This window comes from Oryx dammah, unplaced genomic scaffold, assembly GCF_014754425.2.
Source record: "Oryx dammah isolate SB20612 unplaced genomic scaffold, SCBI_Odam_1.1 HiC_scaffold_20, whole genome shotgun sequence".
Classification (NCBI taxonomy): Eukaryota; Metazoa; Chordata; class Mammalia; order Artiodactyla; family Bovidae; genus Oryx; species Oryx dammah.
Window position 1 is genome coordinate 6,688,425 of NW_024070204.1, and position 144,179 is coordinate 6,832,603.

Below are 144,179 nucleotides of genomic sequence, written 5' to 3' on the forward strand. Positions count from 1 at the left end.
ACAGGCTTAGTTGCCCCCTGATATATGGGATATCTGTGGGCCTGGGATCAAACCCATGTCCCCTGCATTGACAGGCAGATTCCTAACCACTGGACCACCAGGCAAGCCCCTGGCCCATAACCTTTACGATGTGATGACTAGCCTCCTCACGGCCACTCCCGCAGGTGGTCCCAATGCTGCCCGAGAGTCACATCCTGGGGTAGCCCCTCCCACACTGAGGGGGGCTGCTTGTATAACCAACGGAATGCAGTGGAAGTGACGTACCTTCTGATGGGGCTGATGGAAATCGAGGTCCCATCCCAATCTCGGGCCAGGCTGCTTGTGCACCCCAGCGTGTAAGTGCTGCTCTGGGGAGAAGGAGGATCCAAGAGTGAGTTTCATCTGCAGTTCACTCTACTAACTTTTCCGACGGGAAGAGGTAGCTGGGCTTACAACAATGTGACTAAAGAAACGTAGTGGTGAACATTTTTTTCATGCCTGATTGTTACCACTGCAAATAAACATACAATTTCCTGTGTACAATTTTGGGTTTTTCAGCTTAAGTGATTATCTTTGATTTTGCAGGACTCATATGCGTGTGTGCTCAGTCACTCAATTGTGTCCATCTCTTTGCAACTGCAGCCTGCCAGGCTCCTCTGTCCATGGGATTTTCTAGGCAAGAATACTGGAGCATTTTGCCATTTCCTCATGACCTTCCTGACCCAAAGATTGAATCCTCATCTCCTATATTTCTTGCATTCACAGGCAGATTCTTTACTGCTGAGCCACCCGGAAGACCCTACTTACTCATATCAGCTCTGTTCAGTAGCTCAGTCTTGTCCGACTCTTCGAGACCCCAAGAATTGCAGCACGCCAGGCCTCCCTGTCCATCACCAACTCCTGGAGTTCACTCAAATTCACGTTCATTGAGTCAGTGATGCAATCCAGCCATCTCATCCTCAGTAGTCCCCTTTCCCTCCTGCCCCCAATCCCTCCCAGCATCAGAGTCTTTTCCAATGAGTCAACTCTTCACATAAGGTGGCCAAAGTACTGGAGTTTCAGCTTTAGCATCATTCCTTTCAAAGAACACCCAGGACTGATCTCTTTTAGAATGGACTGGTTGGATCTCCTTGCAGTCCATGGGACTCTCAAGAGTCTTCTCCAACACCACAGTTCAAAAGCATCAATTCTTTGGTGCTCAGCTTTCTTCACAGTCCAACTCACATCCATATATGACTACTGGAAAAACCATAGCCTTGACTAGATGGACCTTAGTCGGCAAAGTAATGTCTCTGTTTTTGACTATGTTGTCTAGGTTGGTCATAACTTTCCTTCCAAGGAGTAAGCATCTTTTAATTTCATGGCTGCAATCACCATCAGCAGTGATTTTGGAGCCCCCAAAAATAAAGTCTGCCACTGTTTCCACTGTTTCCCCATCTATTTCCCATGAAGTGATGGGACCAGATGCCATGATCTTCGTTTTCTGAATGTTGAGCTTTAAGCCAGCTTTTTCACTCTCTTCTTTCACTTTCATCAAGAAGATTTTTAGTTCCTCTTCACTTTTTGCCATAAGGGTGGTGTCATCTGCATATCTGAGATTACTGATATTTCTCCTGGCAATCTTGATTCCAGCTTGGGCTTCTTCCAGCCCAGCGTTTCTCATGATGTACTCTGCATAGAAGTTAAATAAGCAGGGTGACAATATACAGCCTTGATGTACTCCTTTTCCTATTTGGAACCAGTCTGTTGTTCCATGTCCAGTTCTAACTGTTGCTTCCTGACCTGCATACAGATTTCTCAAGAGGCAGGTCAGGTGGTCTGGTATTCCCATCTCTTTCAGAATTTTCCACAGTTTATTGTGATCCACACAGTTATTTAATAGTTAAAGCTTAATATCAGGTTTCCTGACTCAAAGTCAACCACATTTTTTTTCCCTTTGTTAGTTTGTAGAAATCTGTTGGGTCACAACCAATCGGCCTTGTGGGAAGAATTTCCTGTGTCTGTGTGCTCATCAGTGGCGTCTGGGCAGCTTGCCTGTGGAACGCTAAGGAGGCCCTTGACATTCAGTGTTACGTATCATGCCATTGTTTGTTTTGGACACTTATTTACTGGTAGAAGTTGAGAAATAAGTGCTCTGGTTTCTGCCACAAACTTAGGTTTTGGCATCTTCCTTGAGCTGAAAGAAATAACTATTTGTACTGTGTTTTACATTTCATTGGCTCTCATTCAAGATCATCCCAGCAGTTGTTGTGTTTACTGCTGTATGAGTTAGTGCCAGAAAAGGCAGTCCTGGCTGGAAAGAGGGGGATGCAGGAAACCGGTGCTGGGAAGAGCAAAGGAAACCATCAACAAAATGGAAATACCACCCACTGAATGGGAGGAAATATTTGCAGATGATATGATTAATAAGGGGTTAATATACAAAATATATATACATCTTGTACAACTCAGTACAAAAATCCAATAACCCAATTAAAATATGGACAGAAGATCTAAATAGACTTTTTTTTGTAGACGATATACAGGTGGCCAACAGGCACGTGGAAAGATGCTCAGCATCACCAATTATTAGAAAAATGGAAACTAAAACAGTGAAACATCACCTCAGACAATTCAGGATGGCTATCATCAAAAAGACAACAAATAACAAGAGAATGTAGGGAAAGGGGAAACTTTGTGCATTGTTGGTGGGAGTGTAAATCGGTGCAGCCACAGTGGTTGGATGGCATCACTGACTCAAACGACAGGAGTCTGAGCAAACTCCGGAAGACAGTGAAGGACAGGGAAGTCTGGCGTGCTGCAGTCCCTGGGGTCGCAAAAAGTCAGACACGAGTGAATGACTGAGTAACAACAATGTTCACGGCAGTGTTATTCACAACAGCCAAGATACGTAAGCAGCCCAAGTGTCCAACAGGTGAGCGGCTGAAGATGTGGTGTGTGTGTGTATACGCAGTGCAATACTACTTGGCCACTAAACAGAATGCAATTCTGCCATTTGATGAGCCTAGGGAGAACGATGCCTAGTGAAATACGTCAGAGAAAGACAAGTACTCTTTTTCATCATGTATATATGGAATGTAAAAAAGAAAACAAATGGTTGAATATAACAAAACAGAAAATAGACTCAGGGATATAGAGAACAAACAAGGGTTTACCAGTCGGGTGAGGGGCAAAACAAAGGTATGGGATTAGGAAATAAAAAGTATTTTGTATAAAATAGATAACCGACAAGGATATATTGTGCAACGCGTGAAAATACAGTCATTATTTTGTAATAAGTTTAAATGGAATATAATCTGTGAAAATCTTGTTGTGCAACTGAAACTAATATAGCATTGCAAATCAACTACAATTCAATTAAAAAAAAACATGGTCAAAAAATAAGAAGATTTTAACTGACTAAAAATTTTAATCTATATTCAGGGCTATTTAATATCAGTGAGATAAGTACCTGAGAAATGTATAATATAGAATTCAGTTTTCTTTCACTTCTTTGCCCTGAGCTTATAATTGTACACTAGATCTAATCATATGAGTCCAATTCAGGTACGGATAAGGCTCTTCAAGTATGGTTCCTGGAGTAAAGTCCTAGAGTATAGCATCTTTTTATCTGTGTTGTTCGGTTGTTAAGTCATGGCTGATTCTTTGAGTCCTAGTGGACTGCAGCCCACCAGGCTCTTCTGTCCTTGGGATTTCCTAGGGAAGAATGCTGGAGCCGGTTGCCATCCCAAGGATTTAACCTGAGTCTCCTGCTGGGCAGGTGGATTCTTTACCACTGAGCCCCCTGGGAAGCCCTATCTTCTTATCTTTCTTGTTCAGTTGCTGAGTTGTGTCCCACTCTTTGCGACCCCATGAACTGCAATATGCCAGGCTTGCCTGTCCTTCACTATCTCTTGGAGTTTGCTCAAACTCATATCCATTGAGTTGGTGATGTCATCCAACCATCTTAGCCTCTGTCGCTCCCATCTCCTACTGCTGTCAATCTTTCCCAACATCAGGATCTTTTCCAACGAGTCAGCTCTTCTCATCAGATGGCCAGAGTACTGAGCTTCAGCTTTAGCATCAGTCCTTCCAATGAATATTCAAGGTTGATTTCTTTTCAGATTGGCTGGTTTGATCTCCTTGCTGTCCAAGAGACTCTCAAGAGTCTTTTCCAATACCATAATTCAAAAGCACCAGTTCTTCAGTGCTCAGCATTCTTTATGGTCCAACTCTCACATCCATACAGGACCACTGGGAAAACTATCACTTTGACTATATGGACCTTTTTCTGTTAAGTGATGTCTCTGCTTTTTAATACACTGTCTAAGTTTGTCACAGCTTTCCTTCCAAGGAGCAAGGGCCTTTTAATTTTGTGGCTGCAGTCACTGTCTGTAGTGATTTTGGAGCCCAAGAAAATAAAGTCTGTCACTGTTTCGATTGTTTTCCCATCTATTTGCCACGAAGTGATGGGACCAGATGCCATGATCTCTGTTTTTTGAATGTTGAGTTTTAAACCGGCTTTTTCACTCTCCTCTTTCACCCTCATCAAGAGGCTCTTTAGTTCCTCTTCACTTTCTGTCATAAGGGTGGTGTTTGCATGTCTGAGGTTGTTGATATTTCTTCCAGCAATCTTGATTCTAGCTTGTGAGTCATCCAGCTCAACCTTTCACATGATGTATTCTGAATATGTTAAATAACACAACTCATTGGTCCACAATAATTCTGAAATCTAACAAGATCATTGAAGGACACAGTCAGAATTTAAGCACTGAGAGCTAGCTCTTGAATCCATGTTTTAGTTGGTTGGTTCCTCATGCCACATCTTAAGACTTTGCATGGCTTTGTAAATGGTTATGGAGACCTGAATCTTGAAAACCTTTTTTTCTTTTATTTTTTTGCCCATAAGAACATAGTTTAATAAAGGAAGCATCAAGGTTCTTTTTTTTATGTTTGACTTATTTTATTATTTTTTAAAAAATTTAATTGGAAGCTAATTACTTTACAATATTGTGGTGGGTTCTGCCATACATTCACATGAATCAGCCATGGGTGTACATGTGTTCCCCATCCTGACCCTCCCACCCACCTCCCTCCCCATCCCATCTCTCATGGTCATCCCAGTGCACCAGCCCTGAGCACCCTGCCTCATGCATCGAACCTAGACTGGCGAGCTGTTTCACATATGATAATGTACATATTTCCATGCTATTCTCTCAAATCATCCCACTCTCACCTTATTTGTTGCTATTTTCTTCCCTTCTTTCACGGCTGCTGGTACATTTTATACAAGCTTCATTTTCAGGAACTGGCTTCAGAGTTACCCCAATTGCATGTTAATTGACAAAGAAGATTTTGCCAAAGAAGATTTTGCCAGACCATATCCAGGAGGATCTTTCGGTGAACCAAGAGAATGACTATGAACTAACTCAAAATATATTCTGAGGACATGAATGTGCCCTGCTGATCATTATGGGCAAAAGTTACTGATTAAGAAGAGAATGAGATGCCGAGCAAGAGAAACTCCGCCACATCCCCTGTGTTACGTTGCTCAAACTACTCATTTTTAGGTGTTTTCTCTTCAGAATTCCTTAGGCAATCTTAAGATATTTTCCAGAGCTGTTACCAAATATGAGAGGGATTAGATTTACTCTGTTTGACTGTATTCGGTGGACTTGTACACAACTGTCAGAAGTAAACTTGATGGATTTTATGCAATGATTTTATGAGATAACTTTCTGAGGATGGAACAGATTATCTATTTAAGGAGGTAATGGATATGTGTTCGTAGAGGGTTTCAGGGTAAGTTGGATGACCATGTGATATGAATTGAATAATTAATTTAACAAGTATAGCATTTACTAAAAGTGCTTTCTGTGTGCTAGACATGGTATTTGGCAGTGGGGAGTCAGCTGTAAACAAAACGGACTAGAATCCATCTTGAAGACTAAACTCTAGTGGAAAAAATAAACTCTAGTTGGGAATGACTAATAAGTTTATAAAAGCAACATTGTATTTTATTATATTTGATATCATGCCATATTAGTGATAGTGACAGATAACATCACCAATGTTAATATTAGTGAAATGTGTAATGGGAAGAAACAAACAGTTTAAGGGTGACAGAGAGCATGAGAAAAGCGGGAGTATCTAACTAGGCGCTGGTTGTGGACATAGAGGGTGCCAAAGCTTTGAGGTTGGAGCATGGTTGTCAGTTTCAACAAGAGCAAGGAGGCCAGGATGCACAGGGCAGAACAAAGCCAGGAGAGGAAGACAGTGGATGAGATCAGAGAAGTCACAGGAAGCCAGATTGTGAGGGGCCACGAAACTCACTGTGATGACTTTGATTTTCACTTTGACTGAGATCTGGAGCCTTCCAGGACTCCGGGAAGAAAGGTGTCATGATCTGATTTGTTCCTTACGAGGATCACCCCAACTTCTGGTTGAGAATAGCACCTAAGGAGTAAATGCAGTAGAAGATCAGTTTTGAGGCTACTGGCCCAGCAGAAAGATAGTGGGGTCTTGGAGAAAGTGGTAGTGGTGGTGGGGGTCTTTCTTGTGTTCATAATTTAAAGCCAGAAGGATTTGTCGATGGTTGCACATGGATGCAAAAGAGAAGCAAGGATATTCCAAGTTTTTTGGTTTTCATAACTGTTAGAATGGAGTTATCTTTTTATTGATCAAGGGGAGAATTCTAGAGAATCCATTATTTATGTGTGGGAAATTGGAGACTCTGCTTAGAACAGGTAAGGATTTAGGTATGCATTAGACCTACAGGTGCAGATGCTTAGAGGATAAAGAGACTTATGATCTGGTCTCCTGAGGAGAGACTCAGACTTGATATAAACTTATTAGCTTATATTTGCGGAGAAGGCAATGGCACCCCACTCCAGTACTCTTGCCTAGAAAATCCCATGGACGGAGGAGCCTGGTAGGCTGCAGTCCATGGGGTTGCTGAGAGTTGGACACGACTGAGCGACTTCACTTTCACTTTTCACTTTCATGCATTGGAGAAGGAAATGGCAACCCACTCCAGTGTTCTCGCTTGGAGAATCTCAGGGATGGGGGAGCCTGGTGGGCTGCCGTCTATGGAGTCGCACAGAGTCGGACACGACTGAAGCAACTTAGCAGTAGCAGTAGCAGTAGCAGCAGCTTATATTTGTAGACAAAAGGCACAAATGTGAATGAGATCCTCAAGTGAGTGAGCATGCCTGCATGCCAAGTCACTTTAGTTGTGTCTGACTCTTTGTGACCCCATGGACTGTAGCCCGCCAGGCTCCTCTGTCTATGGGATTCTCCAGGCAAGAATACTGGAGTGGGTTGCTGTGCCCTCCTCCAGGGGATCTTCCTGACCCAGGTTTCAAACCTGCGTCTCTAATGTCTCCTGCTTTGACAAGTGGGTTCTTTACCGCTAACACCACCTGGGAAACCGGAGAGAGTGTAGACAGAAACAAATAAGAGTTTGGATGGCTGAGCCCTCAGGGATTCCAAGAGTTAAGGGGCTGAGATGAGAAAATGTTAGTTGTTCAGTTGTGTCCAACTCTTTGGGACCCCATCGACTGTAGCCTGCCAGGCTCCTCTGTCCATGGGATTCTCCAGGCCAAAATACTAGAATGGGTAGCCATTCCCTTCTCCAGGGGATCTTCCCAACCCAGGGATCAAAGTCTGGTCTCCTGCATTGCAGGCAGATTCTTTACTGAGATAAGAAGGAACAAGCAAAGAAGAATTTTCCTATTAAGATACAACAGAAATGATGCAGGTGAGCAAGCATCCTGGAAGACACAGGAGGGTGTGTTTTTGAGAAAGAAGTGATAAACTGTATCAAATATAATTAAAGGGTGACTTGAGATTAGCCTACTGAGTTTAGCATAAGGGACTTCACTGGAGACCTTAGAAAGAATAAGCTCCACGGAGCAAAGCACAGTGAAAGCCTTGTCCAGCTCTTGGCAACTCCATGGACTAGCCAGTCCATGGTATTCTCCAGGCCAAAATACTGGAGTGGGTAGCCTTTCCCTTCTCCAGGGGATCTTCCCAACCCAGGGATCGAACCTAGGTCTCCCGTATTGCAGGCAGATTCTTAACCAGCTGAGCCACACGGCGCAAAAGTGGCATCAAAAACTTGGCTTAAGGGATGAGGTTTGGCAGTGAGTGGAGGAGTTTGGTTTGAGGAGGAGCAGAGAAATACATGGTACCTGGAGATGGATACGGGGTGAAGAGACAGTTACACGCTTTCTAAAGATGTTCAGGATCAGAGATGGAGATGACCTAGTAGAGGAATACTGGTGAAGGGAGGAGAGAAGGAAGGGATTCCTGGAGCAGTTCCTGGGTTAGGAAAGACGACGGTGGGTTCCAGCTCAGGGCCATTCATCTGTGCACCAGAAGGGGGGCAGAACACAGAGGCAGAGTTGCATCCAGTTTCCCAGGGAAATGGGATGCAGATCTTGAGCTGAGAGGTGGGCTGGGGGAGGAAGTTTGAGAAAAAGGAGAGAAGAGAGTAAGAGTAAGTGAATGAAAGAGAGAAATTAGGTAATGCTAGACAGCAATACCAAGCATTTGATGTTGGAACTAGTGCATTTAAAGGGTTTCTGTCCAACCATATTCAGCTATGCTGGTGCAGAGTTGGATCAGATAGGGACTTGTCCTAACGACCGGATCCTGGGACTTGTGTTTTTCTGTTTGTGTTTTTCTTTCTTTCTTTCTTTCTTTTTTTTTTGAGGAAACAAGATTAGAGAAAACTGGACAGACTGTGCAGGCCACATAATTCAGGATGCCTTGGAATGGCCACTTTATTTATTAATTATTTTTATTTATTTATTGGGCTTCCCTGGTGGGTTAGATGGTAAAGAATCTGCCTGCAATGCAGGAGGTTCGGGTTCAATCCTTGGGTGAGGAAGATCCCCTGGAAAAGGGAATGGCAACCCACTCCAGTATTCTTGCCCGGAGAATTTCATGGACGGAGGAGCCTGGCGGGCTACAGTCCATGGAGTTGCAAAGAATCAGGCATGACTGAGCAACTAACACTCTCACTTTACTTGGGAAAGGAATCCAAGCAAGGAATAGGCCTTATTGTTCCTGAAAGAGTCTGTCAAGATGGATATTTGCAGGTCCTTGGCCTCAGTTCCTGCCATCACATGTGTATTCTTGGAAGTCCAGGTGACTCTAGCATCTTCCGTAGGAAAACTCTAGGAAAGTGGCCAGACTGTGGACAAGGCCATCCAGCCTAAAATATTTCCTTGGAGTTACTGTCTTTGTGTGAACCCAGGGCTTTGAGAGATGTTTAACTTTCTTTATTATCTGGAGGGTTCAGGGTATGTTGAACCCAACAGACAGTAACAAGGGGCCTCCTTTTTGTATGACTTGTTTATAGACTCATCACGGTTTGGTGCTGCAGAGGGTTACAACTTTGACAATAAAAAGGTTAGAGAGTCTCTTTTTATTGAAGCTAGAGTTTGGAAGACATTTATAGAAAATTTAGTGTCTTTTCAAAATGTGGCATAATCAGGAATGACTCTTTCTTCCTGTCTCCCAATGTGAGTAGAGAATTAGAAATTTAAAAATGAGTTATAGGAGAGAAAAGCAACCAAGAATATCCAGTCAAAAAAAAAAAAACATAATAAACCTAATCTATTTTGCTTATTTTTCCATCTGTTTTCAAAAACATTTCTCCATTTGGATCCTGGAAGAAGATCTCTGCAGAGTGAGGTCACAGTGTAGTAAGAAGTGTGTTGACCCAACACCCAGACACTGATTCCAGCCAAATTCTGTTATGAACTTACTGTGGGATTTCTGTCACAAAACAGAATGCTTCTATTCTGTGAAATGAGGATGTTGACTCGAGGTTAGCATGGTCCCAGAGAAATATAATGCGAAACACATTTAAAATATTCTAGTTGCCACATTAAAATAAGTAAAAACAAATAGGTAAAATTAAGTTTAATAATGTATTTTGTCTAGCTCAGTATATCCAAGATATTATCATTTAGGCATGTAGTCAATCTAAAAATACTTATTAATATTTTATATTCTTTTCCCTGGACTAAGTCTTCAAAATCTGTTGGTTATTTGCATTTGTATTTCATTCAGACCAGTCAAATTTCTAATGTTCAGTGACCACATGTGGCTAGTGGCCACCATATAGAATAGTGAAGTTGCAGATGGTGTCAGACATGACTTAGTGACTGAACAGTGAACAATGACAAGATAGCTATCAGGATCATTTCTGGTCTGACATTCTGAGCATCTAAGTCAATGCCTTTGGAGATGCTGTTTTCGGTTTATCTCTTATATTATTCTGTCTTAAGTAAAGTACCAGGGGTTGTAATATCTATTGGAAAGAAAACAACTGCAACAGTTTACTACTCTCAAAGTGTTAGTCGTTCAGTTGCATCCAACTCATTGAGACCCCACGGACAGTGGCTGGCCATGCTCCTCTGTCTATGGAATTCTCCAGGGAAGAATACTGGAGCAGGTTGCCATTCCCTTCTCCAGGGGATCTTCCCAATCCAGGGATCGAACCCTGGGTCTCCTGCACTGCAGGCAGAATTTTTACCATCTCAGCCACCAGGGAAGCCCTACTAGACACTCCTAACCAGATGCCAACTATTAGTCTTAATATTTATATTAAAGAGAAGAGAAGTCGATCAGTCGTATCCGACTCTTTGCGACCCCATGGACTGTAGCCCACCAGGCTCCTCGGCCCATGGGATTTTCCAGGCATGAATACTGGAGTGGGTTGCCATTCCTTCTCCAGGGGATCTTCCTGACCCAGGGATTGAACCTGGGTCTCTGGAATTGCAGGCAGACCCTTTACCGTCTGAGCCACCAGGGAAGCCCAATATTTATATTAACTCAGGTAATTCTTATGGTGACACAAGAAGATGGATAATACTTATTCTGCCCATTTTAGAGATAACAAAGCCAAGGTAGGAGGATGCTCAGTAAATGGTTCAAGGTCACACTCAGAGGTGATGAGCAGAAATTTCATCTGCAGTGTCAGCTCCAGAACCTGCATGGGGTCCCCCCACAGTTCTGATTTCTCCATTCTGTTCAGAAGAAGGGAACCATGGAGCAGAAAGTGGACAGACATAGCCCAGGGTAGCAATGTCATTAGTTACTTCACTTCTTTCTGGGAGCTTTGAACTTCAGGCCTTGCTCACAGATAAACTGACTTGTTTGACAGATGCTGGAGTCCCCAGGAGCTGTGGGGATCATATGGATTAGAAGGCATAAGGGAAACTTTTCTTTGTCCATCTCCAAAGTCTTTTGCAAGGAGAGAACTTATGATACATAATTCCTTGAATACCACATTTTCCTTCTGATTTAAGTATGTTCCCCCTGTTGAAATTGAAACCATAACTTCTGATACCTCCTCTGCTCATTGTCCCTTTACAAAAGTTGAACAACATGTGAGAGTTGGACTATAAAGAAGGCTGAGCACTGAAGAATTGATGCTTTTGAACTGTGGTGTTGGAGGAGACTCTTGAGAGTTCCTTGGACAGCAAGGACATCCAACCAGTCCATCCTAAAGGAAATTAGTCCTGAACACTCATTGGAAGGACTGATGTTGAAGCTGAAACTCCAATACTTTGGCCACCTGGTGCAAAGAACTGACTCATTTGAAAAGACCCTGATGCTGGGAAAGATTGAAGGTGGGAGGAGAAGGGGACAACAGAGGATGAGATGGTTGGATGGCATCACCGACTCAATGGACATGAGTTTGATTAAACTCTGGGAGTTGGTGATAGACAGGGATGCCTGGAGTGCTGCAGTCCATGGGGTCCCAAAGAGTCAGACACGACTGAGTGACTGAACTGAGAAGTGGAGAAGAGCTGCTTGTTCACTTCAAGTTGACAATTTGAGGGTTAGTAGTTGCAATCTGAATGGACTTGGAAGCCCCTGGGAGGGCTGCTTTTCAGTTAACGGCAAAATTCCTCCTTCAGGACAGCAATAGTCCCTCAGTGACCATGGGCCCCCAGCTCATTTATTCTGAGTGCTTTGGAAGGATTCTCTTTGGCTGCCTCTTCTCAGGGTTCCTATGTTCTACTCCTGGGTTGCGAAGACCTGATAGTGTTTCTGAACCGTTTAGGGCTCCTAGCAAGACCAGACGGCAGGCCAAGCCTGGGTTCAAGTTTCCATAGGACATAGGCGCTAGATTACACCATATCATGGTATGGGGACTCCTTGCAGACCTGGACTATGACCTAGATCTCTAAGGAAGAATTTAGAAAGTGGAAGGCTTGTTGGTCACACCCATGAATTTCTCAAAAACTAGAGATGAAATAGTGTGAGTGGAGGTGAGAGGAAGTGAGTTCAAAAGGAGAGAGGGAAAAGAACATGAGAATGAAGCAGGCAAACAATATTTATTAAAGCTACCATAGGACTTTCCAGGTTAATATGTTGACAGATTATTGAGAAAGCAGTTTAAGACTATACAATTCAATAGTAATCTTCCTGACTCAGAGATGGAACCCAGGTCTCCCACATTGCAGGCAGATTCTTTACCTTCTGAGCCAACAAGGAAGCCCATTAAAGAGACAAATTTACCAAATTTATCATATTTAAAGAGTTTATTTACCAAAGATCTTTTAATTTGATTGCAACCTCCCTCTGACTTCCTCCTCTGCTGGAGGTCCAGCCCAGAGCAGACCCTGTTGGGGAGGCAGTAGTCATTTCAAGACCCTGTCTTCCTCTTCCCCACCTCAGTGTAACATGCTGCCTTCATAACACACAGCATAATGGAGATGTGTGTACAGTTTTCCCTTAATGGACCCCGAGTTTCATGAATATCTCTAAACCCTTCAGGTCTCATTATCTTGATTCCTCAGGATCTAGCCCAGGCTCCTCATTGGGACCCAGTAAAGAAATCTGTTATCATGAACAAGATGATAAACACAATAAGGGACGTTATCTAGGGAAGTCTCAGAGGTCTAAGAAATGTTTCTAGGCTTCCATCATCCTTTTCAATCCTGGGAAAGAGAAAGGTAAGAACTGATTTGAAAATGACATGTATTTTTATCTTTGAACATTTTCATTTCATCTCATGTTTCAGAGGAAGTATGAAAATACACAGGTAAAAACCAAATGTAATGTCAGAAATGTTGACTTTCTTAAAAACAAATTTTAACTGCAATTACCTTAGCTTTAGTTTTTAGAACATTTCCAAACAGATTAGATCAGGATGTTGCTTACAACTCTAAGTTAACTTTTGATTAAGCCCCATATGACTTATTTGGGGGAGGGTGTATGTCGTGGCCTGTACAGAATGTTCTAGAATGCTTTTCAAATTATGATTTGGAAGACATTTGTGTTGTGAGCCTAAACTGATAATTTTGAGTACTAATATATAATTTTATGCAAAAACTTTCTTAATGAGCATTTGCTGTTACCATGTTTTTCTGCTTTATGATATGAGTCATCAAAATAATACTGTCACTAAAAACTTGGCCTTGGGACTTCCCTGATAGTCCAGTGGTTAAAATTTCACCTTCCAATGAAGGGGTTGCAAGTTTAATCCTGGGGAATTAAGCTCCTCCATGTCTTGTGACCAAAAAATCAAAACATAAAACAGAAGCAATATTGTAAGAAATTCAATAAAGACTTTAAAAATGATCCACATAAAAAAATTTTAAATAAATAAAAACTTGGCCTCAACAAAAGAAAAATATGGTTATTTGTAGAAAAAGCTCTAAGATAAAAATCATAACTTTTAGTGAGCTAAACATTTGCTTGTTCAGTTCAGCATTAAGAATTAATTTTCATGGTATACTTCCCAAAGAACAGTAAACAATAGAATCATAATCTCATCTTACATCTCAGTTTATGGCAGAATATTTGTGATCTTAGTTTAAGAATGACAGGGCTTTTCATACTGACCTCTCCATATTCATCATTTTGGAAGGGTGAATAGATGATAACTCTTTAATCTTAGTCCTAATCATGCTATTATTCTCATTTTAATGACATGTCATATAGAAACCCAAGTTAAGTGAAATGTTATCCCCTAAATCAGAATTCCAATTTTTTCATTAGTAACCCTGTATTACAAAAATTTCTCTATTATATTACACTTTTAAAATTGTATTGATGGAAAATTTTAAAAAATATTGTTATATAAGTACTTAAAGGGGCTTCCTTGGTAGCTCAGATGGTAAAGAATCTGTAATGCAGGAGACCTGGGTTTGATCCCTGGGTTGGGAAGATGTCCTGGAGAAGGGCATGGGAACCCACTCCAGTATTCTCACCTGGAGAATCCCCATGGACAGAGGGGCCTGGCAGGCTACAGTCCATGGGGTCACAAAGAGCTGGACATGACCAAAGTGACTGAGCATGATACAACACAGCAAGAACTTACAGTGTCCTTAGTTTGGCTCTTGGCCTGTTCAACCTAAAATATTCAAAGTTTGAGAAGGAAATGGCAACCCACTCCTGTATTCTTGCCTGAAGGATTCGATAGACAGAGGAGCCTAGTGGGCTAGAGTCCATGGGGTGGAAAAGAGTTGGACACGACTGAGATACTTTAACTCACTCATTCAAAGTTTAGAGGGAGACATAATTTTAAGTGCTTACCTTATAAAAGAAAGATTTTAGAACACCAATTTATGTTTCCCACCTTAGAAGCTAGAAAAAGAAGAGTAAATTAATTACAAAAATACTACAAAGATGGAAAGTTCAGAATTTAGGATCAAATGCAGTATTCAAAACTGATGGTGAATTAAAAAAAGAGATTGATTTGTGACTCCACAATTAAGGAAAATATAGCCATGGGAAATATAGGAAAGCCAAGGAAAATATAAACTCCAATTGATAAGAAACAATTCCTAAGAATGTCAAGGCACATTTAAGAAATTAATAACTTAAAATTGAAATTCTAGATGATTTTAACAACTGAGAAGTGAGAAGAAATTGATGGATGCATGTGACTGATTTGTCCTTTTCAAAGCAGAGAGATCTCACACAGGGTTAAATATTGATATAAAAGTTTGTTTTGTTAAATATTTAATTGAGTCAAATAGAAGAATATAAAAGGCTATATGTTAGTTTTCACAGTAGATTTGAATGAGATATATTTCTTCCCACGTTGAGATGAAATAAAAATTCAGTTAAAAGTCATTTACAAGGACATACACCAGAAGTAAAGCAAACCGTTCTATGTGCTGAGTCTGTTAGAAGCACTAGTCCCAGTTTTGCATGGATCATATCATCTAATCCTCAAAATGACATAATGAGCAGAGCACAATTACTGACCCAACCACTTGACTCTAGAAACTGTACTTTGAACAGTTATAAAAAGTGAAAAGGAAGTGTATTGTAAAAGATCTATTAGGAATCAGTTAAAAAAGAAGAAAGTCGGGAGATGTTAAATCAGAATTTCAGCTGAAAAACATTTAATAGGACTGTACTGTGTGTGTTCATTCATGTCCAACTCTTTGTGACCCTAAGGACTGTAGGCCTCCAGGTTCCTCTGTCCAGGGGATTTCCCAGGAAAGAATACTGGAGTGGGTTGCCATTTCTTACTCCAGGAGATCTTCCCACCTGTATCTCTTGCATCTCCTGAATTGGCAGGCAGATACTCTACCAATACACATGGAAATACACTGTGTGGAAAACCCCCTATGGAGACAAAAATTATAGTCTATGACAAGCATAGGGTACATATCTATTCCTGCTAGTAAAGATTCCAAGTGTATAAACAAACATTATATAACTTACCAGGAGAAATCTATAACCCAGTTTGAATATTATAATACTCAATATTCAGAATTCAAAGAAATAATTTGAAAACAATCCAAAGATGTAATACAATGAACAGCTTTGGTATAATGAACACACACATACCATTTACCACAAGAAACGTTTAATATCAAAATGTGCAATGAGCCCCTTGTCACAATAAAAATATACAAATGACCACATAGAAAAGCATTCAGAATATAAATAAGGACATTAACAAAAGAAGTTGAAATGCTAATACACCTATCTGACAACACATTATTTCATAGTATTTGGAAGCAAATTATAAAATCAATTGTATATGTACATATAGTTTATATACAATATGATATTTGCCTATCACATTGGTAACAATAAACAGATTAATGATGGAAATATAAAGTGATATAAAAAAGAGCACTTTCAATTTTTAATAGATAGCTTTTCACAGACCATTTAAAGAACAACTTGGCATGTCTATCAGATATTAAGGGTGTGTGTCCTGTGACCAGCACTTCTACTTTTAACATCCCTCACATGCAATGAATAAACCATGTGTCTTACTGCATGTGGACAAAGAGTCCTCTGCAGCTTGGTTTGGGGTAATGATCAGTCTGAAACAACCTGAATGCTTGCTAGTAAAATGTTGGCTACAAGTTCAAGTACATATCTATCAGTCAGTTAGCTTAGTCGCTCAGTCATGTCCAACTCTTCGCAACCCCATGGACTGCAGCACGCCAGGCTTCCCTGTCCATCACCAACTCCCAGAGCTTGCTCAAACTCATGTCCATTGAGTCAATGATGCCACCTAACCCTTCCATCCTCTGTCGTCCCCTTCTCCTCCTGCCTTCAATCTTTCCCAGCATCAGGGTCTTTTCCAGTGAGTATCACATTACACTATACAGATTTTAAAGGGAGCAGATATGTATACAACTGAATTCACTACTATGAAAAGATGGCCAAGTCATTTTGTTACATGTAAAGAAGGAAATTTGTAAAAAAGGATATAGAAGATCTTTATCTACTTACAGGTACATACTGATTAGTATGGAAAGATGGACCCTGTTAAGAGTGATTCTTTTTGGGGAAGAGGTTACAATTACTAACTGAGTGAAGTAGGGAGAGTGAGGGAGAGGAATTCTGTCCTGGATGGCCCTCTTGTTTCACAGAAAGCATAGCATCATATATTACTTTTCAAGTGAAATAAACATAGTATACTCCAAAGCCCGTAAATATTTTTAGAACAAGTTAAACTTGTTTTACATTAATATTTGATTTTACACATTTCAAGAAGATATACTTTCAATATTGGTTTGTGAAAGTTTTAACAATTTAAAAAAATTAAAAAAAATTTTTTTAATCGGTTTTACCACTGAAGTAACTTCTCCAATGACCTTTTAATTCTCTGGGCTACTGGATTCTTATTTAAATTGTACTTCTGAGGGTTTATTTTCAATTTTATTAGATAAGGCAGTCTCCCTCCCCCCCACTCTTTTATTTATTTTTTTGCCACCTGTCTGGCAACAAATTTGTGGAGTGAGTTGTCATGGTAACAAGATAAACCCTCCAACAGGGGAAAGGTGAAGATAAAATTGATCCTGCTTTGTTGTCAGCATACTGAGGAGCTGACTTAACCTTGGAAAATAAAGCAGACCTTCAACCGAAGGTTCACCTTGGATCTGTTTTACATATTTACACCAAGCTGGGTGTAAAGAAGTCTTGGCAACATCCTTCCTTATAAGACATTCTCCAGAATGCTGCTTCCCACATGTGGCCCTTTACTAACCTCTTAAAAACCAGATCCTCTCTCAAGTTTGTTTCGTAAGGTCACCACCCAGGCACCCGGCGTGGTTTTAACATCCTCAGCTTCAAACACAGGCCCCACAGCGTCTTGCTCCAGGCGCCTGTGAACAGCACGTGGGGCTCTGCTCACTCAGATGGTGTGAGCGGGGCTTGGTACTCATCTCTCACTGGTGTATTTGCTTATTCACACCCCTTGGTGAGGGGGTGTGAGTCTTGTGCCCTCCTGTTGTCTCAGTGTAGGGGAATAGTCGCAGGCCAAAAGGCAGACAGGTGGGTTAGCATCTCCATCTGGGTGGTCTCACGCTCGGGGCAGGCAGTTACACATCACGGTGGACACCCCCATTCCCCCGAGCTCAGACACTGCTAATGCAACCGGTGATCTTCCCGCCTGGAAGATGCCCTGGAAAATAAATCATGGGTGAAGGATGCTCCCCGCTGGCATCGTCTCCACCGCCCCAGAACCTAACGCAGGTCTTCACCTTTGCTTTGGACCCCAGACTGTGGGCTTGGGGGCCAGTGGGCCCCTCCGAGATCTGTTCAAGGCCGGGTTCTGCTGTGACACTGCCTCGTGGAGGCTGGTCTCCTCTGGGTCTGCGGTGGTGCCTCCCTGCGTCTGATTCATTTCAGTCTGGTTGCCTGTTTTCCCAGCGCTGTCAGAGACTCATTGTTATTTTTCATAATTAATCCTCCAGAGGCAACTCTGTATTTTTCTCCCAACTTACTTCCCTTCGAGGCTCATTATCATGCTGCCAGGGACACCTGAGCACAGCTCTCCCCTATCTTCATCCCATCCACACCCATGGATGTGTGTTCCCTATCGAAACGTGCACCTTCATTTCTTGTATAGTGTGTGCTATTTCTGTGGCAGGCAGAGAGAGGGAAGAAAAAGTGTGGCAAAGGGCTGCATTTCTGAGCAGCAGATTTTCAAAGCCTAAAATGTTATATCTTGAAATACATCTGGGTCTACACTCTGTAATCAAAGCATCTTGATGAGTAAATTGAGAAATCGTGAAAATGAATGGGTAAGAATAACCAATCACCTATCTCACTCAGTGGTCAGGTGCAAAAAGGAGGAAATAAGGCCATTTGCGGCAACATGGATGGACCTGGAGAGTGTCACGCTGAGTCAGACGGCATCACTGACGGTGGACATGACTTTGAGCACACTCCGGGAAATGGTGAGGCAGGGAAGCCTGGCGTGCTGCAATCCATGGGATCACAAAGAGTTGGACATGACTAAGTGACTGAACAACAAAATCAACAAAAATGGCTGAGTAATATTCCGTGGTGCATATATATGTATACATGTACCACATCTTTATCTAGTCCTCTGTCGATGGACATTAAACTGTTTTCATGTCTTGTCTTGGCTGTAGTTTACTGGCATGGTATTGATAGAAACTTGTCTCTGCTGAGGTCAGTCTCTGCTTCCTCCCTGGATAATCCTAGCTAGCCTCCCAGGTCCTCTGCATGCTGGGGCTACATGTTCTGGCCTTCCTGTGGAGTGCACAGGTGAGTTATCTAGGACTCTGGAAGGTAGATGCCCAGGCTGAGGGTACGTGTAAGTCTCAGGAAGCCTGCTGGCCACAAGCAGACAGTGTTGCAGCCAAAATGGAAATGAGACTTTTCTTTTCAGATAAACAAGGATAATAAGGAAACAATGAATAGGCTGGGAAAATAACATAAATAGACCTGAAAGAGTGAAGCAATCTTGGTTATTCTTTAGCTACTACTAACAAACACTGGTAGCTGGACTTGTCCTTCACAAAGCTAAACAGAGCTAATTACTCTCTGACTTCATATGAATTGTACTCTGCACCTGCCATGCTTCTCCCCCTACAACGCTCTTGTAGCATTCTGCGTTTGCGTTTCAGAAAGAAGGTCACGGCTGAGAACTTCAGGGACACTAGACCCAGCTGCTGAGTTGTCTGATACCAGCTGTGGCCATTTTGAAACTTTACAGAAGAAAAAATAAATACAAGACCCTCAGAGGACATAAAACATCTCCCTATTCCCAAAAGAAAGGGGCACAGTTCTTGAGGTGCTGGCCTGCGTTTTCCCCTTTGCCTAGTAAAAGAATAAAGTCATCTCTGTTTTGTTCCAAGTCTCTGTCTCCGTGTTTTATTTTTTCAGCATTGGTGGAGATCAGTTCAGTTCAGTTCAGTCGCTCAGTCGTGTCCGACTCTTTGCGACCCCATGAATTGCAGCACGCCAGGCCTCCCTGTCCATCACCATCTCCCGGAGTTCACTCAGATTCACGTTCATTGAGTCTGTGATGCCATCCAGCCATCTCATCCTCTGTACAGTCAAAATTTTTGGCATCAAGAGGACAGCTCATCCAGATTTAGCAAACTCTAAAAATGTTAGTGTAAGATCTGTGCAGGGCTCACCATCCATGATCCCCTTTCTCTCCAGAGTAAACAGGTAGGTGTAATGGAAGCCAGTGAACTTTCCTTTCCTCGAGGTGAGAGGAGATTACAATGAATGGCTGAGGCTGACTGAGGAGAGAATACAAAAACAGCCTCTGGCAACATTGTTTAAGAGCTGCCCTCTTTTATTTTTATTTATTTATTTTAAATTTATTTATTTATTTTTTATTTTACTTTACAATTCTGTAAAAAGCCTCCAAGTCCCCCAGATTGCAATACAGAATAATTTACAAATTCATCTGAGTAAAAGGAAGGCTTCTATACGTGCACAAATTCTTGTAAATGTGTACAATCAGGACACACAGAAGCTTGTCCAATCATATGACTCTTGGGAGGTTATCCTGGGAAAAATGGGTGGTGGAGACTTAATTTTCACTATTTACACTTTTATTTCATTAAAATTTTGTGCCCCTGAAATTTTATTTCATTGAAATTTATGTGTGTGCATTACCTAGCAATAAAATAAAATGGAAACATGAGAGATAGAGAACACAATAAAAAAACAGGAGAAATGTTATATGGTCCAGCTGCTGTGATTAAAAACAAACACTAGGGAATGGCATTTGCATAAGAGAAGATCGTGGTTACAGAGAACCCACAAAGGCAGCAATGCTGCAGCTACCACTATATTATTTTTCTTACCTACAACTGTGACAAATTAAAGGGTTTTTAGTGCAAGTGTTTTCAGGCTATCTATTTTTAAAAATGTAAATGATATTCTTTTTCTTTCAATGCATTAAAAAAAAAACCTTGATTTATGCATAAATAACTAACAGAGCTAAGGGGATTTTTTTTTTTCTTCTCCTCTAAGCTTTTCAAATAAAATTTATCTTTGGCTTGAAAACAGCAAGAGAAATTTAAGGCTAATGTTTTTTCCCAAGAAGTTAGAAGTGGCTAAGAACAAGACTTTAGCATGAAAGTAATTCTTCAACCATAGCTAATGGTATTCCATAAATCTTCCATGCAATTCTGAAATAAACCGCAGACAGAAAATTAGACTAGAGAACAGCTCAGGGGAGAAAATGGGCCATTTTTAGTACAATATGGCTTTCTCATTTTAACCCAATATTTCAGATTTATTTACTGATATATATATATAAGCTCACATAAACCTCATTTTCCCCCCAGAACTGAAATATAGTTTAAAAAATATGCATTCCTGGTGAAAATTCTAAATAATCCAGAAAAAGCTGCAATGGGTAAGCAATATTTCCAGATACTTTGCTTCTCACATATTTTTAATAATACGCTTTTTCACTAAATGCTATTACATAGAGATCTACCAGCTGTACTAGGGTTCATTGTACACTTGCTAAAACTTTTCTTAATCAGTCTCCTATGTAAGGCCATTTAAGATATTTTCAAGTTTTGTTATGATGTGATGCAATGAAATAATTGTATATACATCTTTGAGAACACTTCTTTTAAAGTAAGCACATTTTTATATTGGATTAATATTTATCTCCAATTGTCTTGATGAATCTTTAACTGGTTGTGGTTGCCTCTGTAAAGAATCAGATCATACTTCAAATATATTATTTAGATTAAATATATTTAAGAGTATGTAGAGCATACAGCGGAGAAGGCAATGGCAACCCACTCCAGTACTCTTGCCTGGAAAATCCCATGGACAGAGGAGCCTGGTAGGTTGCAGTCCATGGGGTCGCTAAGAGTTGGACACGACTGAGCGACTTCACTTTCACTTTTCACTTTCATGCCTTGGAGAAGGAAATGGCAACCCACTCCAGTGTTCTTGCTTGGAGAATCCCAGGGATGGGGGAGCCTGGTGGGCTGCCGTCTATGGGGTCACACAGAGTCGGACATGACTGAAGCGACTTAGCAGCAGCAGCAGCATCAGAGGATACAGATTTAAGAATATTTTAAGCTGTCCAAATTTAAGAGTATTTCACTTTTTTAATATAAATTTATTTATTTTAATTGGAGGCTAATTACTTCACAATATTGTATTGGTTTTGCCATACATCAACATGAATCCGCCACGGGTATACACGTGTTCCCCATCCTGAACCCACCTCCCTCCCTGTACCATCCCTCTGGGTTGTCTCAGTGAAACAAGTATTTCACGTTTTATTAGTGCAAATGCTCCTCAGGTACCATGAGTTCATGCTAAGTAGGTTCAGTTGATTGGTTCAGTGGTTAAGCTGCTAAGTTGGTTCATGCTGAGTCCGACTCTTTGCGACTCTATGACCGTAGCCCGCCAGGCTCCTCTGTCCATGGGATTTTAAAGATGAGAATACTGGAGTGGGTTGCCATGCCCTCCTCCAGGGGATCCTCCCAACCCAGGGATCTAACGCAGGCCTCTTTCGTCTGCTGCGTTGGCAGCAGGTTCTGTACCACTACTGCCACCTCGGAAGCCGCCTCAGGTAACATAATCGATTGTAATTCCTTGCTAATCGATGAGTACTTCCACAACCACAGGCTTGAATTTAAAGAAAAGAAAATAAGTATATAATCCGCAAGGGATAGGTACTTAATTGTGTTTCTGTAAAACTGTATTTATGAACTTTAGGGTGCACAAAATTTTCATGTCATAAAATATTTTTCTTCTTTAGATTTTAAAAAACCAGTTAAAATATGAAAAAAAATTCTTAAATTGCAGTTTACATAAAAACAGATGGTACTATATTGGATCCATGGACACAGTTTGCTATCCTTTGCTGTAAATGCAGAGCCTGAGGCAAGTCTTTCTCTTGATATAAATATATTCTTGGATTAAAAACAAATCTAATGTGGGAGATGTTCCACTCACAGTAAATTATCATTAAATTGTTTCCTACAACTACTGTTATAGTAGGACTTATTTCACCATCTTTCTTTCATATTTTATCTTTATTAAACATTGTGACATTTTAAAAAATGAATAGACTACATTATTTAATTGAAATTTTAGGTTTGTAGAAAGTTTAGGTTTAGCAAAATGGACAGAGAACTCAGATCCTTCTTCCCACTTTCTCTCCTCTTCCCACATTTCCCTGTTATTAATATATTGCATGAGTGTCGTGTATTTGTTGCAATTAATTAATAGGTATTGCTTCCCTGGTGGCTCAGATGGTAAACAGTCTGCCTGCAGTGCGGGAGAGCCAGGCTCGATCCCTGGATCGGGAAGATCCCCTGAAAAAGGAAATCGCAACCCACTCCTGTATTCTTGTCTGGAAAATCCCATGGGCGGAGGAGCTTGGCCAGCTACAGTCCATGGGGTCACAAAGAGTCAGACACGACTGAGCGACTTCTCTCTCTATTGATACATTATTATTAACTGTAACATCCAAGTCCATCGTTATATTAAGGCTGACTTTTACTGTTGTACAGTTCTATGGGTTTTGACAAACGTTATACACCCATCATTACAGTATCATACCGAATATTTCCACTGCCTAACAATTCCTTGTGTTATTCATCCCTCCTTCTCTCACTCCAAACCCTGGAAACCACTGATCTTTACTCTGTCTCCATAGTTTTGACTTTTCTAAAACATCATATAGTCAGAATCATATATTCCATAGCTTCTTCAAACCAATTTCTTTAATTTAATAATATGAATTTGTTTCCTCTATGTTTTAAAAAGCCATTTATTAATTTGGCTGCACTGGGTCTTAGTTGCAGCATGTGGGATCTAGTTTCCAGACCAGGGATTGAACCCTGGTCTCCTGCACTGGGAGTGCTAAGTCTTAGCCACTGGACCACCTGGGAAGTCCCTCCTCTGTTTATTTTTAATTCATTTCTTTTTATTGCTGAATTTTATGTCACTGTATGAATATATCACAGTTTATTTATCCACTCAAACCATTGAAGGATATCTTGGTTGCTTTTAAGCTTTAACAATTATGAACAAACTTGCTGTAAACACCTGTGTGAGAGTGTTTTTTTTGGAGGGGCATATATTTTCCGTTTGGGTAAATACCAAGAAGTGCAATTGCTAGATCCTATGATCACAGTGCTCCAGTACTTTGGGCTAGGAGCCGACTAACTGGAAAAACCCTGATGCTGGGAAAGATTGAGGGCAGAGGAAGAGGGGACGACGGAGGACGAGATGGTTGGATGGCATCACCGACTCCGTGAACATAAGTCTGAGCAAACTCCAGGAGAGCGTGAAGGACAGGGAAGCCTGGTGTGCTGCAGTCCACGGGGTCACAAAGAGTTGGACATGACTGAGCAACTGAACAACAACATGATCACAGTGTGTTAACTTTGTAAGAAACTGCCAAACTGTCTTCCAGAGTGACTGTATCATTATATAGTCCTAATGAGCATCTTTTTGTGTGCGGTATACCTTCATCGGTGAGATGTCTGTCTAGATCTTTGTCCATGTTTTTAATTGATTGTTCATTGTCTTATCAAGTTTCAAGACTTCTTTGTAAATTTTGGATAATTTAGCCTTTACCAGACCCACTCCAGTATTCTTGTCTAGAGAATCCCAGGGATGGGGGAGCCTGGTGGGCTGCTGTCTATGGGGTCGCACAGAGTCGGACACGACTGAAGCAACTTAGCAGCAGCAGCAGCAGCAGCCTTTACCAGACATATCCTTTGCAGATATTTTCTACCAGGCCATGGTTTGTCTTTCCCATATCTTAACAGGGTCTTTCACAGAGCAAAGTTTTTAATTTTGATGAAGTCCCAATTATCAGTTATTTCTCTCATGAATCATCCTTTTGGAGGTGTATCTAAAATTTATCACAGAACCTGAAGTCACTTAGAATTTCTCCTAGGTTATCTTTTAAAAGTTTATGGTTTTTATATTTACATCATGATCTATTATGAGTAACTGTGAAAGGTGTAAGTTATGTGTCTAGATTCACTTTTTGTTTTTTACATGGGGATGCCCAATTGTTCCAGTTCCATTTATTGAAAATACTAGCCTTTTTCCATTTATTAAAAATTAGCTTTGCTCTTTTTTTCAAAGATTAGTGGGCTATATTTATTTGGGTCCATTTCTCTTTGTTCTCTTGCATAAATCTATTTACCTTTTCTGGGGGGCCAATATTCATTTGCCTGTCAACTTATTATGGCCCCCTGGCAAGTCTTAAAGCTGATAGTCAGCCCTTTACGTGTTCTTCAGTACCGTGCTTGTTCTTCAGTGCTGTGTTGGCTAGTCTTGGTCTCTTGCATTTCTGTTTACACATTTGGATTCATTTGTTAAGTACAGTTTTAAACTTTCTATTTGTTTCTCATTTTAGCCTGTGCTGGATCTCCAGTGCTGCCTGGGCTTTCTCTAGTTGCGGTGAGCAGGGCTGCTCGCTAGTTTCGTTGTGCATTCTTCTCATTGCTGTGGGCTCTTCTGTCATGGACCACAAGTTCTAGAGCACAGGCTCAGTAGCTGTATGGCACTGGCTTGGTTGTCCCATGGTATGTGGGATCTTCCCAGACTAGGGGTCAAACTCATGATCCCCGAGATTCTTAACCACTAGAACACCAAGGAAGTCCAAGAACATTTTTAAAAATGAGACCACAAACATATTAACATTAGTTTGGGGAACACTGATAGATGTTAGCCCTAAAATTAAAATTTCTTTTCAAAGAACAGTATAAACAAAGGTAATATGTACTACATAAATTACAAAACTTGCAATAGCTAAATTGACAAAACATTAATATGGATGACATAATTATTTCTATAAGAAAAAATAGGTTGAAAATGACTAGCTAAGCAATTCACAAAAGGGAAATCCTGAAGAAATGACTAATAAATATATGTAGAGATTCTTAACCACACCAGCAATCAGAGAAGTGCAAATTAAAATAACTGTGAGAAAATACTCTGTGCCTATAGATCTGTATGCAGGTCAGGAAGCAACAGTTAGAACTGGACATGGAACAACAGACTGGTTCCAAATAGGAAAAGGAGTGCATCAAGGCTGTATATTGTCACCCTGCTTATTTAACTTATATGCTAAGTACATCATGAGAAACGCTGGACTGGAAGAAACACAAGCTGGAATCAAGATTGCTGGGAGAAATATCAATAACCTCAGATATGCAGATGACACCACCCTTATGGCAGAAATTGAAGAGGAGCTAAAAAGCCTCTTGATGAAAGTGAAAAAGGAGAGGGAAAAAGTTGGCTTAAAGCTCAAATTCAGAAAACGAAGATCATGGCATCTGGTCCGATCACTTCGTGGGAAATAGATGGGGAAACAGTAGAAACAGTGTCAGATTTTATATTTTTGGGCTCCAAAATCACTGCAGATGGTGATTGCAGCCATGAAATTAAAAGACGCTTACTCCTTGGAAGAAAAGTTATGACCAACCTAGATAGTATATTCAAAAGCAGAGACATTACTTTGCCAACTAAGGTCTCTAGTCAAGGCTATGGTTTTTCCTGTGGTCATGTATGGATGTGAGAGTTGGACTGTGAAGAAGGCTGAGCACCGAAGAATTGATGCTTTTGAAGTGTGGTGTTGGAGAAGACTCTTGAGAGTCCCTTGGACTGCAAGGACATCCATCCAGTCCATTCTGAAGGAGATCAATCCTGGGATTTCTTTGGAAGGAATGATGCTAAAGCTGAAGCTCCAGTCCTTTGGCCACCTCATGCGAAGAGTTGACTCATTGGAAAATACTGTGATGCTGGGAGGGATTGGGGGCAGGAGGAGAAGGGGACGACAGAGGATGAGATGGCTGGATGGCATCACGGACTCAATGGACCTGAGTCTGAGTGAACTCCGGGAGATGGTGATGGACAGGGAGGCCTGGCGTGCTGCGATTCATGGTGTCTCAAAGAGTCGGACATGACTGAGTGACTGAACTGGACTGAACTGAACTGTTAGATTGGCAAAAATTATTAACACTTGTCAAGTGATGGTAAGAATGTGGGATCTCAAACATTAAAAACAATTGCTAGGATTGTGATGTCACTATTTCAGGTATTATAAAAATTAATTTGGAAGTATTTGGTGCAATTAAATATGTGTATATATTAAGACAAACACATAGAGTATATTCATGTCCGAGAAGAAGGGCATTAGGATAATCTTTGGAGCACTGCTTGTAGAAGCAGGGAATTAAACCGACCTATGTATTCATCTTTAGAAGACTGTACAAGAAACTATGATATGTGTATCAGATGGAATTACAAAGCCCAGATTTAGGAAAGCCCTGAATCTAGAGAACCTTAACACTCAAGTGTCAGTCATATTTATCTTGACAGGGTTTGCTTATATAAAACAGGGGCTTTTTATTCAAAATAAATTTAGATTTTCAGAAAAGTCACAGAGTTGTACAGAGAATTTTGGTATATTCCTTACCCATTGCTTTAACACTAATATTTTACATAACTACACTGCATAGTCAAAACTAAGAAATCAACTTTAGATTTATTTGGATTTTACCAGATTAATGCCATTTGTATAAGTAATTATGTACATGTGTTTGGCCCAGGAGAATATCCAGCATACAACATTACACACCTGATATTTAAAAAAAAATTGCTAGGTTAAAAAAAAATTGGCAGCCTGGAATTCTATGTCCAGTGAAAATATCTTTCAACAAAGAAAGCAAAATAAATATATTTTAAGATAAACCAATACTGAGAGAGTTCATCAGCAGTAATTCTAAGTAAAAAAAAAAAAACAGGAAAAGAGTTACTACAAGAAGACAGGAATCTTTTCCAGATAGAAGTTTGAATATACCTAAATAAAAATGTTTTTACAAAAGAGGTGGTATATAAGTGAATAAATAGAAATAAGGGCTTCCCAGGTGGCATTGTGGTAAAGAATTTGCCTGCTGATGCAGGAGATGCAAAAGATCTGGGCTCGGTCCCTGGATCAGGAATATCCGCTGGAGGAGGGCATAACAACCCACTCAGCATTCTTGCCTGGAGAATCCCATGGACAGAGAAGCCTGGTGGGCCACAGTACACGCGGTTATAAGAGTCAGACACGACTGAGTGATTGAGCACAGCACCAATTAGAAATGAAGTTGCACTGTATGAAATAATGTTTTGGATATTATATTACAAAAATGTTTTTTTTTCAGTCAGAAAATGCTAAATAGATTTAAAATCCCAAAGGTCTTTGCATTGTCTAGAAGAAGCTCTATACAGTCAGCAAAAACAAGATCAGGAGCTGATTGTGACTCAGATCATGAACTCCTTATTACAAGATTCAGACTTAAACTGAAGAAAGTAGGGATAACCACTAGACCATTCAGGTATGACCTAAATCAAATCCCTTACAGTTATACAGTGGAAGTGACAAATAGATTCAAGGGATTAGATCTGATAGACTGTCTGAAGAACTATGGATGGAAGTTCATAACATTGTATAGGAAGCAGTGATCAAAACCACCCCCAAGAAGAAAAAATGCAAAAAGGCAAATGGTTTTCTGAGGAGAACTTATAAATAGATAAGAAGAGAAGCTAATAGCAAAGGAGAAAAGGAAAGCTATATCCATCTGATTGCAGAGTTCCAAAGAATAGCAAGGAGAGATAAAAAAGCCTTCCCAAATGATCAGTGCAAAGACATAGAGAAAAACAATAGAATGGGAAAGAAATGGCACCCCACTCCAGTACTCTTGCCTGGAGGAGCCTGGTAGGCTGCAGTCCATGGAGTCGCTAAGAGTCGGACACGACTGAGGGACTTCACTTTCACCTTTCACTTCCATGCACTGGAGAAGGAAATGGCAACCCACTCCAGTGTTCTTGCCTAGAGAATCCCAGGGACCGGGAAGCCTGTTGAGCTGCCGTCTATGGGGTCGCACAGAGTTGGACACAACTGAAGCAACTTAGCAGCAGCAGCAGCAGAGATTTCTTTGAGAAAATTAGAGACGCCAAGGGAATATTGCATGCAAGATGGGCTCAATAAAGGACAGAAATGGTGTGGACCTGACAGAAGCAGAAGATATGAAGAAGAGGTGGCAAGAATACATAGAAGAACTGTGCAAAAAAGATCTTCACAACCCAGATAATCACAATGGTGTGATAACTCACCTAACACCAGCCATCCTGGAATGTGAAGTCAAGCGGGCCTTAGGAAGCATCACTACGAACAAAGTTAGTGGAGGTGATGGAATTCCAGCTGAGCTATTTCAAATCCTAAAAGATGATGCTGTGGAAGTGCTGCACTCAATATGCCAGCAAATTTGGAAAACTCAGCAGTGGCCACAGGACTGGAAAAGGTCAGTTTTCATTCCAATCCCAAAGAAAGGCAATGCCAAAGACTGTTAAACTACTGCGCTGTTGCACTCATCCCACATGCTAGTAAAGTAATGTTCAAAATTCTCCAAGATAGGTTTCAACAGTATGTGAAACCGAGAACTTCCAGATGTTCAAGCTGGATTTAGAAAGGGCAGAGAAACCAGAGATCAAATTGCCAACATCCTTTGGGTCATAGAGAAAGCAAAAGAATTCCAGAAAAACATCTACTTCTGCTTAATTGACTACATGAAAGCATTTGACTGTGTGGATCACAAGAAACTGGAAAATTCTGAAAGAGATGGGAATAGCAGACCACCTGACCTGCCTCCTGAGAAATCTCTATGCAGATCATGAAGCAACAGTTAGAAATGGACATGAAACAACAGACTGGTTCCAAACTGGGAAAGGAGTACATTAAGGCTGTATATTGTCACCCTGCTTATTTAACTTATAGGCAGAGTACATCATGCAAAATGCTGGGATGGATGAAGCACAAGCTGGAATCAAGATTGCCGGGAGAAATATCAATAATCTCAGATATGCAGATGACACCACCCTCATGGCATAAATTAAAGAGAAACCAAAGAGCCTCCTGATGAAAGTGAAAGAGGAGGGTGAAAAAGCTATCTTAAAACTCAATATTCAAAAAACAAAGATCATGGCATCCTGTCCCATCACTTCATGGCAAATAGATGGGGAAACAATGGAAACAGTGACAGACTTTATTGTCTTGGACTCCAAAATTGCTGCAGATGGTGACTGAAGCCATGAAATTAAAGGACACCTGCTCCTTGGAAGAAATTGACAAATCTAGACAGCATGTTAAGAAACAGAGATATTATTTTACCAGCAAAGTTCCGTGGTGGTGGTGGTTGTGGTTTAGTCTCTTAAGACGTGTCCAGCTCTTGTGGCCCCATGGACTGTAGCCCGCCAGGCTCCTCTGTCCATGGGATTCCCCAGGCAAGAATACTGGAGTGGGTTGCCATTTCCTTCTCCAGGGGTTCTTCAGGATCCATGAATTGAACCCAGGTCTCTTGCACTGCAGGCAGATTCTTTACCAACTGAACTAGAAGCCCACAAAGGTCTATATCAGTCATCAGTTCAGTTGCTCTGTTGTGTCTGACTCTTTGCAAGCCCATGGACTGCAGCACGCCAGGCTTCTTTGTCTATCATCAACTCCTGAAGCTTGCTCAAACTCATGTTCATTCAGTCGGTGATGCCATCCAACCATTTCACACTCTGTCATCCCCTTCTCCTCCTGCCTTCAATCTTTCCCAGCGTCAGGGTCTTTTCTGAGTCAGCTCTTCGCATTAAGTGGCCAAAGTATTGAAGCTTCAGCTTCATCATCCGTCCTTCCAATGACTATTCAGGACTTATTTCTTGGATATCCAAGATTGACTGGGCCATATTGTCAGAGCTATGGTTTTTCCAGTAGTCATGTATGGATTTTAGAGTTGGACCATAAAGAAAGCTGAGCACCAAAGAATTGATGGCTATGAACTGTTGTGTTGGAGAAGACTCCTGAGAGTCCCTTGGACTGCAAACAGAACAAACCAGTAAAGGAAATCAGTCCTGAATATTCATTGGAAGGACTGATGCTGAAGCTGAAGCTCCAATACTTTGGCCATCTGATGTGAAGAATTGACTCTGATGCTGGGACGGATCGAAGGCAGGAGGAGAAAGGAATGACAGAGGATGAGATGGTTGGATGCATTACTGACTCAATGGATATAAATTTGAGCAAGCTCCAGGAATTGGTGCTGGACAGGGAAGCCTGGTGTGTTGCAGTCCATGGGGTTGCAGAGTCGGACACAACTGAGCGACTTAACTAAACTGAACTTGCATTGTCTAGAAAGATGATCAAACAACCTCAAATTTTATAAATGATGTGAATATAATCTCACGACTCATGGAGGAATGTCTTAGTTATTAAAACTATAAAAATGGGGTACACAAGTTCTTAACAAGTAAAGAATGACTTGTTATAGCAAATTTCAGAGAAGTTCATTATACAGATTATATTTTCAGATCTTAATTCAATTAGGCTATACTTGGGAGTGAAGTGAGAGACTGGGTGGGAACTAAAGGGCAGAAATAAAATAGAATGCAATAAAATGATACACCACAGGAAACTTGTACAAATCAATGATGATATTTTGTTATGAATAAAGAGAATAATCAACTAAAATTTTAACTTGGAACCCATGAAAAAACTGTGGAAGCAGGAGGGCTTAGGTATGCAAAAGCCTATAGAGGAACTTGTATATAGAAAAGCCTTGTATGTAGTAAATAACGTTGATGTTTTAGAGACAGGAGTAGCACACTTTTCTGTTAGTCTCCAGATAGTAAATTTTTTAGGCTTTGTGGGCCAGATTGTTTTCATCACAACTACTCAACTCTGCCATAAGTGAAGCAGCTATACACAATAGGTAAAAAAAAAAAAAAAAAACACATGTGACTGTTTCCCAGCAAAATTTTGTTTACAAAACCAGGATGTGGGCTGGATTGGCAGTCCTCAACAGCAGCCAGAGCAGGTAAATATTGGTAAATTTTCATGTTATCATCCTAAAAAGATTTTATGTTAACATTGAAATGATATTGATTTACGTATCATCATCTCAATGTAAAGCCATTTAAGTGCCATCATCTGAACTTGATTTAAAAACAGCAAAAACAAATTCCATAATTTATTGTTCTATGTGGTGAAGAAATTGCAGAAGAAGAATGTAAACAAGGAGGCTAGGTAGAATACAGTTGAAACCCAGAGAGTCAGAAATGGTTTAGACCAGCAGTGGGTAAACTACAGTCCATAAACCAAAATTAATTTGGTTCTGTTTTTCTCTGAGTAAAAAGTTAAGAATAATTTTTACATTTTTAAATTGTGGAAAACAAATCCTGCAACAGAGATCACACATGACCTTCAGAATCTAAAATGTTTACTATCTGGACCTTTGAAGAAAACATTTGTGGACATCTGGCAGTATAGACGACATCTTGTAAGAAGAATGAAGAAGGTAAAAAATACAGTGGATATTTAGAGATTAAAAAAAAGAAGAGAGATAGGAGAGACTTCTAGCTTTCTGGCTTTAGCATCTTGTAACATGTGGCTCGCCACCTTGGTTATCTGTGCCAGTCTTGTAACTTTCAATGCTTTCCTTGTCAGCTAATAAATATACACCTCCAATCTAGACCTCTTTCCTGAATTTCACTCATATATTCATCTTTCTGTAGTTGCTGTTGTTCAGTTGCCAAGTCATGTCTGACTCTCTGTGATCCCATAGACTGCAACACACCCAGCTTCCCTGTCCTTCACAGTCTCCCAGAGTTTGCTCAGATTCATGTCCATTGAGTTGGTGATGCTATCCAGTCATCTCATCCTCTGTCTCCCTCTTCTTTTGCCTTCAATATTTCACCATATCAGGGTCTTTTCCAATGAGTCAGCTCTTCTCATCAGGTGGCCAAACTATTGGAGTTTCAACATCAATACTTCTGATAAATCTTCAGTGTTGATTTTCTTTAGAATTGAATGATTTGATCTCCTTGCTGTCCAAGGAACTCTCAAAGAGTCTTCTCCAGCACCACAATCTGAAGACATCAGTTCTTCGGTGCTCAGCCTTCTTTATGGTTCAACTCTCACATCCCTGCATGACTACTGGAAGCTTCTCATTTACACTTGAATCTGAATTTTAACACCAACTCTGGCAGCATCTCCATCCTCACTCCCTGGATGACAGGGCTGGTCTCATGACATGCCTTCCATGTCAGCCTAATGAGATTAAATCCAAATTGCCCTTCAAGCCATCTGTACCTTTAGTTGAGTCTCTAAAACTCCAAATTCCAGTTAGAATTTGAAAGTTGTCTTTTTCTTTTTTAATGGTAGAAAGTGGGACTTGAGTTGAATTCTTGAAATTTTTCTTTTTGTTGCTATTTTTTCATGATGCTAATGATCAGAGAGACAGTTTAGAGACTGATTATTTGGATGTTTTTAATACATTTTGGCATGTGTGAATTATTTTTCATGCTGGTGTGAAACCTCTGGTTGTTAAACCCTCTGTAAATCAGCCTGAAAACTATGCATTTCAGAATCAGTCACAACAATGGCTAATTAACTCCCCGTTCATGTTCTGAACAGAAGTTGTGAAGTTATGAGTCTCAGGAGACTCAGCCAGCAGTTATGGTTCGTGGCATCATCACTTTGGAGTTTTTCTCTCCTTCTCTAAGTTGTCAGGCTAATGGGAGCTCAGGCAGCACCTGCTAATACAAGGAGAGCACTGGGCTTCCCTTGGGCTGGTCCAGAGGCCGCCTGCTGCGCTCCTGCTGCGGATGCTCTGGGGAGACCTGTTGGGCCCAATAAGCTCCCGAGCAGATGCTCAGTGTCAGAGAATGATCGAGGTTCAGATCAATGATAAATTAGCGAGAGGAGCTCACGCTTCACAGCCCTCTGATTTTGATGTTCTGCTTGGGACCACTGCAGCAGGCAGCACTTTCAAATTAAGCAAAAGGAAAACCTCCCTCACGAACACAGTGCAACATGCTTTCTGTTCTCCAGGCAGTTTCTGAATAAGGTCCAGAGACATTCAGCATAGCTTGGTGGGAGAAGAGAGACATCTTAAAGACATTGTCATGCTTCCTCTCTCTTCCGCCAAAACTTTGATGTTAACAAACTGAATAGGTCCTCTGAGTTGCTTATCCAACCAAGCAATGGCAACAGAAAGAAAAGTTAGCAATGGGAAATAGGGAAGATTTTACTTATATTTGGTATTTCCTAAGCCCTAGCATTAGGAAAGAGATGGGAATACCAGACCACCTGACCTGCCTCTTGAGAAACCTATATGCAGGTCAGGAAGGGACAGTTAGAACTGGACATGGAACAACAAACTGGTTCCAAATAGGAAAAGGAGTACGTCAAGGCTGTATATTGTCACCCTGCTTATTTAACTTCTATGCAGAGTACATCATGAGAAACACTGGGCTGGAAGAAACACAAGCTGGAATCAAGATTGCCGGGAGAAATATCAGTAACCTCAGATATGCAGATGACACCACCCTTATGGCAGAAATTGAAGAGGAACTAAAAAGCCTCTTGATGAAAGTGAAAGAGGAGAGCAAAAAAGTTGGCTTAAAGCTCAGCATTCAGAAAATGAAGATCATGGCATCTGGTCCCATCACTTCATGGGAAATAGATGGGGAAACAGTGGAAACAGTGTCAGACTTTATTTTTTTGGGCTCCAAGATCACTGCAGATGGTGACTTCAGCCATGAAATTAAAAGACACTTACTCCTTGGAAGAAAAGTTATGACCAACCTAGATAGCATATTCAAAAGCAGAGAGATTACTTTGCCAACAAAGGTCCTTCTAGTCAAGGTTATGGTTTTTCCAGTAGTCATGTATGGATGAGAGAGTTGGACTGTGAAGAAGGCTGAGCGCTGAAGAATTGATGCTGTGGTGTTGGAGAAGACTCTTGAGAGTCCCTTGGACTGCTAGGAGATCCAACCAGTCCATTCTAAAGAAGATCAGTCCTGGGTGTTCTTTGGAAGGAATGATGCTAAAGCTGAAACTCCAGTATTTTGGCCACCTCATGCGAAGAGTTGACTCATTGGAAAAGACTCTGATGCTGGGAGAATTGGGGGCAGGAGGAGAAAGGGACGACAGAGGATGAGATGGCTGGATTGCATCACTGACTTGATGAACGTGAGTCTGAGTGAACTCCGGGAGATGGTGATGGACAGGGAGGCCTGATGTACTTCTATTCATGGGGTCGCAAAGAGTCGGACACGACTGAGAGACTGAACTGAACTGAACTGAACTGAACTGAAGCCCTAGCAATTTTAAAGAAAAATAACAGTATGATTGTGGGCAAGGGATCTATCAAAAAAAAAAAAAAAAAAAAACAGAAAAAAAGATGTTGGCATTTCCCTGAAGCAGAAGCATGAAAATGATTTAATAGCAACACAGACTAAATTCCCAAGGTCAGTAGTTTCATTTCTCATCATTGCACAGAACTGCCAACTGGAGAATTTACCGAAAAGCGAGATGCTCCCCATGGAATCACTAACAAAACTTTTTTTTTGCCTATAGACCAGAAAAACATGAAATCCCCAATCCCTTTACAACAATCTCCCCCAGTAATGATTTACTCCCACCTGTCCAAGACAGGTTAATAGGAAAGATTCGGAGGAGAGTGACTTCTGGTTCAATTCAACGTGAAGAAGCAAAACTCAGGTGGAAACTCTTACTGTGTCACCTCCTGCCTCTCCCCACTGCTGCCCAAATTTACATATTGCCTTTCCCGGAAAAGCAGGGGACAGCCACCATCTGGGTGATGACGTCAGAAACCTGTGAACTTGGCTGGGGGTGAGAATGAAGCTCTTCACCGCTTTCTTCCTCCTCAATCTCTTCTAGCCCCAGGATCTGCTCCAAAAACATCTCCTTTTAGGAGAATCACAGAGATTGGACCTGGCACAATAAACACAAGGATTGAGAACATTCAAAGTTTCCAATAGTGCTTTCCTACCTCACTTCAAATGGGAAGCTACAGTGATGAATTTAAGAGCTAAGCCCTACAGTGTGGTATTTCTAAGCCATACTTGTAGGATCCTGCAATAAATGGTGGGGAGAGCTTTAATGACTTCCAGGAAAGTTCTGAGGATTACCCAACACTGAATCATCTTCAGAATCAATTTATTATTATTTTAAAAATATTTAATTTTGTTTATTTGGGCTCATCGGGTCTTAGCTGTGGCAGGTGGAATCTTCATTGCACCATACAAGGTCTTTTTGTCGCGGTGCGTGGATTCTCCAGTTGTGGTGCTCGGGCTTAGTTGCTCCACTGTGTGTGGGTGCTTAGTTCCCTGACCAGGGATAGAACCCATGTCCCTTGCATTGCAACACAGATTCTTAACCACTAGAACACCAGGGGAGTCCCCCAGATCAATTTCAGTGGAGCTTAGAAAGGCTGAGATTCAGGTCAGAAACCACATTCTTAAGTAAGTGGGTTCTGAGATGCCCAAACTTAGGGTTAAAGGCCAGTCGTGGTTGATTAAATGATGTTGCATGAATTACCTGGGTGAGATCTCTGGGTTGGGGAGATCCCCTGGAGAAGGGAAAGGCTACCTACTCCAATATTCTGGCCTGGAGGATTCCGTGGACTGTATAGTCCATGGGGTCGGAAAGAGTCAGACGCTACCTAGCAACTTTCACTTTCACTCCTCTATCAAAAAGTTGAATTAGACTGAAGTGCATGGTTGTCTGAGAATAAAATGTGATAATGAAGCATTCCACACAATGCCTGCTAAATATGAAGCTTAGAAATGCTATTGACTTCCTAATCTCTTTCACACTGGTACAAAAGGCCTATAGTGGGCTTTGTTATAGATTTAGATAGACATTGCTACAGTTCTATAGACTTTCTAGACCCATTATCAGGTGAAATATTTTAACTTCAGTAAGAAATTAGATTCCTTTAAAAATCAAACTCTGCGCTGTGTTGTGTCTGACTCTTTGTGACCTCATGGACTCTAGCCCTCCAGGCTCCTCTGTCCACAGGATTCTCCAGGCAAGAATACTGGAGTGAGTTGCCATGCCCTCTTCCAGGGGATCTTCCCAACCCAGGGATCGAACTTGCGTCTCTTATGTCTACTGCATTGACATTCAGGTTCTTTACCACTAGCACCATCTGGAAAGCCCTGGGAAGCTAGCTAATGGGAATTTGAAACTATTTTCAACCCAAGGTGAATATGGAAAGTTTCTAGGGAGTTTAGAATTCTGCCACTGCAAGCCCCCGTGGTCTTCCTCTACAGCAAAATTAGAAATAATTTGCCGCATGTAAAAGTCTTCCATTAGACACGAAATATTAAAATTGACAAACATTTTAGAGATAATTTTTTTCAATGGGATTCTCCAGGCAAGAATACTGGAGTGGGAAGCCATTTGCTTCTTCAAGGGATCTTCCTGACCCAGGGATCAAACCCTGACCTCCTGCCTTGCAGACAGTTTCTTTACCATCTGAGCCACCAGGGGAGCCCGAAGATGGAAAAGCTGCCCTGCGACCTGACAGAGTGACCCCAGCAGGGAACAGAAGGCAGGAGGGAGGAGGGGGCAGGCTTAGGTGTCTTGACCAGGAAAAGTGGTGGACGTGTCACTGGGGCAGCTTTTAGAATAAAGTGGGGGCTCTTTGACATCCAGAAGGTTCTCTTCTGACTGTCTTCAAATTAGACTATTTCCTCTCTGAGCTGTTACAGCCTAGGAGTTATCAGTGTAAAATGATTCTCGTTTCATTTCTTTTCCTACGTATGGAATCACCCTGCTTAATCCTCACTTGCTTATGCTGTTGTTCAGTGGCCCAGGCGTGTCTGACTCTCTGCGACCCCATGGACTGCAGCACGCAAGGCCTCCCTGCCCCTCACCATCTCCTGAAGATTGCCCAAGTTCATGTCCATTGCATCAGTGATGCCACCTGCTTATAGTGAAAGTCAAATGTGATATCACACACTCAGCTTCTAGTAGTACGCAATTATTATAACACTGCTTTCAAAGAAGTTTAAATCCATTATTTGGAAATCCTAATTCAACCTGCTACCCCTCTTTTAAAAAACAATGTTTCTTTCATTATTCTGCAACTTAGAAGAATGTAAGTAATTTTTCTCAAGTGTTTGGCAATTGCTCACACGTAAAGCACTCAGACAACGCAACATTTTGGAGGACATGACCAGGTCAAAGGAAAAACTTAGGGGATCTTAATGTTGAAAACGTAAACATGGATCTTAGAAACTTTCTTTGAACTTTATATCATGTATGTGTTACAAAGAGGTAGCAGATAATATAAGAATGACATTTCCTTTAAATTTTTTATTCTAAGGATATGAGTTGGATATGACTCTTTATTTACATTTATTTACCTCAAAATCCGAGAACTTATTCAATTTTTCCTCCCATTGAAACCAATCAGCTTCTCAACACAGATGTCCCAGAAAGCACTGTCTTCGTCACTGTAGTAGAGACTGTTTCCTTACGTGTCACTTTTCACTGTTTGCCAGTGGAGACTCAACAGCCGACTCCCATGTATCTCCTCTCTCTTCTTTAGGAGGTCTCTGCTGTGGATTCAATGCCTTTGACCTGCAGGGCTTCCCCTGGGCTGAAGGAAGCTGCCTGCCTGCTTCAGTGAACTTTAACCTGCTCTTCTACTTTATTTCAGATATGCCAGCAGCAGCGGGATGCAGACACAGCTGATTCTGCTTCCATTTCTTTGGTCCGACTGTTGGTACAATTGCCTTCTTTCGTGAGGAAGCTATTAATGTCTAATTGTCTGTTTCTTGTGACACTAGTGCCATTATTATTTGATCCCTGTATCTGTTAATCCACTGGGCTTGTCAAATGGTAACACTCCAATATTATTTCTGTTTCATTTGTTAGTTGGAATATTCTTTTCAATTTTTCATGTAACAGTTTTTAGTGTATATGTGAAGTTGCTCAGTCGTGTCTGACTCTTTGCAACCCCATGGACTGTAGCCTACCACACTCCTCCGTCCATGGGATTTTCCAAGCAAGAATACTGGAGTGGGTTGCCATTCCCTTCTCCAGGGGATCTTCCTGACCCAAGGATCGAACCCGAACCTCCTACATTGCAAGCAGATTCTTTACCATCTGAGCCAGCAGGGAAGCCAAATACAATTGTGTGTATATATATATATACACATATATAATCTATCTCCCTGTCTATCTCTCTATCATCTATCGACCTATCTATCCATCTATCTATTGAGAGAGAGAGTACAACACTGTGTTTTGATATACATATCTACAATGAGAACATTACTATTGTTAAGACAATTAACATATTCACTTCCTCATCCATTTACTGTTTTTTTTTATGATGAAGTATAGTTGATTTACAATGTTCAGTTCATTTCAGGTGTACAGCAAAGTGATTCAGTTATATATATATATATGTATATACACATATTCATTTTCAAATTCTTTCATTTTATAGTTTATTATAAGATATTGCACATAAGAATATTAACTGTAGTCATAAGGCTGCACATTAGATCTCAAGACTTGTTTATCTTAACCAGCATCTCCTCATCTCCCCCACCTCCCTGCCCCCGGTCGCTACTCTTATACTCTCTGCTTCTACGTATTTGACTTTTTCAAATTCCACATATAATTGAGACAATGCAGAATCTTTCTTGTTCTGTCTGGCTTATTTCGCTTAACACAGCATCTTCCAGTTTCACCCACGTTGTCGCGAATGGCAAGATTTCCTTCTCTCTAAAGGATGAATAGCATAGCCTTCTGCCTGGTGTACGATACTTTCTTTACCCATTCATCAGCTGACGGACGCTCGGGTTGTGTCCATCTCTTATCTGTTGTGAAGTGGGCTGCAGTGAGTCCAGGGGCACACGTCTTTTCGCAGTACTGATTTCCTTTCTTTTGTGTGTATACCCAGAAGTAGGGCTGCTGAATCATACGGCAGTCCTATTTTTAACTTTTTGAGGAATCTCCATACAACTTTCCACTCTGACTGTACCAACGTACGTTCCTCCAAATAATGTTGAAAAGTTTCCTTTTCTCCACATCGTCACCAACATTTATCTAGCTTTTTTTTGTTGATAGTAGATATCTTAACAAAATGAAGTCATATCTCATTGTAGCCTTGATTTGCATTTCAAGATTTTTAATCATATCTTCTGTCATTTAACATTCAATTCAGTTCAGTTACTCAGTCACGTCTAACTCTGCAACCCCTTGGACTGCAGCATGCCAGACTTCCCTGTCCATCACCAACTCCCATAGCTTGCTCAGACTCATGTACATCGAATCAGTGACGCCATCCAACCATTTCATCTTCTGTCATCCCGTTCTCCTCCTGCCTTCAGTCTTTCCCAGCATCAAGGCCTTTTCCAGTGAGTCAGTTCTTTGCATCATGTGGCCACAGTATTGGAGTTTCAGCTTCAGCATCAGTCCTTCCAATGAATATTCAGAACTGATTTCCTTTAGGATGGACTGGTTGGATCTTGCAGTCAAAGGGACCCTCAAGAGTTTTTTCCAACACCACAGTTCAAAAGCATCAATTCTTCGGTGCTCGGTTTTCTTTGTGGTCTAGCTCTCATATCCATACATACAAGGTAATGGTCACAATTTGGGGATTAAGACATGGATAGATTGTTGTGGGGATGGATGTAGCCTTTTCAGCCCACCGTATCGCCCTACAAAGAGACTTTATACTTCATTATAGTCTGTCCCTATTCCAACTCTCAGCCCTAGGCAACAACTAAATTATTTTTGTCTCTCTACAACTTTTTAATTTTTAATGACTTAATGTAGAAGGGACGTTTTATTGGTAGTGACTCCTATATATTATTTAAACACTGGATTGTACCATCTTTATATTTCTGAATGTGGTCTTTCATCCATTTAAATTTATTGGTTTAAAACAACATTACTAGTGTTCAGGAAAAACACTCATTTTGGGTACAGTGTTTCTTGACAGTTTCTCCAGATTTATTCCATTTTCTAATAGAAGAATGCATGTGTGAGTGGCATTTTTAATGTTAATTACTGAGTACAAAGATCTAAAATAATACTCTTTGTAATGATATTTATGTTTCCTCTCAAGTTACATAATTTAGTCTCCCAAGAGCTTTGTTATCCAGGAATTAAGAGGGCAGGATTTAACTGTTACAGCTCATTTCCATAGTTATTTGTCCATAGATAATCAAGAAAAAAACAGAGATAGCTCAGATATTTATGGAATTTCACCCACTCTATATTCATGAAAGCCTCGTGCCTAATTAAAATACATGGACCATTGACAGAGTGCTTTTTCAGGTGGATCTGAGATTACAAACATACAACATCTAATTTAGTCAGGTGTATTTTTGTTTACTAAGTCACACTCCTTTTTAAGTACAACTTTTTACTTAAATGCAGGACTGCTGTAACAGTTTCCCAGGCTGAGTACCTTAACATAAATTAAAGTCTTAGGGTTCTGGGGACCAGAATTATGAGACCAAGATGTTGACAGGGCTGGTTCCTCTTGAAATTTGTGAGAGGAAAGTTGCTCCAGGCTCTTCTCCTGGCTTCCAGGGAGTTGCTGCTCAGCATCGTGTTCTGTCGCTTGTTCAAGCCTCCCCCCAGCTCTGCCTTTGTGTTCACGTGGTGTTCTCCCTGAGTGTGTCTGCCTCCTAACTTTCCCATTTTAGAAGAATGCCAGTCATATTGGGTTAACACCTACCAGTATGACCTCATCATAACTCAGCTAATTACATCTGCTTCCCAGCTGGTGCTAATGGTAAAGAATCTGCCTGCTGATGCAGAAGACATCAGAGATGTGGGTTCAATCCCTGGATTGGGAAGATCCCCTGGAGTAGGAAATGGCAACCCACTCCAGTATTCTTGCCTGGAAAATTCACAGAGAGGGCCCAGAGGGCTACAGTCCATGGGGTCACAAAGAGTCAGACACGATTGAGCATGCACCCGGTTACATCTCCCAAGACCCTATTTGCAGATAAGGTCACATTCTGAAGTAATGGGGAGATGGACTTCAGCATGGATTGGGAGGAATGTAATTCAGCCTATTAGATCTATTAATTATACAACATATCCTGAGACCTTGCTTCTGTGACTGTCACTAGCAATTGACAATAACTGGAAAATCTATTCCACCTGGCAGTACACTCCTGTGTGCTGTCGACTGAAACACACACACACACACACACACACACAACGTTAAAGTTGATTTACGTTTTATTCATTCAGTGGACAAATATGAAGATGTAAGTCTGGGACACAGCATCTTAGATGGCTTGGAGAGAGTGTGCTGAAAAGGTGAGGGGTGGAGATGGGGGAAGGACATCTATGGGTTTTTGCAACAAAAGACCAGGTGGTCAGAACATCCAAAGATTACAGTTAATAAAATAGAAAAGCATGCATCTCAGGTTAATGAAATTAAGCACTTTTCTATGTATGGCAAGATGGAAAGTCTGGGCTCACTGAAATCCTTCCTCTGATGTGCACCTCGGCTCCCTGGGGCCAGGATCGTCTGTCTTTTCATCCTGAGTTTCCTTGGGTGCACTGCCAGGGTGCCTGCTGCAGTTGACTCTAGATGGCGGGCCGCCTTGGTTTCCATCCGGTGTTCCCTTAGGGCTCACCGTCCTGGTGGCTGTAATGTGGTGGCTTGATGGCTGCAACATCCTTGGTAAACTGATATAGCAGGCGGCATCGTTGGTTCACGGGGCCGGGGCACACAGCACAGGACAGCCCTGCTACCGTGGTCTGTACACGCACAGAAAAGAAAATCGCAGCGTCACCTCCCGTCCCCACTGTAAGGACTTCACTCGCATTCTGCTACTTCTTTGGTCACTCTAGGCTTCCTTTATAGAAACATAAAGGGTCACAGTTCTTCCTAACTTTCTCAATTTCCTGTAAGCGCAGATTGTGCCTGGCATGGCTCTTCAGGAATTCTATATGCAGACTTCCATTTGGTGTTTCCAATTGCATTTCACAATTACATGCTTGAAAAACCCACATATGAAAGCTTGCTTTGCAGAAATTAAATTATAATGCCAACATAAATCTCTAATTATATGAAAATGTGCTGCTCTTACCATCATCCAGTTTTATGAACTTTCCAATACACTCTGTCTAAAACTTTATGGGAATACTGTCTCCATCGTGGGCCCTTTTGCACCACACTTATTTTAAAATGAAAAATTGTGTGAAAATATATGATCTATGAAATATCTTTGTCATGTATATAACTACTGTTTCACACTGGTGCTGCAATTCTGGATAAAAAGCTCAGACCTCAGAGCTCAGACACACTCAGAAGATAATAACTAATGTACAGATAGCTCAGGTGATATCCAGGGTTGAATCTATTTGAGTAACATCTCAATGAGAGCAGAGATACATCAGAAAACTAATTAACCTTTAACCAGGAAAGACACTTAGGGGAAATACAGTGTGTGATTTATTTCTGCTATAAACACCTATGTGCTTTTCTTTCTTTCTTTCCTCTCTCCCTTTTAGCTACACCCCATGGCTTCTGGGATTTTAGTTCCTCAGCCAGGGACTGAACCTGGGTCCTCAGCTGTAAAACCACCAGGGAAGTCCCCTGTGTGCTTTTCAAACTGTTTACATGATAACCCATTTTGTAGGTGTCTGGATAATGTTAGTGGTGTGACTTTCAGGGAATATAAAGGGAAAAGCATTGCCTGAATTATTGTGATGTGAATGTATGTATAGGATTCCATTGATTATATGCCTAGACCAAAAATGAAATTGTGCAATGAAATCACGTGAAATGCTGGGCTGGATGAAGCACAAGCTGGAATCAAGATTGCTGGGAGAAATATCAATAACTTCATATATGTAGATGACATCACACCTAAGGTGAAAGAAAAGAGGAGCTAAAGAGCTTCTTGATGAATATCTTTTCACTTTCATCTTTGATGAAGGTGAAAGAGGAGAGTGAAAAAGCTGGCTTAAAACTAAATATTCATAAAGCTAAGATCATGGCATCTGGTCCCATCACTTCATGGCAATTAGATGGGGAAACAATGGAAACAGTGATATACTTTGTTTTCTTGGGCTCCACATCACTGCAGATGGTGACTGCAGCCATGAAATTAAAAGATACTTGCTCCTTGGAAGAAAAGTTATGGCAAACTTAAACAGTATATTGAAAAGCAGAAACATTACTTTACTGACAAAGGTCCTTATAGTCAAAGCTATGATTTTTCCAGCAATCATGTATGGATGTGAGAGTTGGACCATAAAGAAAGCTGTGTGCTGAAGAATTGATGCTTTTGAACTGTGGTGTTGGAGAAGACTCTTGAGAGTCCCTTGAACTGCAAGGATATCAAACCAGTCAATCCTATAGGAAATCAGTCCTGAATATTCACTGGAAGAACAGATGCTGAAGCTGAATCTCTAGTACTTTGGCCACCTGATGGGAAGAGCTGACTCTTTAGAAAAGACCCTGATGTTGGGAAAGATTGAAGGGAGAAGAAGGGAATGACAGAGGATGAGATGGTTGGATAGCATCACCAACTCAAAGGACATGAGTCTGAGCAAACTCCAGAAGATGGTGAAGGACAGGGAAGCCTGGAGTGCTGCAGTCTGTCAGGTTGCAGAGAGTTGGCCATGACTGAGTGACTGAACAACAACAACAACAACAACAACAAAAATTACTTGAAAAATTAAAACCACAAACATGATGTAACTAAAAATAATTTTGAAAAGAAGAAAACTTTTCTAAGGTTGAAAAAAATATCCACACAATGTAAGTGTTGCAAGTTAAATTTTCTCTGGAGCAAAATGAGGACTGAAGACTGGGAGACAGAGGCAGTGTTTCAGATAGCTCTGATAACTGCTTTGAAGAGGCAAAGGGAGGAACTAGGATATATAGGAATTTTTGCAACATAGAGCACATTAAAAGATTACTGTTAATTAAAGAAACCAGATATGTCAAGTTAAGGAATTTAGTGCTTTTCTATGTATGTTGCCGTTCAGTCACTAAGTCATGTCTGACTCTTTGCAACCCCATGGACTGCAGCACTCAGGCTTCCCTGTCCTTCACCATCTCCTGGAGTAGCTCAAACTCCTGTCCACTGATGCCATCCAACCATCTCATCCTCTGTCCTTCCCTTCTCCTCCTCTCTGTGTATGGGTAGATCAAGAGTCTGGGCTCAATGAAATCGTTCCTTTGATATGCATCTACTCTCTAGGGCTAGTATCCTGTGTTTTCACACCATGAATTTCCTTAGCCTCATAGTGAGAAGTGGCTGCAGTCCAACGGCAGGAATTCTTTCCTCCCTGAGTTCCCTCAGGGCTCACCAGTTCACAATCATGGTGGCTGCAAATGCTGATGACTGATACAGCAGGAAAGATTCCATTTCTCACTAATTATTGATCAGAAGCATTAAATGAGAAGATGGGTGGATTCACCCTGAATGGGGTTCAGAATGAGGCTCCCCTTAATGTGCCACTTTGTCATGTAGGTTATTTTGAGCTGAAGACATTCAAGACACAAAAGACTCAGAAAGAGCCTTTCACTTCTCCCTCATCTGCCTAAAAGATTATAGAGCGAGGGTCTGGTCCAGGAAGAGAACCATCACCAAAGATCACTACAAGGTGTATGGGCTGGATGTGGGGCACTGGGGGGAGCATGGTAGGGCCTGGAGATCAGACTCCTTTCTGTGTCCCATCGTCTCCATGTGGCCCAACAAGCATCTCTTTACCCAATAGTTGCCCTTCTCACATTCCTGTGAGCTATCTTCCTCCCCTTTGTTGTCCCAGAGCCGCGTTCCCTTCTCCTTAGCTCAGGATGGTATGTGCGTGTGTGTGCTAACTCCCTTCGGTCGCGTCTGGCTCATTGTGACGCTATGGACTGTAGCCCACCAGGCTCCTCTGCCCACGAGATTCTCCAGTCGAGAATACTGAAGTGGGTTGCCTTCTCCTTCTCCAGGGGATCTTCCTGACCCAGGGACTGAACCTGCCTCTCTTGCATTGCAAACAGATTCTTTGCATTGCAAGCAGATTCTTTGCATTGCAAGTGCTGCCTGGGAAGCTAAGTGCCAATTGCCTGACTCCCTCTGAGTCTCACAGTCTTATGGGACTCCTCTGTTTAAATAATTAAATTTGTTTTTCTCCTGTTAAGTTATTTTATGACAATGTAATTACTAGACAGCCAAAAGAACCTCAAAGGGTAGAGGATATTTTTTTCCTCCTCCTCAACAACCCACATTATTAAAAAAAAAAAAAAAAGAACAAAAATAAAACAAAATGTACAGAACAAACAAAAATGCAGAAATGAAAAAAAAAATTTTAAAGCAAGCCTGAAGAAGAAAAGTATGTATAATATGAATACTGAACAAAGAGCAGGGAGTGCTGCCTCCATTTATGCACTGGAATAAAGAAATTAAAATGAATAAAAGCCTTGCAAGAATAAAGGATCCAGGGTAAAGGATATGCATCTTCAGATATCAGATTTGCAGCATCAGGATCCGACAGGACTGTACCTGTGAGAAGAGGATTTGGTTGATACAGACAAGACCAAAGGGAAGTGACAGGTACCCAGAAAATGGGGTTTCAGCAGAACAAAGTTGAGGATTCCTAACAACAATGTTAAAGAATCTGCAGATGAAGAATTTTCCACACAGGATAGAATCAAAGAGCATTGGAACTCGTTCATTTCAGAGGACACGTTTGCAAACCATGGACAGAGAACTGCAGCTCTCTGCCTGCTGGCTAGCATGTTCTGGGCACGGATGCTTGTGCAGCACTTTACTCCAGGGCTACAGAGCTTCCAGGTTTCTTCTTTTTGTTTGGCTGTAAACTTCTATTCTGAGGTGGCTTCTAAAACTAGAAGGAATGGCTTGGTAAGGAATATGCCTGCCCAGGCAGGAGATGCAAGAGAAGGGGTTTGATCCCTGGATCAGGAAGATCTCCTGGAGAAGGAAACATCAACGCACTACAGTGTTCTTGCCTGGAGAATCCCATGGACAGAGGAGCGTGGTGAGTTACAGTCCCTGGGGTCGCAAAGAGTCGGACAGGACTGAGCAACTGAGCACATTAAGTAAGGCAAGAGGTTTCTTTCACTCCGGCAATGACTTTGAAGTGCAAAGGCACTGTATTTGGTTGTTTCATAAAGTCTGGAAAAGTTAGATTAAGCTGCATTCCCGAATACAATCTAACTATGCATTTCTGAAACATGATTGTGAATGAAAACCAACTGGTCAGCATCGGAGAAACAAGCTAAGTGAAACCCCTCAAGCTAATTGTATTGTCCCCAAATAAAGGTACTTCTCTAAATTCAGCTGCAGGAATATCTAGTCCAATCAATCCATGTGAACAAACCAACTGTGTCAGGCTTTCAGTGCTGCAACGGTGGTAGTGGTTTAGTTTCTAAATCATGTCTGACTCTTGTGACTCCATGGGTTGTAGCCTGACAGGTTCCTCTGTCCAGGGGATTTTCCAGGCAAGAATACTGGTGTGCTAAGTTGCTTCAATCATGTCCGATTCTTTGCAACCCCTTGGACTATAGCCCACCAGGTTCTTCTGTCCGTGGGATTCTCCAGGCAAAAATACAGGAGTGGGTTGCCATTTCCTACTCCAGGGGATCTTCCTGACCCAGGGATTGAACCCATGTCTCTTATGTCTCCTGAATTGGCAGACAGGTTCTTTACCACTACTGCCAACTGGGAAAGAGCCAAGAACCCTGGAGTGGGTTGCTATTTCCTTCTTCAGAGGATCTTTCTGATGCAGGGATCAAACCCAAGTCTCCTGCACTGCACCAGGGAAGCCCTCAGTGGTGCAGGAAGCCTAGCATTTTCTGGCACTCAGTTCCAAGGGATAATGTGATAATATTGATATTATTGTTACTAGTTATTGAAAATATTGCCCCACCAGGGCATTACCTCTGTAACATATAATACGACTATAAAAGTAGCAGAATGTCATTCGTTCATTAGACTATAATAACTAAAGTGCTCTCACTATACTGAGTGCCAACATTCTGGATTAGTCATTACTGAATATTAATCTGAGTGAAGCATTGTGGAACAGAGCCCTCCATCTGCCCAGAACCGTACAAAGACATAGGGACAGTGCCTGAATAGCAATTCCTTTTGTATTTTCTCTATGCTCCACTTTCCCTCCATTACAAATCACAGAGCCATTGTAGGGGAAACGAGTATGTCAACTGAAAAAAAAAAATGCACATCCTAAAGGTTGAGAATTATGTTATGTTTTATTTGGTGGAGAAAACAGGACTTAAGCCCTGGATGCAGCTTCTTAGGTAGCTCTGAGAGTCTGCTCTGAAGAGGTAAGGGAAGAGTCAGGAATATAAGTTTTTTTTTTTTTTAACAACAAATTCCAAGTAATTGGAACTTCAAAAGATGACTGTTAATTAAAGAAAACAAGATATATCAAGTTAATGAATTTAGCACCTTTCTATACACGGGAAGATGAAGAGTCAGGGCTTATTGAAATCATTTCTTTGATGTACTCCTCAACTAACGGGAGCTTCCCTGGTGGCTTAGACAGACAGCTGAGAATCTGTCTGCAATACAGGAGACCCAGGTTCGATCCTTTGGTTGGGAAGATTCCCTGTAGAAGGGAATGGCTACCCTCTTCAGTGTTCTTGCCTGGAGAATTCTATGGATAGAAGAGCCTGGTGGGCTGCAGTCCATGGGGTCGCAAAGAGTTGGACATGGCTGAGTGACTAAGGCTTAGCTAACTAGGACCAGTATCCTGCTCGTCTCCATCCTGAGTCCCCTCAGGGCTCCCCATGGGGGTGGCTGCAAGTGATAGCCTGATGGCTGCACCATCCTTTGTTCACTGATATGGCAGGCAACATTTTTTCATTCACAAGTAGAAACAGTTAAGACCACTAGCTTCCAGTAATTCAAGGATTACCACCGGCTGAATTTTAGAGATAAATCACGTGCTGACATATATTGGTATGCTTATGGCAATGATGATAGCCCTAACATATATACAGAAATAATCAAATGCTGTGTCAGTTCTGACCAGGGATAAGACATGTATTAGGGAAAACATCTCTCTCACCAGAATTTTAACCCAACACACAGGACATGGTTAAGTCCTAAAGGATCATTAGGTTGTGCACACATGATAATTGGGAAGATAATATAAAAAATGAGAAGAAGGTCTACGGGTTAATAATTACTGAAAAAGATAACACTTTTGACTTTATTACAATGGCATAAAATATGTGCACCTCTGACACACGAAGAAAAATATGCAGAAGTAAAACTTATTGTACAAGGAGTTTAGGATTTGAGGTGCACATTTAAAGCCTTTAGTCATTTATTTTATGGTATCATAATAAAAGATAGTACTAAAATCAGACTTTCTTATTTTCCAAAATAAGGTATGACTTTTATGGGACTTTAGAGGAAAACAACAGAATGGGAAAGACTAGAGATCTCTTCAAGAAAATTAGAGATTTAAGGGAACATTTCATGTAAAGATGGGCACAATAAAGGACAGAAATGGCATGGACCTAACAGAAGCATGACATTAAGAAGAGGTGGCAAGAATACACAGGAAAACAAAAAAAATCTTGAAGACCCAGATAACCACAATGCTGTGATCACTCACCTAGAGCCAGACATCCTGGAATGCGAAGTCAAGGGGCCATTAGGAAGCATCACTACAAACAAAGTTACAGGAAATGATGGAATTCCAGTTGAGCTATTTCAAATCCTAAAAGATGATTCTGTGAAAGTGCTGCACTCAATATGCCCGCAAATCTGGAAAACTCAGCAATGGCCACAGGACTGGAAAAGGTCAGTTTTCATTCCAATCCCAAAGAAAGGCGATGCCAAACAATGTTCAAACTACTGCAAAATTGCACTCATCTCATGTTAGCAAAGTAATACTCAAAATTCTCCAAGCTAGGTTTCAACAGTACATGAACAAAGAACTTCCAGATGTTCAAGCTGGATTTAGAAAAGGCAGAGGAACCAGAGGTCAAATTGCTGACATCCGTTGGATCATCGAAAAAGCAAGAGAGTTCCAGAAAAACACCTACTGCTTCATTGACTAAAGCCTTTGATTTTGTGGATCACAACAAACTGTGGAAAATTATGAAAGAGATGGGAATACCAGACCACCTGACCTGCCTCCTGAGAAATCTGTATGCAGGTCAAGAAGCAACAGTTAGAACTGAACATGGAACCATGGACTGGTTCCAAATCTGGAAGGCTGTATATTTTCACCCTGCTTATTTAACTTCTATGCAGAGTACATCATGTGAAATGCTGAGCTAGATGAAGCACAAGCTGGAATCAAGATGCTGGGAGAAATATTAATAATCTCAAATATCCAGATGACACCACTCTTATTGCAGAAAGTGAAGAAGAACTCAAGAGCCTCCTGATGAAAGTGAAAGAGGAGAGTGAAAAAGTTGGCTTAAAGCTCAACATTCAAAAAACTAAAATCATGGCATCCTGTCCCATCAATTCACGGCAAATAGATGGGGAAACAATGGAAACAGTGAGAGACTTTATTTTTAAAGTCAGATGATGACTGAAGCCACGAAATCAAAAGACGCTTTCTCCTTGGAAAGAAAGCTATGACCAACCTAGACAGCATATTAAAAAGCAGAGACATTAATTTCCAACCAGGTTCATTTAGTCAAAGCTATGGTTTTCCAGTAGTCTTGTATGGATATGAGAGTTGGACCATAAAGAAAGCTGAGTGCCAAAGAATTGATGCTTTTGAACTGTGGTGTTGGAGAAGACTCTTGAGAGTCCCTTGGACTGCAAGGAGTTCAAACCAGTCAACCCTAAAGGAAATCAACCCTGAATATTCATGGGAAGGACTGATGCTGAAGCTGAAGCTCCAATATTTTGGCCACCTGATGGAAAGAACTGACTTATTGGAAAAGACACTGATGGTAGGAAAGATTGAAGGTGGGAGGAGAAGAGGATGACAGAGGATGAGATGTTTGGATGGTATCACAGACTTGATGGACATGAGTTTGAGCAAGCTCCGGGAGTTGGTGATGGACAGGGAGGCCTGGCATGCTGCCGTCTATGGGGTCACAAAGTGTTGGACACGACTGAGCAACAGCACTGAACTGATTTTATTATTACTTTTAGAAAAAGAGAAAAATGATTTTAATACACATTCAAAAAACAAGCAGAGATGGAAGTGATATGATTTTTGGAGATCTGAAAATATTTTAGCGACTCCCACTGAGAAAGATCACCAACCTTCAGCTGTGTCAGTCTCTAACGTCAGCCTAAAGAAAGTGAAAGTGAAAGTGAAGTCACTCAGTCGAGTCTGACTCTTTGTGACCCCGTGGACTGTAGCCTACCAGGCTCCTCTGTCCCTGGGATTCTCCAGGCAAGAAGCATGGCCTAATCTCTTTCTGCAGGGTGTGGTCAAATATCCCTCATTGCTAGGGTTTTGTGGACACTGAACAGGATAACTTAGGTAAAGCCTTCATGCCTCTTGGATGGCAGAAATATTATCAAACAACTTTTGGGCAATTACAATTTTTTGGCTTCCAGACACTGCCCAGGTTGTACAGCAGTAAAAAATCCACCTGCTAATGCAGGAGATGCAGGAGATGTGAGTTTGATCCCTGGATCAGGAAGATTCTCTGCAGTAGGGAATCACAGCCCACTCCAGTACTCTTGCCTGGGAAACGCCAAGGACAGAGGATCCTGGTGGGCTACAGTCCATGGGGTTACAAAGAATTGGACATGACTGATTGACTAAACAATAACAACACGTCAAGATTATCATGCTAAAGAAAATCAGTAATTTAATTCCACTCAATGGAGTTGAACCTGCCTGCTGTCACATTGATTGAAATTTGATTTTACAGTGTAAAAAGGTGGCATTTAGAGTTCCGTTTTCCTTCTTGCTTTTTACTGCATTCTTTGTCTATTTTAAGATGGTTCCCGATAGGAATATGTCCTTCCTGAGTCTATCGAGAGATAAAAATATAATGTCACCATTCACAGAGTCCTGTGAATGGGGAAAGATGGAGAAAGCAGTCCAATGTGCCCTGCACCTGCCTCCCTATGGGGCCTGAGTGAATACAGTCAGAAAAGGAAATTTCATGAAAACCAAAGCTCAGAAATCCTGGGCCTCAGTGCTCTGTGTGTTGGCCAGACCCTAGGGTGGTGGTATCTGAGTTCACAAGGAGCTGGTGGATTAATGAATTGCTGGTAGCAGGCAGCCAGGCTCTTCCCCTCTTTCCCTCTGCCCTTCTCTCCTTTCTGCAAGGCTGGGGCAGGTTTCAGGGCCAAGACTTTGCCCTGGGTCATGGGTCTACGAGCTTGGTCTGTTTCTGTCTTGATATCCAGTCTCATGGGATGGTGACTGGTCTCCCCTAAGTGGCAGCAGAGGGCTGATGGACGCCAGTCTAAAGGGGAAAGATGGAGAAAGCAGTCCAGTCTGCTCTGCACCTGCCTTCCTATGGGGCCGTGGTCCTGTCCAGGTCCCAGGGGATGCTAGCGGGGCTTGGGGGTTGACCTTATGTTAAAACACATGCCCCCTCACCAGGCCTGCCCTCTGTCCAGAGACAGAGGTCGTAACTCTCTAGATCTTCTCTAAGTTGCTGTGAAGAGAAGTCGATAGGATTCAGGAACTGAAAATCTCCTTGAGTATCAACATCACAGCTTCTTTTTCCTACCCACAGAAAATTCACTCATCACAGGAGGTGTGTTGCTGTGCTCTATTGCTCAGTTGTGTCCGACTCTTTGTGACCTCAGGGACTGTAGCCTGCCAAGCTCCTTTGTCCATGGGATTCTCCAGGCAAAAATACTGGAGTGAACTGCCATGCTCTCCTCCAAGGGATCCTCTCAACTCAGGAATGGAACCTGCGTTTCTTGCATTTCCTGCATTTGTAGACAGATTCTTTACCACTGAGACACCTGGGAAGCCCTTTACAGGAGGTGCCTATCCCCCTCGGTCACCCAACCTAAGGTCTAGGAATCTAAAAATCTTACCATATAAACACAAGCTTTAAAATAAAACCCTAAAAATATTCTTAGCAACTATATCTTCATTTAGCCCAGCATCCACTTTGAACACAGGAAGTGTTCTTGCCCGTTAGTTTGCAGGAGGCCAAAGAAATCAGGTTTATGTTTTATTTCAGTTTTATTCTTTTTTCTGTACTATCTTAAGCTTCATCAAGGTACGATTCAAAATGGAAACATGAATAGATAGAAAGACAAGCCATGTTCCTTAGACTCTTCCAGAGACTTCAGGCTGGAATACTATATTCTATTAACTTTGAATGGATTTTGGATTCATTTCATTTCATAGAAAAGAAGTAAAAGTAAAATCTGACATTATATCAAAAATACGTTGCTCTCTCAGCCCTTTTTATGTTGACTGTGGTGATCAGATTTTTTTCCTGATCTTTTCAGCTGTAGTCTTAATGTATTAGAGAATAAATCCAAAAATGGAAAGTTTAAATTTAATAGGAGATACCTGGAAATCTAGGCTGAAATAGACAGGTCTCACTGAAATTGACTTGCTTCAAGCCTTGCCTAGAGCAGCCTGTATTCACTCATCAGCTGTAATTCACTAGTTCAGAAATTGTCCTTTTTGTATTACTTTTTTATTTGTTACACAGCCCTAATCTAGCAAGCTATGAGTAATGATGTTGCATCTTAACACTTTTAATCTCTTTAGGGTACTTCCTAAAATGTATCTGAATTCAGATTTAATTAATTATATGAATGACCTAAATGTGAAAATAATTTCCTGCTCTTGATAGATTACGTTCAGTAGAAATATCTCAGGAAGAGAAACAGAATGAAGTAGGTCCACATTATTATTTTTGAAAAGTTGACTTACTTTGACACTTCTTAGCTCAATCAGTGAACTGATATAAGGCTTTTTCAAAGTAGTACCAGGCACATAGGAAATGACTCTTTGGTCAAATTTTATCTAAATAAGAAAAAAACCTTTGTGATCACTACACTGCTGACTAATTTAAATTTTACTTATAATTATAAGTAGAATATATATGTAATATATAATGTTTATACAATAAATATTGTTTATTGCATTTGTAATTTTAAGTAAATTGTACATGTAAGGATATTATGTAGTATATGTATAGCTACCTTTAATGTACAAGTTCACATGTGATCTCACTAACCAAATGTAAATCATTAGCAATTTAATTCTTTTCAAGATAATTTTGGCTAAAAAATAATTTAAATACACAATTTTATATCATTAGGTTACTACAAGAGATTTGGGTAAAAATCTGCTTCCATTAAACTTAACAGTGTTCCCGCTTTTTGGCATATACACAGAGAAAACCATAGATTGAAAAGATACAGGCATTCCAATGCTCCCAGCACTGTTTACCATACTCAGGACACTGAAGCACCCCAAATGTCCATCGACAGATGAGTTGATGTGGTACATATATACAATGGAATATTACTCCACCATAAAAAAGAACAAGATAATGCCATTTACAGCAACATGGGTAGACCTAAAGAGTGTCATGCTAAGTAAGTCAGACACAGAAAGACAAACAACATGATATCATTTCTATGGGGACTCAGACGGGGCTGTTTCAACCTAGAGGGCTGGGATGGGGAGACAGATGGGAGGGAGGTTCAGAAGGGAGGGGACATATGTACACCTATGGCTGATTCATGTGGAGGTTTAGCAGAAAACAACACAATTCTGTAAAGCAATTATCCTTCAATTAAAAAAAAAATTTTAAAAAAGGAGGTGTGTACGCTCAGTAGTGTCTGACTCTCTTCTACCCCTGCAGTCCGCCAGGCTCCTCTATCCGTGGGATTCTCCAGGCAAGAATACTGGAGTGGGTTGCCATTTTCTACTGCAGGGAATCTTCCCGACCCAGGGATTGACCCCACCTCTCTTGCATCTCCTGCACGGGCACTTAGATTCTTCACCACTGTGCCACGTGTGAAGCCCCACCCTGCCCCCCAAAAGTACACATGAACTCATTTACAAAACAGCAGTAGAGTATAGGTGTGAGAAACAAACTTATGGTTACAGGAGAGGGGGAGGGATAAATTGGGAGATTGGGATTAATTTATATACACTATTATATATAATAATAAGAACCTGCTGTATAGCACAGGGAACTCTACTGAACACTCTAATGGTCTATGTGGAAAAAGAATCTAAAGAAAGGAGCAGGTGTATGTCTATGGATAACTGATTCACTTTGTTGTATACCTGAAGCTAACACAACATTATACATCAACAATATTCCAATAAAAATTTTAAAAAAAGACAGGGAAGGAAAATCAACAGAACCCCCAATGGGGGTGGGGTGGGGGTGGGGAAGAACAGCAAGATATATTATAAAATATAAATTAATGTAAAATAAGTAAACTATGTATTAAGAATGGATAAAATAAAAATACACATTGAATAAATTATGATAATCTATATTTTCATACAGGCATAGAAAGATCTTTAAAATTATATAGTATAAAAAAGTTGTACAATAAAGTAAAGATTGCTGTTTATGACATCTATGCTAAATAACAAAATTGATGGAATATATTTTATAGTTAGAGGTGTGAATATGGATGATTGTGACTCATTTCATGTTTTAGCATAAGGCATGACCTAGTCTGAATGTGTTATTTTGTTTGGCCTAGACATTTGCCCTTGTCTTCTGCTGGCATAAATCAGCATGTATGAAACAGAGCTATAAATTTTATAATCTTGATTTTTTTTGACATTATCATCTGTGATGATTGAGAAGCTAGGCATCTACCTATTGAACCTGAGGCTCTTGTAAGGTTGCCAGATTTAGCAAACAAAAATACAGGGCATTTGATTAAATTTGAATTTCAGATAAACAGTGAATAACTTTTTAGTCTGTTCCATCCAGTATTTGCAACACACTAATACAAAAAAAATAGTTGGTGCTTACTTGAAATTTAAATTTAACTGGCTGTCCTCCATTTTCTCTGGTAACCCTAGGATCTGAATGTCTTGCTTTCAAAACTGATGTTACTTAGGTGAACTGGTTGCTATTGGATCATTTAATTAAGTACTGAAGGGGAGAAGTGAACTCATGAAAGGACTGGCTAATTTGCAGGCAGAAATGAGAAGGAACGTGAAGGGTATACCATTTGGAAGGTTAGAAAATGGAACTGACCACTGAAGCAGTTTTGGTGGAAAAAGATAAAATTAAAGCTGTAGTTAGCATGTCTTGAGACCTAGGTGTTCATGTTCAGTTCCTAGGTGGGGAAGATCCCCTGGAGAAGGAAATGGCAACCCACTCCAGTATTCTTGCCTGAAGAATTCCATAGACAGAGTAGCCTGGTGGGCTACAGTCCATGGGGTCACAAAGAGTCAGACACGACTGAGTGACTAATGCTTTCACTTTAGCATGCCTTTTCTTAAAAGGACTAATTAGATTAAAACACCACCTAGTAAATCCTTTCATTTGTACAAAATGATACAGAGAAAAGATAAAAGTAGGTAGTCATATGATAACTCCGGAGAAGGCAATGGCACCCCACTCCAGTACTTTTGCCTGGAAAATCCCATGGACGGAGGAACCTGGTAGGCTGCAGTCCATGGGGTCAAGAAGAGTCGGACATGTCTGAGCGACTTCACTTTCACTTTTCACTTTCATGCACTGGAGAAGGAAATGGCAACCCACTCCAGTGTTCTTGCCTGGAGAATCCCAGGGGCGGGGAAGCCTAGTGGGTTGCCGTCTATGGGGCCGCACAGAGTCGGACACGACTGAAGCGACTTAGCAGCAGCAGCAGCATATGATAACTCATATGGTAATATCCCTTAATATTGTTTAGTTCAGTTCAGTTCAGTCTCTCAGTCGTGTCCGACTCTGCGAGACAATAAGTTAGAATACATTTAAAAGCAAAAATAACAGTGATAGCACATAATATTTATCTTTCTCTGTCTGACTTCCTTCACTTAGTATGGTCATCTCTAGGTCCAACAATGTTGTTACAAATGGCATTATTTTGTTCTTTTTAATGGCTGAATAATATTCCATTGTATTTTTGTACCACATCTTCTCTATCCATTCATCTTTTGATGGACATTGAGGTTGCTTCTATGTCCTGGCTATTGTAAATAGTGTTCGATGACCAGAATCAGCTCTTTAAGGAGAATCCTTCAAATATCTGAAGATTTGATGTATTAGTAAAGGCTCTCTAGAGAAATAGACCAATAGGATATCTATCTATCTAGAAAACTATTTATCATGGAAGCCTGTCTCATGTACTCACAGAGTGTGGTGGTGGTTTAGTCACTAAGGCAGGTCCGACTCTTGTGACCCCATGCACTGTAGCCTATCAGGCTCCTGTGTCCATGGGATTTCCAGGCAAGAATACTGGAGTGGATTGCCATTTCCTTCTGCAGGGGACCTTCCCCACCCAGGGATCAAACTCAGACCTCCCGCATTGCAGGCAGTCTCCTGCATTGCAGGTGGATTCTCTAATGACTGACCCAGCAAGGAAACCCCAAATCTGCCATCTGCCAGCTGGAGGCCCAGAAAAGGCGATGGTTTCGTTTCAGTCCAACCCCCAGCCTTGAGAACCAGGGGACTCAGTGGGGTAAGTTCTAGTCTGAGTCTGAAAGTTCTGGAACCAGAAGCTTGGATGTCCACGGGGCAGGAGTGGAAAAATGTCTCCGCTCAGGCAGCACATCATCTTCCTTTTTGTTCTTGTGAGTCCCTCAAGGGATTTGAAGATGTCTATCTTCATTGGAGAGAGTAGTTTTCTTTACTAAATCTACCGATTCAAATGCTAATTTCTTCTGGAAACACCCTCACAGACACACCCAAATAATGTTCTATCAACTTTCTGGGCACTCTTTATCCCAATCAATTTCCCACATAAAACTAACCACCACACTCAGATGTGGCCATCAGCTCTGAGAGAAAGTTCTTGTAACTTGGATTGTCTCAGTTCAGTTCAGTTCAGTCGCTTAGTCATGTCTGACTCTTTGCGACCCCGTGGACTGCAGCATGCCAGGCCTCCCTGTCCATCACCAATGCCCGGAGCTTGCTCAAACTCATGTCCATCGCGTTGGTGATGCCATCCAACCATCTCATCCTCTGTTGTCCCTTTCTCCTCCTGCCCTCAATCTTTCCCAGCATCAGAGTATTTTCCAGTGAGTCAGCTTTTTGCATCAGGTGGCCAAAGTATTGGAGTTTCAGCTTCAGCATCAATCCCTCCAATGGACTGTCTAAATGAACAATAATGCTTGCACTAATTAGACCAATTTACTCAGATTTCTGAGAATACTTTACAATACTGGAGACAGTCTGACCATGATTTCTCTCTTTTTTTTTTTCATGCAAACAGCGTCTGTTCCTAATCTTGAAAGTTGAAAAGTGTTATTGGTGAGTTCTTTACCATCTGAGCCACCAGGACTCGTCTTCGTTCATCAATCTTGGCTACGTTGAAATACGCAGTAACTCCAAGGTTACTCCATGCATCCCACCTCCTTAAATTCATCCCCTCCAGCTTCCCTGGGTGGCCAGGACAGAGAACTACTTCAGTCTGTGTTACTGCTCTCTGCTCCACACTTTGCCAAAGACTAGGCCTGTGGCTCAGACGGTAAAGAACCTGCCTGCCAATGCAGGAGATAAAAGAGATGTGAGCTCGATCCCTGAGCAAGCCTGCTGGACCTCAGTCCACGAGGTTACAAAGAGTCAGACACGACTCATCAAATAACACTTTTTCACATTGCTAACCGGAGTGACTTTTTCTCCAATGTCTATCTTTCTGTGTAATTCCAGGTTATTCCCCTCGGCCACCTCTGTCTTGATTTTCCTCATCATCGCCACTGTCAGGAATCTTCTCATCTGGTGACTTTTAGCTCATGGTTCAGTTCAGTTCAGTACAGTTCAGTTCAGTTCAGTCGCTCAGTTGTGTCCGACTCTTTGTGACCCCACGAATCGCAGCACACCAGGCCTCCCTGTCCATGACCAACTCCCGTAGTTCACTCAGACTCACGTCCATCGAGTCCGTGATGCCATCCAGCCATCTCATCCTCTGTCATCCCCTTCTCCTCCTGCCCCCAATCCCTCCCAGCATCAGAGTCTTTTCCATTGAGTCAACTCTTCGCATGAGGTGGCCAAAGGACTGGAGCTTCAGCTTTAGCATCATTCCTTCCAAAGAAATCCCAGGGTTGATCTCCTTCAGAATGGACTGGTTGGATCTCCTTGCAGTCCAAGGTACTCTCAAGAGTCTTCTCCAACACCACACTTCAAAAGCATCAATTCTTTGACACTCAGCCTTCTTCATAGTCCAACTCTCACATCCATACATGACCACAGGAAAAACCATAGCCTTGACTAGACAGACCTTAGTTGGCAAAGTAATGTCTCTGCTTTTGAATATACTATCTAGGTTGATCATAACTTTCCTTCCAAGGAGTAAGCATCTTTTAATTTCATGGCTGCAGTCACCATCTGCAGTGATCTTGGAGCCCCCAAAAATAAAGTCTGACACTGTTTCCACTGTTTCCCCATCTATCTCCCATGAAGTGATGGGACCAGATGCCATGATCTTCGTTTTCTGAATGTTGAGCTTTAAGCCAACTTTTTCGCTCTCCTCTTTCACTTTCATCAAGAGGCTTTTTAGCTCCTCTTCACTTTCTGCCATAAGGGTGGTGTCATCTGCAATTACTAAAATCAAGTATCCACTTCATAGGGTCTGAGATTTTTTTTTTTTTTTGGCTGTGCTGGGTCTTCATTGCAATGCAGGGGCTTCTCTGGTTGTGGCGCTCGAGGTGTGCAGTCCAGGGTTAGTTGGTGGGATCCTAGTTACACCTGAGACTGAATTGATCCCTGGCACTGGAAGGTGGATTCTTAACCACTGGACCACCGAGGAAGTTCCATGGCCTTAGATTTTAATTCAACTGCTGCTTTGCTATCTAACTCATACTGTTTTTTATTAATTGCATCCCCAATTTTACAATGTATAGGTGAGGAGTAGTTCCCTGTGTGTGTTCTTTGGGAAGCAGCGGAAAGAATATTTATTTTTAAATTACCTTTAAAACCTTAAAAATTCATAAAAATATAAAGCACCAACCCAGTATGATTACAAAATTTAACAAAATGGCAGAACCTAAACAAATTGGTAGCTCAGAGGGTAAAGCATCTGCCTGCAATGTGGGAGACTTGGGTTCAATCCCTGGATCAGAAAGATCCCCTGGAGAAGGAAATGGCAACCCACTCCAGTACCCTTGCCTGGAAAATTCCATGGATGGAGGAGCCTGGTGGGCTACAGTCCATGGGATCTCAAAGAGTTGGACATGACTGAGCAACTTCACTGGTTCAAACAAATTTTGTTACTTTTAAGAGGTGAGTATGTTTTAATATTTAATATACATATAGTAATAGTGATCATTCAGTTCAGTTCAGTTCAGTCGCTAAGTCGTGTCCGACTCTTTGCAACCCCATGAATCACAGCACGCCAGGCCTCCCTGTCCATCACCAACTCCCGCAGTTCACTCAGATTCGTGTCCATCAAGTCAGTAATGCCATCCAGCCATCTCATCCTCTGTCATCCCCTTCTCCTCCTGCCCCCAATCCCTCCCAGCATCAGAGTCTTTTCCAATGAGTCAACTCTTCGCATGAGGTGGCCAAAGGACTGGAGCTTCAGCTTTAGCATCATTCCTTCCAAAGAAATCCCAGGGTTGATCTCCTTCAGAATGGACTGGTTGGATCTCCTTGCAGTCCAAGGGACTCTCAAGAGTCTTCTCCAACACCACACTTCAAAAGCATCAATTCTTTGGTGCTCAGCCTTCTTCACAGTTCAACTCTCACATCCATACATGACCACAGGAAAAACCATAGTCTTGACTAGACAGACCTTAGTTGGCAAAGTAATGTGTCTGCTTTTGAATATACTATCTGGGTTGGTCATAACTTTTCTTCCAAGGAGTAAGTGTCTTTTAATTTCATGGCTGCAATCACCATCTGCAGTGATCATTACATGCCTGCTTTTTGACCTTTCATGGTCGGCCTTGGAGCTGTCCTGGCACCTGTGGGTATGGTTAGCATGCTATGTTACAATGAGCATATACTGCGGGTCAGGGTCTAGTGGAAGTCAACTCACCTGCCATCTTGGACCTAGTTGGTTCTAAACAGTTTATGTTGTCCCCTTCTGCTGTCATCCTTTTAAGAATTGTGCCCTGTCGCCTTCCTGTCCCAGCTGCACAGGGCCTTATTTCCACCCGGGGTCTTTGGTGAGTGGGCCGGGGGCCTCCCTGGATGAGGCAAAACATTCATCTCTGTAGCGGCCGTTCTCCACTCTGCATTCTCCTCTGGATCCTCACGGTTAGAGTTTCCATGGGAACACACTGGGGTGCATGAATCCCAGATTGCTACATGAGAACAACTGTCTCTAGCTGCTCTATAATTTTTAACTGTTGAATTATTTCCTGGCCCTTTAGCCATATACTCTGGTCACTGAACAGAAGGACAAATCTCCAAGCTCAAAGAGGTCTGAATAATGCAATAAAAATCCAGATTTCTGATTGGTTGGCAGAAAATCTCATGAGAGGATCATGGGTTTATTCTATAATTCCAGCTCTGAGTGGGCCTGTCTGAGGCATCATTCTAGTAAGTGATCCTGAAATTTGTTTCACTCTAATTGCCGTCACTATGGCTATACATTTCTGGCAAAGATACTATTCACTGATACGTGACAATACAAAGAAATTTAGGTTTTAGACAAAAGTGCCCATTATGACATATCTCATGTGAACGTTGCTTTAAACCTCTAGTGGCGGATATACAGTAAGTAATGCATGGTTGCCAGTAAATTAAATTATGTCAGATTTGCCATAAACCTACCATCTGATGTGCTTACAAATAAAAACCCGAAATGCACTAGGCCATCAAAAGATAATACCATGTGCTTAAACTTCCTCTCAGTGTTTCCTTCTCCAGTCTCTTCTCATCATTTGTTTTTGCTCTACCTGAGAATATTGAGAGTGTAAACCATATATCTTTTCTTCTCTTTTGAAATAAGCAAAAATTCCAGTTAACAATTGTCTGGATGATAGGCTTAATTTTTTTTTTTTCTTTCTCATTTAGGTAAATATAATTCAATCTATTTGGTGCAGGCAGATGTCTATACCCACATTCATTTTTAGTTTTAATTTTTTCATTTTGTAACTTTACTAAACGCTCTATTTTATTTTGGGGCACTACTTAAAACACTCAGGAAAGTTTGATGAAACTTTGCAAATGACGTTGTCTACATTTGAGGACTACCATGAGCTGTTTTCCAAAACTGGCAAGATGAAAAATAACATTGTCTGCAGGTTAAGCTAGGAAATAATTAAAAAAAAAAAAAAAAACAGAACAGATTCCTAACGAATAAAAGCAAGGGTTTATAAAGTCATCATACAGGGTTATAATAGTAACCCAGGCTTTGTTGTAAGTGACTGAAGGAATCAAGGTATTTAAAGATCAAAGGGAAGGGGGAGTTCTGAGAGTAAGCATGGCCACTTGATAGTGGTAGGCTTTCTTCTTGACCACTCTTAGTGATGATGAATACACAAGAAGGTCAAGTGTCACCAGAATTTGATGCTGTTATGGTACATGATCCTGCTGGAGTTTCCCACTCTCTGCTCTCTACTAGCAACGTGGTAGCATGTGCACTGGGACAACAGAGAAGGACAGCATCATTTAATTTCTAACCCAATGTGGAACTGTGGCCTGAGCTCATTGATGAATGAGGGCGTTCATTGTCTCCTCCTCCCACACTTAAATTTGGGGAACATCCCACTCTCTGGTTGGCCATCAAGTAGAATTGCGGGAGGGGACTAGTTGGGATTCACAGGGGTCTCTGGGTTCCCTTACCCCATAGAGAGAGTAAGGTGGGTAGGACCTGGGTGTATACCTTTAATACTCAGTGACACTCCCATCAGAAATTGTGAGTCAGTAAAAGTTGTGGAGTCAAACTTAGATAATTTGAGTTATAATAATGTCAAGAGAACAATTCAAGTATATGATGATATGTCATCAAATAGTATTATCTATGAGGATGCATAAAATATTCTCTGCTTCTTTTCTCCCTTCCTTCCTATGTTTCTGAAACTCTGTATTTTCCTGAGGCTCTGTCACTGACACTAATGAATTTTTTTTTTCTTTTTACTTTGCATGGGGATTTCATTTTTGTGATAGCTGGTGAATATGAAATTTTTTCTTTAAGCTGTGAACAGGTTGCTGAGCTGTTGTGTGGAAAATGGCTTTAAGTGCAGCAATTAAACCTTGAAATTGCCGCTGCATTTTGCCGTATCTGACTCTACAGCCCCTACTGGGCATATAAAGACCTCTGTCATTGGGGTGAGGACTCTTATTTCAGTCTGTCAATTATTTATTATTCTTCAGTTTACCTGTGCAGTAATGGCCCTAATATAGCTGGTTTTAACAGCAATGCATTTAAATTTTAAGAAGCACACTAAAAAGGATAACAAAAGATATAATGAAAATTATTATATAAAGTTGAACACAGTGACAGAAACATTAGTGGAAAACTTGAATAAAATTTTAAATTTCTTTCAACTTCCTTGAAAAGATAAATTAATCTTTTAGATAAAATTGGCTTACATAAGGGGACAGGCTTATCATTAATGTCAAACAAATGTTAATTTAAGAATTTCATACTCTTGCTAGAGATAAAATACTGATGTAGAATTTCTCTATTAAATACTCAAAACTAACCAAAATGAAAGCAAAAGAAATCAAAGGAATTATTTAAAAATAAAAAAAAATATTTGTGATCATGTTATCAATCAGCAGGCAAAGTAGAGTAATATGATTAAATTTGAAAAGATAACATGTTTGAGAGTTTTACCAAGAAATATAAAAAGTTGATAGCAGTCACTCTTCCCAATCAAATCTCTTAATTTTAGAGCTGAATGCTATCTGATTATTTAAGTTGAATAGTATCAAAGGCTCTCTAACAAATATTTAAATACTAATTGTGATTTTAAAGAAATATTGAATTAGTAAGCATTAATGGCATTTATAAAAGTGGGAAGTAAGACCCATAAATCAAAAGATGTGGGCAGCAAATTGATTTTTTTGACATATTTTGAGAGTTTTCATTTTTCACTCTTGCACTTTACTAGTATTCTTTCATTATATTTGTAGACCATCCTGGTGACCAACAGCTTTTCTTGTTTATTTATACACAAGTTTGGATTCAGTCATGTTTATGCTATTAACTTAAAGAACCATGAATTCCATTTGTCTAGTAAATTCTCTGTCCTTTTTTTCAGTTTTATCTACCATTTTCCAATACTGTTGTCAGGGGAAAAAAATAAATGTTGGTCATTTTCAGATTTTAGGAACATTAGAGAAGTGTTAAGATAAAGGTTGCTAAATTGATGAGTTTATCATGACAGGTTAGATGTTTTGCTAATTATAAATCTTCATGTTAGCACAATTTTAATTATAAGCATAAATTGAAAAATCTTGGTCAATAATTTGTAAATATTAAGTTTTAGGAACCTAGCTTGAAAAATAAGAATCCATGAAAATCTACTCTGGACTGGAAATCATTTCCAGATCTATGTGCTATTCTTTCACTCTGCTCTGCTTCCTAAAATTAATATTGAAATCCAGTGCTCAGTAGTAGATTTATTTTAATTGCATAGGTCATGATTTTTCAGTGAAAATTACTAAAATATATTGAACTGAGCCAAGGAAAATCTCAGAAAAATGAGATATTTCTTAGTATAACAATGTAGTAATATTCAATTTAAATTATAATACCTGAGAGGGATTCATGTAGAATTCTAATTTATTGAAAATTCTGACCAAATAGAAGGGAAAAACTGTGTGAACTCTTATACTATCTTCCCCAAAAGACTTATTCTTACCAGTTATTTTTTTTAAACCACAGCTTGCAGAAGACTAGGGTGTGATGATTATTCTGTTTTTCAAGTAAATTCTCATGTGTCTATCAGTCACAATGAAAGTATTTCTTCCTAATAAATTTGGTGGAATTTGTTCTACAAAAAGAAATATTTTTTCAAAATAATGTAGGTTTCTTTTAATACCTAATTTGAGGAAATTCTTTAAAACCCAAAATGCACATTAAGTAAAATGAGTGTTGTTGGTTCGTCAGATAATTTTGAGGCTTATGTACAGGGAGGATCATCACATTTGAAGATTTCACTCTGGCCCTTTTGACACTGCCTTGATAATTATCCTCACAGGAGTCTTTAAGGGTCTTCAAGGGTCTTCAGATAGTCCTGGAAGGTTATGGAGTGAAAGTGTGCAAACACTGATGGCCACAGTTTGCCCAAGGAATTTAAGTCAGCTAAAGAGATCAGGCCCAAAGCTTCAGTTTCAAGCATGCACCCGAGCTCTCCAGACAAAGGTTAAAATATCAGATTACAAAAAGAATTCATGGGAGTGACCTGACAACAGCATCTTGTCATTGTTGATGATAATCATAATAATAGTTTGGCATTTACTGGGCACCAAATTCTACTCGAAGCTCTATGACTCATGACTTATAAACATTATCTCATGGGATCCTTCCTTTAACTCTTTATAGTGAACTTGATTTCCACGCTGAAGCCCAGAGGGCATGCATCACTTGCTGGGAAGCTGCCAAGTCAACTGCTAAACCCAGGGTTCTCTAAACTCTGCAGCGCAAGGTTTCCATCCTGGGAGCGAACATTCGCCAAACGGGCAATGTTTTCACACATAACTAATCTGGATGCTTTCAGACATGACTAATCTGAAAGTCAAAGTTAGTGGACCCACAGATTTGGCCCTAGATTGACCCCAAACTATTTTACTCATTAGTCTCAAAGGGGAAAAAATCTTGTTTTTACTTCTCCCTTTATCACTAGATCAGATTAAGAGAACATGCATTTTTTTCCCCAAAGCAAATCTGCCCCCAATTTAACTCTACTGATTTCTATCAAAAACATACAAAACTAGTAACAAAATATTTGACCCCACTTAAACTTCCAGTAATAGAAAATTTGTTGACTAAAATATGGTTCACCCATAAAATAAAGTACTATGCTATCATAAAAGTATATAAGGAATAAGATTTACATAATACTGTGGAATGATTTTCAGGTTGAATGACAAAAGTATGTATTGTCTGCTACTGTTTGCCTAAGCCAAGGAATACATATGTATACACACATGTGTGCACATATATACATATAATGCACGTGCAGTACACACACAGCTCATAAACACACACAAATGCTCATCAGAAATAAATCCCAGATATTTCTCTCCATGTTTTTATGTGTCTTTTAGAACTGGGAAGAAGTTAGAGTTAAAAATGGTTATCCTGGAGGAAATATAGCAATTTAAAATATTCATACATGTATTGTATATATACACATATATATTTTTTCGTGATGCTCTTTTCGATCTTTTCTATAGATAAGAATTTATGCTACCAAGTTCCTTAATGTGAATTTAAACTTAAATTCATTTTAGCTACTGAAATAGGAAATATTGGTTAACAACATGGTACTAATAAAAATATAGTTACCATGGATTTATGCTGTTGAATTATAACACATTCTTGTTTTGTAATTTCCTAGGTGTAATAGAGCAAATGTATTAGTATATAATGGGCAGGCCAGGTTGTAACCCTCGGAATACCTGGAGTATATAGGATGGAACATCTGAGGGGTGGTCCAGACTGGCACAGGGGGAGAGCCACCACAGAGCCCAGCCCTAGCACAGCCTGGGTGGGACTCAGCCATGCCGGGGCCAAGGGCAGACGCTCCCTCCAGATGGACCAGCTGGCTAGGGTGTTGGGGGACTTCAGAGTGCAAACGTCAATCTAGATCTGAGTTAAACACATTTTAGATGTAAATGAATTTTTATCTCTGCATGAGAGTGTTTATAAATCAACACACTTTTTTTTTTTTTGGCTAAGGGCATGCAGGATCTTACTTCTCCAACCAGGGATGGAACCTGGGCCCTCTGCAGTGGAAATACTGAGTCTTAACCACTGGACCATCAGGGAAGTCACCACAAGAGTGTTTAGCCCAGAGGGCCTGGAAAATTCAGTGGATCAGCCTTAGTTTATTGTGCTGTGCTTTGTCCCTCAGTCATGCCGACTCTTGTGACCCCATAGACTGTAACCTGCCAGGTTCCTCTGTCCATGGAATTTCCCAGGCGAGAATACTGGAGTGGGTTGCCATTTTCTCCTCCAGGAGATCTTCCCAACCTAAGAGTCCAAGAGTTGAACCTGAATCTCTTGCACCTCCTGCCTTGGCAGATGGATTCTTTACCACTGAGTCACCAGGGAAATCTTTAGGAAATTTGGGTGATCACACATAGATTTTCTAGTTTTGTAACAGATTATCAAAATCTCAGCTTAGGTAATGATGTAACAGCACACAAAGCCATCTTTGAGATACCTCTGAGTTTATTCAGCTCAATCCATTTATATTCTAGCCATTCCATGCTTGAGTATAAAGACATGAATAGAATCTCTGATTTCAACAAACATAACTTTTAGCTTGTAGCTCTTAAAAGCTTCCCAGTAACCACATCATTTCTGTAGCAGGAGACAATGGAAGTGCCATGGTCTTTATTTTGGGATTTCTTTGCATCTTCTTATTTCTGAGAAAGGGCAGGTCGGTGGTGCTCATTGTACATAGGGAGACACTGAAGTGGTGCCCAAGCCTTGATACTGATATTTTGTCATCCTTATAAGAGATAAAGGAACATCTCCAACCTCAAATTCCATGGCTTGGAGAAGCCTAAAGCCTTCACAATTTCCGTACTTTTAGGCACCTCCATTCCCATGGCCCCATGGTTTGGGGTTCAGCTCTTGCACATTGTGATTTCTAGGCTGCCTCGTGATGACTCAGACGTGAGCCTCTCTACACTTTCCCAAATGAGCCAAGAACCCCCTCAACTGGGTGGACCTCAGCTATGGCTCTGCAGTGAACGTGCAGGGGAGGAAGTGACCAGCAGGCTCACCTGATATTTCTGTGCTGTCTACTTTCATTCTGACCCTCAGCTGGTGGGGTTGCAGTCCTTCTCGCATGACAGTTGGTAAATAAATTCAGGAATGGATAAGTCTATTATGGAGGCATGTGGGTTGAAACATTATCCTAACCTGTATGCATTAAAGCAGGAGATATTGCCAGCTCCATTTGGGGAAAAAATAGACCTTGGAAAAACTCATTCAAACTTAAATGTTATTTGCTATGGTTTCATTATCCAAGGCTGAGGTCACTGTTGAACCTACAAACTCTTAACGCTGATATAGAGTCAAGAGGTCTTCTATTCAGTCCCTTGTCACGCCTTCCAAGTTCACTTAAGCCTTTTTATACAGCAAACAAAATGTCATGCATTTGGAAAATCTGTCACTAAAACAGACTGTCCAATTGTAGCTTTATTGCTGTTTATATTGCTCTAGAGTAGTTTAAAGAAAGACATATAAAGAAATAAAAAGAGTTCACAGATATTGTTGTCTCAATAAAACAGCACTTTTCTAAATATAGGCCTTTTGGAAATATAAAATTCATGTAAAATGCTTCTTTTACTAAAATATGTATAATTTACCTTAAATATTAATGCTTATAGGTATATATGTTCATTTCTACTTGTTCTTTTAGATATATTTTCTCTTCTAGAAAATGCAATAAAATGGAAGCTTCTGTGTGATTCCAGTATGCATGAACAACCTATTACTCTTGAAACTCAATTTCACAATTTCAAAAATCTCTTTGGTGGAAGAATTTTTTTTCATGTTAGAAATATGATGGAAAGTACAAGTTTGAACAGGATGTAATGGAAAGAAAAGCCTGTATCTATGCTTCATTTGCTTGTTGTTTGTTTTCTTTGACCTGCTTGCTTATACCCCTGTCTAAGAAACTGAAATTAGCATGAAACAAAATTCTCTTCAGGAATGGGGAGATGCAAACGGGTATAAATATAAAAGATATATATTTAATACATTGTGAAAGGTTGTTTTCTTCTGTGGGCTCAAGCTAGAGAGTGACAGGCTGATTTCAGCAGAGGCGTGTGGAAGCCAAGAAGGGCAAAAGGGTGCACCTGCCCTGCCTGGTGTGTGCAGCAACACATGGATGTGTACACGGAGTGGCCCGGGGAGAGGGGATATGGTGGGGATGAAGACAAAGCTCATTTTGGACATCGTTCAACTCTAAGTTTAGGAAGTTGAAACTAACCAGCTGATCTGTGGGAAAATTCTTAAATGGTGCAGGAAATGGATATCACGAAAGGAATACCCTGGAAAAGCTAGGCAGAGTGCGTGGTCTGTGTCACAACAGGAGAGAAAGTGGAGCAGAGGGAAGTCACGGGGAGGAATTACAGTCGTCTAAGCAGTGGTCTCCAAGCTGGAGGGTACGTGCCAATCCATCCAGAGGGGGCATGTTTTCCAGTGTATGTGTACGTTTATTTTCAAATCATTCTTTTTAATGCCATCCTTCGTACTTGTTTCATAATCTAGGTAATATAGTAGCAGTTGTGTATAATTTATGGGTAAATTTTGATGCCTTGGGCGGGGTGGCCGATAACTGCTTACTGGTGGAGATTCTGGTATGAAAGTGCTGAGTAGGCCAGTGGGAGGGATGATAGAGAGGAAGGGGTAGATAGAAGAAACCTTTTCAAGGTGAGCAGCTAGTCTAATGATGATTTTGACAGCTGAGGTGTGGAGTGAGATGAATGCCTTGAAGTTGAGAATTAATAGCTTATTAGTGGGCAAGTGGTCAGGAGCCCTTGATCAAGAAATCAGGTCATTTTTCTATTTCCTTCTTCTGCAAACTGTTACGAAGAGACCAGGAGATGAGTTCACAAATGGACCCACCTTTATTTGCACAAGATAACCAAGGTCACATTAACTAGCTTCATCTAACATCTGAACCTGAACTTGAATATATATATATGTATTTTAGCATTCCTAAGGGAGTTGGTGATGGACAGGGAGGCCTGGCGTGCTGCGACTCATGGGGTCACAAAGAGTCAGACACGACTGAGCGACTGAACTGAACTAAACTGAAGGTAATCCAGAATTGTTAAACTCTAGGAAAATTCAATTAGGCTGAACTTGGTCTTCACAGGAAAACAAATACCAGAGGTAGTTAAAAGACAGCCAATTCTTCACTTTCTTAAAGTTTTTTGACTTTTGCTTTTTTTTTTTTGTTCTGAAAGTTAACTTCTCTAGTGCATTAAAGGGTGATTCAATTTGAAATATTTTACTTTGCAAAAAATTCTTCAGAGGCAACTCCTAGAAATCCTTCACTATTGGGTCTCAAGGTATGAATAAATTTAGGATTCTACCTTAACTACCAGAGAATACTAAAAATTATGCTCACCGTAGAGATTAGTTGAATCCACATTTTTCTTTTCCAAGGTATGACATACATATGTAACAAAAGGTGCTTTAAAAAAGGAAAGCTAACATAGCTAGAATATTTAAACTGTCTATTGAAAGAACCAAGTGAGCACCAGTGGTATCAGAAAATAAAGTGCATGAATTCTAGAAATAGCATAGAATGGTTTTGACAATAGGAGAGAAAATTGACGTACACACAAACCTTGCTACTCTGTTTTTTTCACTGAACATCAGAACAAGGTTAGGAAATCTGTCTTGCTTTCTAATTGCTCCATATCTGAGTACAGGTCCATCTAAAACATGAAATCAGTTCAGTTCAGTTCAGTCGCTCAGTCGTGTCCGACTCTTTGCGACCCCATGAATCGCAGCACGCCAGGCCTCCCTGTCCATCACCAACTCCCGGAGTTCACTCAGACTCACATCCATTGAGTCAGTGATGCCATCCAGCCATCTCATCCTTTGTCGTCCCCTTCTTCTCCTGCCCCCAATCCCTCCCAGCATCAAAGTCTTTTCCAATGAGTCAACTCTTCGCATGAGGTGGCCAAAGTACAACAAAATTAACACATGGCCTTAAATATTTGCTTATCAATGACCTCATACTTCTCAACTCATGTAATTTAGGGCTTTCTTCATCAATGCCTGAGGATACCCAGTTGGGCTGTTGCATGGTTTTAGTGTAGGCAACAGCTCAGATGTTCGAAGCATGCACGTGACTTCTTTGCATGGACACAACAGTTTCCTAGACGTAACACTCAAAGTCAGTCCATAAAATGCTTCATAGGAATCTCCCACTAGAGTTACTCTGAGGATTTTCCAATCAGGTTTTAAAATCACTGTTACTCAAAAGGAGCTAGAGTCCATCTCCTGTTTTTCTTATCATGATGTCAAAAGAGAATTGCAATATCATCGTTATGATGGCCTTTTCTCCAGGCTTTTAAACATCTATTACAAGGCCCTAACGGAGAAGGCCATGGCACCCCACTCCAGTACTCTTGCCTGGAAAATCCCATGGACGGAGGAGACTGGTAGGCTGCAGTCCATGGAGTTGCTAAGAGTCGGACACAACTGAAGCGACTCAGTAGCAGCAGTAGCAGCAGCAGAAGGCCCTAATGAAATGTCATCGTAAAGGAAAAGATCAGAACATATTTATCCTTAATTTTGCTCAAGAATGATGTCTTTAACCACTCTATTCATGCGTTTTTCTACCTGATATCTTTGAGAAAGCTGGGATCAGAGCTGAGGTTAGTCTGCTTGGAAGGCTTAGTGGAAAGGGAAGAGGAAAAACAGAGGAGACCTCAGAGTTAACAGCAGTTTGCTCTCTGCTGGAGTCTCCTTGCTGCGTTCTCATATGGCCAGGTTCTGACTTCCAGGAACTGCACCCGGGAAGAAAGAAAAGCAAAAAGCATTTCTTACCCCCTCAGATTTTCTTATCCCTAGAAGAGACAGTAAGAGACACTTTCTTCTTTCTTGCTTTGAGATACGATATCCTCACCACTGGTAAACAAATGCAATCTGGTTAGCAGTCTCTTTATTTTAGGAAAAAAATAATAAAGTGTGCAAAGGATGACTAACTGCCTCTGTTCCAATGTTGCCATTCTTAGGGGGCTGAGTGGAAGCCAGTCCCCTGGGTAGAAACAGGAGAAAAGGAGAATGCACCTCCCCTTGATTAATCACTTTGCAACATCTAATTAAATGATGCATTGAAGAAAACAATATATCATGGTTAACTGAGGTGCATTCCTGGGATGTGAGACTAGGTTAACAAGATATCAAGAACGTCCATTGTATCAATAGAGCTAAAGGGGAAAATCGTATGACCATTCCATTGTTGCAGAAAATGCATGCTTGATGATTTTTGAGTTTTAATACATATTTATATATATTTTTATTGAAGTATATTGGAGAAGGAAATGGCAACCCACTCCAGTATTCTTGCCTGGAGAATCCCAGGGACGGAAGAGCTTGGTGGGCTACAGTCCACGGGTCGCAAAGTGTCGGACACGACTGAGCGACTTCACTTTCACTTATATATATATTTTTATTGAAGTGTAGTTGATTTAATGAGTTACAATGTTGAATACACATTTATATTGAAACATTAAAAAAACAAAAAGATTACACTGAAGCAACTAACTAAAGGCATCGGATGTGGAACAAAATAGGTAAAACTACATGTATCTGTAGGTAAGACGGTCTTATATTTTAGGAATTCACAAGAATCAGTGAAATGGGACTACTATAAGAGAATTTAGTAAAAAGCAGGCTATATAATCAGTAATCAAGAGTTATTCATTGGAAACATAACAGATTCACTTATAATATCACAAATTAATGTAATACATGAAAAGATAAAAGAGCTAAGCATAAAATTAAACCTTGTGCTCCAAAGTCTCCTGAAGGACATGATGGAGACTTAAACACAGTGAAGATATCCCTTGTCTAGTTTAGCACTGGCCCACTTCTCATATGCTTCTGCCCACTAGGTTTTGACACAGTCACTTGAGAACATAGTAAGTCCTTCATAAATCTTACCGAATGAATAGGTAACTGGATAGTCATATGTAAATACTTCTGCACTGAATTTTTGGAAAATGTCAAATGATTAAAATTTTATATGCCATAAAACAGCCTGGTTTGGGTTACTGTGTCTTCCTGAGACACAGAATAGTTCTTTCAAATCCATACATATATCTTTCACTGGAAAAAGAAGATGATGGGGCTTTATAAATTACATATATTTTGCATCTTAATTAGGCATGATGCACAGTAACAATTATACATTTTACACAATAATTACAAATAGTGATTAACACTAGTAAGTTACACTTTTTCTCAACTGAGTAATAAGATTAAACCTGGTTACCTCCAGCTTTCTGGCTCTGTGAGAGCATGAGGCACACTCACTGAGATACGTAGAATTCTCAGATACTGAGATCAAAATTTTTAAGTTGCCCTAATCAAAATTTTGTAGAATTATGATCTGTCTATGACTCATTGTGGGACTTCCCAGATGACCCAGTGGTAAAGAATCTGACTGCAACGCAAGAGACCCAGGTTTGATCCCTGGGTCGGGAGGATCCCCTGGAACAGGAAATGGCACCCCACTCCAGTATTGTTGCCTGGAGAATCCCACGGACAGAGGAGCCTGGTGGGCTACATTCTGTGGGCTCACAAAGAGTCCTTTGTCAGCAAAGTGATATCTCTACTTTTTAATATGCTGTCTATGTTTGGCAAAGCTTTACTTCCAAAGAGTGAGCTTCTTTTAATTTCATGGCTGCAGTCACCATCCACAGTGATTTTGGAGCCCAAGAAAATGAAATCTGACAGTTTCCACATTTTTCCCACCTATTTGCCATAAAATGATGGGACCAGATGTCGTGATCTTAGTTTTTCAAATGTTGAGTTTTAAGCCATCTTTTTCACTCTCCTCTTTCAGCTTCATCAAGAGGCTCTATAGTTCCTCTTCACTTTCTGCCATTATAGTGGTATCATCTGCATATCTCAGGCGGCTGATATTTCTTCTGGCAATCTTGATTCCAGCTTGTGAGTCATCCAGCCCAGCATTTCTTAGATGTACTCTGCATATGAGTTAAATAAGCAGGGTGACAATATACAGTCTTAACATACTCCTTTCCCAAATTTGAACCAGTCCATTGTTCCATGTCATTAAAAAGAAGCTATATCTTTTTTTGAAAAATAAAAACAAATGCTATTGTAGTTCACTCTACAGGATTGACTAGGATAGTTCTATATAAAAAAATAATCAAAAGAAAAACTTGACTATGTCTCTTCTATTTTATTTCATAGCTTTCTCTTTTTAAATTTTCAACTTATGTTGTCAATTACTGGCATGTGTATTTTTTTTTTATTAAAGAGGAAAATGAAATAGAAAATTCTACCTCTGCAACACAAAGGATAACATAAAGTAGCAATAAAAAATGATAAGCAAAAGGAAATATATCTAACAATGATAATAGCATTGTTATAATGAAAATGATATTTTTAATATATGATATTTATGTTGTATATGGTATAACATATAACATTTTATATGTTATAATGATAAATGATAAACATATATTTATCATTGTTATAATGATAAATAATAAATGACAGGCCTTAATTTAAGATCTGAAAGAAAAAGTATAATACTTTATATTAATTAAAATAATAATATTCTAAGAAATTAAACCAATAATTACTTTTAGTTAATAACATGGGATTAAAATATTTTTTAAAATTTGAAAGAAATACAAGGAGAATTTGACAAAAGTACAGCATCTCTCTCTTGGAAATCCAGGGAATAAATTAACCAAATATATGAGGATATGTGAGGATTTTTAAAACACTTTTGCATGGGTAAGCAAATATTACATATATCATTTTATATTTAGCTACTTAAGAACAAAGTTTGCTGATATATACATGCACTATTGAAAAATTAGCACTTATCTTTCCTGAAACCCAAAAACACATAGTCTGGCATCACTGGATCATATATAAAAAGCTTGACTATAACAAAAGAAAATAATATTCTGAAATTTATGAACACATATTTCTTAATAGCTCTTTTTTAACAAGAGCCATTCAAATGAGAGGTTATATAATTTCTTATAAGTGATCAAAAATTAGAACACTAATCAAAAATTAGAACACTACTCAAAACCAAGATAACATACGTACACACACACATACACACACACACACAATACATACACTCACACTCCATTTATGACAAAGATGGCTTTTGAGACAATTGGCGAAAGGTGATTCTTTTTTAGAACATGGTCCTTGCAATTCTCTCTCCATATGGGTTAAAAAAATGCATCATGGCCTCTGCATTTTACCATGCATTTGTGCATGCTAATTTGCTTCAGTCGTGTCCAGCTCTTTGCAATCCCATGGACTGTAGCCCACCAGGCTCCTCTGTCCATGGAATTCTGCAGGCAAGAATACTGGAGTGGGTTGCCATGCCCTTTTCCAAGGGATCTTCCCGACTCAGGGATCGAACCCACATCTCCTGTGGCTCCTGCATTGCAGGCAGATTCTTTACCACTGAGCTTCCAGGGAAGCCCTATGTTGTACCATAGAGAAAATCAATTTCAAGTAAGTTGTAGACCTAAAAGGTAAAAGTAAAAAAGATGTGTCTTCTAGAAGATAATGTCAGGGAGGAAGAAATTTTACTCTGCTCTTTTAGGTTTTTCCAACTGGCCTAAGAAGTAAATTGACATAAGATAGGTTAACAGGAGAAAATCAAACAAAAACCTTAATAACACAGCACATATAAATGAGGGATACCCAGGAAAGCAGAGTAACTCACTAAAATGCCTGATATATCATCTTAAATACCTTCTGCAGATAATGACAAAATAAGATGTTGGGGGTACTGGGTTTGGGACATCAAAGAGAAGGAAGGCCATTCTTGAGGAGCTGAAAGGGCAGCAGTTTGGTAAACAATTATTTGCTGGGCCATGAAGAGCTGGTGGGACACAGAATGGACTCTGATCTCTCATCCTAGCTGAGTTTTACTCACTTCATTTGGCCCATATTTCCTGCAGATATCTTTGGCCATAACTCTATTCCAGATGCAAATTCTCTATCTAAATTCTTTTAGGTGGTTATGGGGGAGATCAAAGGTTCTTCTTGCGTCTTTTTGTTGTTCATTGTTTTCAGCTCAAAATAATCCACATACTAAAGAGTGGCAAGTTTTGCTCCCCTAGTGTAACTGAACAACAACAAAACAACAGTAACGTAGACTATCCTCATGATTTGGGTGCAGCCAAAAGTTCTCTAAACAGTTCCCAGGAATCTGTAACCATAAAGTGTAAAGATGGATAACTTTCAAATTAAGAAAGTCTGTTATTAAAATGGCCTTCCCTTGTGGCTCAGCTGGGAAAGAATCTGCCTGCAATGCAGGAGAGCTGGGTTCGATCCCTGGGTTGGGAAGATCCCCTGGAGAAAGGAAAGGCTGCCCACTCCAGTATTCTCGCCTAGAGAATTAAAATACACTGTTAAGAATGCAAAACAGCAAGTTCAGTCTAGGGAGGATATGTCTTGTACATATTGATAGAGAGCTAGAACCCAAAATGTATATTCATCTCTTACATACCAACTAGAAAACATATTGCAATGCACATATAATGTTTGAAATAAAAAGCTCTTTTGTTTCAGTTTGCATATTAAGGTCATAAAAGCACATAAAAACTCACAACCAGGAAATGTGTACTTGGGTCATCATTGGTTTGCTGTTGTTGTTGTTCAGTTGCCCAATTGGGTCCGATTCTGTGCAATCCCATGGACTGAAGCACGCCAGGCATGTCTGTGCTTCACCATCTCCTGAAGTTTGCCAGAGTTCATGTCCATTGCATCGGTGATGCCGTCCAGCCATCGCATCCTCTGACACCCTTTTCTCCTTCTGCTCTCAATCTTTCCCAACATCAGGACTGTTCTCATCAGATGACCAAAGTATTGGACTTTCAGCTTTGGCATCAGTCCTTCTTATGGGTATTCAGGGTTGACTTCCCATATGACTGACTGCTCTGATCTCCTTGCAGTCCAAGGCACTCTCAGGAGTCTTCTCCAGCACCACAGTTCAAGGCATCAGTTCTTTCTAAAGTGCTCTGCCTGCTTTATGGTCCAGCTGTCACAGGTGTATGTGACTATTGGGAAGACCATAGCCTTGACTATATGGACCTTTGTCCACAGAGTAATGTCTCTGCATTCAATACACTGTCTAGGTTTGTCATAGCTTTCCTGCCAAGAAGCAATCATCTTCTGATTCCATGGCTGCAGTCACCATCCACAGTGATTTTAGAGCTCAAGAAGAGGAAATCACTTTGCTGTCCACTTTGCTGTCCTCTATTTGCCATGAGGTAATGGGGCTGGGTGCCATGGTCTTAGTTTTTTAATATTTAGTTTTAAGCTGGCTCTTTCACTCTCCTACTTCACCCTGCATCAAGAGGCTCCTTAGATTTTCTTTGCTTTCTGCCATTAGAGTGGTATCATCCGCCTATCTGAGGTTCTTGATGTTTCTCCCACCTGTCTTGATTCCAGATTGTAACTCATCCAGCCCAGCATTTCTCATAATGTGCTCAGCATACAGATTAAACCAACAGGGTAACAGCAGACAGTCCCGCTGTACTTCTTTCTCAATCAAGATATGTCTTGCACATACTGATCTATTGACAGAGTACTAGAACTATAAAAGGTGTATTGCTTTTGAACTGTGGTGTTGGAGAAGACTCTTGAGAGTCCCTTGGACTGCAAGGAGATCCAATCAGTCCATCCTAAAGGAGGTCAGTCCTGAATATTCATTGGAAGGAGTGATGCTGAAGCTGAAACTCCAGTAGTTTGGTCAGCTGATGCGAAGAGCTGACTCATTTGAAAAGACCCTGATTCTGGGAAAGACTGAAGGTGGGGGGAGAAGGGGACAACAGAGGATGAGATGGTTGGATGGAATCACCTACTGAATGGACATGAGTTTGAGTAAACTCTGGGAGTTGGTGATGCACCGGGAGGCCTGGCGAGCTGAAGTCCATGGGGTCACAAAGAGTTGGACACGACTGAGTGACTGACCTGAACTGAACTGATACACCAATTAGAAAACATTGCAATGCATTCGTGCTTAGTGTTCAGCCGTGTCCGACTCTGCAGCCCCCTGGACGGTAGCCCACCAGGCTCCTCTGTCCATGGGATTCTCCAGGCAAGAATGCTGGAGTGGGAGTGGGCTGCCATTTCCTACTCCAGGGGATCCTCCCAGTCCTGGGCTCAAACCCATGTGTCCTGTGTCTCTTGCATTGGCAGGCAGATTCTTTACCATTGCACCACCTGGGAAGCCCAGTATTTGTTTATAGCTTTGTGTAAAATTTATATGCAATGAAATGCTTAAATCATAAAGATGTGTTTGCTGAATTTTGATAAAGGCCTAAGTCTGAGAAAACATTAATTTTATCTAACAGAGTATGGAGATGCTGCAATTCATTATGAGTGCAACAGCTTATATTAAGTCACAGATAATTGCTCAAAGAAGTAAAGAAAAGCTGGCAGGGAAAGCTAGAATCAATGTGTGAGAAAATTGCATCCAACATTTAATAATTTAAATAGCCATCTAACAATGCTATTTTTCATCTATTCCCTTATTAGAATAATAAATGTAATGGCTTTTTTAAAAATAAAAATATCATTCATGTGTAAGTGTTAAGTCACTTCAGTCCTGTCTGAGTCTTTGCCAACTTATGGACTGTAGCCCACCAGGCTCTCTGAGCATGGGGATTCTCCTGGCAAGGATACTGGAGTGGGTTGCCATGCCCTCCTCCAGGGGATCTTGCTGATCCAGGGATTGAACCCAAGTGTCTTATGTCTCCTGCACTGGCAGGCGGGTTATTTACCCCTAGCATCACCTGGGAAGCCCAGAATACCGTATGGAGAAGAAAAGTTGAATAATTTAATTTGTCTATCAGTTACTCAGTATGTTTACCCTGTGGAAGTATAATTAAAACTCAGATTAATGAGAACTTGCTCTAAAACTTTAAAGAAAGTTAACTGTTTTAACTATTAATTCCATATATTGTAATGATAATATTAGCACAATAAAACCACTGTCTGCCTATAGGCAATATATAATTACATTGTCCCTAAAGAGATAAACAGTTCTCAGAATGCTAATACAGGTAAAGAATTCAGTTAATTGTATTATACAATATAAGCTTATTTTCATGGCACTCTAATTTTAAAAGTATTTCTATGTAAAGTAGCATTACAAAAGCATTCAATAAATTTCTCCTCAGTGAGCAGGCATCTTCAAAGTTATTTACATGACTTAAATGCAACTGCTGGGAATTTAATAGCTGGTAGCAATAAGCATTTTATCATTGTTCATATATACTAATATTCAGATATCAAAGAACATAAGCCTCTTTTTGAAAAGTCAAAATTAATTTGGTCTCCACTTCCCATCAAACCCTAGAGAAATAACAACCTCATGTTACTTCTTGAAAAAAAAATTACTTTACTGGCCTTGGCTCTAATAAAAACATTTAATTATAAATGGGAGTTATTATAAATTGATTCCAAGTTCAGTGACTCGTCTAAGAAAATCATCATCCTTAAGTATTTAAAAGTGAAGAAACAAACAAAAAACCAATTTCCTATATTCTTCCTATAGCAGGCAATTGTTTAATTTTGACCCAACTAAATCTAGAATTCTCTCTTCATCTCTTGAGAACAAACGGACTGAGCTTACGCAGTTGTATTTGGACACAGGCACTCCAGAGATGGTCAGACTGCAATTCTGATTGCACGAATGCAATAATGTTTGCATTACCACTGCTACATCTTTAGGATTCTGCTTCCTATTTCGTTTTGTGTGTGTTAGTCACTCAGTTGTGTCTGACCCTATGCGACCCCATGGACTATAGCCTGTCAGGTTCCTCTGTCCACAGAATTCTCCAGGTAAGAATACTAGAGTGGGTTGCTTTTCCCTTCTCCAGAGGGAAGGTACATATCTCTTTTTATGTACATTTTAAATCTATTTTACCATCCAGACTTGAGATTTATTTTTAAAATAGCTTTACATTTTGTAAGTCTGTCATGGTGTTGTGACTCCGTAATAGAAAGTGTTAACAATTCAATCAGCTGCCAGTAGAATTGTTTATTTTTTATGGAATGCAAGGCTATTTTTAAGTCTATGTTTTAGACAAGCAAAATGATATTTAATATTGTGGTAAGAAGAGAAATATCACCTTGTTAGGAAAAATGATGCTGGGAATTTTCAACAGCAAGCTTTCCCTTCCTGAAGTTGAGAAGTAGAGATTACACAAACTTTCTCATGGTTTTAGTCAAAACTTATAAATACACAATTTGAGTAAAGAATAAGCCCAAGAGAATTGTAGAAAGGAGGCCAAAGTTAAGCTCTTCATATTTCAACAGCCTGGAACAAACAAAATTCCCCCACGTTATCATTTTCATCCTAATTGCCAAATTCAGAGCCATTAATCATGGTTGGGATTTGGAGAGAAGTCCTGGGGGTTTTGTCATGAGGTCATTTTAAATGTCATCCTGGGAAAATTAAGAGTCTGCCTTATTAGCTTCTCTGAGCATGAGATAACCAAGAAATGATGAAAAAAAGATAAAGCCAAACATTGAAGACATAAAGAAGAGGCTTGGGAACATCTCCTGAAAGAGGAAATGATGTGAAAAAGTATGAACAAGCTTCCCACAGACCATTCAGCTACTGTACCGTCTAGTTTCCAAGACTATAATTTATTTGCCTGTTTTTCCCCCCTCATTTGTTTCTGCACATCCTTTTTACAGGGTAGTTATCCTTTTTTCAGCTTTACTGAAGTATAACTGACAGAACTGTAAGAATTTTGAAGTGTACATCATGATGAATTGACCTATGCATACATTGTGAGAGATTCCTCCCATTTAGTTAAAACATCTGTCACCTCACGTGTTTATCTTTTCCATTGTTGAAAACATTTAAGTTCTACCCTATTTGCAACTTTCAATGATACAATACAAAGCTGTTAACTGTAGTCACTATGTTACACATTAGAGTCTCAGATCTCATTCATCTTGTAGCTAAAAATATGTAGCCTTTTCATCAATCTCTCCTGATATAAATCCCCTACCTTCCAGCCTTTAGCAACCATTTTTCTATTCTGTTTCTATGAGATTGGCCTCACTTAGCATAATACCCTCAAGATCCATTCACGTTGCTTCAAATGGCAGAATTTCCCTCCTTATGGCTGAATGATACTCCTTTGTGTGTGTGTGTGTGTACAAGCGCACGCATTTCATTTCTTCTTTATTCATCCACTGATGGACACTTAGGTTTTCTCCACATCTTGGTGTGGTGCGGTTATTCTGAATAATGCTGAGATGAGCACAGGTGTGCAGATATCTCTTTGAACTCCTGTTTTGTTTTCTTTTAGATACATATCTGGAAGCGGAATTCTGGATACCACGGTAGTTCTATTTTTAATTTTATGAGGAACTCCTGTACTGTTCTCCATAGTGACTGCACTGGTTTACATTCCCACCTAGAGAAGTCATTTTTTGACATTTAAACTTAAAACAATGGGTTGGCCAAAACCAAAACAAAAGCCCCCAAATTTCCCCCCATGGTTTACTTTATTTCTCTGGCTGTGAGGAGTCCTTTGTTGGGTTTCCTTTATCTTTCCCCTTGAAACCCCTGGGAGGATCTAACATGGGACCAATCAATTTTGCATCACAAGAGAAAAGAGTAGATCCACACTAGTGAAGAGCAGGGCTTTACAGCTTGGTCACAGGCTGGGAGGGTTGCCGATGTGCTGGTGAGAGGGTTAACAAGGGGGTCCAGAGAGGCGGACAGGAGGGTGCTTTCCAGCTGACAGGCCATCAGATGGACATGCCAACACATGGACACTGACGGAAAACGAACAGCACAGAAGACCCCAGATGCCCTGGTTTGTTTTAATGCCTCTGTTCTGCTGTAAATAACCCAGGCTCTATTTGTGAGGGCTTCCCAGGTGGTACAGTGGTAAAGAATCTGCCTGCCAACCCAGCAGATGTAGGAGACACGAGTTCAAGCCCTGAGTTGGGAAGATCCCTTGGAGAAGGTAAACGGTGACTCACTCCAGTATTCTTGCCTGAGAAATTCCATGGGCAGAGGAGCCGGGTGGGCTACAGTCCATGGGGTTGCAGAGTCAGACAGGAATGAGTGACCAAACAGCATTTGTGAGAGAGAGAACTATCGCCAAATCTTCAAAAAGGAAAAAAAAATGTCTTGAAAACTCAAACCTGTAGTACAGTAGCAATTACTTACATGGAATCCTGCTTTAGAATCCGTGGCAGTTGATGAGATGGATAATGAGTCTTGTCTCATAACATAAAAATTGCTTGTAATACTTTAGCAAAGCAATCATTGGTTATTTAAAATAACTGTTTTTCAAAGTTTTGCAAACACTGTATTCATAAAACAGTTAGTAAAGCTTCCTAAACTACTTTCCCCCAGAAACTATTGTTCCCTGAAGTATTTATTGAGAAAATAAACACACAGTGTTTACAATCTCCAGTTTTTACAATGCCTTTAAACACTAAGCTTTTCATTTTCAATGAAAAAGAATAGTTTGACTGTTAAGTAATATGCACTCACAGCTACAGTTTCATATAATAATAATCATAAGGAAAAAGATTTTGCTACGATAGCACTGATATCAGTAGGTGCTTGTAAAGCCTCAGTGGCATTACTACGCTTTTATTTTTCAAGGTAAAGTAGCTTTGAATATTACAAGTATTTATCACCTTTTGCAAAAATCCTCCCCGCCCCCAATGTAACAAACATGCCAGCACATCAGTGCTTACCTGTAACTGTCTAGCAAAACCACATGGAATCTACTCTTTTCAGGTGGAGCTAGTGGTAAGGGACCTGCCTGCCAAGGCTAAAGACATAAGAGATGCTGGTTGGATCCCTGGGTTAGGAGGATCCCTGGAGGAGGGCATGGCAACCCACTCTAGCATTATTTCCTGGAGAATCCCATGGACAGAGGAGCCTGGTGGGCTACAGTCTACAGAGTCAAAAAGAGTTGGACGTGACTGAAGAGAGTTAGCAGACAGGCACACATGCACGGTTGATTTACATACAATGTTCCAGGTATACAGCAAAGTTATTCAGTTATATGTTTCTCTATTCTTTTTCAGATGCCTTTACATGACAGGTTATTACAAAATACTGAATATAGTTCTCTGGGCTATGTTGTAGATCCTTGTTTATTTTATATACTGTGTATGTATCTCTGTTACATTTTATACACTTAACTTCACCATTAGGTATCTTCTCACATCCTCAGAAAAAAGGGTTGGATTCTAATTTGTCATTTAAAAAAGTGATTAAAGAAGGGAGAAGCTCTACAAGATATGTTGCCTTGTCTCTGGGTTTCTAACATCTCAACCTGGTTTAAAATCCAGCCTCCACAAGGTTAAGTACGGAGACCTGAGACGGCAGAGGTAGGCGTGCACATTCATTTCATCCTAAACTAAGATGACGTCTGACTTTCATTGAAGCCCCATTCAAATAATAACGAGAGCAATATTTTTCCAGGTAAAGATACAGAACTGTATCTCTTCCGTCACGTCCAACTCTTTTTGACCCTGTAGACTGTAGCCCACCAGGCTCCTCTGTCCATGATGAATGCAGTCATGGATAGATTGCATCAGTCTCAGAACATTAATATGATAAGAGTTTTACACAGAGGATTGACTGCTTTAACGTGAGATACAGTAAATCTGAGCAGGGAGAGTCAGAAGTCATTATTAATGGTAGTTTAATGCTTTTTAGAGTTTTCTCCACAGAATAATCTTTAAAAATTACACTGGCTGGTTGGGTTCATAGAGCTGGTACAGAACCTTTTCCTGCAGAGATTCCTACAGAAGCAGGGAGGAATCTTTTCATGAATAATTTTTACAAAGAGATTATTTCATTCGAAGCTCATGGCATCTGGGGAATACAGTGCAAGACTAGAGAGTAGAGAACAGGTGAACTGAACTTCAGTTTATTGTTGGTTGGGATGTACTGTTTATGCCAAATAAGGAAAACTTTTGGTGTCTAGGGTTTAGTAGAAAATTAAGGATACTGCCTAAAACAGGGTGTATTCATACTAACTCTAGAAGCCCTTAGCACCTTTTGGTTTTCTGTTGCGCCAAAAATATGATTCAGAATCAAGACCAGAGAGAAAGTGGTCCTTCAGGTTAGATGCACAGGTAGGAAGAAGGTTGTTGGGGTCCACCTGCTCTAGCTGGAAGATTAATCTTTGAGGGGTACTCTCAGAAGCTAAAATATTGCCAGCAACCCTCCGACCGCTGATCAGTAATATGCTAGAATCCACCCTGGCCTCTTAAGCACACAGGTGGACTGCAGTTTGCCTCTCAGCTGTTATGTGTTGTCACGTGACTGGTTCTCCCACCGGGACATTGACAGAAATGATACGGGTCCACTGGAAGGAAACCTGCCCCACCCGCCAGGTTCTCCATCCTCTGTCCTTCCAACTGACTGGCATGAGGAGCCCCCACATCCTTGGAAACTGCAGCCTAAAGTGGCAGAGCAACTGGAACAACCTTAGCCTGTTCTGCAAGCCAGAAATAAAACCGCTGTTGTTCTCAGTTCAGTTGCTCAGTCATGTCCGACTCTGCGACCCCATGAATCGCAACATGCCAGGCCTTCCTGTCCATCACCAACTCCCGGAGTTCACTCAAGCTCAGGTCCATTGAGTCAGAGATGCCATCCAGCCATCTCATCCTCTGCTGTCCCCTTCTCCTCCTGCCTTCAATCTTTCCTGGCAGCAGGGTCTTTTCCAATGAGTCAGTTCGAGCCTTATTGTTCTAGCCCTTGCCTTTAGGATCCCTTATTGTAAACAGTTTAGAATGTCCTGATGAATACAGCAGATAATAAAAAGTCACCGAAGCTGTAAAAAGTCACATTTGGCTTTAATGAAAATTGTCTGCTTCATAGGGAGCAGGTGATCTTTCAGCCCCTGAAAGTGCAAGCCAATATTTGTCAAAGGGAAGATGATAACTTTGTAACAGACATTTTCCAGACCCCTGTCAGCCTCACCAAACGCTGCTCCAAACAGCAGCCTGAGTGAGCCTTCCAAAATCGTCCTCACTTATATGAACATAAAGTCCCCAAGTTCATAAAACCTAGCTTCGTCCAGGTCTCCTGCTTTGCCCTGAGTCCTTTCCTTCCTGTCACACTGATGCTTTCTAACTTTGCTGAAACAGCTGAAATTTCTCCTGTTCCAAGACCTCCGTGTATGGTTGTTCCTCGTCTTTCTCTTTGCCTCGCTGACCCTCTCTAGTTCCCAACTGTTGCCTGAAATTTCGTTTCTCCAGGACACTGTTTCATCTCCTAGACTAGCTGTGCTTAGATGCTCAGTCGTGCTCGACTCTTTGTGACCCCACGGACTGTAACCTGTCAGGCTCCTCTCTCCATGGGATTCTCCAGGCAAGAATACTAGATTGGGTAGCCATGCCCTTCTCCAGGGGATCTTCCCAACCCAGGGATCGAACCCAGGTCTCCCACATTGCAGGCGGATTCGTTACTGACCAAGACACCAGGGAAGCCCAAGAATACTGGACTGGGTAGCCTATTTCTTCTCCAGGGGATCTTCCTGACTCAGGAGTTGAACCTGGGATCCCCTGAATCACAGGCGGTCTCCTCATTGTACCATCACGTGATAACTGGTTACGTACTTGTACAATTTCATATCAACTTTTCCCAGCTTGGGCTTGAAGTTCTGTGTTTACCTTGTAACTCCCCGCACCTCCAGTGCTAATGACACACCCTGTAGGTTCCCCGCTAAATCCTTTTTAAAATGAGGGTCAGAGTCAGATCCATGGCCTTGTGAGGACCATCCTTTGTTCTCTGGAAGGTCATAAGCATCAGCACCCCTCAGGAAGGGGAGAAGAATGGAGCTTTAAGAACTCTGTCCTGCTGGCCATTTCCCCCAACCCCAGGCTATGCCTGTTCAACACACCCTGCCCAGGGTTGCACACTCCCGTTCAGGGAAATTCTTACTCTAAAGGGTCTTCATGACTCTACGAGCTCTAGGTCAAAGAAGGAGCAAGGTTTCCAAGCTTACACCCTTCCTGCTAATCTGAGCACTCTAATAATTTGTCATTGGGATGGAACACTTTGCTTTACTGTGCTTCATTCTTCCTCAATATTCCATTTCTTCCTCGCTCTCATTCTAAACTTCTTGTTTATAGGAAGGGCACAACAACAGAAAGTGAAGGCAAAAATAATACTTTCTGGGATTTTGCTTTTCAATATCTTACCCTCTGAAGAACATGGAAAAGATTCTTGAAATAGACTCAAATAATAGGAGGAAACACCAGATTTGTTTGGAAAGCTATCTTCCACACTGGGGTCAGGGAGGAATGAGAGGGAAGATACTGTTAACAGCATGATCATTGAGGACCTGGGGCCATAGACTGAGCTGCTGCTGCTGCTGCTAAGTCGCTTCAGTCGTGTCCGACTCTGTGCGACCCCATAGACAGCAGCCCACCAGGCTCCCCCGTCCCTGGGATTCTCCAGGCAAGAACACTGAAGTGGGCTGTCATTTCCTTCTCCAATGCATGAAAGTGAAAAGTGAAAGTGAAGTCGCTCATAGACTGAGCTAGGAAAGGACAAAACAGAGGGCAATACTTTCAATGAAGGCTATTCCCTAGCCCCAACTTAACTGGAGTAAGTGCCAGCTCTTGGGCACAGAAGGTACACTAGCTGCCCTTTCATGGTATCTGAAGAGTTCCTTCTCGACAAAAGCCAGTATGATGCCAGTTCATGGACCATCAGGAGTAAAATCTGAGACTTTGTTCAAATTTTCCCTGGAGGTTGGGCAATATCTGAAGCCATCTGTAAGCTTCCTGAGAAGCAGTGTGCCGGAGTGAGAGTCAGACCAGAGCAAAGTTTGAACCAGTCAAGCATCAGCATGAATCAGGATTCCATGAAAAGTAAAAGTGAAGTTGCTTAGTTGTGTCCAACTCTTTGCAAACCCCATGGACTGTAGCCTACCAGGCTCCTCTGTCAATGGGATTTTCCAGATAAGAGTACTGGAATGGGTTGCCATTTCCTTCTCCAGGGGATTTTCCCAACCCAGGGATGGAACCCAGGTCTCCAGCATTGCAGACAGATGCCTTACCATCTGAGCCACCAGGGGCTTCCAATGTTCCCAACTGGATGTTCCCAACTGGACCACAGGCAGTCAGGATGGAGATCTTTAGCAGAAAGTTCTTCTTTCAAGAATCCAGACACGGCCTCCAACTTCAGCCTCACAGGTTCCCGTAAGTTTTAAGGTTAGGATTGATGGTCTTTTTCTTCTACTTCTTTGTCACTATTTCAATTTCCTCAGGTTTCCATAACTTATTTAGGTGAAGACTGATGATTTTTTTCTTCTACGTCTATGTCATTATTTGAATTTCCTCTACTATTAGAATGAAAATTTTATAAATCAGTGAACAGGTAAATTGAAAAGGGAAAGAGAACTTCTCTGAAAAGTTATGAAATAGTCATTGTGTTAGGGAACGTATGGATTTTTAAGATGGTTCCCCTAAACCTTCTTCACTGAACGTCAAGTTTTTTAGTTTACCTCCTTTTGGCATTCTGAGCTAACTCAAGTAAAAAAATAATGGTTATGTGTGGGAGAATATACCCTTTTATTGTAACAGAAGAGGCGTGCCTTCTCCTACTGGAAGCCTGATCTGTGTTCTAGAGCCTATTGCTATTCCACTCAATGATGATGACAGCAATCACAGCCACACACGATTGTCTCTTACGTCTTCACTGCTTCCCTTTTCTCAACGCCTCCTCTGCTCTCTGGTCCTGATGTTCACAACTAAACTGCAAAGTGAACTGTTTACACGTTCCCCTTCCATTTCTGCACTTGATATTACATTTTAAATCATTTCAGTGTGGCTTTTGCCCTCCACCCTCCAAGGGAAGTGTTCTGATCAGGGCACCTATGACCCTCGCGCCATTAAATTGCATATAGTTTCCCTTTTGTAACACCAGATACTGGCTGTTTGCCCATTCTCCTGCATGGACCCCGTGGCACCACCCTTTCCTGGCCTCACACCCACCTTCCTGTCTCTTTGTTAGTCTCCTCTGCATCTGCCCTTCATCAGATGGGGTCCTTTCAAAGGTTCTGATTCGGGCTTCTATTCTTTGTCTCTACTTGCTTACTGCATGACTGTAGGCATTCATCAATATCCACTGTCACGCAGACCAGTATCCTGAGGACCAGACACGGATTCGCTTTTCTATTGTGCATCTCCATTTGAACGGCAAACTGTTTGGTACTCAGCTGACATTATTTCCCCTCATTACGGCTCTTTAACTCCCACCCCCTCCATCATGGACCCTAATTCTCCTCCTGCCTTACACTCACAATTTCCCGTCTGCCCAGGGTCAAGGCTGGGACACATTCTTTCATCGTTGGGCTCTCGAGTTCTGCCATGCTGCACAACTTCATCGAGAGACTTTCCCGTAGGTGGGATGGCAGTGGCACCCTCAGATTGCTTAGTGCACAACCCGCGCAACTGTATGGGGTCTGATATTCTCCTTCTCTCTTATCACCGACATTCAATCACCAAGTACGTTTAGCTCTGCTTCTAAAATGGCTCTTGCATCTTTCCATTTCCCCTATCCCATTCCTGGTAGAGTCTGTAAGTCATCTTGATTCTGTCTGTGGCTCTAGCTCTCTGGTTTGTCTCCTGTGCCCATGCTCCCCCTCCAGTCTGCCGTCAGAGGGATATTTATAAAGACAATTATGGAAAGGAAACTCTTTAATGGCTTCCCTTGGCTCTGCAGATGAAAAATAAGCCATCTGGCTCTCAAGTCTTCTGAGCTCAGCCCCTCCTCCCTCATGCTCACCACTCTTCCTCTAGGGACCTGTTTTGGGAACCTTATTCATTTGTCCCAAAGGGGCCAAGTTCTCTAAACCATGGGCCTCTTCCCTGTCCCCTACCCTCTTGCCCACACTCATCCTTCACCCCTGAGCCCCTGGTTCAGGTCTCACCTTAAATATCTCTTTATAGGGAATCACTCCTGGGACCTCAGGCTGGGCCTAGTGGGCTGTCCTTATCACACCATGATTGAGCATCAAGCTGATGAGTTTTGGTTGTCTGTCTCCCCAGAAGATGGGATGGCTTCTTCACTAGCGTACCCCTGACATCTTGTGGGTACTTGAAAAAAATGCTGCTAATTGAATCAGTTCTATTATTCCCTTAGAATATCAAATATACATGATAAAAAGCACAAAAGCATACAATTATTTTACAATGCTATGGTTTTTGATACAAGTTAGATGCTTCAATTGTCTTCTCTCAACTTGATTCTGGAAAGAACAAGTTTCTGAAGAGTAAATAGAAATAAAGCCTCAGAGTTTTAGAAGTTAAATTTAATGACCTCCAAATTGAAATCTGTACCAAAAATAAGTGCTTTCGCTCATGCAGTGAGTGGTGTGACAGCTTTCCTGAGGAAGATAAAGTGGTTTCTTCTTTTTTATTTAAAATGTGCTTCTCACTGAAATCTTGAAGATTTAATTTCCATGTGGGGAAAGGAGAGCTAAACTAATAAGTGAAAAGACTCATTATTTACCAAGTTTGTGAATTTAGCAGAAATAGTCCAGAGACCTAACATTATGGGAAGGCATATGGAGTATTATCCTATGGCCGTATGGTTTTGTTCTGCTCTGCTCTGTTTTTTTTCTGTCCCAAGGGAAAAGTTCATATTTTCCAATTATTTCTTTTTCTCACTTCCCTTCATAAGTTATGCCTGGATTCTATAAATGACCAAATATAAAAATTTGTCCTTGCTGAATACAGGCCCTAAAAGGAAAAAAAAAAGCTTCTATCTTCAAATGTAATGAAATACCTCTAGAATGAAAATGCATTATTAGAACCTCTTGGATATTTTGACATGCAACCATTTGAGCCAACATTGTAACCTATTGTTGCCTGAAATAGCTAAATAGCTAAAAATATTTCCACCCCCCCTTTTTTTTGGCTACTGATGTTATTTTATCTTCTAGATTTTGATAAGAGTTTTTCAGATTCTCAGATTATAGAGAACTTTTTAAATTAAAATCATCCTGTGGGCGGACTCTCCAGTGAAGACTACAAGTTCTTGGAAAGTAGGGACAGTCTCCAGCTGTGTGTTGAGGGTTCAGATATCCCCAAGGGGCATCATTGAGCCTGACGTCCCTCTTCCAGAAGTGTTCTATCCATTCTGTCAGGAAATATATAGATGATACAACTGGAAATCACAAGGAATCCTGAAAAATATTACATAAACTGTATTGCACTGAGTTGAATATATGCTCTAAAACAGCACTGTGCAAAAAAGATACAATGCAAACCAAACAGAAAGTTGAAAAATTCCTAAAACAAGTAAAACAAAATGGAATTAATTTTAATAATAGTGTGAGTGAAAGTCATGTTCGACTCTTTGTGACCCATGTATAGTCCATGGAATTCTCCAGGCCAGAACAGTGGTATGTGTAGCCATTCCCTTCTCTAAGGGATCTTCCCAACCCAGGGATTGAAGCCAGGTTTCACACACTGAATGCAGTTTCTTTACCAGTTGAGCCATCAGGGAAGCCCAATTTTAATAATATGACTTGTTTATTCCTGTATATCCAGAATATTATTATTTTAACATGTAATGATATAAAAATTTTGAATGACACATTTTACATTGTTTTCTTACTAAGTCTTCAAAATCCAGTGTATATTTTTTGCACCTACAGTTCATTTTGACTTAGACCAGTCACACTTGAAATGCTTAACAGCTTCATGTGAATAGTGGCTGGTATATTGGAGAGAACAGATCTGGGCATCCAAAAACAGGGCGTGATTGGACTGGAGCAAACAGAAAAGGCTTTTGGAAGGTGGAGAGTTCTTCTTATCTTATCTTTACTATTGATTTCAACTAGCGAGAAGAATGAGTGGTTTATTTTCAGGGAACTGGTTTGGGGTAGGATAGTGATGGGGCAGGATAGTCGCACAGAGTCAGACACGACTGAAGCGATGCAGCAGCAGCAGCAGCAGCAGCAGCAGCAGCAGTGATGGACACCAGTGGCTTCCCTGGGGGCTCAGAGGGTAAAGCGTCTGCCTGCAATGCAGGAGACCTGGGTTCCATCCCTGGGTCAGGAAGATCCCCTGGAGAAGGAAATGGCAACCCACTCCAGTAATCTTGCTTGGAAAATCCCATGGACGGAGGAGCCTGGTAGGTTACAGTCCATGGGGTCACAGAGTTGGACACAACTGAGCAACTTCTCTTTCTTTCTCTTAGTGGTGAACAAAGACTGCTTGGTATGTTTCACGACCTAAGACAGTAACTTAAGATTCACTTAAGTAACTAAGTGATTCCAACTTAGGTACGGATACAGGAAGCAGAGTCCCCGGAGGGCCTCAGAAAGACAGATGGACTTGAAATTAAAGCTACATGAGATGGTTGCCTAAAGGAGTTACTCTGAATGTGTTTTCCATTTGTGTATGTGCTGAGTCGGTTCAATAGTGTCTGATTCTTTGCTACCCTATGAACTGTAACCCGCTGGGTTCCACTGTCCATGGGATTCTCCAGGCAAGAATACTGGAGTGGGTTGCCATGCTCTTCTCCGGGGGATCTTCCTGACCCAGGTATCAAACTCAGGTCTCCTGAGGCTCCTGACATGCAGGTGCATTCTTTACCACTGAGCTACCAGGGTATCCCTATGTCTATTGGACTCACTATAAAGTTTTTTTCTTTTTTTAATGTGGACCATTTAAAAACTCTTTATTGAATTTGTTACAATATTGATTCTGTTTCATGTTTTGGCTTTTTGGCCAAGGAATCTCCCCGCCTGAGAGAGCTAATTCTTCCTTAAATGTTGATAAGGGGTCCAGGGCCCTTGAGAGAAGAAAGGGATCTGGACCTCTCAAGGAGGAGATAGGGAGGAGTTCTCAAAGAAGAGAAAAGGACAAACATTTTTTTTCTTTAAGCCCAGAGCTGATTATTGCACAACAAAACAACTCATCTTGCTCATCTTGCTTCAAAACAACCCACATTGCAGGCAGATTCTTTACCAACGGGGCCACAAGAGAAGCCCCTCTTGCTCAAGGATATGTTTTTCCTTAAACTCTGTACCAATGATTATATAGCAACAATGTATCCTGCTTGAGGATATGTTTCTCCTTCTTGAGAAACTTTTGACTAATCCTGTCATCTTAAAATGTATATTTTGGGATTGGATCTGGTAAGACCTTTCTATTTTTAGTTCTAATCCCATTATCTTAAAATGTAAATTGTGGGAGTGGGTCTGGTAAGACCTTTACAAACTTGAGATATTCTTTTGATTTACTGTAATAACCAATTGAAAACGTATATAGCTCCTTTACTAAGACTAGCGAGGCGGGCACTCTTCTCCCCTCTTCTGATGTCTGTGTCAGAAGCTATCCCTGTCCCTTTCATACTTTAACAAAACTCTGCTACACAAAAGCTCTTGAGTGATCAAGCCTGGTCCCTGACCCCGAAGCTAAATCTTCTTCGGAGATCATAAATCTGACATTGTTCACTGTAACCTATCATGACCAGGGATTGAACCCACAGCCACTGAACTGGAAGATGAAGTCTTAACTATTGAACCGCTAGGGAAGTCCCAAGAGTCTGTTTTTTGAAAGCAAAACAAAGCTTTTAATTTTAGAACAGCTCATACTGACACAAAAGTTGCAAAGACATTACCCATATAGCTCTCCCCTCACAGAGTCCCTATTATTAACATGTTACATTGACTATTTGTCAAAAACTATTGACTGATATGGATAAAGTATTAGCTAAAGTTGCTACTATATTCAGATTTCCTTAGTTTTTACCTCGTGTCCCATTTTCCTTAGTATTTACCTCTTCCTTAGTTTTTTCCTCGTTCGTGGATTCCATCAGGACAGCACATTACGCTTACTTGTTGTGTTTCCAGGTTTCGCGTGGCTGTGACATCTTCTCAGACTTTTCCTGCTTTTGATGACCGTGGCTGTGTTGAGGACGACTGGACAAGTGTTTGAAAGAATGTCCCTCAGCAGGGGCTTGTCTGATGTTTTCCTCACGAGACGGGGCTACGGGTGTTTTGAGGGAGGAACACAGTGGTTAACTGCTATTCTCACTGCATCACCAGGGTACCTGCTATCGACATGAATTGTCACTGCTGGTGTTAATTTTGCTCACTGGGCTGAGGTAGTTTTGTCAGATTTCTTGACTGGGTAGTTACTTAATTTCCCCCTCTTTCCATTTCGTACTCTTTGGAAGTCACTATTGCGAACACTTATGAAGTTAAAAGCTATGCTTCACCTCCTTAAGGGTGGAGGCTCCATAGAAATTATTTAAAATTATTCTATATGGGAGGATTATCTATTCTTCTCCACCTACTGATTGAGTCAGTCAGACCTTTATTTCAGTATGAGCTTGTGAATATTAATTTTATACTTTTGGTTAAGCCCAGTACTATGTTATTTTGTTCAAATCAGTAGCTCTGGCCAGTGAGACTTCTTTCTGTTGGCTCCTGTCCTTTTGACATAACCCATCATTGTGGGTTCTTTGAATGCTATCATACTTTGGCCAGCTGATGCAAAGAGCTAACTCATTGGAAAAAACCCTGAGGCTGGGAAAGACTGAGAGCAAGAGGAAAAGGGGGCGACAGAGGATGAGATGGTTGGATGGCATCACTGACTCAATGGACACGAGTTTGAGCAAGCCCCAGCAGACAGTGAAGGACAGGGAAGCCTGGCGTGCTGCAGTCCATGGGGTCACAAAGAGTCAGACATGACTGAGCCACTGAACAACAACAAACGAAACACTTTTTGGAACTGCAAGGTACTCCAGACTCATCCTGTACTTCCTGTCCCAGTCAACCAACCAACCATTTCTCCAAAGAGTCCCAGTTTCTTTTATTGGACAATTGTGTTAGAATGTAAATCTGAGTACCAGCTGTACTCATTGCTTTGGGTGTCATTGCTTCCAAACTCCCTCAACTTCCAGAGCAAGAAAATATGTATATTACCAGACAAACGAGTATACACATACCTATGAACATTTCTATGTGTATCTTTTATATTTCAGCTCAGTTCAGTCGCTCAGTCATGTCTGACTCTTTGAGACCCCATGGACTGCAGCACACCAGGCCTCCCTGTCCATCACCAACTCCCGAAGTTTACTCAAACTCATGTCTATTGAGTCGGTGATGCCATCCAATCATCTCATCCTCTGTCGTCCCCTTCTCCTTCCACCTTCAATCTTCCCCAGCATCAGGGTCTTTTCCGATGAGTCAGTTCTTCACATCAGGTGGCCAAAGTATTTGGAGTTTCAGCTTCAGCATCAGTCCTTCCAATGTATATTCAGGACTGATTTCCTTTAGGATGGATTGGTTGGATCTCCTTGCAGTCCAAGGGACTCTCAAGAGTCTTCTCCAACACCACAGTTCAAAAGCATCAATTCTTTGGTGTTCAGCTTTCTTTATAGTCCAACTCTCACATCCATACATGACTACTGGAAAAACCATAACCTTGACTAGATGGACCTTTGTTGGCAAAGTAACGTCTCTGCTTTTTAATATGCTGTCTATGTTGGTCATAACTTTCCTTCTAAGGAGTAAGCATCTTTTAATTTATTCTATATTTACATTAAGTTAAATGTGAGCTCACACTGAAGTCCAAGTCTAACCAACTTCCATAGGGACTATTCCATGCTCCTTCACCTCCTTATCTGTAACCTCCCACTTCAACTGTGAGAAACCAGGCTCTCACCATCTTCCATGTAGTACTTAATTCTTGTATGCCAATAAGCATGTGAGTGGTTTTAGAATTGCTACTTTGTCCCTCTGTAGGAATAACTTGATCAGTTGAGTGCAGTGCTTATGTATATTTCCTTGTGCTTTTCATCTGCAAGAATTCACTCCTTTTCAATGTTACCTCTTTCCTCCCCTCTTTAAGGAGATTGTGACATACGTTTGTAGTATAGTTAGATTCTTTGGCCATATTATCATTTCATCCTGGCATTTTGTGATCTCCTAAATGATTTCTTAAAGTTTCTGTGTATTTCTTAAAGCTTTCATTCTTTGTGTACTAAACGTCTATGGGTTTAAGCAAATGCGTTACATCATTTGTCCACCATTGAGATATACTGAATAGTTATTGCCCTAAAAAGTGTTCTGTGCTCAACCCGTTCAACCCTTCTTGACCTCAGTCTCTTGACAACCACTTATCTGCTTCCCAACTTCATGTTTTTGCCTTTTCCAGCGTATTTTATAAATGGAATCATACAGTGGGTTGACTTTCAGCTGACTTATTTTACTTAACAATATTTATTTAAAATTGATCCATGACTTTACATTATTTCATAGTTTGTTTCTACCTATTGCTGAACACTATTCTGTCGTATGGATATATTCCTGTTTGTTTATCCATTTACCTATTGAAAGACCTTGGTTTCTTGCAGTTTAGGGTAGTTATGAATAATACTGCTATAAATACTCGCATGGAGATTTTGTGTGGACATAAGTTTTCAAGTCAGCCCAGTTTTATGGTAGGACAGTGTTTAAATTGTCAGAAACTACATAGCTCTACCGAAAGGACTGTGTCATTTTACATTTTTACAAGCTTTATCCATGTCAGTAATTGTTGCTGTCATTTTTGTGGATTTTAGCCATTCTAGTGGGTTTCAGGAAGCATTACTACAAAGCTAGTGGAGGTAATGAAATTTCACTAAGCGACTTCAAATAATAAAAGATCATTTGCTAAAGTGGTGCATTCAACATGCTAGGGAATTTGAAAAACTCAGCAGCGGCCACAGAAGTGGAAAAGGTTAGTTTTCATTTCAATCCCAAAGAATGTTCAAACCACTGCATAACTGCATCCATTTCACATGCTAGCAAGGTAATGTTCAAAATCCTCCAAGCTAGGCTTTAGTAGACCTTCCAAATGTACAAGCTGGATTTAGAAAAGGCAGAGGAACCAGAGATCAAATTGCCAACATCTGTTGTTGGATCATAGAAAAAGCAAAAGGATTCCAGAAAAACATCCACTTCTGCTTCGTTGACTAGGCTAAAGCCTTTGACAATGTGGATAACAAAAAACAGTGGAAAATTCTGAAAGAGATGGGAATACCAGACCACCTTACCTGAAAAACGGGTGTGTAGGTCAACAAGCAACAGTTAGAACTGGACATGGAACAACAGACTGGTTTAAAGTTGGGAAAGGAGTACATCAAGGCTGTATATTGTCACCCTGCTTCTTTAACATCTATGCCCAGTACATTGTATGAAATGCTGAGCTGGATGAAGCACAAGCTGGAATCAAGATTGCTGGGAGAAATATCAATAAACTCATATATGCAGATGACACCACCCTAATGGCAGAAAGTGAAGAGAAACTAAAGAGCCTCTTGAGGAAAGTGAAAGAAGAGAGTGGAAAAAGCTGGCTTAAAACTCAACATTCAAAAAACTAAGACCATGGCATCTCGTTTCATCACTTCATGGCAAATAGATGGGGAAAAAAATGGAAACAGTGCCACACTTTATTTTTTTTGGCTCCAGAATCACTGCGGATGGTGACTGCAACCATGAAATTAAAAGACGCTTGCTTTTTGGAAGAAAAACTACTACAAACCTAGACAGTATATTAAAAAGCAGAGACACCACTTTGCCAACAAAGGTCTGTACAGTGAGAGCTTTGATTTTTCCTGTAGTCATGTATGGATGTGAGAGTTGGACCACAAAGAAGGCTAAACACTGAAGAATTGATGCTTTTGAACTGTGGTGTTGGAGAAGACTCTTGCACGTCCTTTGGACAGCAAGGAAATAAAACCAGTCAATCCTAGAGGAAATCAGTCCTGACTATTCATTGGAAAGACTGATGTTGAAGCTGAAACTCCAATAATTTGGCCACCTGATGTGAAGAACTGACTCATTGGAAAAGACCCTGATGCTGGGAAAGATTGAAGGCAGGAGGAGAAGGGGATGACAGAGGATGAGATGGTTGGATGGCATCACCGACTAGATGGACATGAGTTTGAGCAAGCTCCAGGAATTGGTGATGGACAGGGGAGCCTGGCATGCTGCCATCCTTGGAGTTACAGACTTGGACATGACTGAGTTACTGAACAACAATAACAGCAACAAGCTGGATTAAATATTTGAACATAAACAGCAGAAATAGGACACTATTGTGTGCTTCCCAAGTGGCTCAGTGGTAAAAATATATGCCTGGCAATGCAGGCATCACAGGACACCTGGTTTCAATCTGTGGGTCAGGAAGATAGCCTGGAGAAGGAAATGACAGCCCCCTCCAGTGTTCTTGCTTGGAAAATCCCATGGGCAGAAGAGCCCGGTGAGCTACAGTCCATGAGGTTGAATGACTTAGCAACTGATCACGGACACCAGTCACTACTGCAGAAAACAGCTATTTGTCCTTTTCAGAAATTTGTCTTCAATTGTTATTTAGTCAATAATTCATGTCTGACTCTTTGTGACCCCATGGACTGTATCCTGCCGAGTTCCTCTGCCGTGGAATTTCCCGGGCAAGAATACTGGAGTGGGTTGCCATGCCCTTCTCCAGGGGATCTTCCTGATCCAGGGATCAAATCCACCTCGACACCTCCTGGATTGGCAGGCAGATTCCTTACCTTTGAGTCATCAGGGAAGCCAGTCCTCAATGTGAAGTCAGAACAATTTCCCATAGTGATCATTTGATAGTAAAAATATTAGTATTTTGTATTTGTTTCTTTGATTAAAGTCATCAGAAGTATTTCAATAACTACCAGATAAAGTTTAAGATTGTTAGCCTATTTTTCCCTGATGAAATATAGTCATGCTTTGTAAATATCTCCTTCTTCCCCGCCTCTCTTCATTTGGGGAGGAGTCAGTTGCTCTGATCCAGTCATATTTAATACATGTTGAGCATTTATTGCACTTATAAATCTCAAATTAACTTTCCTTTAAATCCTTCTTTGTTACCTGACCAAGATACTCTCTTGGGGCAAACTATGCCCTCCAAAACTTTATTCCTGCACTGAGTGAAATGCCCACAGCAGCCAGATACATGCTTTTAATTACATGAATTGATTAATAACTACCATTGGCATATAATAATTTTTTCTCACTCTCTTACAGCCTGCCTTGGATGAACTATGACAATCAACTATATAACTGTAACTCAGATATATGAAATAAAAGTTCATTTCTGCTTCTCAGTTATCAGGGACTGTTAAGCACCTCACTAAGGAAAGGCAAGTGAAATATTCTGAAATAAATACAGTTTAATAATGTAATTTAAAAAATAAATAACCCTATAATTAAATGGACCTCATAATATACTATATATCATTAAAATTTTTTTTACAATATGATTGAAACCATGACATATGCCCAATTGCAAAGTATTTTGATTTCTTTTGTTCTCGAATGGATTGATCACACAGATTTTATTTATTAATACTTTGAACACAGTACATTATACCCCTGCCTTATTTTTATTTTGGTCAGAGATGATTTTTTAGAATTTTGCTTATTTTTGAAACAAAGACATGCAAAGATAAATATTAGTGGTTCTGTTTGTACTGCAAAAAATGTACATAGCAAATGGGAATGCATTTGAAATACAAAATGGAAAAGGCAAGTTAGTCATTTAGTAGCCCAGCAGTTCTTACAAATAGAAACTTAACTTCTGGCACAAGGGGGCTTAACTAGCTTTACCATGGCCACACGGTAAGTCTTCTGAGACGGTCTAAAGGCAATCTTTGATTTAATTGCACAATGATTGGTTAATGAAAAAACTCAAAGGGCTAAACGTTATCCACCAAGTCTTATTTTCCTACAACTAAATTTCTCTTGTAAAAAACAAAACAAAAGAAAAACCAAAATTCAGCCAAGTAAACTTAAAGATCTAATTGGCTCTATTCAACAGTTCATGAATTGGATAATGTCACATCTAGCAAACAAAAAGGAGCTCCTCCAAGGAGCTGTACAGAGCGGAAGGCTTTTACAGAAATGGGGTGCTACAAAAAGGTTATTAGCAAAAGAACAGAAAGTATTATTTCAGGCAAGATTACCTCACTACTGCAATCCAGAAAATTCCAGACTGGTATAAAATTTCACTCGTGGAGAGACTGACACTCCACAAGTTAGGTGTTCAGTTTGAGTGAGGTTTAGTAAAAGTGACTCTATTTTGGCTTTGTTTCTTTTTAACACTTTCCAGCAACAGGTCATTTAACGGAGGTGAGTGAGAGAAGTCCACTTGTTTAGCAAGCTTCAGAACACACTTCATTGTGATGCCAATTCTTGGCTTTCTGTACACTGATGCTGAAATGAGATATGGAGACAGAATTATGGAGGAGAAAGAAACAGTGGCTTTATCCCCTTGCCAGGCAAAGAGGGAACACAGTAGGCTAGTGCCTCAGGGACTGTGCCTCCCTCCCTGGGAATAGAGTGGTGGTGGTGGTTTAGTCCCTAGGTCGTGTCTGACTCTTGCGATCTGTGGACTGTAGCCCACCAGGCTCCTCTGTCCATGGGGTTCTCCAGGAAAGAATGCTGGAGTGGGTTGCCATTTCCTTCTCCAGGGGATCTTCCCGACCCAGGAATCAAACACGGCTCTTTTGCATTGCAGGCAGATGATTTACCACCTGTGTTCAAGGGTAGGTGATAAGGATCAAGGCAGTGACGGGCTTCCATTCTTCTGACGGGTTGGCGGTGAAGTAATGGAGTCAGCATCATCAACCCTCAGGTTCCAATTGGTCTGCTGGGGTCTATGTGCTTGTGGGCACCATACCATCTTTAATTGTTACCTTCTCTCACCTAGACGGGGTTTTGGTATCTGCAAAACAGCTCTAAGATATCTCAGTGTGTGTCAGTTGATGGGGAACCAGGACCTTGCCCCAAGGCTGAACTATTGTTTTCCTTAACTGTCTCTCCCTAGTCTAGCATCCTTTCCCTTCCCTAATTAAAAACTGCTTGAATCTGCAGGGAAGGTGCTGCTGCTGTTGCTAAGTTGCTTCAGTCGTGTCCGACTCTGTGCGACCCCATAGACGGCAGCCCACCAGGCTCCCCCGTCCCTGGGATTCTCCAGGCAAGAACACTGGAGTGGGTTGCCATTTCCTTCTCCAATGCATGAAAGTGAAAAGTGAAAGTGAAGTCACTCAGTCGTGTCCGACTCCTAGCGACTGCATGGACTGCAATCTACCAGGCTCCTCTGTCCATGGGGTTTTCCAGGCAAGAGCACTGGAGGGGGGTGCCATTGCCTTCTCCAAACCAAAGAAATTCAGGACACAGAAAGGCTTTGTGCCCGGGAGCCCCAGAGGGCCCTGCTCAGTATCTCACTGTTGCAAGATCCACCCTTGCTACTGGGAAAGAAAACAAGTCACAGGAGACAGCTAAGGTGAAGGTGGAATGGAAAGTACAACTGAGCATCTAATTCCCTTTTCATGCCAATTTCCTGTAAAGGTTTTCTTTCCTACGGAGATGCCCTGAAAGTTAACCTTGAGCATGGCATTAGAAATTTCAAGGAAGCGCGTCTTGGCCCTTTAATTGGAGTGGGCTAAAGGGCCAGGCTGATGGGTTAAAAGGTCATTTTAGCCAATATGAGTTGTGGGGTCTTTTCTCAGCAAGTTGTGATCAATAATTCTGCTGGACCCCAAAGGGGAGCTTGTAGAAACTTAGAACAGGCAGGGCAGAATAAGTTAAGAGGACTCAAAAGGAATGGCATTACCACAGTCATGAAACTGTGAGCCTGGAAATTTCATTTCCACACCGAATCAGCTAGTTTATTTATTCCTTGAACCATATGCTCATTTCTTAGCTGAAATATCCTGTGAGCGGTTGTCAAGAACTAAGATTTGCAAAATTCGTTTATTTTTGCTTTTCTTTCTTGGCTCAAATTAGAAGCATATACTCATCACCTCTGCCTGTGACTAGTTTAGCGTGAGCTGTTTGCCTCATTTTACTCAGAGCAGAGCAGTCAAAACGCTATCGCTTCAAAGTTGACCTGCAAAAAACTATGGCATGCACAACTTCTTTTATTAATTGTGTTTCCTTGCAAACTAGCAAATGAACTCAATTAACTGAAATAGGGCCATGCATCTTAGTCCTGTAATTAGTGCAGCCTTCATTCAGGTAGGAGTTTACTGATGGTGCCATTAAGCCGCGGAAGCCGCATGAAGAGGTGTCGAGTCCCAGCATTTATGTCTGAGTAGGGACTGATAATGGGATCCAGGACTTTTTCTCTCTAGAGTTATGTCTTTAATGGGGCCACGGCTGCAGCTAAGAATGAATCATTACCATCTGAAGACAGCCCCCAGCAGGGTCCATAAAGGTCTGGAGGAGCTGGGACAGAAATTGCCCCTGGGTCAGCCCAACATTATTACCAGGTGCTTTCTTGTATCAGGGATGGATCAGGAGCAATGAAGGTCACCAGAAACCTAGAAGTCATTTAGAGCCTTTATGAAGGTAGGAAGGGGCAGGGCCATATCCTGGCCCAAAGTGGGTACTGAGGGTTGAGATGATCTTTGAAGAAAGCTGGAACTCGGATGACACAATACACAGACAGGAGTTATCTCTGCTTTATAGTGCAGGGGCCGAGAAGAAAGGGAAGACAAAGGCATTATATCATGTAGCAAGCTCACTCCTTTCTCTCTAGGGATAGACATTTATCTGTGTATACATACAGTCACACATTATACATGTAAATAGATATAGACATTTGAATATCAGTTCAGTTCAGTCGCTCAGTTGTGTCCAACTCTTTGCGACCCAGTAGACTGCAGCACGCCAGGCTTCCCTGTCCATCATCAATGACTGGAGCTTGCTCAAACTCATGTCCATTGAGTCGATGATGCCTAGACAGACCTTTGCTGGCAAAGTAATGTCTCTGGCTTTCAATATGCTTTATAGGTTGGTCGTAACTTTTCTTCCAAGGAACAAGCGCCTTTTAATTTCATGGCAGCAGTCACCATCTGGAGTGATTTTGGAGTCCAAAAAAAATAAAGTCTCTCACTGTTTCCATTGTTTCCCCATCTATTTGCCATGAAGTGATGGGACCAGATGCCATGATCTTTGTTTTCTGAGTGTTGAGTTTTAAGCCAACTTTCTCACTCTCCTCTTTCACTTTCGTCAAGAGATTCTTCAGTTCTTCTTCAATTTCTGCCATAAGGTTGGTGTCATCTGCATATCTGAGGTTATTGATATTTCTTCCAGAAATCTTGATTCCAGCTAGTGCTTCTTCCAGCTGGGCATGTCTCATGATGTACTCCACATATAAGTTAAATAAGCAGGGTGACAATATACAACACTGACGTATTCCTTTCCCTATTTGGAACAAATCTGTTGCTCCATGTCCAGTACTAACTGTTGCTTCCTGACCTGCATACAGATGTCTCAAAAGGCAGGTCAAGTGGTTTGGTATTCCCATCTCTTGAAGAATTTTCCAGACTTTATTGTGATCCATACAGTCAAAGGCTTTGGTGTAGTCAATAAAGCAGAAATAGGTATTTTTCTGGAACTCTCTTGCTTTTTTGATGATCCAGTGAATGTTGGCACTTTGATCTCTGGTTCCTCTGCCTTTTCTAAATCCAGCTTGAATATCTGGAAGTTCACGTTTCACATACTGTTGAAGCCTGGCTTGGAGAATTTTAAGCATTACTTTGCTAGTGTGTGAGATGAGTGCAATTGTGCAGTAGTTTGAACATTCTTTGGCATTGCCTTTCTTTGGGATTGGAATGAAAACTGAATTTTCCAGTCCTGTGGCCACTGCTGAGTTTTCCAAATTTGCTGGCATATTGAGTGCAGCACTTTCACAGCATCATCTTTCAGGATTTGAAATAGCTCCACTGGAATTCCATCACCTCCACTAGCTTTGTTCCTAGTGATGCTTCCTAAGGCCCACTTGACTTCACATTCCAGGATGTCTGGCTCTAGGTGAGTGATCACACCATCGTGGTTATCTGGGTCGTGAAGATCTTTTTTGTACAGTTCTTCTGTGTATTCTTGCCACCTCTTCTTAATATCTTCTGCTTCTGTTAGGTTCATATATGCGCATGTGTGTGTGCTCAGTTGCTTCTGTCGTGTCTGACCCTTTGTGATCCCATGGAGTGTAACCCTCCAGGCTCCTCTGTCTGTGGGATTCTCCAGACAAAAATACTGGGGTGGGTTGCCATGCCCTCCTCCAGGGAGTCTTCTCTACCCAAGAATCAAACCCAAATCTCCTGCATCTCCTGAATTGCAGGCAGAATCTTCACTGTTAAGCCACCAGGGAAATCTACACACACACACACACACACACACACACACACACACATGATTATTTATTTATTCAGTTCTTACAGAAACCCTATGAGATAAGCATTTAAATTATTTTATTTAAATCGAGGCTTAGATTGTTGCTCTAACTTGTGCAAGATTTCACAGATACTAAGTGGCAGTATGAGAATTAAATCTATCTATCCATCCTCATCTATTATTCCATTGTTCGTGTCTGTCTTGTTTCCACAGTCTAGAGCAATGCACAGACTGGGTCCACAATAAATGTGCTCACCCAGCTACACTCTGCCAATCCCTACACCCATATTCTTTCTACCATGTCCTTGGGCCTCACAGGGAGGAATTGCTCCCAACCTTTCTGCCCATGTTTCTCATTCTAATGAGAGAATTTTTATCTAAAGATGGGAAGTAATAGGGCTGCCATGTACCTACGCCAGAAAAGAAAAGGATCTGCCTAAATAAACTCTTATTTGTGAACACTGCTGATCTTGATCTTGAATGAGCAGAACTCGTGAGAAAGATGGGCAACAGAAGACTGTAATACGGAAGTGTGTGATATATGGGGTGCTGAAGATATATGGTCCCCAGAAAAATGTGATATAAAACTCAAGAGTTAGCATAAATTAATTCCTCTGTATGACTAGTAGTCCACCTGACCTTGAAAAGGCAAGGACTAGTGAGAATGATATACAGGAGAGATGATTCACAATGCTGGTTTGCAAAAACTATGTTATGGTTCAGTCATTCATTCAGTCCACACACTTACTGACCACACCACGTGGGTGCCATCCTATTGGGTGCCGGTGACAGGAGAATGAAAAACAGCCTCCCTTCCTTCCAGAAGCTTCCATCCTAGAGGCTCCCATGTCTGTCTGTTTCAGCACAGCCAACATTCCTGTGTCACACTTGGGTGATGCCAGTAAAAGTCTGATACTTAAAAACTTTTTCAGGACTCGCCCCAGCTGACTCTTGATTTGAGGCTTTTCACTCTATTATTCATATTAGAATTTAAACTGTAGCAGCTTTCCAAACATTGGTGTCTTTACATGTATTATTCTGTTATTAATAATGTCCCCATTTTATAGATGAAGAAACAGAGGCTCAGGAATAGCTAGCATGGTCTAAAGCACTATGGTTAAACGTGTGATCTGTGGAGTTTGTCTGCCTGGATTTAAACATAACTGAACACTTTCTCCTTGGAAGGAAAACTATGAGAAACCGAGACAGCATATTAGAAAGCAGAGACATCACTTTGCCGGCAAAGGTCCGTATAGTCAAAGTTTGGTTTTTCCAGTAGTCATGTGTGGAAGTGAGAGTTGGACCATAAAGAAGGCTAAAAGCTGAAGAATTGATGCTTTTGAACTGTGGTGTTGGAGAAGACTCTTGAGAGCCCCTTGGACTGCAAGGAGATCAAACCAGTCCATCCTAAAGGATATCAATTCTGAATATTCATTGGAAGGACTGATGCTGAAGCTGAAGCTCCAATAATTTGGCCACCTGATGCAGAGAAGTGACTCATTTGTAAAGACCCTGATGCTGGGAAAGGTTGAAAGCAGGAGGAGGAGACAACAGAGGATGAGATGGTTGGATGGCATCGCTGACTCGGTGGACATGAGTTTGAGCAAGCTCTGGGAGATGGTGATGCTCTGGAAAGCCTGGGATGTTGCAATCCACAGGGTCACAAAGAGTTGGACACGACCGAGCAACTGAACAGCAACAACACTTACAAATGTGGGATTTCGGGAAAATGAACATTTTCACACCTCAGATTCTTTGTTTCTAAAATAGTTCTAATATTGGCAAATATGTTAAAGACTTGGTATAAGAAGTAAGGGCTTCCTGGGGCACAGTGGTAAGGAATCCACCTGCCAATGAAGGAGATATAAGAGACTCAAGCTTGCTCCTTGGGTCAGGAAGATCCCCCAGAGAAGGAGATGGCAACTCACTACAGTATTCTTGCCTGGAAAATTCCATGGACAGAGGAGTCTGGTGGGCTACACTCCACGGGGTGGCATGCAGTCAGACATGACTGAGAGATTGAGCAAACACACACCTAAGAAGTAAATAAGTTAATACATATACCATGCTTAGAACAGTATCTTGAATACAGTAGTTCTACTGGGCTGAATGCCCCCCTCCCCAAATAGGTTCAAGTCCTAACCCCCATAATGTATGGAGGTTAATTTATTTGGAAGAAGGATTTTTGTTTGTTTGTTTTCAGATATAATTATGTTAAGGATCTCCAGGTAAGGTCATCCTGGATTTAGGGTGGTCCTCAAATCCCATGATTTGTGTCTGACTCTTTTCCACGCCATGGACTGTAGTCCACCAGGCTCTTCTGTCCATGGAATTTTCCAGTCAAGCATACTGGAGTAGATTGCCATTTCCTCCTTCAGGGGATCTTCTTGACCCAGGGATCGAACCCGCCTCTCTGATGCCTCCTGCACTGACAGGTAGGTTCTTCACCACTGAGCCACCTGGGAAGCCCAAATCCCATGATAGATGTCCTTACAAAAAGAAGCTACAAATGGACTTACCAAGAAGAAGGTCATATGAGGATGGAGATGGAGACTGGAGGGATGCAGCTGTGAGCCAAGGAATATCGAAGATCACCAGCGATGCTGAAACCTCAGCCTCCGTGCATCAGGGCTGAATTGAATTTCAGAGACAGAGTTTTGGGTGAAGTATAGTTGCATTGTTTTGCCAAATAAAGAGGGAAACAGCCGGGCCTGTACCCTGAGAAACTGTTAAGTTCCAACCTTGGAGGATTTGGTGAGGAGTGAAATAGCAATGGTTCAGGGTGGGGGTGCTGCTGTGATAAGGATCACGGTGTGTGCAGGGCCTGCATTCCTTTAATCTGGCCTCAGGTGGTTTCTCCTGATAACTTCTTGAAGTTATCAAAATCTGATCTTCCCTGGAATGAAGGATTCTCAGTTCAGTTCAGTCACTCAGTCCTGTCCGACTCTTTGCGACCCCATGAACTGCAGCACGCCAGGCCTCCCTGTCCATCACCATCTGCTGGAGTTCACTCAGACTCACGTCCATTGAGTCAGTGATGCCATCCAGCCATCTCATCCTCGGTCGTCCCCTTCTCCTCCTGCCCCCAATCCCTCCCAGCATCAGAGTCTTTTCCAATGAGTCAACTCTTCTCATGAGGTGGCCAAAGTACTGGAGCTTCAGCTTTAGCATCATTCCTTCTAAAGAAATCCCAGGGATGATCTCCTTCAGAATGGACTGGTTGGATCTCCTTGCAGTCCAAGGGACTCTCAAGAGTCTTCTCCAACACCACAGTTCAAAAGCATCAATTCTTCAGTGCTCAGCCTTCTTCACAGTCCAACTCTCACATCCATACATGACCAATGGAAAAACCATAGCCTCATGGAAAAGAAATGCAAAAAAGCAAAATGGCTGTCTGGGGAGGCCTTACAAATTGCTGTGAAAAGAAGAGGAGCAAAAAGCGAAGGAGAAAAGGAAAGATATAAGCATCTGAATGCAGAGTTTCAAAGACTAGCAAGAAGAGATAAGAAAGCCTTCTTCAGCGATCAATGCAAAGAAATAGAGGAAAAGAACAGAATGGGAAAGACTAGAGATCTCTTCAAGAAAATTAGAGATACCAAGGGAACATTTCATGCAAAGATGGGCTCGATAAAGGACAGAAATGGTCTGGACCTAACAGAAGCAGAAGATATTAAGAAGAGGTGGCAAGAATACACAGAAGAACTGTACAAAAAAATCTTCATGACCCAGATAATCATGATGATGTGATCACTAATCTAGAGCCAGACATCTTAGAATGTGAAGTGAAGTGGGCCTTAGAAAGCATCACTACGAACAAAGCTAGTAGAGGTGATGGAATTCCAGTGGAGCCATTTCAAATCCTGAAAGATGATGCTGTGAAAGTGCTGCACTCAATATGCCAGCAAATTTGGAAAACTCAGCAGTGGCCACAGGACTGGAAAATTCAGTTTTCATTCCAATCCCAAAGAAAGGCAATGCCAAAGAATGCTTAAACTACTGCACAATTGCACTCATTTCACATGCTAGTAAAGTAATGCTCAAAATTCTCCAAGCCAGGCTTCAGCAATATGTGAACCATGAACTCCCTGATGTTCAAGCTGGTTTTAGAAAAGGCAGAGGAACCAGAGATCACATTGCCAACATCTGCTGGATCATGGAAAAAGCAAGAGAGTTCCAGAAAAACATCTATTTCTGCTTTATTGACTATGCCAAAGCCTTTGACTGTGTGGATCACAAAAAACTGTTGAAAATTCTGAGAGAGATGGGAATACCAGACCACCTGACCTGCCTCTTGAGAAATCTGTATGCAGGCCAGGAAGCAACAGTTAGAACTGGACATGGAACAGCAGACTGGTTCCAAATAGGAAAAGGAGTGCATCAAGGCTGTATATTGTCACTCTGCTTATTTAACTTATATGCAGAGTACATCATGAGAAACGCTGGACTGGAAGAAGCACAAGCTGGAATCAAGATTGCCAGGAGAAATATCAATAACCTCAGATATGCAGATGACACCACCCTTATGGCACAAAGTGAAGAGGAACTAAAAAGCCTCTTGATGAAAGTGAAAGAGGAGAGCGAAAAAGTTGGCTTAAAGCTCAACATTCAGAAAACAAAGATCATGGCATCCGGTCCCATCACTTTATGGGAAATAGATGGGGAAACAGTGGAAACAGTGCAGACTTTATTTTTTTGGGCTCCAAAATCACTGCAGATGGTGACTGCAGCCATGAAATTAAAAGACGCTTACTCCTTGGAAGAAAAGTTATGACCAACCTAGACAGCATATTCAAAAGCAGAGACATTACTGTGCCGACTAAGGTCCGTCTAGTCAAGGCTATGGTTTTTCCTGTGGTCATGTACGGATGTGAGAGTTGGACTGTGAAGAAGGCTGAGCACTGAAGAATTGATGCTTTTGAACAGTGGTGTTGGAGAAGACTCTTGAGAGTCCCTTGGACTGCAAGGAGATCCAACCAGTCCATTCTGAAGGAGATCAACCCTGGGATTTCTTTGGAAGGAATGATGCTAAAGCTGAAGCTCCAGTAGTTTGGCCACCTCATGTGAAGAGTTGACTCATTGGAAAAGACTCATGCTGGGAGGGATTGGGGGCAGGAGGAGAAGGGAACGACCGAGGATGAGATGGCTGGATAGCATCACGGACTCGATGGACCTGAGTCTGAGTGAACTCCGGGAGTTGGTGATAGACAGGGAGGCTTGGCGTGCTACGATTCATAGGGTAGCAAATAGTCGGACATGACTGAGTGACTGAACTGAACTGAACTGACTAGATGGACCTTAGTCGGCAAAGTAATATCTCTGCTTTTCAATATGCTATCTAGGTTGGTCATAACTTTTCTTCCAAGGAGTAAGCGTCTTTTAATTTCATGGCTGCAGTCACCATCTGCAGTGATTTTGGAGACCCCAAAAATAAAGTCTGACAATGTTTCCACTGTTTCCCCATCTATTTCCCATAAAGTGATGGGACTGTATGCCATGATCTTCGTTTTCTAAATGTTGAACTTTAAGGCAACTTTTTCGCTCTCCTCTTTCCCTTTCATCAAGAGGCTTTTTAGCTCCTCTTCACTTTCTGCCATAAGGGTGGTGTCATCTGCATATGTGAGGTTATTGATATTTCTCCTGGCAATCTTGATTCCAGCTTGTGCTTCTTCCAGTCCAGCGTTTCTTATGATGTACTCTGCATATAAGTTAAATAAGCAGAGTGACAATATACAGCCTTGATGCACTCCTTTTCCTATTTGGAACCAGTCTGCTGTTCCATGTCCGGTTCTAACTGTTGCTTCCTGACGTGCATACAGACTTCTCAAGAGGCAGGTCAGGTGGTCTGGTATTCCCATCTCTCTCAGAATTTTCAACAGTTTTTTGTGATCCACACAGTCAAAGGCTTTGGCATAGTCAATAAAGCAGAAATAGATGTTTTTCTGGAACTCTCTTGCTTTTTCCATGATCCAGCAGATGTTGGCAATTTGATCTCTGGTTCCTCTGCCTTTTCTAAAACCAGCTTGAACATCAGGGAGTTCATGGTTCACATATTGCTGAAGCCTGGCTTGGAGAATTTTGAGCATTACTTTATAGCATGTGAGATGAATGCAATTGTTCGGTAATTTGAGCATTCTTTGGCATTGCCTTTCTTTAGAATTGGAATGAAAACTGAACTTTTCCAGTCCTGTGGCCACTGCCGAGTTTTCCAAATTTGCTGGCATATTGAGTGCAGCACTTTCACAGCATCATCTTTCAGGATTTGAAATGGTTCCACTGGAATTCCATCACCTCCACTAGCTTTGTTCATAGTGATGCTTTCTAACGCCCTCTTGACTTCACATTTCAGGATGTCTGGCTCTAGGTGAGTGATCACACCATCGTGATTATTTGGGTCATGAAGATCATTTTTGTACAGTTCTTCCGTGTATTCTTGCCACCTCTTCTTAATATCTTCTGCTTCTGTTAGGTCCAGACCATTTCTGTCCTTTATCGAGCCCATCTTTGCATGAAATGTTCCCTTGGTATCTCTAATCTTCTTGAAGAGATCTCTAGTCTTTCCCATTCTATTGTTTTCCTCTATTTCTTTGATTGATCGCTGAAGTCTTTCTTATCTCTTCTTGCTAGTCTTTGAAACTCTGCATTCAGATGCTTATATCTTTCCTTTTCTTCTTCGCTTTTTGCCTCTCTTCATTTCACAGCAATTTGTAAGGCCTCCCCAGACAGCCATTTTGCTTTTTTGCATTTATTTTCCATGGGGATGGTCTTGATCCCTGTCTCCTGTACAATGTCACGAACCTCCTTCCAGAGTTCATCAGGCACTCTATCTATCAGATCTAGGCCCTTAAATCTATTTCTCACTTCCACTGTGTAATCATAAGGGATTTGATATAGGTCATACCTGAATGGTCTAGCGGTTTTCCCTACTTTCTTCAATTTAAGTCTGAATTTGGCAATAAAGAGTTCATGATCTAAGCCACAGTCAGCTCCTGGTCTTGTTTTTGCTGACTGTATAGAGCTTCTCCATCTTTGACTGCAGAGAATATAATCCATCTGATTTTGGTGTTGATCATCTGGTGATGTCTACGTGTAGAGTCTTCTCTTGTGCTGTTGGAAGAGGGTGTTTGCTATGACCAGTGCATTTTCTTGGCAAAACTCTATTAGTCTTTGCCCTGCTTCATTCCGCATTCCAAGGCCAAATGTGCTTGTTACTCCAGGTGTTTCTTGACTTCCTACTTTTGCATTCCAGACCCCTATAATGAAAAGGACATCTTTTTGGGTGTTAGTTCTACAAGGTCTTCTAGGTCTTCATAGAACTGTTCAATTTCAGCTTCTTCAGCATTACTGGTTGGGGCATAGACTTGGATAACTGTGATATTGAATGGTTTGCCTTGGAAATGAACAGAATCATTCTGTTGTTTTTGAGATTGCATCCAAGTACTGCATTTAGGACTCTTTTGCTGACCATGATGGCTACTCCATTTCTTCTGAGGGATTCCTGCCCGCAGTAGTGGATATAATGGTCATCTGAGTTAAATTCACCCATTCCAGTCCATTTTAGTTTGCTGATTCCTAGAATGTCGACGTTCACTCTTGCCATCTCTTGTTTGACCACTTCCAATTTGCCTTGATTCATGGACCTGACATTCTAGGTTCCTACGCAATATTGCTCTTTACAGCATCGGACTTTGTTTCTATTACCAGTCACATCCACAGCTGGGTATTGTTTTTGCTTTGGCTCCATCCCTTCTTTCTTTCTGGAGTTATTTCTCCACTGATCTCCAGTAGCATATTGGACACCTACTGACCTGGGGAGTTCCTCATTCAGTATCCTATTATTTTGCCTTTTCATACTGTTCATGAAGAGTATGAAGGATTCTAACACCTTGTATTTTTCGAGGGTTTTAGTTTTAGTGTTGCAAAGAGCTGGACTTGACTGAGCCACTTCACTTTCACTTTAGTTTTATAAAGAGCTCAAAGATGCATATCCCTTGAGGTGAAACTGGGATCTGGATGCTAGTGCTTCTTGGCTGCTCCTCCCTTGTTGTGCAATCCCCTCCCCTTCCTGAATTAGCAGTTGTTTGAAAGGCTTCCTGCCCAGGAGGCCCATAGGGTCCTGCTAGGCTTCACCAGATATCAACCGAGAGATTCTCCCTCAGAACCTCTGGGAGGAGCCAGCCCTGCTGACACACTGCCTGCAGACGTCTGTCTCCAGAGCTGTGAGGGAATCCACTGCTGCTGTTTGGAGTCACCAGTTCAGTTCAGTCGCTCGTTGTGTCTGACTCTTTGTGACCCATGGACTGCAGCATGCCAGGTTGCCCTGTTCATCACCTACTCCCAGAGTTTGCTCAGACTCATGTCCATTGAGTCAGTGATGCCATCCAACCATCTCATCCTCTGTCATCCCCTTCTCCTCCCGCCTGCACTCTTTCCCAGCATCAGGGTTTTTTCCAATGAGTCAGTTCTTGGCATCAGGAGGCCAAAGTATTGGAGTTTCAGCTTCAGCATTAGTCCTTCCAGTGAACATTCAGGAGCTGTTCAGGCAGATCATAGATAGAAACTACGCTGAGTGTAATGCCGACTAAATGCAACGTGTACACTGCTTCCTGCAGCGATTGGACGGTGTTTCGGAGGAAGAAGACAGAAAGATGTGCTGGGAAGTTTCCATCTGAAACCGATGAAACTGCAAAGGGCTCTCCAGGCAGAGGGTCTTTTCAAAATACGGAATCATTGGGGTAAAATTCTGATTTCCTGTACTGTTACAGCGTGTGATATATGTACATTTACATCGTTCCTTTGATCTCTGTTTTAAACCATTATATAAAATCATGAGGAATAATTTCAAAGTCCCACACACGTTTATATAGAAATCAGTCCTTTTAAAGTTTAAATATTTTAGGAAAATGTTTCCTCCGATGTATCAACATGTAAAATACACAAAGCGTTAAGGAGAATTAATCTCCAACTTCTGCTCATGGTGAAGAAAGCAGGCACAAATAATCCTGGTGTGCCAACTGATCCCAGACTCTCTGGCTTAGTCATTACTTACAGAGCAGTTGAGGAGGTACGTAGGTGCAGAGAACTCCAACTTGTTCCTCCAAGTGGGAGAGATGGAACAACTGGACCCTAGCTTTGTTCACTTTAACAAATCTTTCAGGAAGCTCTTCTGGAAAAAAGAAAATGAGATAAGGCAGATGAGTCTGCAAAAGTAATGAACATTGGAAATTGTACCCACAGGTGGAAATATACAAAACTGTTAAAATGCTACTTACATTTTAAAAAAGATAATGATTTGTTTAAACCAAAAAGTAACAGAGTATAACATAGAGTTTAGATATGTAGGCAAAATAACATAAAGGAATAAAGGGTGGGAGGAGAGAGACAAAAGCATGGTACTGTGAGGTTTTAGCCATAAAAATATAACCTGAAGGGTGCCTGTGATATCTACCAAATACCCACTAAGATAACAAAGCAAAGAAGATAGTAAAAAGCAGAAAAAAAGAATAGATAGGACAAACAGAAAGCAAATAGCAAGATGATGACATAAATATATCATTATATATCATTAATCACATTAAATATAAGTAGTCTAAACATCTGAATTAAAAGGGAAAGATTGCCAGAGTGGTTAAAAATGTAAGACCCTAGATGTCCATCAGCAGATGAGTGGATAAGAAAGCTGTGGTACATATACACAGTGGACTATTACTCAGCCATTGAAAAGAATACATTTGAATCAGTTCTAATGAGGTGGATGAAACTGGAGCCGATTATACAGAGTGAAGTAAGCCAGAAAGAAAAACACCAATACAGTATACTAACACATATATATGGAATTTAGAAAGATGGTAATGATAACCCTGTATGTGAGACAGCAAAAGAGACACAGATGTATAGAACGGACTTTTGGACTCTGAGGGAGAGGGAGAGGGTGGGATGAGTTGGAAGAATGGCATTGAAACATGTATACTATCATTTAAGAAACGAATCGCCAGTCTATGTTCAATACAGGATACAGGATGCTTGGGGCTGATGCACAGGGATGATCCAGAGAGATGATATGGGGTGGGAGGTGGGAGGGGGGTTCAGGATTGGGAACTCATGTACACCCGTGGTGGATTCATGTCAATGTATGGCAAAAGCAATACAGTATTGTAAAGTAAAATAAAGTAAAAATAAAAATTAAAAAAAAAGTAAGCCCCAACTAGTGTGTTGCTTGTAACAAATATAAACAAAGTGACTCAAATAAATGGAAAAGAAAATGAAAATTATATACCATGCTAACGAATCCAAGGAAAGCTGGGATGGCTATATTGATTCTATTTAACAGACAAAGCGGTTTTCAGAGAAAAGAATATTTCCAGGGGTAAAGGAAGTCAGTTTTCAATGATAGGGGAGTCAATGCATCAGGCAAGCAGAATAGTATTCAGCATTAAAAAAAAATCATTTTATGCTTCAGATAGTAATGCACTCCGCCGCCCACCCCCACCCCTGCCCACCACTGCTGTATGTATTTGGTCAGATTTCAGATTTCACAGAGCAAATTCTTCCAGGCTCCTTCTACAGGGTGTATTTTGCATGACTGCTGAACTTCCAGGGCTGAGCAGAAAAAGGAGACCGTTGAGATCAGCGTTCAGCTCACATACTTTAAAATTATTTCCCGGGTTTTAGAAACATACCCTGCCTTCACATATACCCCCTCTCTTTCGCCTTGACTGAGAAGGGCAGCCTCTTAACTCATGGATTTTGAGAGGGGTCTCTGGGGATCTCTGTGCTTCTTAAATGGCTTTTAATTAATCCTCCTTATTTATATCCCAGCAGCACTGTCAGTGTTTAATTAGGGGAGCAGAAACACCGTGAGCTATGGGATAAGGCAGTTATTATAGAAATCGGCCTTGACACAGTTAGAAGATAAGCTGCAGAATTGAAGGTCTACAACAGGGAGCTGGAGCATCAGAAGAGACGGCCTCCTGTCAGTCAGAGAAGCCAAGCTCATCCCGTTGCTGAAGCTGGGCTGCTAAGGAGTCCACGCCAGAGGTCCATGCACCCTCTCTAAGGTCTGTGCAGCCCCAGCATCTGGGGCTCTCCGGGCGTGATTGGCGGGTCTTGGTATTGTTACAAGCTGGTCTGGCACCCGCAGTGAGTCATTGGTGTTCTCCTGTTGGACTTAATTTCATAGAACATCAGTATGAGACAAGGCCACTCTGAGACTGATAGATCAAGATTAAATTAAAATTTATTTATTTATTTATTTTTGACTGTTCTGGGTCTTTGTTGCCTCACGCTGGCCTTCTCTTGTTGCAGTGACTTGTGGAATAGAGGCTCTAGGCTCTGGAGCTTCAGCAGTTGCAGCGCCTGGGCTTAGCAGTTGTGACACACGGACTTAGTTGCTCTGCTGCGTGCAGAAGCTTCCCAGACCAGGTACGGGACCCCTGTCCCCTGCCTTGGCAGGTAGATTCTCATCCACTACACCACCAGGGAAGTCCCAAGAAGACTTTGAAAAGACCATTTTGTAATCACGTTTAAGCACAGAATGTCATCTGAGTAACAGAGTTCCAGTACCTCACTCTCCCTGCTCATACGAGTGACTCCTTATTATAATTATTGCCTTAGTTTCCCTCCAGTCTGTCTTCCTTACTGAGTTGGTGAAGGACAGGGAAACCTGGCGTGCTGCAGTCCATGGGGTTGCAGAGTCAGACACGACTGAGCTCCTGAAAGCCACCACAACAACATTATTTCCAGTTTCTTAACTGGAATTTGCAGTGTGTGCTGGGATAAGATGACATCATGTGTGTTTCCAATCCAATATCTCCACTAAAACACCAGGCTATTTGTCACTTATGCAATTGCTGGAGATCATACGTGAACCGTGAACTCCCTGATGTTCAAGCTGGTTTTAGAAAAGGCAGAGGAACCAGAGATCAAATTGCCAACATCTGCTGGATCATGGAAAAAGCAAGAGAGTTCCAGAAAAACATCTATTTCTGCTTTATTGACTATGCCAAAGCCTTTGACTGTGTGGATCACAATAAACTGTGGAAAATTCTGAGAGAAATGGGAATACTAGACCACCTGACCTGACTCTTGAGAAACCTATATGCAGGTCAGGAGCAGCAGTTAGAACTGGACATGGAACAACAGCCTGGTTCCAAATAGGAAAAGGAGTATGTCAAGGCTGTATATTGTCACCCTGCTTATTTAACTTCTATGCAGAGTACATCATGAGAAATGCTGGACTGGAAGAAACACAAGCTGGAATCAAGATTGCCAGGAGAAATATCAATAACCTCAGATATGCAGATGACACCACCCTTATGGGCACAAAGTGAAGAGGAGCTAAAAAGCCTCTTGATGAAAGGGAAAGAGGAGAGCGAAAAAGTTGCCTTAAAGTTCAACATTTAGAAAACGAAGATCATGGCATCCGGTCCCATCACTTCATGGAAAATAGATGGGGAAATAGTGGAAACAGTGTCAGACTTTATTTTTTGGGGCTCCAAAATCACTGCAGATGGTGACTGCAGCCATGAAATTAAAAGACGCTCACTCCTTGGAAGAAAAGTTATGACCAACCTAGATAGCATATTGAAAAGCAGAGATATTACTTTGCTGACTAAGGTCCATCTAGTCAAGGCTATGGTTTTTCCTGTGGTCATGTACGGATGTGAGAGTTGGACTGTGAAGAAGGCTGAGCACTGAAGAATTGATGCTTTTGAACAGTGGTGTTGGAGAAGACTCTTGAGAGTCCCTTGGACTGCAAGGAGATCCAACCAGTCCATTCTGAAGGAGATCAACCCTGGGATTTCTTTGGAAGGAATGATGCTAAAGCTGAAGCTCCAGTACTTTGGCCACCTCATGTGAAGAGTTGACTGAATGGAAAAGACTCTGATGCTGGGAGGGATTGGGGGCAGGAGGAGAAGGGAACGACCGAGGATGAGATGGCTGGATAGCATCACGGACTCGATGGACCTGAGTCTGAGTGAACTCCGGGAGATGGTGATGGACAGGGAGGCCTGGCGTGCTGGGGTTCATGGGGTCGCAGAGTTGGACACAACTGAGCGAAACTGAACTGAACTACATGCCAACCAGGTCTTCCCGCTCTCCTGTCTGTAGCAAGGAGCTCCCTCTAGTGGTCCAACCAGGGGCTCCATTTACCATCCCAGCAAGTGAGGTCGCATTACAAAGTGAGTGAAGTCGCTCAGTCGTGTCCGACTCATTCCTACCCCACGGACTGTATCTCACCAAGCTCCTACATTCATGGGATTGTCCAGGCAAGAATACTGGAGTGGGTCGCCATTTCCTTCTCCCTGGACTGTATTCCACCAGGCTCCTCCATCCATGGGATTGTCCAGGCAAGAATACTGGAGTGGGTCGCCATTTCCTTCTCCAGGGGATCTTCCCGACCCAGGGATTGAACCCAGGTCTCCCGCATTGTAGGCAGACGCTTTACCATCTGAGCCAGCAGGGAAGCGTTGTCAATATTATGCCAGAGGTAGTGACATGCATTACTTTCGGGGAGGTGTGTTTAAGAGGTAACTTTGCCTTTTTTACTCTTTCTTTCCAATCTTTATTTTTCATCTAGAAGTTAAGGGCACCAAGACTCAATGAATGGCAACTTCAAAGATGGTAAGCCTGATTTCTGACCCACCAAAGTGCCGAGCAGAAACACAACCATGGGATGGCTATGTAAGGGAGAAAGATACACTCTGTGGTATTAGTCCACCAAAAGTAGGGGCTTATCCCAACTGAGTCATTCCAAGTATGTCACTAGTGATCCTCTAACTAACCAGCAGCCATTCCTTTTTGAAAGAAATATTTCCACCAGCTTTATTTCACTGACAGCTAGGATTGTTGGCTTTGCTTTAGAATTACTTGGAAGACAAAGTTAACAGCACACACTTTATGGGAAGGGTGCAGGGTCAGGATATATGGTCAAGCATCTCTATGTCTAGTTTTCCTCTAAGCCAGAGGTCCCCAGCCCCGTCTATCAGGAAGCAGACTGCACAGCAGGAGGTGAGCGGTGGACCAGTGAGCAAAACTTCATCTGCTGCTCCCATCACTTGCATTACCGCCTGAGCCATCTGCCTCCCCAACTGCACTGTGGTCCGTGGAAAAATTATCTTCCTTGGAAATGGTCCCTGGTGCCAAAATGGTTGGGGGTGCTCTAAGTATCTACTCATCCTCTAAGTCAGAAGTAAGGAAACATTTTCTCCTGTAAAGAGTTAAGAGAGTAAGTATTTTCAGCTTTGTGGGCCACATAGAGCTTCCCTTGTGGCTCAGACAGTAAAGAGTCTGTCTGCAATGTGGGAGACCGGGGTTCGATCCCTGGGTCGGGAAGATGCCCTGGAGAAGGAAATGGCAACCCACTCCAGTATTCTTGCCTGGAAAATTCCAAGGATGGAGGAACCTGGAGGGCTATAGTCCATGGGGTCTCAAAGAGTGACACGCTGAGCGACTTCACTTTCTTTCTTTGTGGGCCCCATAGATCTCTGTTGCATATTCTTTGGTGTTTTAACAACTCTTTAAAATGTAAAAAGTATTCTTTGCTCATAAGCTGAACAATCATAGACTTTGGGCAGGATCTGACCCCCGAGCCCAGGTTTATTTACATGAGTTCTTACGACTCTCCTCTGTAAGCCCCTCGCTTGTTAAATCTGCCTCTTTCTTTGATCTCTCCTTGCCCTCCAAGTAGGGGGCCCAGTTTCAGATTTCACCCAGGAAAGCTCCTGAGTTTGCAAACCAACAAAGACAAGAGTCCTGTGCTATGCTTTCACCTTAGCCATTCAGTTCAGTCGCTCAGTCATGTCTGACTCTTTGTGACACGATGAACCACAGCATGCCAGGCCTCTCTGTTCATCACCAACTCCTGAAGTCCACCCAAACCCATGTCCATCGAGTCGGTGATGCCATCCAACCATCTCATCCTCTGTTATCCCCTTCTCCTCCTGCCCTCAATCTTTCCCAGCATCAGGATCTTTTCCAATGAGTCAGCTCTTCGTATCAGATGGTCAGAGTATTAGAGTTTCAGCTTCAACATCAGTCCTTCCAACGAACACCCAGAACTGATCTCCTTTAGGATGGACTGTTTGGATCTCCTTGCAGTCCAAGGGACTCTCAAGAGTCTTTTCCAACACCACAGTTCAAAAGCATCAATTCTTCGCCACTCAGCATTCTTCACAGTCCAACTTTCACATCCATACATGACCACTGGAAAAACCATAGCTTTGACTAAACAGAACTTTGTTGGCAAAGTAATGTCTCTGCTTTTGAATATGCTATCTAGTTTGGTCATAAGTTTCTTTCCAAGGAGTAAGTGTCTTTTAATTTCATGACTGCAATCACCATCTGCAGTGATTTTGGAGCCCCAAAAAATAAAGTCAGCTACTGTTTCCATTGTTTCCCCATCTATTTCCCATGAAGTGATGGGACCGGATGCCATGATCTTCGTTTTCTGGATGTTGAACCTTAAGCCAACTTTTTCGCTCTCCTCTTTCACTTTCATCAAGAGGCTTTTTAGTTCCTCTTCACTTTCTGCCATAAGGGTGGTATCATCTGCATATCTGAGGTTATTGATATTTCTCCTGGCAATCTTGATTCCAGCTTGTGCTTCTTCCAGCCCAGCTTTTCTCATGATGTACTCTGCATAGAAGTTAAATAAGCAGGGTGACAATATACAGCCTTGATGTACTCCTTTTCTTATTTGGAACCAGTCTTAGCCATTATCTCACCTAATGTAAGGCTTTCAATTTTATTTCAATTTTGACTCTTTTGTTGCTATGTGCAAAGCTCTGTTAGCATGAAAGTGAAAGTGTTAGTCACACAGTCCTGTCCGACTCTTTTCGACCCTATGGACTGTAGCCTGCCAGGTTCCTCTGTCCATGGAATTCTCCAGGCAAGAATACTGGTGTGGGTTGCCACGCCCTTCTCCAGGGGATCTTCCTGACCCAGGAATCGAATCTGGGTCTCCCACGTTGCAGGCAGATTCTTTACCATCTGAGCCAACAAGGAAGCTTAGGCACTCTCAACTTAAGTATAAAATAGATGCCCTTCCAAGGATAAAAAATAGTTGAACTGAAATAAAATCTAGCTTCTTAATTTGAAGTGTACTGGAAAATTACAATCATAATTCTAGGACAGAATGCTAAGCATTTTGTAACATACAGCTTCATCATAGTACTTTTTCTAAGAACAATAGTCTTCGCCATCACTGAATGTCCATGTCAGTTTCCTTTGTTAGTATTTAAATATGGGAGCTTCAGTGAGAGAAAATAGTGCTTGCTTTTTTACTTTGACTTAATACACATAGAAACAGAGTAAAAAATGTTTGTAAATTTTACATGAGGCCTCTATCTCAATAGAAGTAAAAAAGTAATGTAAATTCTATCTGACAGGATTGTGGTAAGCTTACCTAGGGTTTTGCTATCATAGGATATTTTTATTGTCTCCAGCTCGTGATAAGACATATTTATATGTGTAATTGTTCAGCACATAAAAATCTCATCACAAACGGTCAAAACCTGGGCAAGTCTTGGCTCCCAGAGAAAGTATTGGGCAAGTAGGAGAAGGCAATGGCAACCTACTCCAGTACTCTTGCCTGGAAAATCCCATGAACGGAGGAGCCTGGTAGGCTGCAGTCCATGAGGTCGCTAAGAGTTGGAAACGACTGAGTGACTGAACTTTCACTTTTCACTTTCATGCATTGGAGAAGGAAATGGCAACCCACTCCAGTGTTCTTGCCTGGAGAATCCCGGGGATGGGGGAGCCTGGTGGGCTGCCGTCTATAGGGATGCACAGAGTCAGATGTGACTGAAGCGACTTAGCAGCAGCAGTAGCAGCAGCAGCAGCAGAAGCAGGAAGAGTCACAGTTTTCTTGTTTTCTTGAGTTGCTTCAGTTCTTTGCACCTGATGGGGGAATCTCCCTGCCAGGATGAACAGATTGAAATTCCATTCTACGAGCAAGGCCAAAGACATCTGGTGTGTGTCTTGCTGAAATGTGCAACACAAAGAGCCATCTTGAAAATTCAGTCTCTACTCATGTGGTGGGTTTAACAATTGAGAAACAAAAGAACTCATGTGGATCTGTGACACCATGAGGAATTTGGAGTCTGGATAATTAATGAACAAATCCCTAGCAGATGTGTTTGCTGAACTAAGACATGTATGCTATTTTTCTATTTTAGCCTCTGCATCACTCATCAGGTTTTTTCAGCTCTGGCTCTGGGAGTGGCTGCCTTTGAATTGCTACAACTTCCCCTAGGGAGCTTACCTCCCTGTAGTAATACCCTCCTTAAACTGGGTCCCAATTTTTATTTGAATAAATACAACTGGATAGATCCATAGTGAAACAAATTATGATTATAGCAAAGAAAGCCAGAGTAATGACATCAATAAGACCATTGTAACTTACCTGTTATTCAGGACTCTTCATGATAATGTTAGGGGAAGCACACTGATTGAAACTGCCCACCCTGGCCAGGTACCACAGTAACCATTTTCATGAGTTGTTTTATGACAGGAGATCCTGATAAGGAATACGGAACTAATAAGCCACCACCAACCCGAAAATTTCGGGAAAGGTTGAAAGGAGACACCGTGTGTCCGTCCACTTCCCAGAATCCTTCTCTCTAGCATCCATCTTGGCTGAGCAATGTGTGTACCACCAGGAAAGACCCTGAATTAGAATGATTGGCCAAAGACCACCCGGAAACTAATCCCATTATCATAAAACCCAAGACTGCGAGCCACGCGGCAAAGCTGTTCTCCTGGGTTCTCTTACCCTACTGCTCTCTACCCAGGTGCCCTTTCCCAATAAAATCTCTTGCTTTGTCAGCAGATGTGTCTCCTCAGACAATTCATTTCCGAGTGTTAGACAAGAGCCCAGTTTCGGGCCCTGGAAGGGGCCCCCTTTCCTGCAACAATAACAGAATAGGTTCAGAGGACACATTGCAAAGCTCTGAGAATGAAGAATGTGTCGCCTAAAAAATATAGCCACAACCTGAAAATTGTTGTTCAGTCGCTCGGTCATTTCCAACTCTTTGCAACCCCATGGACCTGCAGCACGCCAGGTTTCCCAGTTCTTCACCATCTTCTGGAGCTTGCCCAGACTCATGACCATTGGTGATGCCGTCCAATCATTTCATCCTCTGTCATCCCCTTCTCCTCCTGCCTTCAATCTTTCCCAGTATCAGGGTCTTTGCTAATGAGTCAGCTCTTCACATCAGGTGGCCAAAGTATAGGGTTATTTTATTTAGGTGGAAATGTTTAGGATTCTGAACCATGGAAACAGCATTTCAGAAGCTCAGAGAAAACTGTTCCAAGGAGGCAGGAGGGGAAGTGAGGCTATATAAAATTTTGCAACAAAGGGAGCAGACTGTCTGAACATCAAAGATCAGGTATCAAGTTAAGGAATTTAGCATTCTATGAATGGGAACGTACAAGCCTCTGGGCTCACTGAATTCATTCCTTTCAAGTGCAGCTCAGCTATCTGGGGCCAAACCCTATTTCCTTGTTCCCCTTGCTTCTTGCATTCCCCTAGCTACTCAGTAATCACCATGGCAGGTGGCAGCATCCACTGGATCGCAGTTTGGGGAGCCCTAATCCACATCTGGAGGCCGGAAATTGCTAATAGCTGTGACATTTCTTGTTTATTAATATAGTAGGGGATATTCTCACTTCACAAATGTCTCTAGGATTGGACTTTTTATGTGCCCACTGTGTCTGTGATGCTCATCTTTTGATTTGGAATGTTCCTTTTTAACTTCTGTCATTGATTCTCACAGGACCTACTTTTCACTGAAGGCACAGTGGTGGGATACAGTTTTCTTCAGCCTGCTGGGGTACCTGAGATTATTATCAGTATGTGGAAGGAAACATCCTGTGTTCAGGAAAAGAAGTTAACAATCCTGACAGCTTCAAAGACAACTCCACCAACACTTGACAACACCTTCTGTTATGAAAATGTGTGTGAAAATACCACATTTCAAATGACAGTAGAATACCTATTTTTATAGGACAAATTATTTTAGATAGCTAGTGCAATTGCTAATCTTTTAAGTCTCACTGGTTTAAACAAAACTTAAATGCATTTATTTAGAGTGAAAAACATGGTCTTCATAGGAGTAAGCGTATGTTGTTGTTGTTGTTTAGTCACTGAGTTATGTCCAACTCTTTTGCAATTCCATGGACTGTAGCCCACCAGGCTCCTCTGTCCATGAGATTCTCCAAACAAGAATACTGGAGTGGCTGTGATGTAAATCATAGCAGGAGCCTCTATGACCCACCTCCCAGAGTAACGGAAATAAAAACAAAAATAAACAAATGGGACCTAATTAAACTTAAAAGCTTTTGCACAATGAAGGAAACTGTAAGTAAGGTGAAAAGACAGCCTTCAGAATAGGAGAAAATAATAGAAAATGAAGCAACTGACAAAGAATTAATCTCAAAAATAAACAAGCAATTCCTACAGCTCAATTCCAGAAAAATAAATGACCCAATCAAAAAATGGGCCAAAGAACTAAACAGACATTTCTCCAAAGAAGACATACAGATGGCTAACAAACACATGAAAAGATGCTCAACATCACTCATTATCAGAGAAATGCAAATCAAAACCACAATGAGGTAACATCTCACACGGGTCAGAATGGCTGCGATCCAAAAGTCCACAAGCAATAAATGCTGGAGAGGGTGTGGAGAAAAGGGAACCCTCTTACACTGTTGGTGGGAATGCAAACTAGTACAGCCACTATGGAGAACAGTGTGGAGATTCCTTAAAAAACTGGAAATAGAACTGCCTTATGACTCATCAATCCCACTGTTGGGCATACACACTGAGGAAACCAGAATTGAAAGAGACACATGTACCCCAATGTTCTTCGCAGCACTGTTTATAATAGCCAGGACATGGAAGCAACCTAGATGTCCATCAGCAGATGAATGGATGAGAAAGCTGTGGTACATACACACAATGGAGTATTACTCAGCCATTAAAAAGAATACATTTGAATCAGTTCTAATGAGGTGGATGAAACTGGAGCTTATACAGAGGAAAGTAAGTCAGAAAGAAAAACACCAATACAGTACATTAAGGCATATATATGGAATTTAGAAAGACGGCAATGATGACCCTATATGTGAGACAGCAAAAGAGACACAGATGTAAAGAACAGACTGTTGGACTCTGGGAGAGGCTGAGGGTGGGATGATTTGAGAGAATAGCATTGAAACATGTATATTACCATATGTGAAACAGATTGCCAGTCCAGGTTCGATGCATGAGACAGGGTGCTCAGGGCTGGTGCACTGGGATGACCCTGAGGGATGGGATGAGGAGGGATTTGGGAGGGGGATTCAGGATGGGGAACACATGTACACTGATTCATGTCAATGTATGGCAAAAACCACCACATATTGTAAAGTAATTAGCTTCCAATTAAAATAAATTAAAAAAAATAAACTGCTTACAAGGAAAAATAAAAGAATTATCCTGGAGTGGGTTGCCATTTCCTTCCCCATGGGATCTTCTTGCCCTAGGGATCAAACATATGTCTCTTTGCACTGGCAGGTAAGTTCTTTAAACCCCTGAGTCACCAGGAAGCACAGATAAGCATATACCATTACATGTAAATGTATGGAGTAGCTGAGTCCAACAGATAAATTTATCAATAGACAATAGCTAAAATGTGTCTCTTTCTTTCTTAAACTGGATAGTCTTACTGATTTTCCTTATTATGTGAATGACATACATTTTTCTTAGGTATCCAGATCCAGGTTCCAACCTCTGAATCATCTTTTGGCCCAGCTCCAGCCTATTTTATGCAATTTTGATAATTTTTCCTTTTCTTTTATCTCATTGTCACAGACCTTGTTAGATTATTCTGTATTTCTCACACACATTATTGCCAGAGCCCCTTAAATAATCTTTACTCTCAAGGTCTACCCAGCCTAACTCAACAGATAACCTTTGTTCATTCTAATAATGTCAATATTCTACTCCAAAACCTTACCATTTGTCTTTAAATATTTTTGGAAAGTTGCCTTGTGACAAAGCACCATTGTTCCCAGACACAATAGATGAGCCACGGGATGTGCTTGCTGTTTGCATTTTCCCCTTCTGCCAAGCCTGGGAGTCTCTAACATCTCCCTAAACTCTCTGGGTGCTCCTTACAGAGTGATCTCTGTACTCGCTGTGGTCCAGTTCTCCCTCCAGCCACAGGTCGTTCAAAGATGCTCTGTCTTGCAGAGAGACTGACCATGCCAACCAGTGATATTACCCCCAAGGGAGTGAAAATTGGTGAGAAACAAAACCCATTCTCTTTATGTGTGTCATGCTGATGTAGACAGATAGAGACATGGGGTGTCTCTAAGTGGGTGTGGATGATTAGAGGAAAGAAGTGTGTGAAATATCTTTTTAGGGGGAATTATAGGAAAACAAGAATGAGGCCCCAGTGCTTTCTGACTCAGGTGAGGCGAAGAAGCTCGGGTTTCCATAACTGGTTGCGGTGAGCATCGTGGCATCACGGCCTGCAAGATTTCCTCAAAACTGAGACCCTCATCCTCAGCTACTGAGTGCTGGTTGTTGGCAGGGCTAAAATTACAGTCCAGTATCACTACATCGTGGGTCAGAATGTCCAAGAGTTTCTCTTAAAATTTCTATCGGTAAATACCTAGAAAGATTAAAATGCAATGTTCTCATCAAAGTGAGAGATAATCTCCAAGTGTTCTAAGTTCTCCTTTGGCTGTATTCCTAATATTAGAAAGAAATCTTAATTAATGAACAATTCCCAGAGTAATTAATAAATAAGGGGATAGTTAAATAAGGGGATAATTACTGATGATAGTTACTGCTTGAACATCATTTATGTTTCTGTTAGGCTGAAATTCTCAGTTCCATTTTCCTTTTGACTCATAAAATAACCTTATAGGTGTGTAGTAGTATCAACATTCTGCACTTGAATAAACGAAGACTTGAAAAACCCAAGTGACTTATCCACGGTCAAAAAGTAGTGTTTGAAAGTTAAGATTCAAACCTTGGTCTCTTTAATGTGAAATCCTATCATCTTATCCACTAATGTACCAGAAAGAGAGCCCATTAAAACCCACTTCAAGCAAGGCCCAGCAAGTGGTGCTCTAGGTTAAGGTAGATGTATTCCTGGGAAACCGGAATTAGGACCACGAAGCAAGGGGCAGGGAGAAGAAACTTCCAAGTGTCAGTTCACCCGATAAGAACAAGTGTATGCTGGTGGCTCAGATAGTAATGTGACTGCCTGCAGTGCAGAAGACCTGGGCTCAATCCCTGGTTTGGGAAGATCTCCTGGAGAAAGAAATGGCAACCCACTCCAGTACTCTTGCCTAGAAAATTCCATGGACTGAGGAGCTGGGTAGGCTACAGTCCATGCGGTTGCAAAGAGTCGAACATGACTGAGCGATTTCACTTTCTTTCTATGCTGAAAGCCAGAATCCATGGGTAAGACAGCGTTTCCACAGGGTCTACAGTTGGAATCTAACTTTATGAAGAGACAGAAATGTGTTTTCAGGGGCTAAAATTATAAAATGTCCAACCAAACACACTCATAAAGCCAAACATTTATGTTTGAATTAATGATTCTTAGTGTAGCCTGGACTGCAAGGAGATCCAACCAGTCCATTCTGAAGGAGATCAGCCCTGGGATTTCTTTGGAGGGAATGATGCTGAAGCTGAAACTCCAGTACTTTGGCCACCTCATGCAAAGAGTTGACTCACTGGAAAAGTCTCTGATGCTGGGAGGGATTGGGGGCAGGAGGAGAAGGGGACGGCAGAGGATGAGATGGCTGGATGGCATCACGGACTCTATGGACATGAGTCTGAGTGAACTCTGGGAGTTGGTGATGGACAGGGAAGCCTGGCGTGCTGCAGTTCATGGGGTTGCAAAGATCAGACACGACTGAGCGACTGAACTGAACTGAACTGAGTGTAGCAGATGGGCTTCCCTGGTGGCTCATGGGTAAAGAATCCACCTGCAATGCAGGAGACGCAGGTTTGATCCCTGGGTCAGGAGGATACCCTGGAGGAGGAAATGGTGACCCACTCCAGTAATCTTGCCTGGGAAATCCCATGGACAGGGGAACCTGGAGGGCTACAGTCCATGGGGCCACAAAGAGTCAGGCAAAACTTAGCAACTAAATGATAACAGCGTAACAGATAAGGATTCACCAAGTAAATGCTCCTGAGTAAATGCTCTGCTAAAAGACACTAAAAGGCCATCGCATTTCTGTGATGGTCCTACACAAGCTCGAGGTAAGCCATGCCCACAAACACGTGCAAAGATGGCCCCGGAGAGCATGACCTGGTGCAGGAATCAGTATGATTTCTGAGGCTCCCACCAGGTGACTTGACTCCATTTACACATCATGTCTGCCCATCACCCAAACGCACAGTGCACTGTGGACATGTCGGCTGCATGTTTCCACACCATTTAGGCGCATGTTGTACCAGCATATTCTTCTTTACTTTGTTTGTTTTTGGTTGCACTGAGCCTTTGTCGCTGTGTGCAGGCCTCCTCTGGTTGGGGTGAGCACGGGCCTCTTTCTACTGGCTTCTCATGGCAGTGGCTCCTCTTGTTGCCGAGCATGGGCTCTAAGTGCCGGGTTTCAGTAGTCGCAGCACATGGGCTCAGAAGTTATGGTGCATGGGCTTAGTTGCTCTGAGCCATGTGGGATCTTCCAGGACCAGGGAGCAAACCTGTGTCTCTTGCATTGGCAGGCGGATTCTTATCCACTGTCAGTTCAATTTTCAGTTTAGTCACTCAGTCCTGTCTGACTCTTGGTGACCCCATGGACTGCAGCACGCCAGGCCTCCCTGTCCATTACCAACTCCCAGGGTTTACTCAAGCTCATGTCCATCGTGTCAGTGATGCCATCTAACCATCTTATCCTCTGTCATCCCTTTCTCTGCCTGCCCTCAATCTTTCCCAGTATCAGAGTCTTTTCAAATGAGTCAGTTCTTCGCATCAGGTGGCCAGAGTATTGGAGTTTCAGCTTTAGTATCAGTCCTTCCAATGAACACCCAGGACTGATCTCCTTTAGGACTGGTAGGATCTCCTTGCAGTCCAAGGGACTCTCAGAAGTCTTCTCCAAGACCACAGTTCAAAAGTATCAATTCTTCGGTGCTCAGATTTCTTTACAGTCCAACTCTCACATCCATACATGACTACTGGAAAAACCATAGGTTTGACTAGACGGACCTTTGTTGGCAAAGTAATGTCTCTGCTTTTCAACATGCTGTCTAGGTTGGTCATAACTTTCCTTCCAAGGAGTAAGCGTCTTTTAATTTCATGGCTGCAGCCACCATCTGCAGTGATTTTGGAGCCCCCCGCCCCCAAAAAAGTCAGCCAATGTTTCCACTGTACCGCCAGGGAAGTCCAGTACCATCATATTCTTAATAAAGATGTCTACATACACAAGGAGGGGCTGTGATGAAGTTTTCAGGGCCAAGAACTGAGATGAAAAGACCTTGAGGAGTTTTTGGATTTCATAGGGCCTGGGCCACTGAGATACAATGATCAGTGACTACCTTTTCATTTTGGTAGTGAGTTGAGTTGAGACCTATTCACAGGGGTGTTGCTCAGAAAAAATACAAATATGATCACAAATCTCTTGGTAATGCTCATATGAACTATTTAAATCACAGTTTCTGTTCCTTGGAGTCCATAGAGCACCACTTATACTTCTCCTGATGGTTCAGGGATATCTGGAATATATTCAGGGCTTTGAATCTGTTGGTCTATGGTCCTAACTTTATGTAATTCCTTTAAGGAGTCACACAATTGGCTACTTAAAAAAATACACTTTGAAAATGACATCTGGGACTTCTTGGCAAAGTAAGGAGAATGCTGATGTTATTGCTGCAAGGATGCTTATTCACAAGTTGTTCTCCTCTATTTAACTGCATTTTCATTGTCTAGCATCAACATTTTGTATTAGTGAATGAATGAATTCATTAAATATGAGTAAATGATTGTGTACCTGATTTGGGGCTTTGAGTACACAGCATCTCCATTAAAATTAACTAGGTTGGTTTTTTAAAGGGTTGAGACAAAACTTCTGATAAGATGAGCTTAGTGATTGAAAAATATAGACATACGAGTGTGAACAGGTTCTTTTATTCTTGAGTCCATTTTCCCACTCTTTTCAGATTAGCCTGGGTAATTAAGTCTGTGTCCTGCTGGGCAAAGTCCTCTCCTCATTACTGTCTTTCTGCTCCCCTCTCTTTCCTACTGACACTGATAGACCTCGAGACTGAAAATAGATACTAATTATTTTCCACCTTTACCCCTCACTGTTCAAAGCAGTGAGTGATGTCTTGACTGTGACGTTAGTACAGAGCTCATTAAGCCACGCAGAATGAGTGAACTCAAAAGAAGAAAGAGTTTGTTGAGTTAAAAGGACAAATAGCACAAGGCACATACAATAAAACCAATATCAAGTAGAAGACGTTCCCACTCCATTTTTAATGTTTGTGGGGGCCATACAGAGGGTGACACTCCTCTTGGTGGTCACAAGACATCTCTCCACTGCTGCTTTTCCACATGAATCAGCACCAATCATTTGCCCAACTTTTGGCCTACATGTACACTGTCCAGCTCCCAAGGAGACAAAGCTAATGTATTAGAGAAATTATGTGAAAAATAGGTTCTGGATTCGTGGGGCACTTGTGTTGATGGAACTTCGTGAAGCTTTGGGACTCTGGGATCATCTGTTACCTGAATTGCACCTCCTGCCTGCACACTGACATATTTAAGAGTCTCATCCTGTAGTCATTGAGAGAAAAATTCATTCCCGAGGAAATAAATGTTCCTATCATGACAAAGAAAGAGAAAACAAAGAAAATTCAAAGGAAAAAAAAAATTACCAACAATATGTAAAAAATGACCATCAGTTGACTGTTTTTGTTCAGTCGCATCTCACCCTCAAAGAATGCTTTGTGGTCTGAAAACATGACAAAACGGCCTTGCCCGTGGGCTGTTAACATGCAGACTGTGCCCTCAGGATGTGACCCCATGGACTGCAGCACGCCAGGCCTCCCTGTCCATCACCAATGCCCGAAGATCACTCAAACTCATGTCCATTGAGTCGGTGATGCCATCCAACCATCTCATCCTCTGTCGTCCCCTTCTCCTTCCACCTTCAATCTTTCCCAGCATTAGGGGCCGTTTCAAATGAGTCAGTTCTTCACATCAGGTGGCTGAAATATTGGAGTTTCAGCTTGAGCATCAGTCCTTCCAATGACTATTCAGGACTGATTTCCTTTAGGATGGACTGGTTGGATCTCCTTGCAGTCCAAGGGACTCTCAAGAGTCTTCTCCAACACCACAGTTCAAAAGCATTAATCCTTCGGAACTCATTGGTATAGGTCCTCAATGATCAATCTATCATTAATTTTAGAATGGAATTTACAAAGCAATTTTGGATTTACACACAAACTCTGTATAACATCCTTACAGGACAGAAAAGATATCTATTTCATACTTTTTATAGATGAAGAAACCCAGGCTCAGAAACCTTCAGTAATGACATAAAGTCACCAGTTCATAATTGATGAAGCTGGAACAAAACCTCAGTTCTCCTGATATTTACTCAGGGTTTTCCCCGATACTCAGTGATAAAATATGTCAAGGTATAATACAGTTAATATGATGGTTACTTATACATGCTGACTGGGCTGTGGGGCACCCGGATATTTGGTTTTGCTTGATATAAACATCTAACTTGGTAGATTGAGTAAAGCTGTCTCAATCTCTCTTTGTCTCTTTCTGTCTCTGCGTATCTCAGTCTCTGCAGCTCCCCTATTCCTCACCACCCCGTTCCCACCCTATCGGTTCTGTTTCTTCTCTGGAGAGCTCTGACAAACACAGTTAGTCTCTTTGATTCATAGGTGGCACTAGAGTTTCATCATTAGGAGTTCAGCAAAGACAAAAACTAGATGAACAAATTTAGTTACTCAGATGTCTGGCTTTCATGCACAGAGAAGAATTCAATGTATTATTTTTGCTTGGCCTCTGTCATTTGTTAAAAAAAAATTTGGATTATCTTCTACTCCAGAGCCTTGCATAGCTTCTAAACTAATTAAACAACAACAACAACAGCAACTATTGACCACTGGAACATTTTTATAAAAAGATCAAAATTTGTTAATATACTTTCACATATCTGCGAAGAACATGTTTTTATTGTATTATGTACTGTGTATGAGGATTAAGGGGATTCCCAGGTGGCTCAGTTGGTAAAGAATAGGCCTGCAATGCAGGAGATGCAGGTTTGATCTCTGGGTAGGGAAGATCCCTGGAGAAGGAAATAGCAACCCACTCTGGTATTCTTGACAGGAAAACCCCATGGACAGAGGAACCTGGTGGGCTACAGTCCATGGGGTTGAAAAGAGTCAGACACAACTGAGCATGTGTGTGTGCATGTGCACACACACACACACACACACACACACGAAGATTAAATCTATTTTTACCAAACAGTTGGAGATGCAAGTTTACCTCATTCCTTAAAGGAAAATGTCCTCTGCACATACAGATTGGTGTGAAGTTTTCTTCTCATGTTTACCAAATCAGACTTATCTCCTTCAAGAAGATGCTCTGAGTCCATGTTTTATTTCAAATAAGCCTGATAATAGATACCTATACAATAGCTTTGGAGAAGGCAATGGCAACCCACTCCAGTACTCTTGCCTGGAAAATCCCATGGATGGAGGAGCCTGGTAGGCTGCAGTCCATGGGGTTGAGAAGAGTTGGACATGACTGAGTGACTTCACTTTCACTTTTCACTTTCATGCATTGGAGAAGAAAATGGCAACCCACTCCAGTGTTCTTGCCTAGAGAATCCCAGGGACGGGGGAGCCTGGTGGGCTGCCGTCTCTGTGTTCGCACAGAGTCGGGCACGACTGAAGCGACTTAGCAGCAGCAGCAGCAGCAGCATACAATAGCTTTACACTTCTGAGTTCTATTTTCAAGATAGATGATTGTTGTTACTGTTCAGTTGCTCAGTCATGTCTGGTTCTTTGTGACCTCGTGGACTGCAGCATGCTAGGCTTCCCTGTCCTTCAGTATCTTGCAGAGTTTGTTCAAACCCATGTCCATTGAGTCGGTGATGCCATCCAACCATCTCATCCTCTGTTGTCTCCTTCTCCTGCCCTCAATTTTTCCCATCATCAGGGTCTTTTCCAGTGAGTGATGGCCAAAGTATTGGAGTTTCAGCTTCAGCGTCCGTCCTTCCAGTGAATATTCAGGGTTGATTTCCTTGAAGATTGACTGATTTGATCTATCTAAGATAGATGATGGATAGATCATAGATAAACAGGAACTGGCTAGCTAGCTAGATAGACAGACAGGGCCTTAATGTACCTGGCTAAATATGGTTTTTCAGTTCAACATTTCTTACTGAAGTTTCTCTTCTCTGCTTTCCTAGGACTCTTCCTTGGAAGTGGAAATTATAGATCACACCTGAATTTGGTGCCTGCAGGCTTGCACACCTCAAAGCCAGGCATCATAGGAAGAGGGGATGAGTGGGAAGTTAGCCTTCCTTCTGTTAGGTGAGAGAACCACAATTGTGAAAGGGGAGAAGAAAAAGAGAAACAGTTAACCACAAGGCACTCAGGCACATCAAGCTTAGGAAAGAGCTCATGGGGTTGAAGAATCTGGAAACTGACTCTCTTGAAGCTCAAACATACTTCTGCATATGCAAGAAATTGTTTCACATTCATACACATAAAAATGCTTTGTTTGAATGTTAAAAAGCATATAAGAAACAACATAACATAAGGTCAAATGGCTAATTCTACCAGGATAGAGTCTAGAAACCATGTCTAGAAACCATTTGGGTCAACGAATGGCTTATTTATGACAAAGATATAGATACTGTCTAAGAGTAACACACATTTTAAATAACCGTGGTTTAATTACTGTTCTAAATCTTTCTGGAGAGTCAGGAGCCCATGTAATGAGGCCTGGAGAAAGATGGGTATCAGACCTCTCAGTAACTAAACCTCTGCGTCTTCTCTGTATCTAATAGCTGAAGATAATAAAGGTTAGAAAGTGCTCTGTGTTAATTAATGTTCGAGAGAAGAGAATGTTTCTCTTCATAAGAAAAATAAGCACCAAGAAATGTTCTCAGCTGCAGTGAGCAATCACAAAGAAGGCAGATTGTAGGACTGTCGTCTACCATCTCTCTCTAAGGAATAAGACTGTGTTTTTATACTGGAAAGCTTAGAGTTTAGATCAGAGAAATGAGAGGTAGGAAGTACCCTGGATGTATATGCATTTGAGTATCTTTATCTATCTATCCATCCATCTCTCTCTCTTCTCTGTCTCTCTCTCTTTCTCTCTATAGCGAGGAATAACTCTTTGAGAATTACTGGCTTTTTAAGAACTTCATAGGCTTTATGAGAACAAACTATCTCCGAAACCTCAGGACCTAGGAAAAGCAGTCCCTATAAGTTGGTGCCAGGCCATCACCACCCAGAAGTCATGCCATATCTTGAGAGCCCAAGACATGGGGTCGGTCAGTGGAAGCTGCTTCTTGGCTCTGCCTTCACCCCATCAGTGCAACCGGAAGACCTCCAGCGTCTCAGAGCTTCAAGGACTCTGAAAAGACAAATCACCTGTGGGAACAAACTCTGAGGGGAGCGGCTGTGCCCAGAGATCCTGTCCTGATCAGGCACTTAGGGAGATGAGTGGAGGGGTCAGAGGTCATATCGGTGAAAGGAGTGATGCAACAAGAGCTGGGGGTGAAAGTAGCAAGCTTCAGTCGATCGCCTTAAGGGAAGGGCCCAAGTGCAGTACAGCAAGTCTACAGTCCATGTTAGGAATTCCCTGCGTGCAGCCCTTCCTCTTCAGGTGCTCAGAGACGAAGCACAGGTGTCCCAGGACTCTAGTCCCCGACGCATCCTTCTCCCCGCGTCATCAGGCGGCATCGTGTGAGGGCCGTCGGTGAATGTGTCTGGGGTTCCGAGTCCCTGGGCTGTGGGCATAGGCTCTGCGGGAGCAGCGCGTCCACGCGGGGCCATCCCACCAGGCGCATGACATCCAGGGACAATCGGTTCAGAGCAGAGGAGCCCGAGCCGCCTTCATGCAGTCGGCACACCTCTGAGGGACCCTCCGAGAAGCCAGGACAATCCCACAGCTTGTTTCCTCCTCCAAGACTGTGGGCTGCTGTCCAGGAAGCTTTCAAGCATCCTGTGACCTGGCCCTCCCTGGGAACGCAGCTGATCGCAAGGCTCAGAGCACAGGCTCCCTCTGGCCGGGGGTTGGGAGTGGGGTTTCCAGCAGGCCCCCCCACCCCCACCCTACCGCCCCCACCCCGCATCAGCTGCATCAGCTCCAGCTCTGTGCAGGGGTTCACCCCATTGACGGACCTGAGGGTGGAAGAAAGCTCTCCTCTTCACGTGGAGGGCAATCATCTGAGCTGAAACCTCCCTTTGTTCACCAGCTGCCAAAGTTGACTTTGAAAAACACTTCCCAGTGTGGATTTAAGTGGTTTTCAGTTATTCTAAGTACTTTTCAGTGATTCACTTTGAAAGGGAGCATTTGGGTTAGGTATTCACCATCTGATAAACTGCAGTCTTTAATTCCATTCAAAACATCCATTCTGCATGCTAGATTCTACAGTCTTATGAGAGAGCCGATGAAGGAATTAAATGTGTCAGCTTAATTTGCGCCCTGTTGTAGCCTTCCACTGAGGTAAATGATATCTCTTTTGAGACAAGATTTCTCATTTTATTAAGCTTAACTGTAATTCTATGCACATTGTAGGGCAATGATGAAAACGGAATTCACAGGGGAGCTAGGACTTTTGGCAAGATGGAGGCCCACAGACTGCTCTAGAAGTGGAGGTCATCGTCATTAGTGTTAGTCGCTCGGTTGTGTCTGACTGTGTGTGACCCCATGGACTGTAGCCTACCAGGTTCCTCTGTCCATGGACTTCTCCAGGCAAGAATACTGGAGTGGGTAGTCATTCCCTTTTCCAGAGGCTCTTCTTCAGGGGATCTTCCCAACCCAGGGATTAAACCCAGGTCTCCGGCATCACAGGCAGATTCTTTATGGCTTGAGCCACCAGGGGGAGCCCCGAAAGTGGAGGAGGGAAGTCCTCATAAAGAGAGTGATAAGGTCCATTCTCATTGCCTGGAATGGTAATAGTTACAAAAGAAAGATAGTCCCAGATTACAGAGATGGTGGAACCAGTAACTCTTCCAAGAAATAAGATGAGGACATTTCCTTGGTACCAGGAGCAGGTATCCTGTCCATGGGAAGGAGGGTCTGGGAACATGAGACAGGACAGGTGAGTCTTGGGCTTTTGCTCCCATTGTGAACATGGAGCCAGGTCTCTGATGAGGGCACTCATCTGCAGCAAGGGACCTTCAAGGGTACTGGAGTATATCTGAAAATAATTATCTCACTGTTTGCCATCTGCACAAGAAAATTGGACATATCCACTTGTCTCCACACTAAACTGAAACAGAAAATGAGCTGGTGGCCAAGCAAGAGGGCTGGCAGAGCCAGCTGTTTGGCACTTCCTGCACAAAATCGGTCTAGGAATTGAAGTGGCTCTGGGATGATTGGAATGTACATCTATGCTTCAGATTCCCTTTTGGAGATGAAGATGCCGTGGATGGTGGGAAGTATCAGTGCTGGAGACCCATCTGAGCAGAAGGGAGGAGCTGGGAGGAGGGCCTTGAAGACAGGTTCGGGGACCCCATCTCCCAGACACCTTTTCATGCCTGGCTAGATCTCAGCAGGTCCTCTGCTCAGAGGATAAACCTGACCTTCGTGGTGCAAAAAGATAACAAGGAAGAAAAGTCCTGGAGGATTCTCCTGCTCCAAACTAGATGCAGCATGAGATGCCCCTTCTCAAATCCTCTTGGAGCCCCTGGTGCCATTTGGGGTCTCTATCTCTGAGCACAGGCCCTTCCCAGGTGGCTCAGTTGGTAAAGAATCTGTCTGCAGTGCAGGAGATGCGGGTCTGGTTCCCTGAGTCGGAAGATCCCCTGGAGAAGGAAATGATGATACACTCCTGTGTTCTGGCCTGGAGAATCCATGGACATAGGAGCCTGGTGAGCTATAGTCCATGGGGTTGCAAAGAGTTGGACATGACTGAGCACACACACACACACACACACACACACACACACACACACACACACACTTCTCCAAGCACACATACTAGCTTGTGAGAATTCTCAGGGGTAGCCTAGGGTTTTTATGCACATTTGAGAGCTCTGTCAGTATCGTTTGTGAGCATTTCTGATTGATAGGTGGACTGGTTCAGAAGGATTTTAAGAAATGTCGGTGGCTGGAAACATCATTTCAACATCCCCCACCTTTCTCAGCTGCATCTGCTCTGTGTACCATAACCCACCTCTTGCCCTTTCTCTGCATGAGAACTTCTAATTCACAACTGCTTCTGATCTGGACTCCCAGGAAGACAAAGAGGCCCGAGCTTTGAATGAGCTGTTGAATACTTTTCTTTTCCCCAGAGCTGAAACAGGAAAGCCCTGTGTGTGTTGGCTACCCTGCCATCCACACAGCAGCTGGTTTTGAATCGTGGGACGCATGTCATTGTTTTAACACTGCCTACCTTGGGGTCCTTTGGCTTGAGACATGCTCACACCAGGTGAAATATAAAGACGGACCACTCCGCTTTCCTCTATGACTGTATCTAACGTTTACCTGGTCACCTTCTGAACAATAGCAGACAGGTCTGTGGTGTGTGTTTGCAAAATTGCTGTTCCCTTTGAAAAACGTTGAACACTGGAACACACAATTCAACAATCTTCAGTTCTCCCCATCAGGATAAATGTCTCTGAAATCGCTTCTCTAAAGCTGCTCTCTTTTATCCCTACCTGGGGAAAGCATGAGAATGTCTTGAGTTTCAGGGGGAAGGAGAGGGCCTTGTGATGTTTTTACAGAACTTAGAGAAAGCAAAAGGAGCATTTATGTGCAGGGAGACACAGTTACAATCTCATAGGGGGAAATTTACAGTCACAAAAGCCATTTGTCTTTTTAAGTCAGCAGAGGGAAAAAAAAAAACCTGACTGGATTTCATTACGTTTTTGTAACACAAAATATATGCTTTGTTTAGAAAAGATGAAGTACTTGGATTTGATCAAAATTAGTTATTTTTTTCTTCTGTGTAATTTGTGATAATTCTTGGTGAGCAAAATTCTTTCTGAAATAAATTACTTTTGGGCCATGGAATAGTTCAACTGTTTAAAGTCAACTTCGAAAATTTAGTTAATTTCACGCTCGGGTCTAAGGCTGAAATTCCTTTCATTCACTTCTGCTGCTGCTGCTGCTGCCAAGTCACTTCAGTTGTGTCTGACTCTGTGCAACCCCATAGATGACAGCCCACCAGGCTCCCCGTCCCTGGGATTCTCCAGGCAAGAACACTGGAGTGGGTTGCCATTTCCTTTTCCAATGCATGAAAGTGAAAAGTAAAAGTGAAGTCGCTCAGTCGTGTCCGACCCTCAGCGACCCCATGGACTGCAGCCTACCAGGCTCCTCCATCCATGGGATTTTCCAGGCAAGAGTACTGGAGTAGGGTGCCATTGCCTTCTCCGTTCTATATCTTCCCAAAGAATGTGTGTGGTATACGTGTGGTGGCTGGTGTGTGGTATGTATGTAAGTTTGTGGTGTGTGTGGTATGTAGGGGGTGTGTGTGTGTGTGAGTTTGTGGCACGTGTGTGTGATATGTGGTATGTAGTATGTATGTGTGTAAGCACCTTACCCTCTGGGGTAGGTGACGTCCACAAGACCTGAGTTCCCCTGCCCTGAATCTGAAGGTCAGACTGCAGGGGCTGCAGCCCATGAAGGGCACTGGGCAGACCTGTAGCCCTGGGCGCCCCATCTGCCTTCACCAGGAGGCCTGGGGACACCTGCCTGGCGGTTACCCGAGGGGACCGAGTAGAGTGCAAGCCCTGGGGGCCCCATCTGCCTTCACCAGGAGGCCTGGGGACACCTGCCTGGCGGTCACCCGAGGGGACCGAGTAGAGTGCAAGCCCTGGGGGCCCCATCTGCCTTCACCAGGAGGCCTAGGGACACCTGCCTGGCGGTCACCCGAGGGGACCGAGTAGAGTGCCATGAGTCTGTGATGTGACGAAGCTCCTGCGGTGCAGACGGGCCGGCAGGCTCCCTCTACTCGTCCTCCTGAACACCCCGGACTGTGAGGGACCCTGGAGACTTCCTGGGTACAGGCAAGCGGCCTTCCACCTCAGGGAAGGGGGCCGATTTTGCAACCACCTATGGTGTGGTGGGAGTGAGTTGTTTTGTTGTCTGCTTTTGTTTGCTTGCCTATGGGTGTTTATAGAGTGCTTTGGAAAGAAAAGGTGAAGTGATGAAAGTGGAGAGGCCTGGAGGATGAGGAGGGGAGGGGCTCCAGTCCAGAGGATTAAATACCCGAAACGGTCCACGCCGCCTGCCCTGGCCTGCCCCCAGCTGCCCTTTGAGAGGCTCCGTCTGTGCTTTCACCACGTTGTCAGTAAAGCCGGTTGAGGCCGGACAAACCATTCATTTGTCATCCTGCACAGGCGGACCCGGGGCTGATGGGGTTGAGAGGGCTGAGGATAGCTTGAGAGTCCTGAAGTCAGAGGTCACCCTTTCCCAATGCGATGCTTTTATTTTGCCAGCAGACAGCAGGCGCTGTGCATTTTCCAGCCGAGAAACAGTGCTGGGAACACCTCTCATGTTCAGAATGTAAAGTCACACACATCACGTCAGTTGCCAGTTGCCATCCTGCTTGTTGTATAAGATGCCCCAGACCCACTACATCTAGACTCCTCAGGAGGAGCAGAACCCGGTGTGCGGTCTATGTTATTCACATGGCAGAAACAAAGCCTGATTCACGCAGCATTTTGTGTTATTTTTGCCATCATCTTCTCAACTTGGAATCACTTTCTACTCTGCGTGATTAATGAGAAGGGTTCACCCAGCTCTCAGTTTGCTCTCAAATTCCATCTTTGACCACACAGTGAGAGCTCAGAGAAGTCAGTTATTGGTACAGTAGGAGAGCGTATTCTAGAACAAAGGCTTCTATTGCAGGATGGTGGGAAAATCTGATGAGGCTGCCCAACATAGGGTCTGATAGAAAGAAAATTGTGTCAGTATTGTCACGTAAGCTTCTGCCCAATTAAAGGTGTTACTGAACATACCCAGGTGGTGCCAGTGGTAAAGAATTTGCCTGCCAGTGTAGGAGATGCAAGAGATGTGGTCTGATCTCTGGTTCGGGAAGATTCCCTGGAAATGGCAACCCACTCCAGTATTCTTGCCTGGGAAATTCCATGGACAGAGAGGAGCCTGGTGGATTAGTCCATGAAGTCACAAAGAGTCAGATACAACTGAGCGTGCATGCGTGCGTGCACACACACACACACACACACACACAACACACACACACACGAATTCACTCTGAACACAAGTTCATTTGCCCGACACACAATAAGGCCAAATAGCATTGAAATGTCAGAGTTTGCAGCAGAGAAAGGTTTACTGCAGGGCCATGCAAGGAGACTCATGGGTGGCTCATGCCTCCAAAAGCCCCAGACTCTTTTAAGGGTTTCAGCAAAGCCCTTTTAAAGGCAAGATGATTGAAGAAGGTGGTTAGTTTTTGCAGACTTCTTGGTACTGAAATCCTTTGTTCTTGCAGCTGTTCACGTAGATCATGTCACCATATTCCTGTAAACCTCCAACAAGACAAATGTTCTCCTACCTGTTTGCAACTTTCTGTTTCTATATGAATGGACTCTTCAAGGTCAGAGGCCTGAGCACAGGCTGTCCTGTGTATTTCAGGCTATGTGTGTGCCACTGGTCAGCTGTGTCTGACTCTTTGTGACCCCAGGGACTGTGCCCTGGCATTTTCCAGGCAAGGATACTGGAGTGAGCTGCCATTTCCTTCTCCAGGGGATCTTCCTAACCCAGGGGATCAAACCCATGTCTTCTGTGTCTCCTGCTTTGAAGTTGGGTTCTTTACCCACTGAGCCTTTTGCAAAAAGTTCAGGGGAGCATAACTAAGCACAAGCAACAGAGCACCAAGACCAAAGTGAAAGGAACAGACCTAATATGAAGTCAGATTTGTTCTTCCCTTTACAAGGGGTGCCCTGATCTTTTCCTGGGTCCCCGCCTGGTCATGGGGCCCTGCTGACTGTGCCAGGAGAACAGTGGCCCCTAAAGATGCCGAAATCCTAATCCCCAGAACCTGCGACTATGCCACATTGCAGAAAGAGGGATTCAGGTCACAGATGCAATCATGGTTGCTAGTTATCTGACACAAGACAGGAAGGTCATCCTGGATTATCTGGGTGGGCCAAGAGTTATCATAAAACTGTATAAAGGTAGGAGGTGGAGATGGGAGAGTGGGGGAGACCGTGAACACAGAGGCGGGTCACAATGAGAAGGCAGAAAAAGGACTTACAAGCCGTCTTTGGAGGCTGGAGGAGGGGGCCATGAGCCAAGGAGAGTGGTGGCCTCTACAAGCTGGGCAGTGCTATGAAATGGACCAGACCTGGGTCTTCAGGGTGGAACGCAGCCCAGGGCAACTTGATTTTAGCCCCCTGAGACCTATGTCAGGCTCCTGACCTCCTGATCTTGAAGACGATAGTGTGTGTGTGTGCGTGTGAGTGTGTGTGTGTGTGTGCACGCGCGCATATGTGCATGTGTGTTAGACACTCAGTTGTGTCTGACTTTGCGACCCCAGGAACCGCAGCCCACAAGGCTCCCCCATCCATGGCATTCTCCAGGCAAGAATACTGGAGTGGGTTGCCATTTCCTTCTCCAGTTAAGGCGATAAGTCTGTGTTTAAATCACTAAGTTTGTGCTACTCTGTCACAGCCCTTTTGGGAAACTGGTGCACTAGTCTTACTGCACCTTTTTTTTTTTTTTTTTACAAGAATTAGCCTCCTGGACTCTGGCGTTCCAGTCTGCTCCTGTCCCAGCCCGCACACCTGAGGAGTCCCAGTCCTGAGCTATCCACACCGTCAGCTGCTCTTCTCGAAACCAAGGTTTTGCATTTATGGGAGTGGTGACTGGAACTCTCTCTGCACTTGGAGCAGCAGCTACGGTTTGCAACGGGTGTTCGTCCTGGGCTGGGGAGCCCCCGTGGCCTTCTACACCTGTGGATGGAATAGGCCAGCATGTCCACACATCTGTCCCCCACCTGTCCTTCACCTGGTGTTAGAGGAGGAGGTTTCAGCCTCTTTCCGCCAGGATGGAATGGGCCTAAACTCACACAAACATGTAATACTTGGGTTTTATAAAATGTGCCTTTGGTGTGTTCCTTTATTCACTCATCCAGAAGTAGCTGTTGCCCTTATGTTCTACTTTGGGCACATGGTAGATGGGGAAACAATGGAAACAGTAAGAGACTTTATTTTCTTGGGCTCCAAAATCACTGCAGATGGTGACTGCAGCCATGAAATGAAAAGACGCTTACTCCTTGGAAGAAAAGCTATGACCAACCTAGAAAGCATATTACAAAGTAGAGAAATTACTTTGCCCACAAAGGTCCATCTAGTCAAAGCTATGGTTTTTCCAGAAGTCATGTATGGATATGAGAGTTGGACTATAAAGAAAGCTGAGCACTGAAGAATTGAAGCTTTTGAACTGTGGTGTTGGAGAAGACTCTTGAGAGTCCCTTGGATTCCAAGGCGATCCAACCAGTCCTTCCTAAAGTAAATCAGTCCTGAATATTCATTGGAAGGATTTATGCTGAAGCTGAAGCTCCAATCCTTTGGCCACCTGATGCAAAAAACTGACTCATTGGAAAAGACCCTGATTCTGGGAAAGATTGAGGGCAGGAGGAGAAGGGAACGACAGAGCATGAGATGGTTGGATGGTATCACCGACACAATGGACATGAGTTTGAGCAAACTCTGGGAGCTGGGGATGGACTGGGAGGCCTGGCGTGCTGCCATCCATGGTGCTGTAAAGAGTCAGACACAACTGAGTGGCTGAACTGACGGATTGGGATGAACAAGTGGGAAGATACAGGTCTAGTCTCAGGAGGCAGTGTCCCTACAGGGTTTATGAGGTGCTTTGGTGCCCTGGGTTACAACTGTCCAGGAGGAAGTTAATAAATGTTGGGTTTTCAGTTGTTGAGGGTAACCATCTTTTTAATATGATCATGAACTCTGGGAATAGAGAACAATTTTCAGAAAATTTCAAGGGAGGGTGTGTTTTGGGTGGATCTCAACAGAGATTATGAATTATTTGTCTTGGAATGGGGTCTGAGGATGAGTATCTTTCTTTCTTATTTTCTTCCTTCCTTCCTTCCTTCCTTTCTTCTTCTTTTTTTAAAGTTCTCCAAGGGATTCTCATGAGTGGTCTGAATTGGGAACTATTTGGGTTGCTTTAGCAATTTCACACAAAAAGCTATAGTGAGATGATGGATCAATTAAGGAAGCACTGCAGAGATGTTGAATCTCTCTGGAAGTGAGAAGGGGAAGCACAGGGATCCGCTTGGCTTTGCCAAACTCTTTGCACCCAGAGACAGACCCACCCGTCTCCTAAGTCAGAAGACATTGGGGTCCAAGTTCTTCTGCCCATTGGCTCAGCCTTGGGTGTCTTGCTGTTGGTCTGATTCACTGTGTGTGCCCTGGCTGCTGGATTTGGCCTCGTCTTGTCACTAGGGTACTGTCTGATGTGTTTTTCCAACTGAGCCACAGAATTTCATACCCGTCCCTGGCACTCCCCAAAGCTCCCATGTCTTCCTTTCTTTATCTCCCTTAAACTTTGCCTTTTACCTTAAATTCAGCTCCTCTTTGCAGAAGCTCTGCTTGACCCTCTTCCTAGAGGTCAGGGTTATGACCTGGAGGCTTAGTTCATTTTGGTAGGTATTTCTCCGACTCTCAGCTGGACCGCTGTCTGAGGGCCCTGGGTGGTGGTCTTTTCCCTGTCCCTGTTGTCGGATAGACACATTCTCCCCTATGTCTGGCATGCCTCTGGTTCCTGAGCCATCTTCCCATGCTGTTTGCTCCCAGAACCTCCTTGGATGCCCATTTGGGTCCTGAGAAGCCAGGTCTTCGTGCCAACTCCTGGCCATCTCTGATGTGGCCTGCCCCACTGTGACCAGGCCTCCATGGAGGTAACAAGTTTATGTCTCCAATAAGCACAGACTTTACTAAGACAAAGGGGCAGCTCTGGGAACAGGTTCTGAGTGGGGAGAACATCCTCGGTGGCTCAGATGGTAAAACATCTGCCTACAAGGTGGGAGACCTGGGTTCTATCCCTGGATCAAGAAGATCCCCTGGAGAAGGAAACATCAACCCACTCCAGTACTATTGCCTGGAGAATCCCCATGGATGGAAGAGCCTGGTGGGCTACAGTCCATGGGGTTGCAAAAAGTCAGATACAACTGAGCAACTTCCCTTCACTTCCTGAGTGGGAAAGTGTAGCTAAGGATGACATGGGAGATACTGATGCTCAATATAGATGTTCTGGTATACATGTCACTTTCCATTTGTTGGAATAATGGGAATTCAGCTCTCTAAAGGACACCTTCAGGAAGACTGACTCAAACACAAGGAAAATTGCCAGTACTTACAACAGATGCTTTATAAACCTGGGGTAAAATAGAAGAAAGAACTTTCTGGAAGGAAAGAAGATACAGGGGCAGTTGAGATTGTCCAACTGTGCAAATCCTATGATCCCAGAGGAGCAGCTGGAGACAGAACTGGTCCTTCTACATCTCCCAGCAAATATCCCATTGTTCCCAGGGGTCACGAAGGCCTGGTTCAAACTAGTCCAAGCACAAGTCAGTGTTTAGTTCCCTGAAAGATGCCAGAGCCTTCTGCTGTGTATACCTTGAGGCAGGTTTAATAACAGGCAGCCCTATGTTTCCAGTGAGCTAACACACCTGAGAACTCCCCATGGCAGTAACATACCACAGAGATGTGTGGTATTAGTCTCTTGAGGCTGCTACAACAAAGTTTCATGAACAGAGTGACTTCAACATCAGAAATTTTTGATTTCACAGTTTTCAAAGCCAGAAGCCCAAGATCAAGGTGTCAGCGGTATTTTTTTCTGAGGGATATGAGAGAGAACCTGGTCCGTGCCTCTCTCCTGACATCTGAGGATTTCCTGGGGATCCTTGGCGATGCCCTGATGTGTAGAAGCATTGCCCCACCTCCGCCTTCCTCTGCACATGTGTTTTCCCTGTGAGTGTGTCTGTCTATGTATCCAGATTCCACTCCCCCAACCTTTTAAAATTAATTTCTAGTGAAGTATAGTTGATTTACAACGTTGTGCTGTAATAGTTTCCACTGTACAGCAAAGCAAATCAGTTATACATATGCATATAATCACTCTTTTTTAGATCCTCTTTTCATATGGGTCATTACAGAATATTGAGTAGAATTCCCTGTGCTATACAGTAGGCGCTCATTAGTTATCTGTTTGACACACAGCAGTGTGAATATGGCAATCCCAATCTCTCATTCTATCGCTTCCTTCCCCCTACCTCCTTGGTAACCAATTCTCTCTACATCAGTTTGTTTTCTACATCTGTGACTCTGTTTGGTAAATAAGTTCATTTGTGGGATTTTTTTTTTTTTTTTAGATTCCACATATAAGTGATATCATAGATTTGTCTTTCTCTGTCTGGTTTACTTCACTCAGAATGACAATCTCTAGGTCCACCCATGTTGCTGCAAATGGCATTATTTTATTCTTTTTGATGGCTGAGTAATATTCTATTGTATGTACGTGCCACGTTTTCTCTACCCATTCCTCTGTTGATGGATATTTTGATTGCTTCCACTTCCTGGCTAATTGTGAGTAGTGCTGCTGTGAACACTGGGGTGCGTGTATCCTCTTGAATTATGATTTTCTCTGGGGCTTCCCTGCTGGCTTAGATGGTAAAGAATCTGCCTGCAATGTAGGAGACCCAGGTTCGATCCCTGGAAAGATCCCCTGTGGAAGGGAATGGTTACTCACTCTAGTATTCTTGTCTGGAGAATTCCATGAATAGAGGAGCTTGGTAGGCTATAGTCCATGGAATCACAAAGAGTCAGACACGACTAAGTAACTAACACTTTTCTCTGGATATATGCCCAGGAGTGGGATTTTTGGATAATGGTAATTCTATTTCTCCTATTTTATAAGGGCACCAGTAATTTTGAAGTAGGAGGCATCTTAATGTCCACATCTTAATTAGTCACATCTGCAATGATGCTATTGCCAAATGAGATCACTTCCTGGATAACTAGGGATTCAACATATGAATATTTGAGGGGGGACACAATTGAACCCATAACATGTGCTATCCTGCTGCACTAATTCCCTAGACCCAGGCCCTCCTCCAGGGGAGATGTTTGAAGATCTCTTGTCCCCTCTTAGTGACCAAATGTCCCCAGTGATGTTTACAAAACCCAGAACATTCCTAAGTCTTTCTGAAGATGCCCCCAAAACAGAGAAAACAAGGGGTGAC